This window comes from Garra rufa, chromosome 17 (assembly GCF_049309525.1).
Source record: "Garra rufa chromosome 17, GarRuf1.0, whole genome shotgun sequence".
Classification (NCBI taxonomy): domain Eukaryota; kingdom Metazoa; phylum Chordata; class Actinopteri; order Cypriniformes; family Cyprinidae; genus Garra; species Garra rufa.
In genome coordinates this window covers 39,074,919-39,219,097 of record NC_133377.1, presented here as the reverse complement: position 1 = coordinate 39,219,097, position 144,179 = coordinate 39,074,919, and the positions used below count along the sequence as shown (strand labels likewise).

The 144,179-nt window shown below is 34.8% G+C and overlaps 5 protein-coding genes and 1 long non-coding RNA gene across 20 annotated transcripts in view; 2 read left to right on the top strand and 4 right to left on the bottom strand.

The window, feature by feature from the left end:
- The window catches only part of rxrba (retinoid x receptor, beta a), a 28,521-nt gene extending 21,960 nt beyond the window's left edge, over nucleotides 1-6,561 (top strand). For all 8 annotated transcript variants that reach the window (XM_073822336.1, XM_073822342.1, XM_073822340.1 and 5 more), the window contains 2 exons: nucleotides 813-918; nucleotides 1,021-6,561. In XM_073822336.1, the coding sequence (XP_073678437.1) occupies nucleotides 813-918; nucleotides 1,021-1,168 (254 nt within the window). In that variant the 3' untranslated portion in view covers nucleotides 1,169-6,561. The remainder of the gene's footprint in view (nucleotides 1-812; nucleotides 919-1,020) is intronic.
- A 23,313-nt stretch (nucleotides 6,562-29,874) lies between these two features.
- Nucleotides 29,875-76,911, top strand: col11a2 (collagen, type XI, alpha 2). 6 transcript variants are annotated; one of them, XM_073822326.1, is made up of 66 exons: nucleotides 29,875-30,122; nucleotides 30,234-30,333; nucleotides 36,679-36,840; nucleotides 38,380-38,590; nucleotides 38,974-39,136; nucleotides 42,093-42,215; nucleotides 46,372-47,112; nucleotides 48,663-48,791; nucleotides 50,544-50,765; nucleotides 52,199-52,252; nucleotides 52,723-52,764; nucleotides 52,997-53,059; nucleotides 54,625-54,699; nucleotides 54,888-54,974; nucleotides 55,089-55,145; nucleotides 55,245-55,298; nucleotides 55,459-55,512; nucleotides 55,717-55,770; nucleotides 55,943-55,996; nucleotides 56,202-56,255; nucleotides 56,413-56,457; nucleotides 56,576-56,629; nucleotides 56,802-56,846; nucleotides 57,816-57,869; nucleotides 57,958-58,002; nucleotides 58,200-58,253; nucleotides 58,403-58,447; nucleotides 59,316-59,369; nucleotides 60,435-60,479; nucleotides 60,595-60,648; nucleotides 60,768-60,875; nucleotides 61,390-61,443; nucleotides 61,539-61,592; nucleotides 61,797-61,841; nucleotides 61,922-61,975; nucleotides 62,062-62,106; nucleotides 62,213-62,266; nucleotides 62,354-62,407; nucleotides 62,509-62,562; nucleotides 62,691-62,888; nucleotides 63,041-63,094; nucleotides 63,855-63,962; nucleotides 64,048-64,155; nucleotides 64,245-64,298; nucleotides 64,475-64,528; nucleotides 64,631-64,738; nucleotides 64,837-64,890; nucleotides 65,001-65,054; nucleotides 65,276-65,329; nucleotides 65,436-65,489; nucleotides 65,584-65,691; nucleotides 65,775-65,828; nucleotides 66,848-66,901; nucleotides 67,009-67,062; nucleotides 67,654-67,707; nucleotides 67,793-67,900; nucleotides 67,993-68,046; nucleotides 69,114-69,275; nucleotides 69,606-69,659; nucleotides 70,126-70,161; nucleotides 70,336-70,389; nucleotides 70,533-70,812; nucleotides 70,897-71,009; nucleotides 71,091-71,159; nucleotides 73,111-73,347; nucleotides 75,100-76,911. In XM_073822326.1, the coding sequence occupies exons 2-66, from the start codon at nucleotides 30,252-30,254 to the stop codon at nucleotides 75,244-75,246; spliced, it is 6,036 nt and encodes a 2,011-aa protein (XP_073678427.1). In that variant the 5' UTR covers nucleotides 29,875-30,122; nucleotides 30,234-30,251; the 3' UTR covers nucleotides 75,247-76,911. The 6 variants fall into 6 exon arrangements, with proteins under 6 accessions (XP_073678427.1, XP_073678426.1, XP_073678428.1 ...); XM_073822325.1 differs by having other exon boundaries at nucleotides 29,875-30,333; XM_073822327.1 differs by lacking the exon at nucleotides 48,663-48,791 and having other exon boundaries at nucleotides 29,875-30,333.
- Nucleotides 76,912-76,982: 71 nt separating this feature from the next.
- hsd17b8 (hydroxysteroid (17-beta) dehydrogenase 8) lies at nucleotides 76,983-85,243 on the bottom strand. The gene is made up of 10 exons (XM_073822344.1): nucleotides 85,156-85,243; nucleotides 84,923-84,994; nucleotides 84,336-84,538; nucleotides 82,867-82,983; nucleotides 81,132-81,227; nucleotides 80,899-80,984; nucleotides 80,706-80,790; nucleotides 80,456-80,498; nucleotides 77,221-77,295; nucleotides 76,983-77,121 (listed from the first exon to the last, which is right to left on the bottom strand). Exons 2-10 carry the CDS (start codon nucleotides 84,966-84,968, stop codon nucleotides 77,102-77,104), a joined length of 771 nt encoding a protein of 256 aa, XP_073678445.1. The 5' UTR covers nucleotides 84,969-84,994; nucleotides 85,156-85,243; the 3' UTR covers nucleotides 76,983-77,101.
- Nucleotides 85,244-89,921: 4,678 nt separating this feature from the next.
- Nucleotides 89,922-95,641, bottom strand: LOC141290139 (SLA class II histocompatibility antigen, DQ haplotype D beta chain-like). The gene is made up of 5 exons (XM_073822345.1): nucleotides 95,529-95,641; nucleotides 93,596-93,865; nucleotides 93,130-93,411; nucleotides 90,189-90,305; nucleotides 89,922-90,087 (listed from the first exon to the last, which is right to left on the bottom strand). Exons 1-5 carry the CDS (start codon nucleotides 95,599-95,601, stop codon nucleotides 90,062-90,064), a joined length of 768 nt encoding a protein of 255 aa, XP_073678446.1. The 5' UTR covers nucleotides 95,602-95,641; the 3' UTR covers nucleotides 89,922-90,061.
- Nucleotides 95,642-97,499: 1,858 nt separating this feature from the next.
- On the bottom strand, nucleotides 97,500-112,181 carry brd2a (bromodomain containing 2a). Of its 3 annotated transcripts, none has more exons than XM_073822331.1 (12): nucleotides 110,000-112,181; nucleotides 107,185-107,482; nucleotides 106,953-107,090; nucleotides 106,616-106,760; nucleotides 104,266-104,465; nucleotides 103,561-104,133; nucleotides 103,348-103,476; nucleotides 102,107-102,340; nucleotides 101,704-101,966; nucleotides 101,290-101,618; nucleotides 99,144-99,272; nucleotides 97,500-99,052 (listed from the first exon to the last, which is right to left on the bottom strand). In XM_073822331.1, the coding sequence occupies exons 1-12, from the start codon at nucleotides 110,029-110,031 to the stop codon at nucleotides 98,922-98,924; spliced, it is 2,601 nt and encodes an 866-aa protein (XP_073678432.1). In that variant the 5' UTR covers nucleotides 110,032-112,181; the 3' UTR covers nucleotides 97,500-98,921. The 3 variants fall into 3 exon arrangements, with proteins under 3 accessions (XP_073678432.1, XP_073678433.1, XP_073678434.1); XM_073822332.1 differs by having other exon boundaries at nucleotides 102,119-102,340; XM_073822333.1 differs by having other exon boundaries at nucleotides 111,546-112,181.
- A 2,029-nt stretch (nucleotides 112,182-114,210) lies between these two features.
- On the bottom strand, nucleotides 114,211-116,003 carry LOC141290357 (uncharacterized). Its single transcript, XR_012340107.1, has 4 exons — nucleotides 115,437-116,003; nucleotides 115,173-115,331; nucleotides 114,971-115,064; nucleotides 114,211-114,665 (listed from the first exon to the last, which is right to left on the bottom strand). It is a non-coding gene; the product is annotated as an uncharacterized lncRNA (long non-coding RNA).
- Between the last annotated feature and the right edge of the window lie 28,176 nt (nucleotides 116,004-144,179).

Sequence of the window (144,179 nt, the reverse complement as noted above, 5' to 3'; positions counted from 1 at the left end):
TGGTATTGAGGGTGGAGAGAGTGCTGGTTATTCACCTTCCCCACCGACAATCCCTGCCGGATCTGAGACTCGAACCCGCAACCTTTGGGTTACAAGTCCGACTCTCTAACCATTAGGCCACGGCTGCCCCCAAATATTATATATATGCAAATGTTTATCGAAATATCGGAAATGGGTTTAAAAATCGTATCACCGATATTGAAAAAAAATTCTATCGCGATATATATTGATATCGTATTATTGTCCAGCCCTAATACTCGAGTAGAAATACTCCATGTGCTTTATTTTTGCAATTTGTATTAGTATATTTTTATGTATCTATTTCTCTTTTTTTTTTTTTTTTGAATTTGAAAGGTGGTTCGATAAGTAAGATCTTAAAATCAAAACTCTTGTTTAAAGTCCTTGAAAGTCCTGGAACTTCATTTTCCAGGGTCTGTACGAACCCTGTGATGTGCTTTATTAAATACAGAGCTATTTACTCAAGATGCTCTCGAAGGAGCTACCAAACATGACTGTACCCGATGTCTGTTGTATATTTAGTGTTTTTACTTGTACAGTTAAATTAATCCATTTTGGAAATCAATTTCAGTCCAAACTCAGAATTGGCTAAGAATATAGTTGTCTAAAGTCCAGTTTAGATCAAGAGGAACAAGTGAGAAAAATATTGCATAATATCACAATAAAAAAAAAAAAACTTTACATCCAGTGACCAATAGATTGTTACACTAGACTTTCCTGTTGACTTTCACTCTGACTGTTCAGTCATTATGGCAGCTTTGCATTTTAGTTATGTGTTTGTGTTTTATGTGCAGATGCAAAGGGATTGTCAAGCCCAAGCGAAGTGGAGTTACTGAGAGAGAAGGTCTATGCATCGCTGGAGGCTTATTGTAAACAGAGATATCCTGACCAGCAGGGCAGGTACGGTACAGTACATGTTCTTGAAGTAAAAATTCAATTTGCAATGTCTGTTAAAGGGATTACAATTGATTGCATTTTCTCTATATCTCACTTGGCTTTCAGGTTTGCCAAGCTCCTCCTCCGGCTGCCAGCGCTGCGCTCCATTGGCCTGAAGTGCCTGGAGCACCTGTTCTTCTTCAAGCTAATTGGAGACACCCCAATCGACACCTTCTTAATGGAAATGCTTGAAGCGCCACATCAGCTCACCTAACCTGGACCAGTCTCGATCCAGTTCAATCCGGTTTGCACCAGGGTATCGCAGTCCCCCCCGCCCTGGACTCTGGGGCTTTACTGTGTCTCACTTCCCATTAACACCTTCCCCCCACAATTCTCTCCTACACCTTCTCCCTACCGCACCTTCAAACCAGTACAGCCCTGAAAAAAAGACTCTTAAGCTGTCTGAAAAAAAAAAAACTTGTTTTCCATGTAACGTTTTACACAGTATGAGCTGTCCAGAGAGATCTTATTTTTCAAATTCCCTGGAGGTTCTAAATCACAAGCTTTGGTTTAAAGACTTCGGCTTCCAGTTTTAGAACTCTCACATTGATTCTAGAGATCTCCGTGTGTTGTTTTTTTGGTTTGTATGTTACTCTGAATGCACGAACTGTACTTTTTTTCTTTTTTTTCTTTTTTCTCGTGTCACTGCAGTTAGATGGCCGTTGGCCGATTTTACAGTGCATGTGTGACGGGGGCGAGAATCTGCCGAGCCCTTTGGCTGGTACGAATCAAGTCGCGGCAGACCTGCCCGTTTGTTTTTTGACTGTGGAATACTGCTAACGTGCTATCTTTGGGATTTTTACCTTGAAAATCCTACTTTGTACTGTACTCATGAAATGAGTCCGATTTATAAACGGCATTGGAAATTCTCGGCCTGCTGCATCTGGCCCTTATGAAATGCAGGCTGGAGTTTTACATTTGTGAATAAATGTATGCAGGTTTTGTTGGACATGAGTTTTCAATCATGTTCCAAGGAGGGCCTAAAGGCACAGATTAAATCTCGCAGGAGAATCCTGCTTTTTTTTTTTTGTGGCGGCAATAGGAGGGTCGACCTTCTTTTTCTTCATTTGTGTTGTTTTTAAATAGGTCGGTATTGGTTTTGGTACCTTCTAGAGGACCTTACACCTTTGCCATTTCTTAATTCCCCCAAGCTCCTTTCATACATTTCGTCACCAATTCCTCAAATGGGAACCAAATCACACCATGCCCCCCAAAAGACAAATATTTATAGTGTGTATGTGTGCTGTGAAGTATGTTCAACCACTCTTGTCCTTTCCACATGATCAGTGTAGCAGGCCTTTTTCTTTTGTTTGTCATCAGGCTTGTTTGGAATTAACTGGTACTAACTTTGGCATAGTAGAAAAAAAACTGTGATTCTGGTTTGTTTAAAGGCTGGAATACACTATACAATTATTAAGTCGATTTTGATCCCAATTAACTGTCTGGAGGAGTTGATGCTCGTTGCCTAAAGTTAGAGCCCTTCACCAGATTGTGGACATTTGGAGTTGTTGATATTTTAAAGGATAACTCCACTTACAAAATGAAAATTGACTCACCCCAGTGTCATCCAAGATGTTCACGTGTTTCTTTCTTCAGTTGCAAATAAGTTTTTTGAGGAAAACATTCCAGGATTTTTCTCCATATAGTGGACTTCAATGGTGCTCAATGGATTGAAGGTTAAAATGCCTCTTCGATGCAGCTTCAAAGGACATTACATGATCCCAGCCAAGAAATAAGGGTCTTATCTAGTGAAACTACATACGACAGATCGGTTTGCTAGATAAGACCCTTATTCTTTGGCTGGGATCGTTAAGAGCCCTTGGAAACTTCATTTTTAACCTTCAATCCGTTGAGCACTGTTGAAGTCCACTATATGGAGAAAAATCCTAAAATATTTTTCTCACAAAACGAATGCGAATGAAGACCATATGATCTTGGATGGCATGGGGGTAAGTAAATCATCAGAAAAGTTTTGGTTTGGAAGTGGAGCATCCTTTAAGCCAATTTTAGAACGTGTATGATGCCCAGTTTTTCCTCTAGCACCATTTACACATTTAACAAGTATGTGATGCCTAATCTGTTCAGATTTAGTGTATTCCAGCCTTGATGAGTCGTAGCAGAATCACCTTCTACATTCCATCATACAGGTTGCTTCCCTCGCAGCAACTCTAACTAAATCTCGCAAGAGCGTGTTGTCTGAGACATCTGTTGTATTTAACAAAGACTAGGCTCGTGTCTGAAAAATCAATCTGAAAGGTTGACGTGTCAAAACCAGCATCCATCACAATCTCTATGCATTTATGTGAGAGCGATAGTCTTGGAGAAAGACTGAACATGCCATCAGGGAAAGAATTCAGGCCATTAAACAATCCAGCAAATGCACCAGTATTGATAGTGGGTACCGCAAACCCAGTTGGTTTCTGTGGCTCAATCCAAGTCATTTTAGGCAGAAGATCAAATACTGACAGTATTTGAAGTTTTTATAAGGAGGAATAGCTTGAGATTGCACATGGTCCCACCTGTTTTGGTGCTAATGATGACAACCCTTAGACATGCATGTCCAAAACAGACGAAATATGCAATTTCTTCAATAAGCTTGAATTTGATATGCCAACTTCTTGTTTCAAATGTAGTATCCAGCTACTACAGATTCCTATTACTATCTGAACTCTTGTACTCAAGTGTTTTATACATCCATGAGGTGCTTAGTATAATCATGCCGAGATCTGATTGATCGGATTCGATGGTTCACATGAGCTGATGGATTGTATTGTAATCCATAATACATTAGCCATTGGTGTGACTGAATCCAGACTTCCATTGATAGCTTCGGATCCCCATGTGTTTGTTTTGTTAAGGCCAGTGGTAGGAAGAATCCTATTTTGAGTCTTTTCAATGTGATCAACAACTGACCTCTGGTCTATAAATTTGGCTTCCCGGTAGTTTAGAGCTTTCTGTATTTTCGTGCATGTTTTGTCTACCCAGGTTTCATGTATCCAGGAATTGAAGCTAATTGGGTTGGTGTTGATGGTCTGCTCTATATCTGAACGGTGGGAAGGCTCATTTGTTCGTGCACTGTATGCTTGTGTTTTATGTTGGTTGTCAGTCACCCTATGGGTGTGCGAAATATGCATACAAGAGTCGTTCTTTGAACATGCAGTGAAATGGCCCCCGTCTCCTATTACTTGATTGCAGTTTGCCATAATTGACTTTCGCTTGGCTATATATTAATCCAGATCATACGCTGTGAGCTTGTGTGTTCGTGTGGCCGACCCTCCCTGTCTTTTGGGGTCCACTTTTATTTTCTCTCCCCAAAAATTGTTACTTTTACATAATTTCACCTTTCTCTAAGGTTGCAAAGCATTTATAAAAACGTAATAAAATAACATAAGGCTTGCACAGGTTTTGTACCATTTGTCTTGTTGCGACAGAACGTGACCCCTGAATTACCAGTGATGCACCTGAACTGTTTCAGCACTGCCAAACAGGTGTGAGGAGCGACTAACCCCTACTGGTTGACTGTGTACTGTGATGATCACTAAACAGAGCCCCATTGCAACTATTTATACAGAGCTGAGTTAGAGATCCGGAGGGTTCTGTTAGTGCGTTTTTTTTTCCTAAGGCCTTTTTGCTGCAATTTTTTCGTCAGACGTGGGAAAGCCCTCCTGATGCCGAGGGATGCGCTCTGAAATATGCACAGTGCAAACTTGAATTGATCTCTGCCTGAAAATGAAGTGGTTATGCACGCTACCGTCTGAGAGCTGATTTGCTTTTATCCGCGTTTGTGGTTTATCACTGAATGTTTGCTTTTGTAAAGAGACTGAGAGAGACAGATGCATAAGATACGAGTGAAGTCATCTGCTGCGAAGGTGAACAAGACAATTATTTTATAAAAAAAAAAATCCTATTGATTTTGAGGTATAATGTATGGTAGCCTGTTTCTGCCATGAATAGAAAATTAAAGGTAATTGCAACTTTTTATCTCACAGTTCTGACCTTTTTTGAATTCTCAGAATGCGAGTTTATTTCTGAGAATTGCTGATATGTTCTCAGAACAGTGAGATGTAAACTCACAATTGTGAGAAAGTCAGATTTATTAGATATAAACTCACAATTGTGACGCTTTTTTTCTCAGAATTGAGACAGAACTCAAATAGCATCTTATAAGTTCACAACTGTAGGACAAACTCGCAAATCTAAGAAATAAACTCTCAATTCTGACTTTTTTCAGAATTGAGATATAAACTCGAAATTGTAACACTGCGTGTTATAAGTCACAATTGCGACACTTGCAATTGAGAAATAGCGTCGCAATTCCGAGAAATAAATGTGCAATTCTGAGAAATAAACTCACAATTGTGACTTTACTCAGAATTGAGTTTGTCTTGTTTTTTTCTTAGAATTGAGGCAGAACTCGAAATTGCGTCTTTTGAAGTTGAAATTTTGAGAAATAAACTCGCAATTGTTTATATCTCGCAATTCTGACTTTTTTTTCTCAGAATTGAGAGATAAAGTCGCAGTTGTGTGTTATAAAGTCACAATTGCAAGATACAAATTCACAATTGTGACTTTTTTTCTCAGAATTGTAAGTTAATATCTCACAGTTAACTCTTTTCTCTTTTCTCAGAATTGAGCTTCTCGCTATATTGACAATTGTGAGACAAACTTGTAATTCCAAGAAAGTCAAAGAATTGCGCGATATAAACACTTGTTAATTTCTTTTTCCTCAGAATTGTGAGAACTTTTCTCAATTGAGTTTATATCTCGCTATCGGGATTTTATAATACACAATTGCGAGTTGTCAAGTCAGAATAGCGAGAGATAAACTCGCAATTCTAAGAACATATCAGTCTTTTTTTCCCCTCAAAACTGGACTTCGTAACAATTCTGACTTTATTTGAATTCCGACTTCTCAGAATTGCATGTTTATGTCTGATATTTAATGTAGTTGTGGGTTTATATCTCACAATTCTGACTTAATAACATGCAATTGCACATTTTTATCTCAATTCTGAGAAAAAAATGTTAGAATTGTGAGATAAATATAGCAGTTACTTAATTTTTTTTTTATTCAGGGGCAGAAACAGGATTCCATAATAATATGACCCGGACATGTTTTTTTTATTTTTTTATTGTGAGATTCACCTGTTCAGGATCACGTTGGACGGATGTACAGCTGAAGGAGGGCTATTTGGCGACGATTTTGCATTTGTAAATGAATGGCCGATGAAAATGGTGATTGTTTAAAGGGAGGCTTTAAGAGATTACAGACTTGATATGAAAGAGCTTTCTTAATTTACTCCCACCAAAAGGAAAAAAAAAAATTGCTTCTCACTGTTTTCTGACTGCTCTTTTCTTAGGTTTTACATCTTTGTGTATCCTGACGTATTAGTGCAAAGCTGTTATGTTATTTGGGGTCTTTTTCCCCCATCCCACACCCTTCCCTCTTCATTTTTTCTCGTCTAGTTTTTAATCTGTCTCCAGCAGTTGAGAAAATGACTGACTGTACTGAGTGTGGAGAAAGAGAAAAATGTCTTTTTGCTTTATTGTCTTTAAGAATCTGTTTTGTTGGATGTATCATGTGTAAGTAAAGGTTTTAATACAGCACGGCTGTGTGAACTTTCTATCATCTTTTCACAATCTGCCTGCCTTGTCGCAAACAATTTGAAGTATTTTTTACATTTATGTGTTCGAGTTTTACATAAGGTACATTACACTAGTGTTTTTTTTCTTATTTCAAGCAGTATCCTGTTAATAATAAAGGTGCTTCACAATGCCATGGAAGAACCTTTTTGTCTAAATGGTTCCATAAAGAACCTTTGATATCTGAAGAACCTTTGTTTCACAAAAGGTTTGTGGTTCTTCAGATTATAAAAACTTAAGAGATGCTTCTTTAAAGAAACTTTGACTGAATGGTTCTTTGTGGAACCAAAAATGGTTCTTCTATAAAAGTAGGTGATGAGAATTAAGCTCAAATCACTAGTATTTTAGTATTATTGAGATACTTTATTATAGTATTTGTTAATATTTTGAATTAGATTTTTTTTTATACACTACCAGTCAAATGTTTTTGAACGGTAAGGTTTTTTTTATGAAGTCTCTTTTGCCCATCAAGCCTGCATTTATTTGACCAAAAATACAGCAAAAGCAGTACTATTGTGAAATACTTTTACTATTTAAAAAAACTACTTTGTATATGAATATTTAAAAATGTAATTTATTCCTGTGATCAAAGCTAAATTTTCAGCATCATTACTTCAGTCTTCAGTGTCACATGATCCTTCAGAAATCATTCTAATATGCTGATTTGAAATTAATTATAGAAATTAATACTTTAAGCAAGGATGCTTTAAATTGATCAAAAGTGATGATAGAGACATTTATGATGTAACAAAATATTTCTATTTCAGATGAATGCTGTTCTTCTGAACTTCATATTCATCAAAGAAACCTGGGAAAAAAATCTACTTTGCTGATTTAAGTTTTTTTTTTTTTTCTTTTTTTTTTTTGCAAATTGGAATATTAGAATGATTTCTGATTCCATGTGACTTGGAGTAATGCTAAAAATTCAGCTTTTAAATCACTGGAATAAATTATGTTTTATATAAATTATGTAATATATTCAAATAGAAAGCAGGGTTTTGAAATAGTAAAAATATTTCAAAATTGTACTGTTTTTACTGTATTTTGGATTAAATAAATGCAAGCTTAGTGAGCAGAAGAGATTTTTTTTTTTAAACTTGACTGGTATGTATTTTCTACTTTCATGTTAATTTTAACATTAGTTTGTTCTGTGTTTGTCAAATTCATTTATATATATATATATATATATATATTTATTTATTTTTAGTAAAAAAAAAATTATAGGTTTAATAGCTATAATAACCTTGGCTCAATTTCTGATTCCTGTTTTTTAAAACCATATCGTTGATTAATGAATTAGCCCTTACCCTTGTCCTTACTAAGAAACTCTTGAGTTGCGAGGTTGTTTTGGGGTCCCTCGGGCGCGGAGGTGAGTTGGTTTGCTCCTCAGTCCAGCAGGACCCCCGGGCCCTGAGCCGCTGCTGGCGCTGCAGTGTTGCGGCGCGACCGCTAGAGGGAGGGCTTCTGCAACGTCACTTCTGGAACGTACCAATGATATCTGCCTCAACTTTAAACTCCTCCTTCACTTCCTTCTCCCATCTTTTCTAAATTCTAAGCCACGCATGCAGGGAAAAAAAAGCAGAATAGATAAGAAAATGTAGTCCGAATATCCAAATTCAGATATTGTGTACATCTTACGTGAGATTTAAAGAATCGTGGTCGCCAGAGAAATCTGAACCTGTTAAACAGACAAAAAAAAACAAATATTAGTTGCCTCAACCTGTTTGAATGTCGCTTTAATTTCTTAACTGCCCACTGCTTTGACTCTAAAAAAAAAAAAATGTAATGTACCTACAAAGAAATTAAAAGATGTTTAATATTAGATCTGCGTCTTTTTGTAGCAGCGCTCTATATAAAGCGCGTTCCCGTGTGTGAGATGCGCCTGCAGTTCCTCAGTCCGCCTTTAGGCGGAGCTCCTACAATGACTCCTCTGTGCTGGAATGATGAGGGCAGCATATTTTCTCAGTTATATTTGCGCAGTAAACTTTCTCCAGGTCTAGAGCTGACGCCAAAACCTAATGCTTGAGTTTCGTTTGCAACAACAGCTATTTCTGTCACATCTCACGACTAGAATAAGGCACGGCAAGCCCTTTTACCCTTAACTCTAATGTTATCTTTCATGTCTTCATCTGATTGCTGGGGTGAAAAAGACGCGTTGTTGCTGAGGTGATGATTTGTTTACATGTTTAGCAGAAAAAGAGATTCATTTTCAGCGTGCTCTTAGTAAAATGTGACAATGCATTCACAACTCTAGTTAACTTGAAATATCCACACTGTCGACTCAGTTATCGGTTAAGTTACAAGGCGGCTCCACCTATCAGCTGGACCAGGAGCGGTGTGAGGTGAATGCAGGACAGAAACCTCACTGCTCTCTTTCAATCACCATCTCTGTTCTTCAACATGCCATTTCTTAGCAAAATAGACCCCATGTTAGCCATATATTCCAATATAAATATATTTTACCAATGCATTACTGCTATTAGTGTAGTTGGCGTTATTGTTGTCCATTTGGTATTCCAATTCGACCCACTTAATTCAAGGCAATGCATGCAGAAATATATGTATTTCGTTATTTATTACATTCAAAATATTTTCTATTTCCAAAGAATGCTTCAACTCTTAAATACACTGAAAAAATGAGTAATTGGTAAGTGGTTGCAATCAATTTATTTCAGCTATATTTAAATAAATTTTGTTGACTAACTTTTAACTTTTTTTTTTTTTACTTAAATGCAGCTAAAATAAATTGATTGCAACTTATAAATTGAGTAAATTCAATTAATCGTTTATTTTTTTCAATGTATTCTATTGCCAACAAGAAGTGGACAACATCATGTGATTGTGATGGTTATTAACTAGACTAGATAACTAAATGACTCTGTGATGGTTATATGACAGAGTCATTTAGTTAATAAACATTTAGTAAATTAGTAAAATAATTTCAGTTTTTTTATTTTATTCTACGTAACATTTATTTCAAGTAACAATTTTTATGGGTTTAATAACCCTGACTCAGTTTCTGATTCCCCTTCACTGAAAAAAAATAATCATTGAATTTACAAAAAAAAAAAATAATAATAATAAAAAATAAGGTAAGTGGTTGCAATCAATTTATTTTAGCTACATTTAAATAAAATTAGTTCAACTTTTTTTTTACTTAAATGCAGCTAAAATAAGTGCAAAATCTTACCTTAAAAAAATAGTACATTTAATTTTTTCAGTGTTTTTTACTATATTGTCGATTTTTGAATTAGTCCTTCCCCTGTTGTTACTAAAAGAAAATCTTGATTCGTGCGGTTGTTTTTGTACAATTAATTTTGTTATTTATTTACATTAAAAATAATTTTGACCCACCTAATTTAAGTCAATGCATGCAGAAATATGTTTATTTTGTTATTAATTACATTCAAAAATATTTTCTGTTTCCAAAGAATGCTTCTTAAATATTGTATTGCCAACAAGAAGTGGTCAAAGTCATGTGATGGTTATATGACAGACTAGTCTAGTTAATGAGCATTTGGTAAATTAGTAAAATAAGTTTAGGTTTTTATTTTTATTTTAAATAACGTTTATTTCAAGTGACAATCTTTATAGGTTTATAAGCTATAATAACCCTGACACAGTTTCTGATTTCCCTTTACTGATTCATTAAAATTACTAAAAAATTTTAAGGTAAGTGGTTGGAATCCATTTATTTTAGCTAAACTTAAATAAAATAAGTTGGCTAACTTTCAACATTTTTTTACTTAAATGCAGCTAAAATAAATTGATTGCAACCACTTACCTTAATAAAAATTAAGTAAAAACAGTTTTTTAACCATATTGTTGATTTTTGAATTAGTCCTTCCCCTGTCGTTTAAAAAAAAAAAAAAAAAAAAAAAAACTCTTGATTTGTGCAGTTGTTTTCGCACAATTTATTTAGAAAAATGTATATACATTCAAAATATTTTCTATTTCCAAAAAACGCTTCAACTCTTAAATATTCTGTTGGCAACAAGAAGTGAACAACATCAAGTGATTGTGATGGTTATATGACAGTCGTTTAGTTAATGTGCGTTTGGTAAATTAGTAAAATAATTTTAGTTTTTTTATTTTATTTTAGATAACATTTATTTAAAGTAACAATTTTTATAGCTTTATAAACTATAATAACCCTGACTCAGTTTCTGATTCCCCTTCACTGAAAAAAATTAATCATTGAATTTACAATTTCTTTAAGGTAAGTGGTTGCAATCAATTTATTTTAGCTACATTTAAATAAAATTAGTTGGCTAACTTTCAACTTTTTTTTACTTAAATGCAGCTAAAATAAGTGCAAAAACTTACCTTAAAAAATAGTACATTTAATAATTTTTTTTCTGTGTTTTTTACTATATTGTCGATTTTTGAATTAGTCCTTCCCCTGTTGTTACTAAAAGAAAATCTTGATTCGTGCGGTTGTTTTCGTACAATTAATTTTGTTATTTATTTACATTAAAAATAATTTCGACCCACCTAATTTAAGTCAATGCATGCAGAAATATGTTTATTTTGTTATTAATTACGTTCAAAATATTTTCTATTTCCAAAGAATGCTTCTTAAATATTGTATTGCCAACAAGAAGTGGTCAAAGTCATGTGATTGTGATGGTTATATGACAGTCGTTTAGTTAATGTGCGTTTGGTAAATTAGTAAAATAATTTTAGTTTTTTTTGTTTGTTTTTTTTCATTTATTTAAAGTAACAATTTTTATAGCTTTACTATACTTTTTTTAACTTAAATGCAGCTAAAATAAATTGATTGCAACCACTTACCTTAAAAACTGAGTAAATTCAATGAATCTTTTTTTCAGTGTATTCTTTTGCCAACAAAAAGTGAACAACATCAAGTGATTGTGATGGTTATATGACCAATTTTATAGGTTTAAAAGCTATAATAACCCTGACTATTTTTTTCAGTGTTTTTTTAGTTTATTGTTTGTTTTTGAATTAGTCGTTCCCCTGTTATTACTAAAAGAAACTCTTGATCTGGTTGTTTTCGCACAATTTATTTTGGTATTTATTACATTCAAAATATTTTCTATTTACAAAGAATGCTTCAATTTCAACAAGAAGTGCATAAAATCATGTGATGGTTTTATGAGAGTCATTTAGTTAATGTGCATTTGGTAAATTGGTCAAATAAGTTTAGGTTTTTATTTTTTATTTTAAATAACACTTATTTGAAGTAACAATTTTTTATGGGTTTAATAGCTGCAATAACCCTGACTCAGTTTCTGATTCCCCCTCACTGAAAAAATTATTAATTTCTTTTACTACATTTTTTAAAAGTAAGTGGTTGCAATCAATTTATTTTAGCTACATTTAAATAAACAAAATTAGTTGACTAACTTTCAACATTTTTAACTTAAATGCAGCTAAAATAAATTGATTGCAACCACTTAAAAAATAGTACATTCAATTAATATTTTTTTCAGTGTTTTTTTACTATATTGTCGATTTTTGAATTAGTCCTTCCCCTGTCGTTACTAAAAGAAACTCTTGATTCGTGCGGTTGTTTATGCACAATTTATTTTGTTATTTATTTAAATTCAAAATAATTTCTATTTCCCCAAAAAATGCTTCAACTCTTAAATATATATTATATTATAATGGTCAAAATCATGTGATGGTTATATGACAGACTAGTCTAGTTAATGTGCATTTGGTAAATTAGTAAAATAAGAGTTTATTTTATTTTAGATAACAATTTGTATAGGTTTATAAGCTGTAATAACCCTGAAACAAAATTAGTTGGCTAACGTAAAAAAAAAATGTACTTAAATGCAGCTAAAATAAATTGATTGTAACCAATTACCTTAACCCTTGTGCTACATTATGGACATTTTTGTCCATTTCAGTTTTGTTTTTTGTCATACGTATGCCTGTGTTATTGCCAACTGCATACATTTTGGCTCAGGTGTTTATTCTTATTGATATTTTAATATTTCACCATCATTTCCTTCAAAAAATCAATTTTACCCTCCGTACAAAAAAAATACTCACACTTAGGACCTTAAGGACAAAAAATGTCCACATCGAAACCCATTAAAACTGCAATTTTTTTAACCCAGGCCATTTGATAAAATTATGCAATATTTGCTAATATGCATTCTTTCAATTCAGCAAGGCTTCAAATTTGACATTTTTACCAATTTTTAGATTGTCATTTTTTTTTAATTTGGCTTTTTTTTTAATCTAACACTACATAAAAAATATAAATGCCTCAAAATTAATGTTGTTGTTCTTCACTGACACAACCAAGAATCTAATAAGCAAAGAATAAAAACTGCTTAGCATTTAGTATATGGAAATTAACTACTTTTATTCATTTTTTTAAATAATTTAAAAAAAACACCTGTGGCATTATGCAAACAAACCAGCATTTAAAGAGTTACAATTCTGAAAATTAATGAATGTTTGGTATCTATGGATAGAACAGCTGCTGGTTTAAAAATAGACATCAGTGAAAGTGGAAAAAATGACAGTTTTTGGACAGTTTTGCACCTATGTGTAACTTTTTTTTGATGCACAAGGATTAAAAAACATTGTAATTTCAATTAATATTTTTTCAGTGTTTTTTGACCATATTGTCGATTTTTGAATTAGTCTTTCCCCTGTCGTTACTAAAAAGTTTATTTTGCTATTTATTTACATTCAAAATAATTTCTATTTCCAAAAAAAAATGCATCAACTCTTAAATGTGACCCTGGACCACAAAACCAGTCATAAGGTTAAATTTTACAAAACTGAGATGTTTACATCATATGAAAGCTCAATAAATAAGCTTTTTATTGATGTATGGTTTGTTAGGATAGGATAATATTTGGCCTGAGATACATATATTTGAAAATCTGGAATCTGAGGGTGCAAATAAATCAAAATACTGAGAAAATCACCTTTAAAGTTGTCCAAATTAAGTTCTTAACAATGCATATTACTAATCAAAAATTACATTTTGATATGTTTACAGTAGGAATTTTACAAAAAATCTTCATGGAACATGATCTTTACTTAATTTCCTAATGATTTTTGGCATAAAAGAAAAATCAATAATTTTGACCCATACTATGTATTTTTGGCTATTGCTACAAATATACCCCAGCGACTTAAGACTGGTTTTGTGGTCCAGGGTCACAAATATTCTATTGTCAACAAGAAGTGGATGAAATCATGTGATGGTTATATGACGGAGTAGTTTAGTTAATGAGCATTTGGTAAATTAGAGCCGCAGAGATGAAGGTTTTTTGCAAATGAGCAGTATGTATGTAAATTAGCACTTTGGTTTGTGAGTCTAAACAGCAACGTGAGGCAAGTAAATTAAACTTAAGTACCACAAAAACACTTTGTGTTATAATTTAGGTAAAGCCCAAAACCAGGACATTTATGTAGATTCCTAAGTATATTTGATTGTGTATCTGCTTATTAACATATTTGTTTATGTGCATTGCTTTGTTTACATTTTTCGCATTTAGGTCTGTGCAGAAGAAATGTCTTTTTATGGTTGTTGACCATTGTGATTGTTTGTTTCTGGTTTGGATTGTGTTGCAGTGAGGAATGCATATCTGCTGTCAACTGAATTATAGAAAAGCTGCAGTCTGAGGACGCTGTGTGGCAGTAAGGATGTCCAGAAGTTTTTGTTCTCTTAAAAACATAGTTCTACTTATAGGCCATTTTTTTCTGAAATGTAAAGTTTTCTCTTCATCTTGTGCAAACACGCTGGAGAGCAAAAGAAAACAAGTGCATGAGGATATAGCAACCAACATTATAATTTGATATTTCCCAGAAGAAGAGAAAAATGAATATGACGTTTTTTTTGTCTTGAAAACAAAATTTTATATGCTTATTGATGCAAAATGTAGACCTTACTAACAGATAGTTTTATTTTTTAAATACACTACCAGTCAAAAGTTTTTGAACAGTAATATTTTTAAGGGGACTACAGGCAAAAATGCTGTTTTTTTTAATGCACCTATCAAGTTTGAGATTTAGGGCTTTTTGGTTTTTCAAGTTTTTTTTTTTTTTTAGACTAGTGGAAAGAAAAAATCCAGAAAACACTGCTAAATGTTTCTTTTATAGCATTTTATCTGTTTGTGTCAATAGATTTCAAATACAATGCATATTTTTAAAGGCTGATTTCTAAAAATGAGTTTTTTCTCCTACACTAAGCCATAAATCTTCAGTAACACTTACACACGCCAAACTTTACATTTTTATTCCGATTTGTTCATATATAATTTGCTTGATTTTATACAACATTTTATTCCCCAAAAAATGGCGTGACGAAATTAGATGCCCAAAATTCCCTCTGTAAAAACTGACTTTAAACTTTTAACTGACTTCATTCACTGTTTAGATTTTTGTACTAGAAATGTATGCAGATTACTGCAATTTGTTTAAAATAATGCATCATTTGCATATTAAAAGCTAACATTTTAGAAAACTTGTAATACAAAAAATGTTTGCATTTAACAGTGTAATCAATCAACTGAATAAGTAAGGTGACAACTATACGTCTCGCCTTTAAGAAGTCTCATCTGCTCACCAAGCCTGCATTTATTTGATCTGATGTACAGCAAAAACAGTAAAATTTTGAAATATTTTTACTATTTAAAATAACTGTTTTCTATTTGAGTATATTTTAAAATGTAATTTATTCTTGTGATCAAAGCTAAATTTTTATTATAATTACTCCAGTCTTCAGTGTCACATGATCCTTCAGAAATAATTTTAATATGCTGATTTGCTCTTTTAGAAACATTTTTTGGGAAAGAAATCATAGAAATAAAATAATTTTTAGCAAGGATCCTTTAAATTGATCCAAAGTGATGATAAATACATTTATAATGTTACAAAAGATTTCTATTTCAGATAAATGATGTTCTTCTGAACTTTCTATTAATCAAAAAAAAAAAAAAATAAACAAATTTTACTTAGCTGTTTTCAATATAATAATAATACATGTTTTTTGAGCAGCAAATCAGAATATTAGAATGAATTCTGAAGGATCATGTGACTGTAGTAATGACGCTAAAATTCAGCTTTGAAATCACAGGAATAAATTACTCTTTAAAATGCATTCAAATAGAAAGCAGTTATTTTAAACGGTAATATTTCAAATTTTATACTGTTTTGCTGTACTATGGATCAAATAAATACTTGGTTTCAAGAAATTAAAAATATTTTTAGTTATTTCTTTATTACTTGATCCTTCAAAAAATGTTCTAATATGATGATTTCCTCAATAAATATTTCTTTATTACATTATTATAATTATTATTTTATTTCTATTTAAATAAATGTATTATTGTTATTATTATTAAATGTTTTTTTAGCAAATCAGTATATTAGAATGATTTCTGAAGGATCATGTCACACTGAAGACTGGAGTAATGATGCTGAAATTCAGATTTGATCACAGGAATAAATAACTTTTTAAAATATATTCAAATAGAAAACAGTTATTTAAAATAGAAAAAAATATTCCAAAATATAACTGTTTTTTGCTGTATTTTGGATCAAATAAGTGCAGGCTTGGTAAGCAGAAGAGACTTCTTTAAAAAACACAAAATCTTAAGAAACAAAAATAGTGAGGGAAAGAGTTGAGTTTGTTTTTTCAGTGTCATCTAGTGTTTGTTTATGCATGATGTCACTCAACTGTTGTAATGACTGGAAAAGTGAACTACAGTTGAGCAAGCTTTTTGTTTAGTTTAGTTTTTTTTTCCACAAATTTTCGTTTAGTTTTTCTGAAATATTTTTACTATTTAAAATAACTATTTTCTATTTTAATATATTTTAAAATCGTATTTTTTCCTGTGATTTAAAAGCTAAATTTTTAGCATCATTACTCCATAAGATCCTTCAGAAATCATTCTAATATTCTGATTTGCTGCTTAAACAACATTATTATCAGCATTATTATTATTATTATTATTATTATGTTGAAAACAGCTGAGTAGAATGTTTTCAGGTTTCTTTGATGAATAGCAAATTCAGAAGAACAGCATTTATCTGAAATCTTTTGTAAGATTATAAATGTCTTTATCATCACTTTTGATCCATTTAAAGCATCCTTGCTATAAAATGTACTCAACTGTTTTAAATATTGATTATAATAAATGTTTCTTGAGCAGGAAATCAGCATATAAAATGATTTCTGAAGGATCATGTGACACTGAAGACTGGAGTAATGATGCTGAAAATGTAGCTTTGATCATAGGCATAAATTACATTTTAAAATATATTCAAATAGAATATATTGTTTTTTGGATCAAATAAATGCAGGCTTGGTGAGAAGAAACTTTTGACTGGTAGTGTATATTAAGTATAATAAGCATGAACTATCAGCAACTTAGTTAGCAGTTAGCTTCAAAACTATTATTCGAAACTACAAAAATAATGTACACCATTTAAAAGGGTTTTTTTTCTTTAAAAGAATTTAACAATTTTATTCAGCAAGGATGCATTAAATTGATCAAAAATGACAGTAAAAACCTTTATAGTGTTGCAAAACTATTTATATTTCAAATAAATGCAACTTTAAATTCAAAGAATCCTAGAAAACTGTAGAAAATCACAAACTGTTTTTTGAGCAGCAAATCAACATATTAGAATGATTTCTGAAGGATCATGTGACACTGAAGACAGGAGTAATGATGCTAAAAAATCAGCTTTGCCTCACAGGAATAAATTACATTTTACAATATAATCAAATAGAAAACAGCTATTTTAAATTGTAATAATATTTCACAGTATTACTGTTTTTACATATATTATAGTTATAAATCTTGCACATCAACAAAATGTAACAGCACAGTTAGTGGTAGCATAGCCATAGTTTATTTGCAGTGAAGTAGTTTGTTAAGTATGAATCTACATATTGCTGGACATAAATGTCCACACTCCTCACGTCTCTCTCTACCTCTCAATCTGTCCTCCTCTCTTCTCTCCCATCAGGCTTGTACTGTACCTACAACTCGCTGTGTGTCTCTCCCTTCCTGCCTCACAAAAGACCCCTCTGTTCTCTGAGCTTTACCCGGGCCACCCCACCCCCTTCCTCAACACCCAAGTGGTACATTCCCTCTCCTCCTCATCCTCCCCCTGCAGTGCGTGTCTCATTGTGAGGCTCTTCTCCTCACCTTTAGCTGTAGTCCGGCTACAGAGCTGCATTATTACGGTACAGTGTGTGGATGGTCTGTGCCACAGACAACTCAAGCTGATGTGTTAGATCAGACTCGACAAACAGACCTGTTGTTTCACACATGCTGTAGAGCGCAGCGTAACGCTAAGACGTTTGTCTTCTCCAGCTCTGTACATACAGAAACACTGAGAATGATTGATGCCTTCAGGTCCTAGAACTTCACTAAGTGTAATTACTAAGTACACTGCAAAAAATGCTTTTCTTACTTAGATTTTTTGTCTTGTTTCCAGCTAAAATGTGACCCTGGACCACAAAACCAGTCTTAAGTCGCTGGGGTATATTTGTAGCAATAGCCAAAAATACATTGCATGGGTCAAAATTTTAGATTTTTCTTTTATGCCAAAAATCATTAAGAAATTAAGTAAAGTTCATGTTCCATGAAGATTTTTTGTAAAATTCCTACTGTAAACATATCAAAATGTAATTTTTGGTTTGTAATATGCATTGTTAAGAACCTAATTTGGACAACTTTAAAGGTGATTTTCTCAGTCTTTTTGATTTTTTTGCACCCTCAGATTCCAGATTTTCAAATAGATGTATCTCAGTCAAATATTGTCCTATCCTATCCTAACAAACCATACATCAATAGAAAGCTTATTTATTGAGCTTTCATATGATGTATAAATCTCAAATTTTGTCAAATTTAACCTTATGACTGGTTTTGTGGTCCAGGGTCACAAATACCTAAAAATTCTTGAATCAGGAAGGATTTTCCAGACAAGTTAAAAGTATTGTCTTGTTTTTAGCAAAAACAAGTCAAAATGGATATTGTCAAGCAGACAACTATCTTCTTACCCCATTGGCAGATTATTTTGCTTGTTTTAAGCAAAAACTCACCTAATTTTGACTTGTTTTTGCTAAAAACAAGACAATACTTTTAACTTGTCTGGAAAATCCTTCCTGATTCAAGAATTTGTAGATATTTTGGCTGGAAACAAGACAAAAAAAATTGTTTGCAGTGTATATACAGTATACTACCGTTTACAAAAATTGGAGCTGGTTTTATTTATTTTTTTCATGATTTTGGAAAAATCTCTTATGCTCAATAATGCTGTGTTTTAATCAAAAATAAAATATAATGAATACATATTAAAATATGAAAATATACATCAATATATTGTATTATTTTCCTTATTTAATATTATTTATTTAAATTTGTTTTTTGTTTTATTTTATTTTATTTTAAGATACACTACCAGTCAAAAGTTTTTGAACAGTAAGATTTTTAATGTTTTTTAAAGAAGTCTTCTGCTCACCAAGCCTGCATTTATTTAATCCAAAATACAGCAAAAGCAGTTAATTGCTAAACCTTTTTACTATTTAAAATAACCGCTTTCTAATTGAATATATTTTCAAATGTAAGCATTGTCAGGATTCTTTGATGTAAATATTAAGATCTATAGATCAGCATTTATTTGAAATAAAAAGCTTTTGTAACGTTATACAGTATACCTTTCGAAAGCTTAAAGTCAATATTTTTCTAGGAAAGAATTTTTTAGAAATTAATAATTTTACTTAGTAAGGATGTTTTAAATTGATCAAAGTGATGATAAAGACATTTATAATGATTTCTATTTTAGATAAATGCTGTTCTTCTGAATTTTCTATTAATCAAATAAATCTGAAAAAAATTATCATTTGATCATGTGACTAAAGACTGGAGTGATGATGCTAAAAATTCAGCTTTGATCGCAGGAATAAATTACATTTTAAAATGTATTCAAATAGAAACCTGTTATTTTAAACAATAATAATATTTCTAATTTTTACTGTTTTTCAAATAAATGCAGGCTTGTTGATTGATGAGCAGAAGAGACTTTAAAAACATTAAAATATATATGTTTTTATTAGTTTTTTGTTCATAGTTTCTGCTTTCATGTACATTTTCATTACATTTTTAATAATTCTGTTGTTTTTGACATTTTATTCAGTTTTTTTTTAAATATGTCAAATATTTATGTCAACTAACTGAAATAAAAATAAGTTTTTTTATATTTTTATTTCACTTCAAGAAATGACAATTATTTTTAAAGTGTTTTTTATCACTTGGTCCTTCAGAAATTATTCTAATATGATGATTTCCTCAAGAAACATTTCTTTATTACATTCATTATAAATGTTGAAAACAGTTGTGCTGCTTCATATTTTTGTAGAAAAGTTCACACTTTTTCTTTGATGGATAAAAGGTTCAATAGAACACTTAAATAGAAATCTTTTGTAATAAATGTCTTTACTTTCACTTCTTATCAATTTGCTGCATCCTTGCGGAATAAAAGTATTTATTTCTTTCCCCCCAATTTTTTTAATAAAATATCACCCCAAACTTCCTAGAGAGAAAAATGGAAGTATACACTTCTTTTAGATGAAAAACAAAACAAAATTTTAAATACAAAAATAGCTGCTAACTAGTTGTCTATAGATCGTCACATTCATCAGTGTGCATGACTGAGGCATACAGCTCTAGGTTGATCCTGGAGGGTTTTTCCTGCAATTAGTGTTCTGGAAATTGCATGTTGTTTTTGTAAAACTTTCTGCTAAATGACATGTACGCTCTGTTCCAAACTCCTGCCAGCTGCCTTGCTGTCTACTGCCTAAATCAGCATCATCCCAACTGCAATTGAACCCCATAAACAGACCCACACGGATTTGCACCCACAGAAACTCCACTGGTTTCTGATTCATTAGAATGATAATCATTATTTAAATCCATCATTAAGGCACTTTTACACTTAACAATACAGTTAGGGTATGTCAAAAAAACTCCCATCTCATTTTCTCCTCCAACTGCAAAATCGCCCTACATCGCTGATTTACCTTTTTTTTTTTTTGTAAAGCCCATTTGATCATCTTTGCACATTCACTTTGTAAACACTGGGTTGGTTCTTCTGCAGCAATTTAGGATGATTTTGAAGTTGGAGGAGAAAATGAGATGGGAGTTTTTCGACATACCCTAACTGTATTGAACTGGAGGGCCCTTTGAAGCTGCATTTTAACTGCATTTTGGAAGTTCAAACTCGAAGGCACCATACAAGTCCACTATATGGAGAGAAATCCTGAAATGTTTTCCTCAAAAAACAATTTTGTTATGGCTGAAGAAAGAAAGATATGCACATCTTGGATGACAAGGGGGGTGAGTACATTATCTGTGAATTTTTGTTCTGGAAGTGAACTATTCCTTTAAAGCTGTTATCAGCTCTCCCCTTGATAATGATAAGGCGATGTTTTCCCTGCAGAAAGCAATAATATTATAGATGACTCGTATTGCAGCCAGAAGCAGTGGTTTGAAGTTAAAATCGATCAGTTTGTTTCCTACAAACAAGCAGCTTCTTAATTATAAAATGTTTATTGATGGACTAAAGTTGTGTGGCTTATTGTGATGTTTTTATCAGCTGTTTGGACTCTCATTCTGACGGCACCCATTCACTGCAGAGAATCCGTTGGTGAGCAAGTGATGGAATGCTACACTTTTTTCTAAATCTGACGGAGAAACAAACTTATCTACATTTTGGAAGACCTAAGTGAGTACATTTTCAGCAAACTTTGATTTTTAAGTTACTATTCCTTTAATGTCCCTTTGAATTCCATTTAATGTCCTGTCTGATATTATTATACTTTCATCTCACATTTAGCATTTTACCATCTATTCCACAGATTTTCTTCCAAAATCAAAGAAAATGTGGGAAAACTGTGCAGATTCAGCCTGGGCCTTCAAGTGACAGATTTGAAGCTGTCTAGGTAGCAAGTCCATGCAGCACATGATAAACCAACCACTACATCTACATGTATTGTCTTAAATTGAAAAAAAACAAAAAACTTTTTTTTCTCATATGTGACCCTGGACCACAAAACCAGTCTTAAGTCGCTGGGGTATATTTGTAGCAATAGCCAAAAATACATTGCATGGGTCAAAATTTTTGATTTTTCTTTTATGCCAAAAATCATTAGGAAATTAAGTAAAGATCATGTTCCATGAAGATATTTTGTAAAATTCCTACTGTAAATATATCAAAATGTAATTTTTGATTTGTAAAATGCATTGTTAAGAACCTAATTTGGACAACTTTAAAGGTGATTTTCTCAGTATTTTGATTTTTTTGCACCCTCAGATTCCTGATTTTCAAATAGATGTATCTCGGCCAAATATTGGTCTATCCTAACAAACTATGCATCAATAGAAAGCTTATTTATTGAGCTTCCATATGATGTATAAATCTCAGTTTTGTAAAATTTTACCTTATGACTGGTTTTGTGGTTCAGGGTCACATATATGATATACTAATTATCTAATTAGCAGTTTTTCTGTAGCATACATTCTTCTGTATTATTATTATATTAATTTATTATTTTCATTATTTAAATGTACTGATCATTTTAATTGCCATTTATTTATTTTTTGTCTAATTATGTTTTATCTCATTTGAACACATTTTGCAATGTTTGTCTATTCAACAAATTTTTCCGCACATTTAACACATTCAGTTATTTAAATTTATTTATTTATTTGTTTGTTTTTGCCATTCATAAGTTTGAGACCAGTAAGATTTTATTTTTAAAGAAGATACTTAAACTCATCAAGGTTGTGTTTATTTGATCAAAAATACAGCAAAAATTCAATATTGTGTAAATATTATTCCGACATAAAACAAAATTAATTCCTGTGATCAAATTTTCAGCATCATTACTCCAGTATTTAGTGTCGCATGATCCTTCAGAAATCCTTATAATATGCTGATTTATTATCAATGTTGGAAACCGTTGTGCTGCTTAACATTTAGTTGGAACCTGTGATTCCTATTTTTCAGGATTCTTTGATAAATATAAAGTTGCAACAAACTTTAATTTAAAATAGAAATCTTTTGTAACAATATACCATTCAAAAGTTTGGGGTCGGTAAATTTGTATTCTTTCTTTTTTCAAAGATATTAATTTTTTATTCAGCAAGGATGTGTTAAATTAATAAAAATTGATAGCACAGACTTATATTGTTAAAAAGACTTTTATTGTTAATAAATGCTGTTCTTTTTTAACTTTTTGTTTAGCAAAGAATCCTGAAAAAATAGAAAAATAATCTTTAAATGGCAGTGTAGCTTAAATATAGAAGTATAAAACCATTGATTTTTCTCTTTTACTGCCATGCATCCAGGAAATTTTCATGACATCCTCTCTCTCTGTCCTCTGCATCACCGTCTCCTCTCTTGACTCATCAGTATGTCCCCACATTTCCACTTCAGTCAGTGGGTCATATGATTCGACCTCCTCCCTTCTGCTCAGGACTCTCTCTCATACTCATACTCATACCACCCCTCTCTCTCTCTCTCTCTCTCTCTCTCTCTCTCTCTCTCTCTCTCTCTCTCTCTCTCTCTCTCTCTCTCTCTCTCTCTCTCTCTCTCTCTCTCTGGGTAAATACTGTTTGATCCCTCTCTCTCTCTCCATCAATAGGCCTCATTCATTCCCTCTCTCCTGCTGCATGCCATTGGACCCCCCTTACCTTTTCTATTCATTCCAGTAATTTTTTTTCCCTCCGTGAAGTTTTCCGTGACTTCTCAAATACTTCAGTACCTGTTCTCTCTCTGTTCACATCATCTCTTTCCAGTCATTTTCAGTCACTCTCTTCTCCATCTTCCTCCCACACTTGTTCGTTTCACCTGTTTTGTATATATACATACACATAAACAGTTGACCTGAATAGGATATTTCACATAAAAGATATTTACATATAGTTCACAAGAGATAATAATAGTTGAATTTATGTTAAGTTTACATCCCCTTGATTCTTAATACTGTGTTGTTGTTTTGTTTTGTGATAGTTGTTCATGAGTTCCTTGTTTGTCCTGAACAGTTAAATTGCCTGCTGTTCTTCAGAAAAATCTTTTTGGTCCCACAAATTCTTTGGTTTTTCAGTATTTTTGTGTATCTGAACCCTTTCCAACAATGATTGTATGGTTTTGAGATCAATCTTTTCACACTGAGGACAACTGAGGGACTCGTATGCAACGATTACAGACGGTTCAAATTCTCACTGATGCTCCAGATGGAAAAACGGTGCATTAAGAGCCAGGGGGTGAAAACTTTTGAACAGAATGAAGATGTGTAGCCTACATTTTCCCTATTTCACCTAAATATCTTTTTTTTTTTTTTCATTTAGTACTGCTCTTAAAAAGCTACAGAATATACTTACATGTTGCCCAGAAGACAAAATTGGTTAAATTTACCCTGATGTTTAAATTCCATTAAGGCTCTTAATGCACCGTGTTTCCTTCTGGAGCATCAGTGAGCATTTAAACCTTCTGAAATAGTTGCAGATGAGTTCCTCAGTTATCTTCAGTGTGAAAAGATGGATCTCAAAATCACACAGTACATTGTTGTAAAGAGTTCAAATACACACACACACAAAAAAAAAAAGAATTTGTGGGACCTAAAGGATTTTTCTGAAGAACAGTAGGCAGCTGTTCAGGACAAACAAGGCACTCATAAACAACTATCACAAAAAAAAAAAAAAAAAAAAAAAAAACATAGCTGTGGATTATTCAGGTCACAACACAGTATTAAGAATCAAGTGTATGTAAACTTTTGAACGGGGTCATTTTCTCTTGTGGGCTATATGTAAACATGAGGTCAGGTCAGTACAAAATAAAAATAACATGCATTTTGTATGATCCCTCTTATTTTGGTAAAATAAACTTTTGATTCAACTGTATATATTGATCTTAGGTTGTTCTTTAGATCGCAGATGTTCCTCCTAAAATTTATTTTAAGAAATAAAACAGAAAAGTAAGACAAAGTAAGAGTTTAATGCTATTAGATTAATACGGCTGACATAGTTCAGATTATTTGGCCTCGGAAAATGTGATGAGAAATTTCACATAAGATGAGATCTCTGACTTTTAGTTGCAGACTGTTTTGACAAATCTGAGCACAGTTTAAGATCCCTTCTCGAACTCCACAGGAGACTTGGGTCTTTCTCCCAAGAAGAAAACCTGAGGTGAACAAAGTTAGTTAAACTCCTTTCACATTTAATCTCGTTGCTTTTTTGGTGAAACTGTAGCATATCTGTTCTGAAATGTCCATTACACTCTCACTGTATGTTCCATTATAAGTATCCGTTAAATAGTTGGCGATCGAAGAAGCTGAAGTAAATTGGCTTAATGATGCATAATTGTGCTAAATGATCTGAGGCGCATTCAGCGGCCGCATTTAGAAAACGTGAAAAAACCGAGCACTTATGTCAGTGTTCACACGCTCACACATGCTGTAATAATCTGTGCAGCAAACAAACAAACATTTATTTGTTGCTTTAAACTCTTACCAGCACAGCTGATGGTTTAATATGGCTCTTATATACAATCTGGCATTGAGCTTGCTTCATTTGAGACCTTCAGTCTCACCCTTCCCATTCGGGCGTATATGAGTCCAGCATCCAAAATCACTGAGCCATTCTCTTTCTCTCTTTCATTTACACTTTTACATCTGGGTCTCTACTTACTAGGAGCTCTGTGTAGCATAATACAGAGATACATACATAGGCATTTTTTTTCAATGCTCCCGCTGTAACCCTGTACCAACCCAGTCCATTTCCTCACAAACACGCACACACAAATATACACATGCCAATCTATTTCCCCCCCCCCCCCCTTCTCGATCTATTTTGGTGCGTTGTAGTGGGCTAGGGTGTGTGTGCGTGGTTTGCAGCCCTGCCCAGTAAAATACAGACTTTTTTAAGGAAGTCTGCAATATAATCTGGTCGCTTTATTGTAATTACAAGGTCCCCATTTTGGAAATAACCAGGCTGTCCGCAAGCACTTGCCGTGTCTGTCTCCAAGGAAAACTTGAGTTTGCTTTCGTGTGCCCCCCGTTGAACTGCTCTGTGCCTATAGCCCTATCGAGCGATAATTCATTTTCTCACACGCGCAGCGAATCTCAGATGTTGTTATAAAATCTGTTCGCATGGGTGGCCAGCTGAAACCTGCACAACCACGTGGCTAGCGGCCTATCGCCAAAGCCTGAAATTACTGTGGACAAATTAGTAGGCTGTATTAATCCCAACAGCTGCATTCGCTCAAGGTGGGAAACATCTGTCTTGAGGATTTCTCTGTTAGAGTCTGAGTGGCTTTTACTTTGCTTTCAAACTTTTATCGGTTGCAGGGTTTGCACAAATGCCAAGACATTATGTCAGGCGTCTATTTATGTGAATGTTCTCAAGGTACTTTGCAGTGCTTCTCTGGATGTAAACTGGTCTCAGGCCATTTCAGCCCAGCTGTATTTTTTTAATACCTTCTCAAGGTCTGTGTTCACCTGTGCTTGGTTTTATAGATTCTTACTGTCTGTTTTCACATGCTCTATCATGGATTCAGACAGAGCAGTAGGCGTTTTAATGCATTTAATTGTTTAGTGTCAGTTTAGAGAATTTCCTCTTTTTTCTAAATGCTGTAATTATGAACAGCTCATCTAGTTTTTATCATACTCAGCATAGCAGGCATAGCCGTTAGGTTTAGCGTCAAATTAAAAAATCAAATAAAAAAAATTCAATCTGCATTCTCACATAACCAGTTTAGTTTTTTTTATTTATACATGATAATTTATTAATACGTGTATTATTCGTATTGATATAAAAAGTACTATTTTTGTATTTAATATTTATTTATTGTTTTAGAATTTATTCCTTTAGTCGTACTTTGGACATATTTTTGTGACCAAGGACCACAAAACCCAATTTTTGGAAATTATACATCAGGATAGGACAAGTTTAGGCCGAAATACACCTATTTGAAAATCTGGAATCTCTGGGTGCAAAAAAAAAAAAAAAAAAAAAATATATATATACTGAGAAAATCGCCTTTAAAGTGGTCCAGATAAAATTCTTATGCATATTACTAATCAAAAATTAAGTGTTAATATATATATGTACAGTAGGAAACTTACAAAATATCTTCATGGAACATGATCTTTACTTAATATCCTAATGATTTTTGGCACAAAAGAAAAGTCGAAAATTTTGACCCATTTTGGCTATTGCTACAAATATATCCGTGCTGCTTAATTTTGCTGCATTTAGGCAAGAGCAATTTAAGTACTACATTACATTTTAACTTTTTTACATTTTAATAGTTTAGTACACCTGATTCCCACTTTCCAGCCACATCGCTCAATTTTCCATGATCTTTTCTCACATTTTCAAAAATACCTTTATTCTTTCTCACATTCTCCTCCGGCCTCACTGAGTCAATGGGAACACCACAGATTTAAAGCATATGATTATACTGTTTTATTATAGAAACACCAGAGTGCACCAGCCAGAGGCCTTACAAAAATGCATGCCTTGATTGTTTATGGATTGTCTCCTTTAGGCCATAATGGGCCACAAGACATAAGAATCATTTTTTACTTGCAAATTAGAATTTCCCTGCAGGGAAAAACTCTCATCAGCTCTTAATAGTTATATTCATGAAAGAACACAGTGCAGGTTATATTGTGATTGGTGGCTGTTGACAGTATGGCATTTATGGCAAACATGCACATGAGTTACTTGTTTCTCATTTGAGTAAGCAGAGATTTATTATAAGGACTGTTTCTTCAAAAGCACAGGAGCTTAAGATGTTTGGACAGAGCACATGCGTAATCTAAATAAATGACTGGGTTTCTTTTTATCCTTTACTCTGAGGGACTGCATCTATAAGAGGCAATGAGAGAAAAAGATTAAGGAGAGGAGGAACATCAAAATGAACCGGTTGCTTTGGTGTATCAGAGATCAAATAGGAGCGAGTACATGATTACACTTAATCATTGCTTTGTGACTTTTGTCAAAAGATTAAACAAAAACCTAAAAGGTCTACTTATAGTAATATACACTACCAGTCAAAAGATTTTGAACAGTAATGTATTTTAAAGAAGTCTCTTTTGCTCACCAAGCCTGCATTTATTTGATTCAAAATAACTATTCTATTTTAATTTATTTTAAAATTTAATTTATTCCTGGATTTCAAACTGAATTTTTAGCATCATTACTCCAGTCACATGATCCTTCAGAAATCATTCTAATATTCTGATTTGCTGCTCAAAAAACATTTATTATTATTATGTTGAAAACATCTGAGTAGAATTTTTTCCGGTTTCTTTGATGAATAGAAAGTTCGAAAGAAAAGCATTTATCTGAAATAGTAATCTTTTTAACATTATAAGAGACTTAAAAAAAAAAAAACATTAAACATCTTATCTTTTAAAAACTTTTGACTGGTAGTGTAGCTAGGCCTACTATAAATCGTGGTAAATTTGCCCACTTTTGACACTGAGAATTTTAAAACAAATTCTCGGTAGGCACCATAGTAAGATTACTAGTCAGAGTTCACAAAAATGATCACAAATTCACAGTTACTGTAGCAAGAGTAGGCTGCTCGAACGCATTTCATTAGGATCAGCGTTGGACGGTGCGTCGGAAAAAATAACCTATTTATCACTTTATTATATGAGATCCTGGACCACAAATGTAGCAATAGCCAAAAATACATGGTATGGGTCAAAATTATATATACATTTTCGTTTATGCGATTATCATTAGGATATTATGTAAAGATCTTGTTTCATGAAGATATTTTGTAAATTTTCTAGTGTAAATATATTTACACTATACATATATATGCACTACCATTCAGAAGTTTGGGGTCAGTAAGACTTGTAATAGTCTTTAAAGAAGTCTCTTATGCTCATCAAGGCTGCATTAATTTGATTAAAAATACAGAAAAAAAACTGTAATATTGCAAAATGTTTTTACAATATAAAATAATGTTTTTTATTTTAACATACTTTAAAATAGAATTTATTCCTGTGATGAAAAGCTGATTTTTTTCATGGGTGTGTCTTAATCCTTCAGAAATCATTCTAATATGCTGATTTATTATTAGAATGATCAATGTTGGAGAATATCAACAGTTGTGCTGCCAAATATTTTTTGGAACCTGTGATTTTTTTTTTTCAGGATTCTTTCATGAATAACAAGTTTAAAAAGTACAGTGTTTATTCAAAATATAATTTTTTTATAACAATGTAAATTATTTTTTACTAACTTTTAATAAACTTTTAATTATTTCCTTAATACATCCTTGGTGAATAAAAGTATTAATTTCTTTAAAAAAAAAAGAAGAAAAAAAAAAGAAACAATAAAAATGTACTGACCCCAAACTTTTGAACGGTAGTGTGTCAAAACCTAATTTTTGATTAGTCATAAGCATTGCTAAGAACTTCATTTGGACAATTTTAAAGGCGATTTTCTCATTATTTTAATTTTTTTAAATTTCAAATAGTTGTAGTAACAAACCCTAGCCTACATAAATGAAATACTTATTTATTCAGATGATGTACAATAAATATAAATTTGAACCACTGGTTTTGTGGTCCGAGATAACATATGTTTACACATTATACACAAATCACAGAAACATTTGCGTTTTGTTTCAGCGTCTTTAGCTAAATGTGCTAGAGGCGCCAAAAAACGTTGCGCGAGATGAGCCTCAGCAATTGCGCGCCATAAACTACTGACAGAAATAGTAGACAGCCCCAAAACCATTGATAATTCGCATACAATAGTAATTTCTTCAGTAATTGTGTATGACTAACCGAAATGAAGTTTTGCTGACATGGCTAAACGTTGATTTCGTTCTATATCTGCTGGCGTGGTCATTTAATTTGAGTAACCGACTTGGACCGAGCATCAAAAACGGAGGGAAGAGCAGGAAAGAGGGCATGTGACGTCACGCGCGGATAATGATCTGATTGGCGGTTGAAATCCTTCATGACTACGGACCCATCGGTCTTACATGGTTCAGCTGTGAAACAGAAATAAATAGAGAGAAATAAACTGACTGAACTACATGCCAATCGCTGGCACGTCAACATCAAACATCTCCTTTGATGAACACAGATATTTTGAGCCATATAGATCCTTTCATAAGTAGGCTACTTACACGTAACGAACGTGTAGAAAACCGCAGAAGTCCGCATGCATGCATTTCCCTCCCTCTTTTTTACTCTGTACCCTCTCATTCACTCTCTCTCTCCCCACACACACACACACGCACACGCACACACGCGCTCCTTCACATTTCGTGGGAGAAAGTAAGAAGAGGGAGAGAGAAAGAGAGAGATTGAGCGAGAGTGATTTGAAGCCTCTCTCTGCTCTCTCCGCTTTTCTGTTCACTCAGACTCAATGGGGCTCTAGCATTACGGGTTTCAAGCTGTAAAACTTCATATTTATTACCCGTTCCCTTCTACCTATTTAAGTTTTGTACATAACCCAGATAACTTATTGAAGAACAAGGTGGGTGTCGTTTCAAGGCGTCCCTCAAGACGCACCAAGTTTGTTAGAGGCCAAGTCGAAGTTGATGTGGAAAGAACGAAAAAGCTAATTTGAAACTGTCCTGCCTTGTAGTCTAAAAACTTGGGAACTATGGATATTCGGAAGAAGCGGAGGCCGTGGTGCATGGAGACCTCGTTCGTGCTCCTCCTGTGCCTTACCCTGGCACAAGCAGGTGAGCATTTTGCTTTTTCTGTTTGGGTAATTGTGAGATTTGACAGAAGAAACTTTAACATGATTTATGTATGGAAGTATTTAGCGTCAGTGCAACAGTGGGTTTGGATGCGCTTTACGCACGACAGGTAACGTCATTCACGAAATTACGCAGACTGTGGTGGTGTATTTGTGTTTCCAAGATGCTTAAATATTTTTGAAAACGTATTTGCAAAGGTAGTCATTTCAGGTTATTGTTTTCTACGTTTAGATGTCACTTTTGGTGAGCTCACTTTTGCAGGCTAAAATTTGGTTGACATCGTTCTTTCATCTTGTCAAGTTGTCAGACTTTTTCAAGAGCTGAAATATGCACAAAATAAATGCAGGCCCCTGAGTTGAGCTCCAGGCCGCGTTGGCACACATTATGTGGCATCCCAGACGGGGGCATAGGATAGGACGGTGCTTTCACTTGCAGGGTTTCACATCCTGGTTCGAACTTCATTTCGTCGCACCTTGACATGATATTTGCAATTAGTGCTAACAACGAACATTAATCGTATAGTAAATTCAAAAGATATAGTTTTTATATAATTTATATTTACATTTTAAATATTCATTTTTTATTATTACTTTTATTAATTACATGGATCTCTTGAATGCTTGATTCTGATTGGTCAGTCTTGGAATTTAGCGGTCAAATATTTTTGAATAATAACCGTTGCTACTGATTGCGCCTTCAGAGCGTTGCTAGGTGTGCTCTTGTATTCAGTTTTTTCGAGGTTTATTTAAAAAAAAAAACAATATTTCATGGTACCTTTTGGTTTGTTTGTTTATACTCGATTTAACTACCTTTAAAGGGTTCTAAGACGTTCGCAACAATGTCCTAATCACTGTCAAGTTTTTTTTCCAAAATGACTGGCTGACTGGACATCATTTGAACAGTACTGAATTTGCTTTGAACTGTTATTTTATTAATACGAGTGTCGTTTTTCTGCTTCATAAACTGTATGAACAATCGTTTTTGTTTTATTTATAATACAAATCCATATTTTATATAATTAGTTGATTATTTAATTAACCCCACACGTTTTTTTTTTTAATTTACCATTATTTTATTTGTAAATCATCAGCTGTGCTTCTACCGTTCGCCACTAGTTGGTGAGTGGCGCTAGAGATTCATTCTGCCGCTTACAGTAAGTAAAAGCACATAATCAGATACAGTACATTTTCACACCAGATTTATACTGATTTAATTCATAATAATTGTGCTAAAGTTTCTGTTTAAATGAAAAAAGTAAGCAACGAAACAATCTTTTAGATGAAGGCGTGCACTAATGTCCCTCAGGCATGGATGTAATTCCAGATTTCTGATTCGATCGCTCTTTTTTCTCCCCTTTCCCTCCCTTGTGTGTTTAGAGGAAGTCTGAATATTTGTGCCTCGCATGAGTAGGTTATTATTCTGCCCTGTGGTTCTGAGAGATGTAGTGAATGAGTTAGTGTCTCCGTGTGTGAGCTCAGTGATATTTGTGTAAACACACACGTCTATTACACCTGGAGAACTTTCCACAGATTCAGTGAATGTTGCACTATGAATATTTCACAGTATGGTGTTGCTGGTTCAAAAACATCTATGATTTTTAATAACTCAAACCAGGTTATGTTGCTCAAAACGGTGAACTTTAAAGTTATGCAAACCAAGCTACTATTTAGGATTCTCCATTTATAAGTCCATTTATATCTGCTAGTCACCTTAAAGCGGTCGTCACTGTTTGTTCTTCGTATTGTTAAATTTGGGGCAGTAGACAGACTTTTGTGAGTGCAGTGTTTTTTAGGTGTGGAATATTTATTTAACATGGATGTTCCTTCAACCTCATTTCAAAGGCAGCACTCTCAAAGAGCAGTCTGTCTCGCTTCTGTTAACCAAAACACCCTCAACCAAATGCAGCGATGAGGACTGAATGGAGCCACTGTGTGTAAAGGAAATGCCCGGAATATTCAAGTCTATATTCGTAGCACGTGAGAAAAGACTGTCCTCATGGGTGTGTCCGTCATTCCTGACAGTTTCAAGAATGTCATTGTGCTAATTTACTCTAGTCCCGAAGTACATTGGAAATACGAAGGCCAAAGAGTTTAATGGGTGCTCCTCGGATCCCTTACTAGATTACTATTGTTCATACTTGGTATTAAACTTGTAACTATCATTAGTAAGTGGATGATACCTCAAGTTCATTGATGTAGTGAGTTGTGCTGTTTGTTTTGTAGGGGATCAGCCTTATTATGTTTTTGCTCTGAGAAAGCGTTTTTTTTTATCTTCTTCCATAACTGACAAACAAAGCCAACCCTAGTGATTTAACTCCAGCTGTAGGAACCTTTTCACACTCTAACCGCAACAGGCCTCCAGAAGCCTCCAGTTCCACAAATGGCTCTGTTGACAACAATACAGTTCCTCTGGTTGAAGAAGCACAGTTTTGCGGTATGTCTAGAAAGATAGATTGTCACCAAGTGTCAGTCCTCACAATCTTTGGGTTGTTTTTGACCTAAAAAATCATAGAAAGTTGGCATACACTGTTAAAAATAAAAGATTCCGGAAGGAGGTTTTCACACCAGTGCCATAGAAGATCCATTTTAGTTTTTCAGAGAACCTTCCAGGTTCCATTTCCCCCCCTTATTTTCCTATTCAAAGAACCTTTTGTGGAATAATGGTGAAGCTCCTTCAAAAAACCATTGATGCCAATATAGAACCTTTATTTTGATATTTGAAGAATGTTTGAGCCATTACTACCTTTAAATAGATCACTGGATCTGTCTTCCAGACATGTTTCATTGCATTGCACCGCTGGTTATTCCGGAAACATGCAATGCAGATGTCTTTACCAGAGGACTGTTGCAGCAGGTTTCACAAAATTTCTGTATTTCAAGGTCAGTTTAAAATAGTTTTTTGGGAATGCAGACAGCTCACCACAAGAGGGCCCAACGCATTCTCAAGCCTTTCAGCTCAAGAGCACCACATCTGAAGTATTCGCTGAGCACATAATAAGCACCCTCATCTTTTTAGTCTGGCTTATTTTTTTTATTAACGTGTCGTTAACTTTTTTGTGTATGCCTCATGATGTATGGTTGCATGTTGATGAAAATAGTCTGTTTTCACATTTCTGAGCTTAAGGTGACCAAGCTATTTGTCAGTGACCAAATTTAGGACTGATTTAGAATGTTTTGCCAACTCTATTATAGTTACCTAGTTTGCGTAATTCTTGGTATATTCATTTTTCTGTGTGTAGTGTATACTTTGGTTTACAGTGATGGGTGTATACAGTAGCTGTGGGGAGTCTGTATAAACGCTCAATCTTTTTTAGTTTACATGATGTTTAATATAGTGGCCGTGCGGTCAGTTTATCCATCCTGGCAGTGGTAAGCAAAGGCGCACTGTACACCACACTGACTCATACTAAACCACCTAGACCCAGAACATGCTGCCACAGAATATATAGCCTATATATTGATGTATTAATATAGTATTGTAATGTATAATCAATTTATAAGCTTTAAGGCAATGTATGTTCTAACGCAGTTCTTCTGGCAAGGCCCCTTCATCTCTAGGCCTTGAGAATACTATGACAGCACATAATTATATTTAAAAATATGGCTTAATGTATTTCTGTTTTTTAGTTAAATTGAATAGCTTTCTGCACTACTACTTAATGGACACATTATTTAGACAGCACAAATGAACAGGCCTGTTGTTTAGAGGTAGATTACTGTTTGTTTGCACACTAGTAACTAGTAAAAAAAAAAAAAACAGTAAAAAATCCCATGTTTATGTCATAAATGTACTACATTTGCCAAAAGCACACTCTTAAAAATAAAGGTGCTTCACAATGCCATAGAAGAACCTTTTTGTCTAAATTGTTTCATAAAGAACCTTTAACATCTGAAGAACCTTTCTGTTTCACAAAAGTTCTTTAAAGAACCTTTGACTAAATGGTTCTTCTATGGCATCGCTTGAAGAACTTTTTGAAGCACCTATATTTTTAAGAGTGCACCTTTCAGTAGTCAGGCTAATGCACTTGTGTCAGCCATGGATTTTTTTAGTTGTAAACCTTTCATTAAAATCAAAAAACCATGAACCACACTAACACACTTGGCAATCTGTGAACATTAACTACTCGTTTGATATATATGTCTCTGTAACCCTATATTATGCCAGGAGTTGGTATGATAGCATAGCTGTCTGCATATTATAAATAAATCATAAATATAGAGAGCCATGATCTAAATTACAACCTCTAGACAGGCCTGTACATGCACGCCTAACTACTGCGGTCGGTGGGAAGAGAGAACGAGACGAGGAGACAGATCCAGACAGTTTGATGGATGTATTTTATCTTATGTCTTTTGCATCTTTTGAAGTTGAATCCGCTTGCGGTTTGTTGTCACAGTTGTTGCGGGTGTCTCTTCCTCATTTGTTTAGAAATGTAGAACCTCATCGCCATCTTCTTCATAGTCCTCCAGTCTATCCATCTTGCTCAATACAAGGACATCTTTGTGAGACAGTAAAGGTGGGAGTTGAAAGGGTCAAGGTGTCAGGTCATATGTCTCGCTGGTATTTAGCACAGCTCAAAAGAAGACAGTGCAACACCAAAGGTCAAAGGAAGAGAAGATAAGTTAACCATCTGGAATGTTCTCTCAAATACATTACAGTGTCATGACAGAGTTTTGGTGTTAAAAGGGAAGTTTGTTTAGAAATGTTGGGGTCACCTTGACTGCTAATGAGTTACTGTTGGGAATGTTGGTTCTAGGTCTTGACCTTTGAGAGCCATTGTCTGTTCCTGTGTTTGCAGACTGGGTGAGCACACAGTGTTTGTTTGTGAGAATGCACTGTGAGAGCATCTAGTGACTCTTGGTTGCAGACATTCAGGGACGTGTTTACCATGTGCAAAATGTATGCTGATCCATTCAGCACTGGTGCTTGGTAGATGCAATAGAAGCAATAATGTCCTCTGTAATAAATGCATGACTTAGCAGTTGTGATAGACCAATTTAGGTTGATCAATCAGCTGATATTTAGGTATTTTGAGATGATTTGGCCTGTCATTTTACATAGTGTCCACTGATAGCTGTATTGATAGGGAGTGATTTTTTTTTTATTTGGAGGAATGATAAATGCTCATTCAGTTAAATTTAAAATAACGCATACATTTCAGTTTGAAATCAATATTTTAAAATCAATTTTTTTTTTAATTTTTACCTAATTATATGATATACAGAGTTTTCATTCTCTGTTTTTGTTCTGTTTCGCCTACAGCATCTTATTTTATTTGTGCTTGCCCTTATTCCTAATTTTGCTTTGGGAAATGCTTTTTGGGTTTTTCCCCTCCTTATTTTATTCAAATTAGCTGAGAAGGCCTAGCAGACATATATAGTGCTGTGGCTGAGGTCTCAAACAGTGCCATACATTGTGTATTTTGTCTCTTCTGGTAACCGATACAGTGACCAGAGACTTTCTCTTTCTTGTTCATCTCTTTCTCCCATTATTTCAATAGGTTCACCTTTTGAGAATCAAGGAAGCATTGCATTTAAGCCCCATTTTAGGCTATTCCTGCACTCTTGAACCGCTTTCAGCGTGTTTCCTTACAGTATTGTGTTAAATAATGTACACTAGTCTTCGTTTGCCCTCTTATGAACAACTCTCTAACTGTGTACTCACATCCTAATTAGTTTACCTAAGAATTCCTTATTTGTGGTCTGTAATATGAATATGTTAGTTACTAAACACAAAATGACTTAACTACCCATTGTGGTAACTGCACCAACCATATTTTGGTCAATGTGGTTATAGGAACCAAAAATACTGGCAGAGCCTCAGAGGAAAGTGGCAGCGCTGAAATGCAAGGAAATAAGAGATTCGTCAAGCCCTAGAAAGAGTGTATGGAGACAGAGCCAAACATGTTTAACCTCAAATACGTATTGCAACTACATTAAGACTTGTTAGAGAGTTTAACATAGTTTTAGACAGTTAATAATGTAGTACACGTTGTGGGTTTGAGCAGATGGCATCAGGATTCACATGAATCCCATAAAAAAGCAACGGAGATGCCAAGAGCAATAAGAAAATGGGAATAGACATACAATTTTAAAACCTGTCTGTGTGGGGCCTGTTGAAGGTTTCAACATCTGTTTGAACTCACGTTTTGAACTGTGTTCGCAGAAACAAGTGTATTTATCTTGTTATATGCTATTGGTTCTCTTTGGATCTAAATGATATGAATGCATAATCATATATCCTGAAGTTATTAAGTGATAAAATAATGTTTAAAATGATCTTAATACACTTTTTTCTTCTAATGACTAAACTGTTTTCCTTCCACAGATCCAATAGATGTTTTGCGGGTGCTGCAGTTGCCTTCCCTCCCTGAAGGTGTGCAGAAAGTTCCGGGTTTCTGCACCTCCCGCCGGTCCGGCTCTCCTGATCATGCCTACCGCATCACTAAGAAAGCCCAGATCTCTGCCCCCACCAAACAGCTATTCTCAGGTAAGCTTCTTTCTCCTCATTTTAGGAGACATAATCATATATAATCATATAAACCAAAACGAGGGATAATCATATAAACCAAGTCTGAAGAAATTCGTAGACGCATAATCGTTCCACTTATGGAATGTCAGTATGTGTCTGGAATATGGGGAATTCAAAAAGTGTATTATTTGTGCAAAAGATAGGTTCATAATTGAAAGGCTTGAAAAGAAAAGTGCTGAGACATGTAAAAATCGAAGGTTGCATACTTTTTTAGATGTTTGTATATATAATTATGAATTTTACATTATGGTTATTGGGAAAGTGCATTATCAGCTGGGTGTTTTGGTTATTGTTCAGTAATATTTATTGTTTTAAGACAGATCCATTCTCTACAGCACGTTAAAAGCTTTTAAAAATCTAAGACTGCGAGATTAAAGTCGTAGTATTTCAAGAATAAAGTTGAAATTATGAGAATAAAGTAGAAATATTTCGACAATAAAGTCGAAATTCTGAAAATAAAGCTTAAAGGTTTTGAGAATAAAGTCAAAAATACGAGAATTAATTTGTAGCAATTATGAGATTAATGTTATAATATTTTAAGAGTGTAATTAGCCTGTTGCGCATACAAATGACCCGGATTGGGGGCACCAGGACATATTCTAAAGTCTCAGCTTTCAAAATAGGTTTTATAGTGAAATACAAACAATATGTCTATTACAATAATGTGTTTTTCACTCTTTTTGATGCGTGACATATCACTGTATTCGCCTTGGTTTAAGAGTTATCTTTCCGATTACAGTGAGACATTTGTTTCATTAAATTAGACTATACTGTTTTTGTCATTCCTTCTGATGTTCCTTCATGTTTATTTCATGCTGTAAACTTGAAATAAAAAGGAAAAACACATTTATAACTTGTATTTTGTAAAACTGACAGAATTTGAAAGCTGAGCTGTTACTGGGTGGATGGCACTCTACAAAAAATTTATGGAAGATGTTAAATATTATTTCCAATCATGTACTGTATTATACCATGAATAAAATGACTTGTGAATAGGCACTAGTCACTTATATACCTAATATAATTAGGTATAATGATATATACATAATATAAAATATTATTTATATAATAACGACTTTATTCTAGAAACATTTCAAGTTTATTCTTGTGATTTCGACTTTATTCTTAAAATATTACAACTTTATTCTTGTAGTTTTAGATTTTTTTTTTACATGCCACTAAATGCAGTTGTAATTCTCAGACTGGTTTCAAGGTTCTTTTCTTTAGATGCTGTTTTAATGCTTTTAAAGATTACTGGGTCTGGGTGAAAATCATTTGGGTGCCTAACATGCAATTACTCCTCAAAAGCAGGATGAGAGCTTTTCAGTAGCTAATGAGATGGTTGCATGGTTAAAACTAAATCTGAATGTTAGCGTCAGTGAATTGTCTGCAATTTATGCAAGTTGAGTCATGATTCATAGGTTTATCCCAGACTGCAATTGTATCTCTGCTTGAACTAACCTGCTTTATTTGTCTCAAAACTTTATATTCCTGTAGGACGTTTCCCGGAGAACTTCTCCATCATGACCCTGGTGAAGGCCAAGGCAGGTCTTCAAGCCTTCCTGCTGTCCATCTATAATGAGCAGGGTGTACAGCAGCTCGGTCTAGAGTTGGGACGCTCGCCCATCTTCCTGTATGAGGACCAGAATCGCAAACCCGCCCCAGAGGACTACCCACTGTTCAAAGGGGTCAACCTGGCTGACGGCAAGTCAGTAACCAATGCCTGCTGAGCCCCATCAGCCCATACAGTTACTTGTGTTGTTCGGTTCTTATAGCCTTGTGGTTAGCACACTGACATATAGTGCAACTGCTCCTCCGACTGACAGGATCTCCACTGTCCTGTCATCTAAAAGCACAAAAACTTGTATAATTAATTGTGTTATGCAATTCTGATGCTGTTACACATTGTGTGTTGTTTGAATAGTAGACATCACTTTTTAGTGTAAGAATTTCGAATGCAGGGCCTGAAAGGTTCATTACAGTCTATATTATTTGCACTTGGCAAACACACAAACTATATACAGTTACTCTTTGTGACTATCTGCCCAGTTCACCCACATTAAATCTTGAATATCTCCTCTCGTCCTATAGGTGGCACCGCATTGCCATTTCTGTGCAGAAGAAGAACATCACTCTTATCCTTGACTGCAAGAATCGTATTACAAAAACTCTGCCGCGTAGCAACAACCCAGTCTTGGACACCAAGGGCATCACTGTCTTTGGAGCCCGTCTCTTGGATGAGGAGGTCTTCCAGGTCTGGTATAGCTAGAGCATTAATAGATGATCATTATTTACCCTAAAGTTGTTCCAAATATTGTATATTTGTTCTTCTGCTAAACACAACTGAAGATATTTTGATATGTTGGTCCCCATTGACTTTTATAGTATTTTTTCCATACTATGGAATTTAGTGGGGGCCATCAACTATTTACTCAAAATTCTATGAGTAAATGATGACAGAATTTTAGTTTTTTGGGTGGACTATCCTTTTAAAAGTTCTTTGATTAATAATTCATCCTCATGTTGTTTTAAAACCATAAGACCTTATCATCTTCGGGATAAAAATTAAGATATTTTTTGATGAAATCTGATAGCTTTCTGACCCTCCATAGACAGCAACAGAGCACGCCGAAGACTGGCAAACTGTGGTTATTTTTTGTTTTCTTAGCGCACAAAAAGTATTCTCATAGCATCTTAATATTATGGTTGAACCACTAATGTCACATTAGCTATTTTATTAATGTCCTTACTACCTTTCTGGGCCTTAAACATGGTGGTTGCATTGCTCTCTATGCAGTCAGAACACTCTCGGATTTCAACAAAAATATCCTCATTTGTGTTCCTGACATGGAATGAGGGTGACACTGTAACATTTTTGGAGTTTGCTTTTTAATATCTGCATGAATTAAATTCATGGTGATTTTATAGGCAACTGAAGGAACAAGAATAGCTTGAAGTCAATGTGAAATCAGAACCATCCTTATTTACTTTGTTAATACACATTCTTGGACTTATAAGTACATTTATAAAAGTTAACTTATAAAATCACATGTGAGACAGTTCTGTCGCACTTCACTTATTGCTATTCAAACACTATTTATTTCAAAAGTAAAAAAAAAAAAACTTGCACACGCTAAATACCTTAGTATAGGGATGTAACAATATTGAAATCTCACAATACGCTAATGTTACGATATGAAGTCCACAATGTGATATTTATTGCAATATTTAATAAAAAGACAAATGAAGACTTTAAAAAAGTGAAAATTTGCTACATTTTAAAAGTAAATTCTATCTAATGCACTTCGAAAGTTCAAAATTAAGAGCTCTAACCTATGTTCTTAACTAAGAAAACAAGAATTGACTTGCCAAGAATTGAACTTTAAAGGGGACTCAACCCTGTGTCTCAGTCTAAATTACATTCACACTGGTATTTTAGAAGCCAAACAAATTAGAATATAATACCAATTTTATATTATTGTTACTCCTATGACAGTAATAGCCATATATTGCACAACAATTTCACTGTAAAATAAATGAAAATTAATATTTCAAAGGTATATTATTTTTGCTTTACACTACAGTAGGGAAATTACAATACTTCTTTCCTAATTTCTACACTTGAAGTAGATATTTTGGACTGCAGTAGCATTACCCATTTAAACTGCTAGCTGTCAGCAATTCATACTGCACTTTTAAGTTTTATTTTGACAGAAATGGCAGTAGAGCTTTTATTCGGACGGAAAACTCCAGCTTCATTGAAAACAGGCTTACAAAAACGCATCTCACTACAAATCTAATGAAATGCTATAATAGGGTGACCATATTCTGAGAATCCAAAAAGAGGACACCCTCCCCAGGATGCACATACTGCCCTCCAAAGGCAAAGTGCAGTAACTACGCATTTGGTCAAAATCGAGGATTAAAATGGACTTTATGAAAACGGTTTTGTCTTGTGGCAAAGTCTCCTGATCAATTTTGTCCCAAAGAAACAAGAGTGTCAACATGTTTGACTAGCTGGCCTAAAAACTTTAAAGGCATTTTTCTCTGTTTCAGTGTTGGTGTAGTTACTGCACTTTGCCTTTGGAGGGCAGCATAGGTGCAGATGGTGCACAATGCTTCCCATTTATCACGACCAAGAATGAACATCGGGTATTTTTTTGCAAGTCGTCTGTGAAACTACATTTGCGTTTCGGCATGATAGTGACACACAGCTCTTGCAGGGCAGCTCCTTGTTTGTTTTGTTTTGACAACTGGGTCTTTCACGTCATCAGACAGGTACCTCAGAATAATGCCGGTGGGCAGTGACTGCATTTAAAGTGTTGAATTAATGACGGTCAGTGAAATGAGGTAAAAAACCCGGACATTTTATGATATTTTACAAAATCCCCCCGGACATAATTTTATAGCCAAAAAGGAGGACATGTCCGGGTAAAAGAGGACGTATGGTCACCCTATGCTATAATCATCTGCTATGAAAATAAAGAATAACTGGTGGCCATTGCATTCCAAAACACATGCTAAACTAACAGCACATGAAATAATCAAGTTCACTGCATTCACTGTGAACGGAGCCGTTCTGAGGCACGGAAAACACCGGACCTTAACGATGTGCCACTTCGCTTTGAAACATGCAGCGAAAACAGACTTGATAAAGGGATTAAGCCAAATTGTGCTTTCGGTTTTAGTTCGTTTGACAGATACTGTGCCAAAGCATAATGGCCCAAAACACAATTTTAAAGACCTTTTATGTTAGAATGTTTTAAAAATCTACACTTTTTGCCTTTTATATCCTTTCATGTCGTCATGTGACCACAATAATATTGAGACCGATCGTTACATCCCTATTTGTATCTCAGATTACACTTTTAAAAATAAAGGTGCTTTAAAAGGCGAGGCTGTAGAAGAACCACTTTTGGTTCCACAAAGAACCATTCAGTCAAAAGTTCTTTGAAGAACCATCTCTTTCTTACCTTTTTATAATCTGAAGAAGCTTTCGCCACAAAGAACCTTTTGTGAAACAGAATGGTTCTTCAGATGTTAAAGGTTCTTTATGGTACCATTTAGACAAAAAAGGTTCCTCTATGACATCGCAAAGTACCTTTATTATTAAGAGTGTACCTGACTTTGACCCCTGGTAACAAACTTGATACTTCATTCACGTGTGGTTGTTAAACTGCCATCCCTTCTTGTTCTTTGCTTCTCTCCAGGGTGAGATTCAGCAACTGCTGATTGCATCCAATCCTCAGGCCGCTTATGACTTCTGCGAGCACTACAGCCCTGACTGTGACTCCCCTCTGCCCAAAGTCCAGTCCCAGGACCCAAACAGCTACGTGAGTACCACAAAACATTTTCACAATAGGGCGACGTGTCCTGATGTGAGGTATATAAAAAAGAGTTTCACTAGTAGCAACAACTGTATTGTATACTAAAAAAATCATCCACAAATATCTAGAATTTAAATGTTTCTAAGCATACTAGTCTTATATTTCACCTATAGTATACAGAGCCCCTCATGAAGGTCAGATACCCACATGACTCCCCTGCAAAAACATTTTCATACATCCACAGCTCTTCCACGTCATCAAAGGTGCTCTGTCCTAATGCAGTCTAAGTTTCTCATCAGTGCATCTTGCTTTATATTTTAGCTTTCTTGAGATTTACCTATTTACGAAGTATAAGTTTAGATCAAATTGTATAAATAGCAACCTAGAGGAGTTCTTAGGGAGAATGTGACTTGGAGTGCCTTAAACACTTTTAACCATGGTTAAAAAGAAATACTGCACTGTAAAAAACAATTTGTTGAATCAACTTAAAATAATTTGTAACCTAGCTGCCTTATAATTTTAAGTTCAGTCAACTCAAAAAAGTTTAGTCAACTTTAAATGTTAAGTTGTACTAAATGACATCTTACATATTTGAATTGATTCAACTTAAAATTTTAAGGCAGCAGCGTAACAAATTATTTTAAGTTTACTCAACAAATTGTTTTTTACAGTGAATGCATTATAATGTATTGCTTTAATAAAGACAGAAGAGTGTTATTTTAGTGTCAATGAGATACTAATATAGTTTTATTATTATTTTGATTTAGTCTTTATTTCTATATTTCCATTTTAATACAAAAGTATTTGTAGTACTTTTGTTGTGTTTTTGTCATTTTAGTTTTTTATAAATATCTTTCATTACATTTCATTTTAGTTTTAATATATCAAGTATAAAAGTCACAAGATATTGTGTTATATATGTAAACATATCTTATATATCTTTTATAAACATTTATTTTATTTAAAAAAATTAAATATTTTTGTATGTTTTAGTTTAATTTTCAGACTTAGTTTTAGTTAACTATAATAACCCTAATATAGAAATATGATAAATTACTCCAATGTTCAATAAATGTTTATATTTAATAATTTACTATATTTATTTAATTAAAAAGAACAATAGGCTGAGCAACAGCAGCTTGCTACATTTTACAGTTGCTTCAAGCACAACTCTGATCTGAATTTAGAATCAAAACTATAGAACTTTTATAACATCAGTTTGACTCTAAATGCCGAAACTGCATATAATAGCTTTATTTCTGCTTATGGTATCAGCTTTTCAGATGAATGCATTTGTTTTCTTGTTCATTGAAGTTCTCAGTGTGTTTTGCAGTAATGCAGTAACATCTAAGTGTTACTCAAACCCATGAGTCTGATGAACAAATGATAAAACCATCATGCTTTCATCTTGCTCTCATTTCTAGTTCCTATATCTCACTTTGCTCATCCTTCACTTTTCTCTTTTCTCTCCCTATTATTCTCTCAATCATTTTCTCTTTCCAAAGTCTTCTTGTCATTTGCTACATTCCCTTACTGTCACTCACATGGCCTCTCTCTCTCCTTCCCTGCATTCCTCTGGCTTCACTGCTCCTCTCTCTCCTTCCATGTCTCTCAGTACTTTGATGAAGAGCGGGATGATTATGAATACCCCTATTATTATGAAGGAACTACGAGTGTCCCTCCCTCTAAATCCGTCCCTCCCTCTGTCCCAGCTGTGGACCCCACCAAAGAGGTAAAGAGGGAGAGCAAAAGTGGAGTGAATCAGAAAAGAGAGGAGACAGCATTACACAGGATTTAGATTGACTTGAATAGCACAGAAAATAATGTTCAACTTTTAGATAGATTTCATAATTTTTTAATCAGTATTTTGGTTGTGTTTCCTACACATCTAAGTCAGAATATAGAGAAAACACCAATCAGAAGTCAGTATGCAAATATTTTTGTGACATTGCTGACGTTACTCATTTTTTTAATGTACACATTTTGAAAAAGCTAATTGGATACAGAAATTAGTAAACTCGCCCTTCTCTTTTAATTGAACGCGTTTATCCTCTCCTTCCTGTTCACTCCTGTCTCACATCGTCACCTCTTTCCGTTCGCCACCTCGTTTCACCTCGTCCATTATCTGTCACACTATATTGATGTTGTTTGTGTCATTTACATGTTGTCCTTTGTCATATATTTGTGCCTGTATAGTGTCAGACTGTTTGTGTTGATCAGTACGTGATTGTGTGTATGTGGATTTTAAAGGGGCACTGGAGGCACAACACACACATATATGCACACTATATCATAGATCATGGTCCCACAGTTAAACCAGCAGCTCAAAAAGTAGAAAAACTTATTTATTAAATATAGATCCAAGAATGTACACTACCAGTCAAAAGTTTTTGAACACTAGGATTTTTAATGTGTTTTAAAGAAGTCTCTTCTGCTCATAACAAAAAATAAGTACAAAAAAACAATTCTGAAATATTTTTACTATTTAAAATAACTGTTTTCAATCTGAATATATTTTAAAATGTAATTTATTCCTGTGATTTGAATGCTGAATTTTTAGCATCATTACTCCAGTCATATTCTGATTTGCCGCTTTGCTGGGGTAATGATGCTGAAAATTTAGCTTTAATCACAGGAATAAATTACATTTTAAAATATATCCAAATAGAAAGCAGTTATTTTGAATAGTAAAAAAAATCACAATATTACAACTTTTGCTGTATTTTGGATAAAATAAATGCAGGCTTGGTGAGCAAAAAGACTTATTTAAAAAAATAAAAATAAAAAACATTAAAAATCTTACTGTTCAAAAACTTTTGACTGTAGTGTAAATAATTTATATATACATTTGTTATCATTTTTTTAAAGTCATATTTAAATGTTATATTTTCATTAGCTTGTTTATTTCTGATTTACCTTTTTTCATTTGATAAATTTTATCCATATTCTGGTTAACTACTGCAATTCATGCAGTTCTTCATAGTAATAGATTTTCAATATATGACCCCAATCTAATATCATTTAGAATTTTCATGTGCATGTAAACAAGGCCATTGCAACTTATTGATCTGATGCTGACATAAATACTCAGCTAAACAGGATTTGTTAAGGAAACCACTTTTCATTCTTCACAATTGCATGGCATTACTCTTCTTAAGTCTGATATTTTTTATTCTTATGTGTATTTGCATGTGTTTTCACATTTCACCTGTTGTGTGAGTAACAAAACTTGTGAGTTCTCTTGTGTCCTGTGTCACTCTGATCTGTTTTTATGTACATGGAGCGTCTGTGTCTATGTGTTTATTCATATCCATCTCTTCACTTTATAGGTTTACTTTCACTTTGGCCAACATTGTTCTTTCACTTATTTATAGTGCTGTCTTTATCTTGCGTGCTCCCTAAGCTATTTTGTTTTTCACTGTGAGTATAGTCAACTTACACTAGTTTAATTTAGCTCAGTGTGTGTCCACATGTAGATTAGCCTTCAATTAATATGCCTGTTTTATTCTCTGTGCTTTTGCATTTCACTCTGGATAGTCTACGCCATTCATTCCTTTCACATTGATTATTGTGTCTAATCACTATTACAGTTTTTGGTTGTTGTTTTTTTTTAAATAGTTTTCTTTAATGATTTGATACATGCTAGCCAGGTCATTTTAATAGGATTATGAATGGTGTATTATGACTATCTCCCTTCCTTTTCTTTAATATCGCTCTCCTTCTGTGCAGTTGAGCAGCACAGTGTACCAGCCATGCATCGGTTTTATCAGCAGATGCTATTTGAGCAAACTTTTCCCCAGTGCCTCACAGCGTTAAATCCCCATGCGCACAACATGCTGCTTTTTTAATGTGGAGATTGGCATTATTGGAGAAAACAGTATCAGATTTTTTGTTTCTTTAGGTATGATTGACGTTCACAAAGTCTGAACTTATTAAAGGACTGTGAACAACTAAATCTGACTTAGCTTTATACTGTATCCAGTAATGCCAGTAAAATCTCAGTCAGTCATTCAAGCGCCAGCGATCCTAAATTCATTGTGTTTCTCTCTCTCTTTCTGTCCATCCCCACTGCTTTCAATCCCACCCATCCCTGATGTCTTCCACTCTCTGTCTGTCTCTCATTTACTCAACGCTGACTTACACTTTTAAATAAAAATGATAGGGGAAGGCAAACAATGGCAAAGCTGCTAAATCAAAAACTACGCCAGCCAAAGTTGCTCCAGCTAAAACCAAGCCAACTCCAAAGCCAAAGGCCAAACCTACTGCTGCACAAATCTTGATCTCAAAGATAAAACCTACTTTAGCTTCTAAACTAGCAGCCAAACCAAAAGCAACACCGGCCCTGAAGAAGACAAACGACAATGGAAAAAATAGCAGGCAAGCTAAAGTAAATGGTAATGGCAATGGCAATGGCAAAAGCAATGGAAATGGAAATGGGAAAGATGCTAAAGCTGGCAGCAATGGCAAAGCTAATAACAATGGCAACGGGAAGCCAGCGGTGGAGATAAAAACTAACGGAGCAGCTAAAGCTAATGGCAATGGTGCAAAAACAGCAACAGTGAAGACTGAAAAGGCAGCAGTGACTAAAGTAACAGTAGCAGCTGTGAAGAAAGCAGAGACCAAACCTCAACCAGCCAAAGACAAAACTAAACCCAATGCCGTACCTGCAAAGCCTAAAGCGACAAAACCTGTTCAGGTCAAAGTGGCTAAAACGCAAAAACCTGTTGCTTCCAAACCCACCTCTGCATCTTTGCCTCTCCCTACAAAGCCTAGGGTCTTGGTCACCAATAACGTCAAATCATTCTCCAAAAAATACCCACCCTTCGACAAGGCTGCTGTGAGTGGCACGTCCATGTCTTCTCCAGAAATACCCAAGAAGAAACCCACCAATGGTTATCAACAGGTACAAAATCAAGAGCCCGTGTTGGCTATCCAGAGCTGTATTTCCAGCCTCGCCATCCTGGCAGTTCAGGACTTCGTTCATAAAGTATCTCAAAGGAAGCGTTGATCTGTGATTTGTCTTCATTGAAAATGTTGAAGATCACAGATGCAACACATACTCTGGTGTGCTTTGCGAATAAGGTCCTGCATCTTACCTTTTTGGTTTGCACACATCTACATTTGTGACCCTGGACCACAAAACCAGTCATAAGGGTCCATTTTTGGTTACGCTAGGACAATATTTGGCAGAGATACAACTATTCAATACAATCTAGAATCTTAGGGTGCAAAAAAATCTAAACATTGAGAATATTGCCTTTAAAGTTGTCCAAATGAAGTTCTTAGCAATGCATATTACTAATCAAAAATTTAATTTTGATATGTTTACAATTGGAAATTTACAAAACATGGAAAATGATCTTAATATCCGAATTGTTTTTGGCATAAAAGAAAAATCGATCATTTAACCCATACAATGTATTTTTGGCTATTGCTACAAATATACCCATGCTACTTAAGACTGGTTTTGTGGTCCAGGGTCACATTTGATTAATAATGCATTCAAAATAAAATCAGAGAGGTGCACAAGAATTGGTTTTTAAAGTATTTTGTACTTTTTAACTTTTCAATCAGTGTGTAAAACCTTAAAGATATCATGACGTTGACCAGTTGTGAGGTTGGAGACAGACCTACTGGATCTTCTCCACCCTTTCATACATCAAATGATCTGAGAGATCATTAGAAGGATATGATAAGCGGTCTAGACTGTGTCATCACCGCATGGCTATTTGTACAGTCTTTTGTCTATCTTCTTTTCACTCCAAACCTACTCTAACTGGTTTGTTTTTAGAAAGTAGATCATCAGGTAATTGCAAATAGAGCATGTGATCAGTTCAGAAACATCAGAAGTCACAGTTTATTGAGTCGTCGGTAGAGCTCAATGTTACACATGACACAACGAGTCTCTTTTCTGAGATCTGTCCTTGTTTCTCTTTTATGTGTTGTTTGTTAAATGCTGCCCTCTCAGTATGTGAATGAAATAAGAGAGATGGAGTTTCGCAGAAAATATCCTGTTTAAACAGTGACTCTGTGATGCTGCACTCCATGATTATTGATTATTTGTCTTTGTTGAAGATTTAAAAGTTGTTTGCTATTCAGGTCATCAATGGTCTGAGACTATTGACACCAACATCAACAACTTCAAAGTCCAATTTTGACATGGCAATGTGGCTATTTAAACCAAGTCAGGTTGAAAGGAAAATCTCGGACGGCTAATCTTGGCGATTCTGTAAAGGCTTATTACAAGATGTTACCTGAGTTTCCTATTCTGATTTTACTATGACATGAGATCAATGGTGTTTTTGTGCATTTGCTGTTGGCAAAAACACATTGATTTTTTTCTATCTACAAGTTCATCAGACCTGAGCTTGTTTCGTACTAATCAATCTCTCCCCTTCAAATCTGCTTACCTCCTCCCCTGGCCCCTCCCACCCCTTGGCATCCTCCAATCAGGATGTAGATCCTGCTTACTCAGAGGCTGACCACACCCCCGCCGAGACCGATTATTATTACACAGTAGAAGAAGAGGCGAGCCCACAGCCAGAGGGTGATCTGAATGGATATGAAGAAACCGTTAACCAGGTAACCCACACCCATAGATATGTGAGAGACATGGAGTCTCTCAATTAATCTTAATCCTTACACGGGAGGTGAGACCAGCCTGTGTGTGTTTTACCTTAACAATTAACCATTCTCCAGCCACATGTGCCATGATAAGTCCTGTACCTAACTGCAAAATGAATGCATCGCATCCATTTTATCAGATGTTCTTTTGTGATTCTAAAATTGCCTTAAGATTTTCTTCTTGTTCCTATATCAAAATTGGTTGACACCATCTTGACATAAGAGCGGAAATCTTGAGAAACAGAGATCGCAAAAGAAATGATACAATTATGGAATGAATACCATGCATTCATTACTGGACAGCTCCTTTTCAGATATTCTTTGGGATGCAGACACTGCCCAATATGTAAAATCTATGTAAAGTGGGTTAGTTATGTATAGACCTAACTAAAACATATTTTTATGTCTATAAAGTGGGATGTTTTGGTCAGGTTTGTATTTAAGAATAAATATGATGGTTAGTGATTGTTTGGAAATGGACATGGCCAGGAAATTTAAATGAAAGAGTCAACAATACAAGGGTAAGAGACTAGTAGGAAGTAGTGCTTTAGTTTTTGCCTCATAGTGAGTGTGTTGCCATAGTCCTGAGTGATTCTGTGTTCTCACTTTGAAATAATTTAACTGATTTATTAACAATGTTAGAAAATGCACCAAAAAAAGATTAAAATTTCAACCTTGAGGCACAACGCTCATAATTATGGTCACACATTTGAAACGGACAATTGCTTTCTTAAGGCCTGTTCACAGTAACTATATACATTTTTAATAATCGTTATAATTTTTAGTCTACAACGCAATTATAACAATAACAACACAAATGATCTATATGTGACCCAGGACCACAAAACCAGTCATAACACATTGTATGAAAGCTGAATAAATAATCTTTCCATTGAAAGGTTTGTTAGGATAGGGCAATATTTGGCCGAGATACAACTATTTGAAAATGTTGAATCTGAGGGTGCAAAAAAATCGAAATGCTGAGAAAAGCACCTTTAAAGTTGTCCAATTGAAATTCTTAGCAATGCATTTTACTAGTCAAAAATTAAGTTTTGATATATTTATGGTAGGAAATTGGCTAAATGTCTTTGTGGAACATAACATAATCTTAATATCCTAATGATTTTTGGAATAAAAAAAAGATAATTTTGACCCTTACGATGTACTTTTGGTTATTGCTACAAATATACAAATTGCGACTTATAACTGGTTTTGTGTTCCAGAGTCACATTGAACTAATAAAAAGTCATTTAGAATCCACTGAACTTTTAAAAAATTTGCTTTTTATTCAGAAGAGTATGATTATAGTACAGAACGATATTGTGAATGCTGTTACAGTTATCGTTAGAGTTATCTTTATAGTTATTGTTCCTAGTGTGAACAGGCCTTTCGACTGAACAATAAAGTAGTAAATAAGACTATTGATTAATTCTGCAAAATTAGACACGAAGAAGACTGTTTTGCTGAGATCAGTCTGTGTACTATGTGTGTTTGTGTGTAAACCTGTGCCTGTGTGTGGATGTTTGCCCCTCTCTCAAATCTGTTTTACAACAGGTAAGGTCTATTATTCTGATTAGTCTGTCTCTTTGCCCTCTCATTTCCATTTTCCTCTCCATTTTCTATCCATTTCTGTCCCATCACACCATGTAATCTTCCATCTTCCAAACCATCTGCTCCACCCCTACTTCTGCTCCCAATGGTACGGCCCAGGTTGACGAGACCGTCGGCGTTGAGGGCATGGACGAGGCCAAGTCAGGTGGTGAAGGGGTGTCTCGAACGCCAGACGAACCCTTTACCGAGGAGTACATTACAGGCGACTTTGGAATGAAGGAGTATGACTATTCCTACAAGGACTACAATGAGCCCATCATCGAAACCAAGACAGAAGAAACCTTTGGCCCTGCCCTGTCCGCTGTGACAGATGAGGGAGGCGTAAGTTACCTCGTGCTTTCCAAAAAATTCACTTTATAGCTTTGATAAAAGCTTAAATTGAATTTGGTATGGTATTAAATCTTGCAGAGGCATCACGCAGGTAGTTGTTAAGACTATTTAAGAATCTCTGTTCCAAAACCTATCTAGCTGCCTACCGTGACAAAAATGTAAATTAAAATGTGAAGGCTATACAAATACCTTGTTTTCACCCAATTTAAAGACAGCATCCCATGTCTTTTACTGAGAGGACAATTTTATTATTCACATAAGATTGAAAAAAAAAAAATATTGATTATACATATTTATATTTGTGATCCTGCACCAAAAAAAAAACAGTCTTAAGTAGCACGGGAGTATTTGTAGCAATAGCCAAAAATGCACTGTATGGGTCAAATTTATTTATTTATTTTGGCCAAAAATTATTAGGAAATTAAGTAAAGATCATGTTCCATGAAGATATTCCGTAAATATCTTACCATAAATATATCAAAACTTAAATTTTGATTAGTAATATAGTAATATGCATTGCTAAGAGCCTCATTTGAACAACTTTAAAGGTGATTTTCTCAATTTTTTTTTTTTTTGCACCATTTGATTCAAATAGTGTTATCTCGGTACAAAGTAATACAAAGTGGTCACGATTTAACTGAAGCAAGGGAACAAACTGATTAGTAAATATATATATATTTAATGAAAACCATTTTTAATTTTATTTTTTAGTTTTAGTTAACAGTAACAACACTAGTCGGCAGTTGACAGCAAGGCTGCACTAGGTTTTGGAAGAGAACTTCAGACTCATCTTATGTACATTCAATATTTACAAAAGACTAAATCAAGTTTACTTAGTGTAATGGTTCAGCGAGTTATGCCATCAACAGGAAATGGTTTCCCTGTCAGCAAACCTTGTTATTCACAAGACTTGAACACTGCTTCTCCTGCACAAGATTCCTCTGCAAGTCTGCATAGAGTGCTTAGTTCAGTAGAACACCCTCAGTATTGGTTGACTCCTCTGCTCTTATGCTGATCTAAGAACAGTCCTAAACTTGATCAGCATAGAACAGCAATGCCTTTTTGAAAGGACACTACCACTGTTCTGCTTGACTTCAGCGACAGAGCTGTACAGTATGTATTGACATGCTGTTGACCTACATATACAAAAATAAAAATGTACAGTAGACGGATGGCCTCACAAGAGCAGATAAGTGACATTTAAGCCTGCTTGGTCAGCTAAGTATCTACTTTTACCTTGTCAGTCAAAGTAAATCTTAAGTTTCAGTGGTTTTTGGGTCAAGTCCACAACCACAAAAGGTTATAATGTAAGATGTAGGTGGGTGTACAATGCTCAGCTAGTACCTGAACATCTTGGTCTGATGGCTTCTTCTCTTTGTATATTGACTGGGCTCTGTTTTGGGTTACATATCTGTTTTCCTCAGGCCTCCATGCAAGCCCAGAAGGGAGAGAAGGGAGAGCCTGCTGTCCTTGAACCTGTAAGCACCATACTTCAAATCATTACTCCAAACCCTTATGACAAATGGAAATAATTAAGGCAACTATTGCATCTGTTTAGACACATAATTCATCCAGACCACCAGAGGGTGCTACAAAACAATATTGTGATGTATATCATGTATTCTCTGAATGTATCCACCTTCTTCTTTAATGCGGAAGTAAGCCTATGGGCGAACTGTAGCAAAATAACAAGAATAACAACGTGCAGTAAACAGTAAAACTGTTTGCACTGCAAACCTGTGTGCTCATCATTAAAATAATATGGTGAGACACACCATTTGCAAAATCAAGCAGCAAAACAAGCTGTTTTGTACAGCTAAAAATAGCTGGACCCAGATGAGACCGGAAGCCAGACCCATAAAACTTACAAATGTCTGTATACGCTCTTACAGGAGGAAAAAGGTGGGTTATTTCTATGTTTAATATCTTTATTTTATCGCTTTCACAGGGCATGTTGATTGAAGGACCACCTGGACCAGAAGGACCAGCAGTATGTTCACTTTAACTGTTTTGAGTTCATTTATGATTAATTAGCATTCCCAGCTCTCCCCAAAATTAAGTTAATGGCCAAATAATGGTCGACACTTTTAACTGCCATATTAAGTTATCCAGTTTATGTTTCCATTGCATGCTAGTACATGCTTTAGTAATATTTAAGCTTCACACTTGTGGTTTGTGTACATTATACATTCTTAATTATGCAATCTTTCTGTCTCTGTTAGGGTCTCCCTGGCCCATCTGGCCCCCAGGGACCCCCTGGTTCTGTTGGTGATCCTGGTGAGAGGGTGAGTGGACAGTTTTTTGTCTGTTTATGCTTTAGATGAGACTCTTTTCTACCAATTTTTTTTCCCCCATATTTTTCTGTAAAATGATAAATTATGAGTTCTTGCCACTGCTTAGTTGGAGTATAAAAGTCATCAATTTGATGGTACTGATGCTATCGGATGTGAACTGACCTGAATAACGATGCTGTAGTCTTCTGCTTTATAGCTGACTCAAATTTCCTCATAACTGATCAATTTTGCAAGATCGACACTGTTATTGAACTAAACTGGACCAACATTGACTTCTCTGTCTAGAGCAGAGCTGCAAAAATGCATGAAAACGAAAATGTAATATATGACATAAATTGTCCTATATCAAAAGTATTTTTGCCATATATGTTACTTATAAGGTGGTATATAATTTTAACGTATACATTCTCTGGGTAGAGATGTATAAATGTAAAACCCCCATATTAAAATGTTTAAATGTACATATGTAAAAAATATCTATATGATACTTTTGACATATATTGTTGCTACATATAATACCATATACAAAACCATAATATAGATTTTTAAAATACATGCATATGTACTTTATAAAAACAACATATATACAAAAATTGGAATGTTTGTAATATTTTTAAAATACATGTCTTTCTTGTATATTTACTTAATATCAACTAGTATTGATGGATTTTAGGATGAATATACTAATAGTAATGTATTACACATACATAAACATACATATTTGAGCAGGCTTAATCTATATGTTAATATAACAATATAATATATATTAAATTGTTACAATTTCTAATTTTCATATATGTTTTAGCTCATATGATAATTTATTTCATATACGGAAATACAGTCAAACCTTATTTTATTCAGTCATCTTCAACATTTCCCACATTTTCCCATTATCACTGTTTATTCACTATAGTTTAGGTAATGGTAAATGGTAATAAAATATGACTCAAGAGTTAAATCTTGATAATGTCAGGTAACTTTGATCGAAAGGTATATAACAAAATATAGTCAGGTCAAAGTGTCAAATCCAATTTTTTTTTTTTTACTGGTAGTCCACTGTATGACGGATTTTTGAGTATAATATCTCACAGTTTACTTTATTTTGCTATCCCTACTTAAATATATGAACTGCACCCACTAGTAAAATAATATCCAAAATTATATCTGGTGTCTGAATAATTTTTGGTTTGACTGTGTATTACATTTACATTTGGGTAAACTTCAATAGTTATTAGTTATTGAACCAAACTGAACCAGCAGTAAACTTGACATGAATAATCACATTACATACAGCATTTTTTTAGTTTGCATTATTGATTCTGTTGCTTTCCTGTAATATTCTGATGCTGCTTTAAAACAACCTTGTATACAGTATAATGCTATAAAAAATAAAGGTGGCTTGACTTTAGATGCTGTTTAAGTATGCTCACTTGAAATATATAAGCTGTGGTGGTCATAGTTTCAACTTTACATATGTCCTTGTTAATTCATATATTTAGTGTGTTAGGTTAATTACAGTTAAAGCAGTATAATTAATCCGGCTGTTGTTTGTGTAGGGTCCTCCTGGTAAAGCTGGTCTACCTGGAGCGGACGGTGTCCCAGGACCTCCTGGAACTTCTGTCATGCTTCCTGTAAGTCTTCTGGCTTTCTGCTTTCTCTCTAAGTTCATAAAGTCATCTCACCACTAGATGTCACCATTAAACAACTAAGGTCAAGTTTTATGTCCTAACTGAGCTCTCACATTCAAGTTCAAGGACTTTAAGGTTTTAGGAGAATCATTTGAAGTCCTTGATTTGCAAGACTCTTTCTGTTCTTGCAGTTCCGTTTTGGACAGAGTGCTGGTGAAAAAGGGCCCGTTGCCTCAGCACAGGAGGCCCAAGCTCAAGCCATCCTGTCTCAGGCTCGGGTAAGTAGCAGCTGTCATATAGCAATCATTTAACATTTATTTATCACTTTTTCCACATCAAGGTCTAACTTAATGCGTCTTAATTCGGTATTAATTGAATTTTATTTTGTTTAGTTGGCTATGAAAGGCCCACCAGGGCCAATGGGTTTCACTGGCCGTCCAGGACCTACGGTAAAAGAACTAAACACTGATACAATAATACACACGTATATTACAGTATTACATGTTGTTTATCAAGTGCTTACATGTTGATGTTATGATCCTGTGTAGGGAACACCTGGAAGTCCTGGCTTCAAGGGAGAAAGCGGAGACCCTGGTCCTCAGGTAAAGTCTTAAATTTGTATATAATTCTAAACTTGGCCTCAAGAACACTAGCAGGATGTTAAGCCAATCTGAGATGCTCTGACATTCAGAATGCACAAATATCTTGGATACAAAGAGACAGCCTGCTAATTTATCATGCATCCCTATCGTGTTTTTGTAGGGCCCCAGAGGTCCTCAGGGATTGTCTGGTCCTCCTGGTAAATCTGGTCGGAGGGTGAGTTCACTACTGTTTTCCTGACTAATAAAAAAAAAACATGCAGATTTACTGTGGCACAGGCCTTATTTATGGATCAGAATATCATAGTTTCTTCAAACCAATAAGCAATACCCTAGCATCCACACATCTTGCATTCTCACCACTTGCATTTCTCTCAAGCAAAGTAATAATCTAGTTTCTTACATGTGATATTTCCATCAGGGTCGTGCTGGTGCCGATGGAGCCAGAGGAATGCCAGGAGAGTCTGGAATTAAGGTTGGATATATTCGTATTGGATAAAATTGTCTTCTGCGTGTGATTCATTTGTGTGTTTTTGTGTTAATCCAGCTCTGAAACGTCTATCCCATAGAAATCACCTTCAACTTGAGTCTTTTGAGCAGCGTCTGTAGTTTATAATGTCATGTATGTGTATGTTTTTCGATATTAGGGCGACCGTGGCTTTGATGGCCTTCCTGGTTTGCCTGGTGACAAGGGTTATCGTGTAAGTGTTGACATCTTAACATCATTGTTAATGTTAAGCTCTGTTTCAAAACATAATGAGCTTATAAAGCAGCATAATTATGGCTTCTATTACACTGGATGTTTTTTAGCTAAAATCGAATGTAGCTTTCAATGTGTACACAGATTTTGAACGTAGCTATAGTTATGTTAAAATGTTTAATTTATTTAATTTTATATTTTTAAAGGGTCAAACTGGAGGAATGGGACCCCCAGGACCCCCTGGAGAGGACGGAGAAAGGGTACTTTTCAAGAATTTTGTACTGTTACAGTAAATTAACAATAATCAATATGATTTATGTTATGAATTTCTGTTTGAATATCTGTTGGTTTTTTTAGAAAGCAAAACTAATTTGAATCTTAAATCTAATTGTCCTCTTCCAACTTGACATTTGTCAGGGAGATGATGGAGACGTTGGACCTAGAGGTCTTCCCGGCGAACCGGTGAGTGTTTCTGTCTCCCAGACACTGTAGACACTATCAAACACAGTCATATATGATAGTACCATTTAATGTAGGAGCTGCTTTATGTTCTTTGATTAACTTCTTTCTTATTCTATAGGGGCCCCGTGGGTTGCTGGGGCCTAAAGGGCCTTCTGGACTTCCTGGACCTCCTGTAAGTTTTCATTAAAAGCCTAGCTAGAAATACTACATAATAAAGTTTAAAATTTAACCTGCAATAGTTGCACAGTGACTCCAACACACTGTCATACAAACGAAAGATTTGAAACTTGTGGATATCCAGATCTTTTTTTCTTTCATTTCTCCATATTATCTGTCTATGTTAGGGAGTTCGCGGAAATGACGGTCCACATGGTCCAAAAGGAAACTTGGTAAGTAAATCTGAGCTCTCTGACATTTCTCTAACAGTGCATACTGTAGAAATATGCAATAATTAGCGTACACTGCCGATAAAAAGTTTGGGATCAGTATGATTTTTTATGTATTTTAAATAAGTTTCTAATGCTAATCAAGGCTACATTTATCAAGTATCAAAAATACTGAAAAACATTAATATTGTGAAATATTATTACGATGTAAATTACGTTCTTGTATTTTAATGTACATTAAAAATCGAATTTATTTCTGTGATCAAAGCTGGATTTTTCAGCATCATTACTAAAGTATTCAGTATCACATGATCCTTTAGAAATAATTCTAATATGCTGATTTGCTATCAGTGCTGGAAACAGTTGTGGTGCTTATTATGTTTTTGGAACTTGTCATTCTTCGATTAATAAAAAGTTAAGAAGAACAGCATTTTTTTAAAAATAGAAATCTTTTCTAACAGTACACACTACTGTTCAAAAGTCAGTAAATTTTTATTCTTTCTTTTTTGAAAGAAATTATTACTTTTATTCAGCAAGGATGTGTTTAATTAATAAAAAGTGATAGCAAAGACTTATATTGTTAGAAAAGGTTTATATTTTGAATTAGATGATTTCTGAAGGATCATGTGACACTGAAGACTGAAGTAATGGCTTATGAAAATTTATCTTTGCATTAGAGGAAAAAACATATTTTACTGTATATAAAATAGAAACCATTATTTTAAATTGTAATAACATTTCACAATATTACATTTATTTTTCTGTATTTTTGATCAAATAAATGCAATCTTGATGAGTGTAAGAGACTTTAAAAACCATTAGAAGTCTTACTGATGTCAGACTTTTGAATGTGCAACATGTATGTGAGTAATAGGTTAAATATTAATAATAACAGCAATCAGAAAATGTAACAGAAAAAAGTAGTATATGAAAAAATCAACCTTTCGTTCTCATTGTCTTCTATTTTTTAAGGGACCTCAAGGAGAGCCTGGTCCTCCAGGACAGCAGGGGGCACCAGGAACACAGGTGAACAATGGGTCTATTACAAATTTAATGACAAATGTACAAAATCATAGTGAAGTGTATTAAATATCATTGTTTTTCTGTGTCATAGGGAATGCCAGGTCCACAGGGTGCTATTGGACCACCAGGAGAGAAGGTGAGATTTTTTTATGATTGCAGAACACAAAGCAAACATTATTAATAACCAATGCATGTGCTTTACAGAACTGCCACTTTGAAGTCTGCATTTGATAAAAAAATGACACACTTGTCCAAATACATGTCCAAACTTATTCTGACATCATCAAGTATGTTAAATGCAATTTTAATGCCTTTTTGTATGTCTATTAAAAGGGACCCACAGGAAAGCCAGGTCTACCAGGAATGCCTGGTGCTGACGGTCCTCCTGTAAGTCCTAATTCTGATTCAAAATATTCAAAATAAGCTTGTTGCCTTGGTATGTTAACATATTTCAGTTCATGTCCATTATTAGTTTATTTAAATTGGCAACCTGTGGTAAAGAATAAAGAATATGCCATTCTTGTTTGTCTTAATAGGGTCATCCCGGAAAGGAAGGCCCCGGTGGAACCAAAGGAAATCAGGTGGGGTGTATGATAATACTAAGCAGAATTATATATATATATATATATATATATATATATATATATATATGTATGTATGTATGTATATATATATATATAGCTTCATAAATTAAATCTCATTGTATGCTTTCTGCATTTGTTCACTTTTTGTTTTAATTATATTATATTTATATATTATATTTATTTTATATACAGTACAGATACAGTTGGACACACCTTCTCATTCAAAGAATTTTCTTTATTTTCATGAAACTTTGCTTGAAGTATCGCCTGGGTCTCTACACATGAACTCCAGCATTGAGAACATTGTTTCTGTACACAGAGTTTACTAAAAAGAAAGGTTTTGAACAACTTTCACTGTTTGAGTTTCCTCTCGTGGCGAATTATAATAACCATTAGGTAAAAAACATTGAATAATACTTTTTATGTATGAGACTACCTCTTGAAACTCATCAAGAGAATGCCAAGAGAAAGGTGGCTACTTTGAAGAACCTAGAATGACATATTTTCAGTTGTTTCACACTTTTTTGTTATGTATATATAATTCCACATGTGTAAATTCATAGTTTTGATGCCTTCAGTGTGAATCTACAATTTTCTTAGTCATGAAAATAAAGAAAACTCTTTGAATGAGAAGATGTGTCCAAACTTTTGGTCTGTACTGCTGTATGTACATATATATATATATATATATATATATATATATATATATATATATATATATATATATTATTATTATTATTATTATTATTATTATTATTATTATTATTAATTTATTTTTTTTTTATTTTATTTTTTTTTTATGGCAGACATTTTCATAAATCCCGGTGTGTTCATATGTTGACGTAATTTTCTTGTTCATATTTAGGGTCCTAATGGTCCTCAGGGGTCTATTGGCTATCCTGGCCCTCGGGGAATTAAGGTAAAATATATATCCTCTTTAGTTAGTTTAATACAGATAGCTTTTGTTTTGATAATTTGTCCAAATGTGATGTGATCTGGGAAAACCCAACACATGGTGAAACTTTTTTTGGTTTTGATACCATATGAAAGCTAGGTTCAAGCAAGTTTTTATTTTGTCCATAGCTTTAACAAAAGTTATGGCTATCTGAATTTGGCTGAGGAAAGGAATTTTGAAAAAAAAAAAGCAGGTTTAAATCGAGAATTTGAAAATAGAAACACAGCAGTCAAGTATCACAAGTAAAATCACTTTACTGTGGTAAAAGATGTATTTTAGTCTCTGTACATGATGTAAAAGACACAAAATAACCCCAAGGAACACAGAACACTTGCAAACATTCAAACATTAAATGTATATCTGTTCATAAAACATCACAGGTTACAGCGTGCAGGCTCTCCAGTTTTTCTCCTTTTCTGCTCTGGACTTATTGCTGGACTTAATATATAACCAGACACAGACAAAGATCGTTTAAGTGAGCAGCTCCTTTAGAGTTGTTTTTATGCACTCCGCCATCTCACAATATTAATAAATAAATAAATAAATAAATAAATGTTGTGTGCTGTAGTTTACACAGGACTGGCAGGAAATGTGCATTGGTACACCTTGTTCCTTTATTTTGATAGGTTAACTATTTTTGTGGTGTTCTTATTCTTAACATAAGTGAAAGATTGCCTTTTCTGCTTGCTGCAATAAATCACAATTTTTCTGCACTAAACAAATGAATTTTGCCAAGATATTTTTAGAGATGATAGACCAGATGTTATAGACTAATAATCGAATGAAAACCTAATTTTGACAAAAAACTGACATTCTGCCTATTTTTTGGAATTTCCTAAAAATGTCCCACGGCAGCATCTGATTGGTTTTCCCAGATCGCATCACAAATGGACATTAAATCTGTGTAAATATTATGGAGGTCAATCATAAAAAAAATCACTCTGTATAATTTTTATAAACAGTTCTGTCTGTGGAGAGCTTTGTGTGTTAGTAATGGCTGATGATAACAGACTGAATATTTTGTGACAGGGAGGTCAAGGTATCCGTGGACTGAAGGGACATAAGGGAGAGAAGGTGAGTGTTTTTGGTCAAAAAACATCGTTTATCAAAATCAAAACATACATTTTTGCTACAGATTTAGGTGCAACGGTCAGTGTTAAATATTTTTTATTTTTTACTCTACTTTCAGGGAGAGGACGGATTCCCTGGAATCAAAGGAGACTTTGGTGTGAAGGGAGAAAGGGTATGTCTTCTATTTCACAAATCTTTAGTGGATAGAAACTCATCAGAATGATAACATGGTAGCACTTGACTTTATTGACCCATTTCAACTGAACATTGAGATTTGTTGTGCACCAACAGGGAGAGGTGGGAATGCCAGGCCCAAGAGGAGAGGATGGTCCTGAGGGGCCAAAGGGTCGCGTTGGTCCCCCTGGTGAAATTGGTCCTCTCGGCCTCTTGGGAGAGAAGGTTAGTTTAACTATATAAAATGAGTGGTTATAGCTGATTTTGTTTCAATATATATATCATTTAGTTATGTTTTGTATTGCCTATAATGAATAGAAATGTTATGTTTGTTATATTAAATTTATGTTTTTGAGTATAAAAGTAATAAATTTATATACAGTTAAACACCTTCAACATTTCTCACATTTTATATGGTGTAAAAAGTTTGCATTAGCAATTAAAGAAAAACACGTAAACAAAACACGATAAAGGTCAAAGTGTCTGAATATTTTTGGGTCTCAGTTTTTTTTCATTAATTTTACTGGTAGTAGTTTACTGGCTGTATTAATAATATTTAGGTATAATATATCACAGTTTACTTTATTTTGCTATCCTCACTTACATAAATGAACTGTAGTGTCCTGCACTCACTAGTGAAAAAATATCAAAAAATTATATCTGAATTATTTTTTTGTTTGACTGTATACTTTAATTGTTGGTCTAAAGATGTATTAAACACTAAATTATGTCAATCCAGGGTAAACTTGGTGTGCCTGGACTTCCTGGATATCCCGGAAGGCAAGGAATTAAGGTAAACAAAAAAGAATATTGTTTATGATGCATCATGCAGAAGTCTGTAATCAAATTTAATGCATTTTTAAATCAATCCAATGCTTGTATTGTTAGGGCTCCCTGGGTTTCCCAGGATTCCCTGGTGCTAATGGCGAGAAAGGCGCAAGGGTAAGACTGAATTTGACTAAAACTCAAATGTTAGAAATATTTATAGGTCAGCGGGATGTCTGCATTTAAGGTCAAAGTTAGTCAAAGAGTAAAGTCCTTCATTTACTTTGAAAATTTAAATAGTCCCACATAGGCTATCACCCTTTATTTTTAGAAAATCATTGACGATGCTGAAATATTCTGAATTGATTTTTCTTCTTCCAGGGTTTAATTGGGAAAGCTGGACCAAGAGGACAAAGAGGCCCAACAGTAAGGGCCCATTTTAAATTTAAAATCTCGTCTCTCATCTTACATTACATTACATCAAAAAAATGTTTTAATCTTATTAGGGTCCTAGAGGCCAGAGAGGACCTCGTGGGTCAACAGGAAAACCAGGTGCTAAGGTATGAGAATATTTAAAAAAAAAAAAAGTTAGATCATTGCTGACAATTAGAGATGAATGTGTAACTAATACATTTTGATGTTTTAGGGCGGATCTGGCAGTGATGGGCCTCCTGGACCTCCTGGGGAGAGAGTATGTATATTTGTATATTTCAACTTTATTTTATCGATTTAAAACCTTTAAGTCTCGATTTTTGCTTCCACTTTGATGTATTTATAATGTTTCTGTATTTGTTTAGGGACTAACTGGACCTCAAGGACCTAATGGATTCCCTGGGCCAAAGGGACCTCCTGTAAGTAACAGTTTATTAGTTTGATCTTATGCTTAGAAACTTTTGCTTTTCTCTATTACTTATTGACATGTTGATTGATTTTTGAAGGGACCTCCCGGAAAGGATGGACTGCCTGGACACCCTGGACAAAGAGGCGAAGTTGTATGTATCTTTATTTTTTATCTGTTTAAGGGACAATATTTACTGTGATCAAAGCTGTACAGCAGTGTATATATTTTCACCTGTTTTTATTTTATTCTTAGGGTTTCCAAGGCAAAGTGGGACCACCTGGGCCACCCGGAGTTGTTGGACCACAGGTGAGTTTAGTGCTTTTATCAAGCAAAATTAGTCTTTCTCTCAACAAGCGGTTATTAAAATTAATCAAAGATCAATATATATTACAAATCAATTGTACAAGCTTTACTCAAATCTAGTTCTTGTTTAGGGTCCCTCTGGTGAGACTGGTCCGATGGGTGAGCGTGGTCATTCAGGACCCCCAGGACCACCCGGTGAGCAAGGTCTTTCTGGGCCTTCTGGTAAAGAGGGAACCAAAGGAGATCCCGGTCCCCCCGGCGGCCCCGGTAAAGACGGACCCTCTGGACTGAGAGGATTCCCAGGAGAGAGAGGACTGCCAGGAACACCAGTAATAATACTCACCCATTCTAGCATTCTTATTTTATACAGTATTAATTATAAAATCTTTTCTTTTTCTTGAGTTTGATCAACTAACCCAACTTTAAAACTGCACATAAATCTTTCTATACCTTACTAAACTCTACCTTTGTGTTTCCATAGGGCGGTGGAGGATTGAAAGGAAATGAAGGCCCTGCTGGACCACCTGGACCTGCTGTATGTTGCTCATAATAAGCAAAACATTAAAAATATCAAGTAGATACACATTTAAAAAATAAAATTTCTTTATTGGAATTAACTGTTCAATGAAGAATCTTTAACATCTATGAAACTTTCATTGCACAAAAGGGTCTATATACTTCGAAAATGTCTTTTAGATTAGAAAATGTTCTTCACACTATATAAAAATGGCTAAAAGGTCCTTTGGGGAACCCAAAATGTTTTTTCTATGGCATCACTGCAAAAACTTCCTTTAATTTTAAGCGTGATACATTGATTAGTGATTAGTGCCGCACTGACTTATGAATTCATATTGATATTGCTTATATTTCACCCCAAAATTGAAATGAAAAATAAGAGATAAACAAACGGACTGTTTTTAAATAACAATCAAACACATAAAATCATTATTTTTTAATAATTTAAATTAAAAATAGTATAGCAATACAATACCATAATGTTTACTGCATTCTAAGTTTACAGTTTAAATTTTATGTACAATTTTAATTATTTTTTATAAATTTCGTTTTTGTATTAGAGTGAGATAGAAAGTTATTTATGTGCTTAATTATGAAAATAATGAAAACATTTATTTTATTTTTTATTTTGACTGTAGGATGAAGTAATATTAGTAAGAATTTATGATCATTTTTATCATTTTTATCATCTGTAAGAATTTTTTTATTTTTGAGATTTTTGATATATTGAGATTATATTTTGGTCTTTCAGTCTGTTACTTAATTGAATTTCTATGCAGGGATCACCTGGAGAGAGAGGACAAGCTGGTACTGCAGGTCCTGTTGGCCCACCTGGACGACCTGGACCTCAGGGGCCCCCTGGAGCTGCGGGAGAAAAGGGAGTGCCAGTAAGTGTCTACTTTCAAGATTGCACCTCATCTCTAATGCAGATTTACGTGTAGGCCTGTAAAATAAGATAATCCTGTTTTACAGGGAGAGAAAGGTCCAATTGGTCCAGCTGGTCGTGACGGCATCCAAGGTCCAGTTGGTCTCCCAGGCCCTGCTGGACCTCCAGGTACCGCTGGAGAGGATGGAGACAAGGTCAGTGACCTCTTCATATCATGATCTCAAATGATCACTGTTATCTGGATGTTCCTGTGAAATATCAATTTGAATGGTTTTATGTGTAGGGAGAGGTTGGAGAGCCAGGACAAAAGGGAGCTAAAGGATCCAAGGGAGAACATGTGAGTAATTTGTAAAATCAGAAACAGATTCTTGTTTCAATAGACATGTGTCAACAAAGTGTATAAAGCCATTTCAGTGGCTTTTAAATTGTGAAATTCTTGCATGCTTAGATTGTGTTTCCCCTGTTTTACTGTGCACAATATCAATCTATAATCAATTATTTCCATATTTACAGGGTCCTCCTGGTCCACCTGGGACAATGGGTCCTGTTGGACAGCCTGGTGCAGCTGTAAGTGTGATTCGATACAATAAATGGGATCAAAAATTAATTCATTGGCAGTCAAATTATTATATCATTTTCTGATCGACCCCATTTTAAATCGGTTCTCAGGGTGCTGATGGTGAAACAGGTGCCAGAGGTCAACAGGGACCATTTGGCGCTAAGGGAGATGAAGGTACAAGAGGATTTCCTGGACCTCCAGGCCCCATCGGACTTCAGGTACTGCATTCAGATTGAATTTTATCCGCTCTCACCAATTAAAATTTACAGTACACACTGGATGTTTTAGCTCTTTGTACTTCATTCCCCTTCATTAGGGTTTGCCAGGCCCATCTGGAGAAAAAGGAGAGACAGGAGATGTTGGTCCACTGGTGAGTCTGAATATTTTGATTTAAAGGCAGTTTTATTCTGTGTTATGCACTGTGAATCACCCTATTATGCCCTTTATAACCTAACCTTTTTTGCTTATGTATTTTTGTAGGGTCCTCCTGGTCCTCCAGGTCCACGTGGTCCAGCTGGTCCTAATGGTGCTGATGTAAGAAACTTATTTTTCTCTATAAAAGATTCAACATAATCATATGTTTTATAATCATTATGCAGTGACTGTCTAGAATTCTTGATTCAGATTGGCCAATCATGGCATTCTGTGATCATTTAATTTACCATTTTTTGATATTTTAATGCATATAATTTGTAAGTCACTTTAAATAAAAGCATCTGAAAAATGACTAAAATGTAATATCCTTAATTCTTCAGGGTCCACAAGGTCCCCCAGGAGGTTTGGGTAATCCAGGTCCCATAGGAGAGAAGGCATGTATAAAAGAGCTCAACTTTTTGTATGGATGACGACTTTATGATCGATAGGATTAGCAGACCTGATTGATGGCACTTGACGTCTTTTTATTTGTCTTGACAGGGTGAGCCTGGTGAATCCGGTCCACCTGGTGTTGGTGGAGAGCCAGGAAAATTGGTGAGAATTTTTATAGTTGAAACTTTTTTATCATTCTCCTAAAGCTGTAAAAATGCACAGCTAACATTTTATTGGTTTGCTTATCCAATGGCAGGGCCCGAGAGGAGAGCGTGGTGAGAAGGGAGAGGCTGGGCAGCCGGGCACCGCTGGTCCTGCTGGTGGTAAAGGACCCCCTGGAGATGACGGACCCAAAGGAAACCCTGTATGTATAAAACATGGCATAGCTTTGAAATGAAAAATAGGTCTATCTGTGACTCTTCAGCAGCTGATGTTTGTGTTTTCAAGGGTCCTGTTGGTTTCCCTGGTGATCCTGGTCCCCCTGGTGAAGTTGGACCACGTGTGAGTAGAGCTGTCATTTAAACACTAATACATGACATGGAATTCGAGAGGAATGTAATGGTATTATCAATATCTTCTTATCTTGATTGTGGTCAGATGATGATATGAGACGATAGGTCATCCGGGCAAAAAGCATAGTTTTTAAAATATATTTCAACTTGTTATTCTAACATAAAAGGTCTTTAAAGCTGTGTTTTGGGCCATTATGCTTTGGAACAGTATCTGTCAAACAAGCTAAAACCAAAGCACAATATGGCTTAATCCCTTCATCAAGTCTGTTTTCGCTACATGATTCAAACTGAAGCACACACTTAGTTCAGGTGATCACCTCGTGATCCGGTGTTTTCCGTGCCTCAAAACATCTCAGTTCACAGTGAATGCAGTGAACTTGTTTTTGTGCATGTGCTGTGAATTTAGCGCACGTTTGTGAACGCAACGGCCACCAGTTATGCTTTATTTTCGTGGCTAGTGATTACAGCATTTCACTAGATTTGTGCACGCATTTTTGTAAGCCTATTTTCACTGAAACTGGAATTTTTTGTCAAAATAAAAGCTCTACTGCCATTTCCATCAAAATAAAAGCTTAAAAGTGCAGTATGAATTGCTGACAGCTAGCAGTTTAAATGGGTAACGTTACTGCAGTCCAAATTCAAAATGCCCCTTTCAAGTGTAGAAATTAGAAAAGAAGTATTGTACTGTAATTTACTTACTGTAGTGTAAAGCAAAAATTATATACCTATGAAATATTCATTTTCATTTATTTTACATTGATGTTATTACATCAATGTGCATTAGAAAATTAAATTTTTTCCCAATGTCTTCATTAGTCTTTTTTTTATTTTTATAAATCTCGTATCATGGACCAAATATTGAGATATTATTGTATCAAGAGATTTTTATTTTGTTACATTCCTAGGATTTGACCATTCGTACATTCTTTATACATGTTCATTATCTTACTTTATATGATTTGTCAGTACAAGAAAAAATGTTTGACTTTTATCTGACCTTCTTTACAGGGCCAAGATGGTGCAAAGGGTGAAAGAGGAGAGGATGGAGAACAAGGAGAAGCTGTAAGTGATCATCTTCCTGTTTGTAAAGTGCACATCTTCCTTTTGCACACTTCTAAGGTGATATTAGCATATATTGTGTTTACTGAACTATTTTTGCATGGCTTTAGGGTTCACCTGGACCAACCGGTGAGAACGGACCACCTGGAGCTCCAGGAAAGAGAGTAAGATCACCTCATTTTACCACAGCCCAACATAGCAATTCTCATATGTGACCCTGGACCACAAAACCAGTCTTAAGTAGCACAGGTATATTTGTAGCCATAACCAAAAATATATTGTATATTTTTCTTTTATTTAGTGTTTATTATAAGATATTTAGTAAATTTCTTACCCTTAATGTATCAAACGTAATTTTTCATTAGAAATATGCATTGCTAATAACTTCATTTGGACAACTTTAAAGGTGATTTCCTCAATATTAAATTTTTTTTGCACCCTCTGATTCCAGATTTTCGAATAGTTGTATCTCGGCCAAATATTATCCTATCTCAACAAACCATACATCAATTTAAAGCTTATTTATTAAATATTTATAAATTAAAAAACAGACCCTTTTGACTGGTTTGTGATCCAGGGTCACATATGTTCATTTGTGAGCTCTGTATTTTTGTATAAAGATCATTGATGCTGTATTTCATTGTAGCATAGTGTAATTTTATCTATGTGTTTGGTTTGCAAAAAATATTAAACAGGGTCCCATAGAAAAATACATATTTCTGGTCTCTAAATTGTTTGCTATGTTCATATTTCAGGGTCCTCCAGGCACAAGGGGACCAGAGGGTCGTCAGGGAGAGAAAGGAAGCAAGGTAAGGCTATTTCAATGAAAGAAAATACAACTGCAACAAATAAGCAGGCTTCCTTTAGTTCTTTTCCTCCTGTAATCTTTTATAGGGAGATTCAGGTGCTCTTGGCCCTCCAGGAAAGACAGGCCCTGTGGGGCCACAGGGTCCACCAGGAAAAACAGGAACTGAGGGTCTAAGAGGGTTGCCTGGAACAGTGGTATGATATTGAAATTGTGATATTTTTCTGTTTATTTAACAAAAACTAATAAAGTTCATATCAAAATTATCTTCTAATTACTCTTTATTTAGGGCGAGCAAGGTTCTCCAGGTGCTGCTGGCCAGAAGGGACCTCCTGGACCAATGGTAAGAGCCTCTGTGTTAAAATATTACAGGAAACACACATTTTATGGAGGGGCATGTTAGGGAAAAAAGTTTGTTAAGAAGAGTATAACTGCACACTCATTAAAGGAGAAGTTTACTTCCGAAACAAAAATGTACAGATAATTTACTCACCCTCTTGTCATCCAAGAGATTTGTCTGTCTTTCTTCAGTCGTAAAGAAACTGTTTTTTAAGGAAAACTTTTCAGGATTTTATCCATATAGTGGACTTCTATGGTGCCCCCGAGTTTGAACTTCCAAAATGCAGTTTAAATGCAGCTTCAAAGGGCTCTAAATGATCCCAGCCGAGGAAGAAGGGTCTTATCTAGCGAAGCAATCTGTAATTAAAATAAAAAAATCAATTTTAAAAGAGGAGATGGGAGTTTTTCGACATACCCTAACTGTCTTGAACTGGAATTCACAGAGTCAACACAGCTAGAGAAGACGAGCATTTGAGGTTAAAAAATATATAAATTCTCTCTTTTTTTTAAATAACCGATCGCTTCGCTAGATAAGACCCTTCTTCCTCAGCTGGGATTGTTTAGAGCCCTTTGAAGCTGCATTTGAAGCTGCATTTTGGAAGTTCAAACTCTGGGGCACCATAGAAGTCCACTATATGGAGAAAAATCCTGAAATGTTTGCTCCAAAAAATTTCCTCCAAATGGAGAACATAGTAAATACAGTCGACAGTTACTCACAGTATTCAATAATGCGTTAACAATCTTGGCCAATTTAAATAACAGACTAGTCCATATATCACATTACATCTCCTAGACAAGCTTAACATCAATGAGACACAAAAAAGTCTCAAAAGACCAGTACAGCATAAGCAGAGATTTCTGGTTATGTTGTGTTGGTCTTTTGAGACTTTTTTTGTGGTTTGTTGATAATAATGAACTTGTCCAGTTACACTCTTCTTTACAAAGACATGCTGTATTGACAAATATACAGTAATGGATTGAGTATTCAATGTACAAGTATTAATATCTGAAGTTTCATGAGGTATAAGTCTGTATATTGAAGTCCAAATTGTTTTTCCCCTCCTCTCACAGGGTCCTCCAGGTTTGGCAGGTCTTCGTGGTGACCCCGGTGCTAAGGGTGAGAAGGGACATCCAGGTATGCTTGGTCTGATTGGGCCTCCAGGAGAACAGGGAGAGAAGGGAGACAGAGGCCTGCCAGGACCTCAGGGATCATTAGGACCCAAGGGAGAAACGGTATGAGTATAAGTCTGATCACGTCCTACTCAAATCGAAATCAGACCATAGGCAAAGACAATCAAACTAAAATTTATTCAGACACCTTCAACATTTATCACAGTTTTTGGTAATAATATATGACACGAACTCAAGAGTTAAACTGTGTCAAAACAAATTCATCTTGATAATGTCAGATAACTTTCATAGAAAGGTATGTAACAAAACGAATCTCTCCAAACCTAAACTTTTAAAAGGTAGTTAGATACAAAACTTTCATAGTTCATATCCTATTTCATATCATCAAATATCATGTTTTTTCTCCTTATTTCTTAATGTGTTTTATTGTAGGGTATGCCTGGAGGAACTGGCCCTCTTGGTCCATCAGGTCCTGCTGGTATGCCTGTGAGTAAAATTGCAATTTCTGAATTTTGTAGAGCTGTTTTTCATATCAAATTTTCATATCATCAGTACCATCAGTACAAATCCAGGTCCAAAAAACAAGTCCAATAAAGTGCATCGATCCAAAATAAAAAGTGCCTCACATGGCTCTGGAGGGGTCAGTAAAAGCCTCCTGTAGCAAACCGATGTGTTTTTGTAAGAAAGAAATCCATATTTAAAACGTAAGAATCACTAATCGAGCCATTTGTGCCAGACTTATGTGAAAAATAATGCAGTTTTCGAAACCACCAAGCATGAGAGCATGTTCTAGTTCACCCCCAAAACAAAATAAAGACATAGGAAAATATTTCAAAATATTTTGGAAAAAAATTCAAAATATGAAAATTGTGTCAGTGTCCAAATGGACCTGACTGTATAATCTCAAAACTGGTATCTCTGATTAAAACTGAATGGATGTGGTTTTTCACAGGGTGCAAGGGGTATCAAAGGAGCTAAAGGTGCCAGTGTGAGTAATCCTTGTGAAATCCTTCCTTAAATATTTGAAATGATCATAAAATGTTCTTAACATAACACATATCAAATGCCACGGAATGGAAATAAAGTATTATACATAGGTCACATGTCTTATACTTTACAATGCAATGACACTAATTTTGTGTATCATATCTCTGTGGTACAGGGTGGAGCTGGTCCTAAAGGAGAAAAAGGTGTACAAGGACCACCAGGACCACCTGTGAGTACTGTTATCTTCAGTACTAGTATTTTTGATGACAAATCTTCAAAAAAACACACAATCATTTAAGACGAAAATAAAAGGAGATCATCCCAGAGTTCCCACATCCTTGAAATGCAACTATGTTCTCCTTTTTCTTTTAGGGACCTCCTGGTGATGTCATCCAGCCGCTGCCCATTCAGATCCCCAAGAAGTCCAAGCGCTCCATCGACGCCAGTAAGATGCTCTCTGAGACTGACACTGAGGCTGCCGACGCCACGGGCACAGAGTTCCTGACCGGAAACGAAGGAATGGAGGAGATCTATGGCTCACTCAATTCCCTGCGGCAAGAGATCGAGAGCATGCGCTTCCCACTGGGAACACAGGAAAGCCCGGCCCGCACCTGCCAGGACCTCCACCTCAGCCAACCAGATCTGAAAGATGGTACGATCATCTGAATGTGATTGACACGTTCCGTGACTAACAGAAACAATTTTGCATTCGAATCATTCTTATTCTTTTATTCAGGCGAGTACTGGATTGATCCAAATCAAGGCTGTGCTCGGGACTCTTTCAAGGTTTACTGTAACTTCACTGCTGGTGGAGAGACCTGCTTGTATCCCAGCAAAGCTGTGGAAAATGTAAGAACTTGCTTTTTATATATTTTACTATATGTGAAATCTGGATTGGTCTGAATTTATGAGTCTTAAATTCTGCCCTAGGTGAAGATGAACACTTGGTCAAAGGAGAAGCCTGAGTCCTGGTTTAGTCAGTTTGCAAAGGGCAGCAAGGTGAGTTTATTGCCTCTTCAAAATCATCTCTTCAATCTGTATCTTTTATTTAGCCAGGTAATATGCATAAGTGAACCAAAACCTCTTTATTAAAGGGATAGTTTAACCAAGAATAAAAATGTTGTGATCATTTACACAAAAGAAGATACTTTGAACCATCTGGGTAACCAAACAGTTCCTGGTCCATATAGTATTTTTTTTCAATGGCTACTCACATTCTTCAAAATATATTCTTTTGGGATCAACAGAGGAGAAAAGCTCAAACCGGTTTATTTGGGGTATTCTACAGAATTGGACCAAAGTGAGAGTTGGTAACGTCTTGAAAAAAAAAGTATTTTTCTAAAAAAAAAATGTTTATGTATGAAAATTGTATAATTACCAATGCATTTCTAGATCTAGTTAATTATCATATTAAATTTTCAGACATTTTTGGAATAATTGTCCCTTTCCAAATTTGTCACTACTGGAACACAGTAATAATTGAATTAGAAAGGTATTGTAAATATATATACATTTTTCCTTGTGAAAGGCAATCTGGGAAACCAAACAGTTGCTGGTCCACATAGTATTTTTTTCCATACTATAGAAGTCGATGGCTACTGGCAACTTTGGTTACTTACATTCTTCAAAGTATCTTCTTTTGGGATCAACAGAAGAAAAAAAGCTGGTTTATTTGGGCCATTTAACAGAATTGGTCCAAAGTCAGAGCTGATTTTTTTTTTTATCTATACAAATTGTATAATATTCAAGGTACACATTTCTAGTAATTGTGAAGTTAATTCACATATGTGACCCTGGACCACAAAACCAGTCTTAAGTCGCTGGGGTATATTTGTAGCAATAGCCAAAAATACATTGTATGGGTCAAAATTATTGATTTTTCTTTTATGTCAAAAATCATTAGGAAATTAAGTAAAGATCATGTTACATTAAGATTTTTTGTAAAATTCCTACTGTAAACCTATCAAAATGTAATTTTTGATTAGTAATATGCATTGTTAAGAACTTAATTTGGCCAACTTTAAAGGTGATTTTCTCAGTATTTGGATTTTTTTGCACCCTCAGATTCCAGATTTTCAAATAGATGTATCTCGACCAAATATTGTCCTATCCTAACAAACTATACATCAATAGAAAGCTTATTTATTGAGCTTTCATGTGATATATGTATCTCAGTTTTGAAAAATTTAACCTTATGACTGGTTTTGTGGTCCAGGGTCACATATTGTATTTTGAGAAAGTTCTGGAATATTTGTCCTCTCCCCAAATGTGTCACAACTGAAACACAATAGCATATAATTTAATTAGAAGGGTTATATTGACCTATTAAGATTTTGCTTACGATTTTGTAAATGTAATTTTTTTGCTATTTTATTAACATTTTTACAGAGGTAAATCAACAACAATTACATTTTTAACAATATTTCAAATGTAATTTATGAGATTTGTAATTTATGTATTTTAAATGAAAAATTTCCTTGTAAAAGACAATCTGGGTAACCAAAGAGTTGCTGGTCCACATAGTATTTTTTTCCATAATAAAACAGACACTGTTTCGGTAGTGACGTGAAATTTGCGGGACATATTTTTTTACATTAAGTCATAATTAACAAAGAATCACAAAGATACTTTTAAAAACAACAATGGAAAAAAGTACAAAAATGATTTTAATATAATTTTCATAAGTTAGGGTTCATAAATTTAGGGGTTATTATTTGGGACAGCCACCTCCCAATTAAAAGGTGATTTTTATATTATTTAAGCTTACTGATATTTTAAATATTATGGTGGCTTTCAATAGACAATAGAAGGATCTTAGTAAACATCTAAGATTTAAATACTTGAATGGTTTTTAAATGTGTTTTTTGGTGGGACAGCAGAATGGCCCATATACAATATAGAAATGTAATATATTGTGAACCATGATGTAATGTTGTCTTTTATGTTGTAGTTTTCATATGTTGACTCGACTGGAGTGCCCGTGGGTGTTGTCCAGCTGGGATTCTTGCGGTTGCTCAGCGTTCAGGCCCGTCAAAACATAACCTACCACTGCCACCGATCAGTGGCCTGGGCGGACCTCAGTAACGACGGCGGCTACCAGAGGGCGCTACACTTCCAGGGTGCCAACGACGAAGAGCTCAGCTATGAGAGCAGCCCCTACATCAAAGCCCTCATCGACGGCTGCTCTGTAAGTTACCTCATCCTGATTAAAAACGAATTAATAGACAGATTGCAAATGTTTTTTTTTTTTTTTCTCTTTATTTTTTATTCCAAAGACAAATGCTATTATTTGTACAGAGACTGTATTTTTTACATTCTTAAACCCTCCCCAACCAACCCCGAACATACTGCCTAATATTAATGATGATATTGATTAGAATATAACAAAGATGGATATGCAATAGTTGAATAAAAATGAAAAATTAAATAAATAAATAAATAAATAAATAAATAAAGATAATTACAAATGGAAAAAGTTAAAATAAAATAAATAAATGAATAAATACATGAATAGATCAATTAAACTGGATACCATAATCAGGAATATTACAATGTCAAGGAAGTACCTAGATTGCAAATGTTTGTATGCTAAATTCAAACTAGCATTAGCATTTTAACACGTTTTTTTTTTTACATTAGATTAATATTAAATGAATTATATTTCAATTATTTAAAATGTAAAATTTTTTACATTTGTGTAAGATTAATAATGTTTCTGCTCAATAAGGCTACATTTGTTTGATAAATACATAGTGTATACATAATATAGTAAAAACAGTGATATTGTGAAATATTCTTGCAATTTAAAATAACAGTTTTCTATTGTAATATATTTTTAACATTTTAAATTAAAGTTTGGAGATAGTAAGTTTTTTTAGAAAAAATGAAAAGAAAGAGATATTAAACTTGCTCAAAATGATAGATTTTTTTTTGTAACATTAATGTCTTTACTATTTTAAAAATAAATGCTAATAAATATTCCCATTGTTTCCACAAAAATATGAATCAGCAACTGTGAAAAATCAAATATGAACTGTTTTCAACACTGTTTTAGAATTATATATAAATATAAATATATTATATATTATATAAAATATTATAAATATATTTAAAATATTAAAATATATTTAAAATATTAAAATATATTTAAAATAACTACTTTTTATTTGAATATATTTTAAAATGTAATTTATTCCTGTGATTTCAAAGCTGAATTTTAGCATCATTGCTCCAGTCGCATGATCCATCAGAAATCACTCTAATATTCTGATTTGCTGCTCAGAAAATCATTTATTATTATTATTATGTTGAAAGCAGCTGAGTAGATTTTTTGCAAGTTTCTTTGGTAAATAGAAAGTTCAGAAGAACATCATTGATCTGAAATAGAAATCTTTTGTAACATTATAAATGTCTTTATCATCACTTTTGATCAATTGAAAGCATCCTTGCTAAATAAAAAAATAATAATTTCTATTAAAATAAATAAATAAACTGACTCCAAGCTTAGTTTGGATCATTCTATTCATTAAAGAATAAAAAAACAGTTTTAAATATTGATGATAATAATAATAATAAATGTTTTTTGAACAGCAAATTGGCATATTAGAATGATTTCTGAAGGATCATGTGACACTGAAGACAGCAGTAATGATGCTGAAAATTCAGCTTTGATCACAGGAATAAATTACAATTTAAAATATATTTAAATAGAAAGCAGTTATTTTAAGTAGTAAAAACATTTCAAAATTTTTACAGTTTTTTTCTGTACTTTATATTAAATAATTGCAGGCTTGGTGAGCAAAAGAGACTTCTTTAAAAAACATAAAAAATCCTACTGCTCAAAAACTGTTTTTTTTTTTGTTCAAAATTGCAGTTAATTTATTTATTTTTTGGTCATTTAAATATGTTCTAAATATTTTTTCCCCTTCCCCCCCTGCAGTATCGCAAAGGCTTGGACAGGACAGTGCTGGAGGTGAACACACCTCAGGTGGAGCAGCTCCCCCTGCTGGACATCAGGATCTCAGACTTTGGGGAGGACAATCAGAAATTTGGTTTCGAAGTGGGACCTGTCTGTTTCCTGGGATAGACACACACATGCTGAGGGCAAGGGGAATACAATCACCGACATACACACACACACACACACACACACACACACTCACTTAATCATGCACTTAGTGCCAACACTAATAAAGACATTTGAAATCACATGTAAGAAGTGGGACACATAGATACACACACACACACACACACACACACACACACACACACACACACACTGTTGTGAAACAAAGTTGCACACAAAGTACACGCCCAGGGAAAAACACTCCCAGCAATGGAGGAGAAGAGAGCCATTCTCGCAGGAGAGAAGAGAAGATGTTCTGTGTTGGAGCAGACACTGCTGGCCTAAAGAGGAAGACCCTCCCGTTTGGGCCCCCTCTCTCTCCTACAGCTCCCCTCCCCACTGTTCCTCCTCTGAGACGTTCCACTCTTCCTACCTCCATGCCTGAGTGCTCCTTTTATAGTCCTGTGCGAAGCTCCGCCCCCTTCCTCACTTCCTTTCTAAAATAGAACGTTCCGCAGGTGCAACATTTAAACTGAGGAACGGAATCGGAGCGTGAAAGTTCCATTAGAATGATTTCGAATCGCCGATGAAAAGCCATTTCCAGTGTAAAATTGTATTGAATTTGTACATTTATGATGAAATCTGACTTTTTTTTGCCAATTTACCAGTCCAGTATTTTTCGGTGAACTTATATAAGATGGTTGTTAGCTTTTTTTTCTTTGACAATATGTACGCTATTTTGACACCCGTGGGTTTGTGACCTTTGACCTTTCGCGTGGAGAGTGTTCAGGCTGGAGTTGTGCATTAGAACCATTTGTACAGAAATATTTTATTGTATTTATTTTGTGAAACAAACAGGTGCTCACAAGAAAACAGCCGACACTTGCAGTACAAAAACAATGTGGTATTCATCTGTAATTACTTCCTGTAGTTTTTTTTTTTCCATTTATTAAATATGTAAATGAAACCCCAGAAAGCAAATCTGCCTTCTCTGTATGATATATATGCATTACTGTTCATCGCAGCTTGAGGTTTAGGAGAGTTTGGTGCGGGTGGAGACGACAGAAAAACATTGAAACGTCTCGAGATTCAGACAGCAGTGGAGAAGGGACAGGAAGAGGAAGGAGAGGGAAGGAAACTGATGGTGGTTTGTTTTTATGTATATGTTTTGTTTCTTTTTTTTAAAACATGGCGAGGGGAATGAAAAGCTATAAAAAAGTATTTGTGAATTAAACGTTGTTTGTGTGGTTTTCTCGCAAGGACAATACTGCTAGGATTGTTTTTGTCGGTGCAAGACAAACATCTGTCTTTATAAACTATGGTGCTACAACGTGTTTAATGTAAGTACTTCAGAATCTGTTTGTGTAATATATAATCTATTTAAAGAGCTGTTGGACTCCTTTGTTGTTCTTTTCCCCATTTGTCACGGTCACATGGTGCTTTTGCTAATATTTGATCTGCTTCTTCAGTCTTCTGAGCCATTTTTACCTTTCAACACCTTAGCACATCTTTTGTGTCTTAGTGAAACCACAATATGTAATCCGGCCACTTTAAACCAATTTTTAAAAACTTATAAATGATGAATTTTGTTATACTATTAGTCTGGGTTTTGAAATGTTAACTGTTTTAATTCTGACTTGATGTTGTTTTGGTCCAAACGTTCCCATTAAACCACACATCAACACATTTCCTCTTGTGTCAGCTTAATTGTTTTTTAAAAGAAGTGAGTATTCACTCTTTAATTGTATAAATATAGAATTTTCATTTGTTACATTGTATACAAAATTTTACAGTAATTAATTGTAATTTATACAAAGACAGTTTCATAAAGATGAAGGAACCATGTTGGTTAATTTTTAGTGTCATTCAACCATTTTCAGCCAATGAAGAGTCCACCTGTATGATTCAAGAGAAAAGCCCATGTCAATCCAAAACAAACTGAGAGTGAAATCTTACACGTATGAAGGTTTTTTTGCTGAAGATGCTGCGTCTTACCAGCAACTTCAATGCTGATTCCAGTAATATATCGGCTATCATCAGAAGCCAGAAAAGCACATGCATCAGCTACTTCTGCAAAGACAAGCAAGGGTGAGAGCGAGAGGAGAAAAAATTATATACACACACAGACTTTTTTTTTTAAGAATTCTCCACTGCTTACCAAGCCAGCATTTATTTGATCTAAAATAGATCAAAAACAGTAAAATTGTGAAACAGTTGTAATATTTAAAATTCCTGCTTTCTATTTGAATATATTTTAAAATGTTTATTTATGTTTTATTTATTCCAGTGATTAAAATTTTTTAGCATCATTACTCCAGTCTTCAGTGTCAAATGGTCCTTCAGAAATCAGTCTAATATTGCTGCTCAAAAACATTTATTATTATATCATACTTTAAAACGGTTGAGTACATTTTTTCAGGTTTCTTTTATGAATAGAAAGGTCTAAAGATCAGCATTTATGTGAAATAAAAAGTTTTGTAACATACACTGTAGCATTCAAAAGCTTGAAGTCAGTAAAATGTTTATTTTTATTTATTTGGGGGGTGATAGAAATTAATACTTTTATTTAGCAAGGATGCTTTAGATTGATGATAAAGACATTTATAATGTTATAAAAGTTTTCTATTTCAGATAAATGCTGTTTTTCCGAACTTTCTATTCATCAAAGAAACCTAAAAAAAAAAAAAAAACTAATTCTTTTTTAACATAATAATAATAAATGAAGAATATACATCAGAATATAACAATGATTTGTGAAGGATCATGTGACTGGAGTAATTATGCTAAAAATTCTGCTTTAAAATCATTACATCCAGGGTCACATTTATTACATAAATGTGACCCTGGACCACAAAACCAGTCTTAAGTCGCTGGGGTATATTTGTAGCAATAGCCAAAAATACATTGTATGGGTCAAAATTCTAGATTTTTCTTTTATGCCAAAAATCATTAGGAAATTAAGTAAAGATCTAGCCTAGAAATCTAGACGCACCCTAGCGGCAGCAAAAATTATTTTGATGTAAACATCTTGATGTAAGTCTGGCTCGCCAGGCTAGTAAAGATCATGTTCCATGAAGATTTTTTGTAAAATTCCTACTGTAAATTTATCAAAATGTAATTTTTGATTAGTAATATGCATTGTTAAGAACCTAATTTGGAGAACTTTAAAGATGATTTTCTCAGTATTTTGATTTTTTTGCATCCTCAGATTCCAGATTTTCAAATAGATGTATCTCAGGCCAAATATTGTCCTATCCTAACAAACTATACATCAATGGAAAGCTTATTTATTGAGCTTTCATATGATGTATATAGCTCAGTTTTGTCAAATTTAACCTTATGACTGGTTTTGTGGTCCAGGGTCACAAATAATAAATGAAGGCTTGGTGAGCAGAAGAGAACTCTTTAATGAGATTTCTTATGCTCATCAAGGCTGCATTTATTTGATCAAAAAATATATAAATATTGTGAAATTGTGAGGTTTTTCTATTTTAAAATACATGAAAATCTAATTTATTTCTGTGATGCAATGCTGAGTTTTCAGCATCATTACTCCAGTGTCACACGATCCTTCAGAAATCATTCTAATTATTAGTGCTAGAAACAGTTGTGCTGCTTTATTTTTTTATTTTTTATTTTTTTTAACCTGGGATACTTTTTTCCAAGATTCTTTGATGAATACAAATTTTAAAAGAACAGCATTTATTTAAAATAGAAATATTTTTATTTAAAGATTGAAAAAAAAAATGAAATGGAAGTGAGAAACGGCGCTGCATGTTGACGCACTGCCCACGAGGCTAAAATAGTCATCTTTTCTAACAATTTCCACTACTATTCAAAAGTTTGGGGTCAGTAAATTTGTATTCTATCTTTTTTTTTTTTTTTTTGAAAGAAATAAATACTTTTATTTAGCAAGGATGTGTTAAACTGTGATAGCAAAGACTTACATTGTTAGAAAAGTTTTTTTTTTTTTTAATAAATGCTTTTTAACTTTTGTGTTCATCAAAGAATACTTTAAAAAGTATCACAGGTTCCAAAAAAAAAAAAAAAAAAAAAAATTGGCAACACATCTGTTATCAATGCTGATAATGAATCAATTTATTAGAATTATTTCTAACGGATCATGTGACACCGAAAACTGGAGTAAAGATTGTAAAAATTCTAAAATTTTAAATTCTAAAAATTATAATTTGAAGTATATTAAAATAGAAACCAATATTTTCATTTATAATAACATTTCACAATATTACTTTTTTCTGTATTTTTGATTAAATAAATGCAACTTTGATGAGCAGAAGAGACTTACTCTTAAATCTTACTGATCCTAAACTTTTGAACAGCAGTGTGTATATATGTGACCCTGGACCACAAAACCAGTCATAAGGTTAAATTTTACAAAACTGAGATATATATCACATGAAAGCTCAATAAATAATTGATATATGGTTTGTTAGGATAGGACAATATTTGGTCGAGATACATCTATTTGAAAATCTGGAATCTGAGGGTGCAAAAAAATCAAAATCCTGAGAAAATCACCTTTAAAGTTGTCCAAATTAGGTTCTTAACAATGCATTTTACTAATCAAAAATTACATTTTGATATATTTACGGTAAGAATTTGACATAAAATCTTCATGGAACATGATCTTTACTTAATTTCCTAATGATTTTTGGCATAAAAGAAAAATCAATAATTTTGACCCATACAATGTATTTTTGGCTATTGCTACAAACATACCCCAGCGACTTAAGACTGGTTTTGTGGTCCAGGGTCACATATGTGTGTATATATCCATGCCAATTACACCACAAAAAAAAAAAATGTTTTTCTAACTTTTTTTGTCTTGTTTCCAGACAAAATAGACGAGTAAAATCAATTTTCTTGTTTCCAGAAAAAAAGTTGTTTTTTGCTTAGAACAAGAAAAATAATCTGCCAATTGGGTATGATAAAAATCTTATTTCAAACAGAAAACAGGATTATTTTTCTTACCCCACTGACAGATTGTTTTGCTTGTTGTTGCAATCAAAAACACACTTCATTTTGACTTGTTTTTTTCTGAATTTTTTTTTTAAATAATTTTTACTCGTTTGGTTGATTTAAGAATTTTTAGATATTTTGGCTAGAAACAAGACACAAAAATCTAAGTAAGAAAAGCATTTTTGTAGTGTATTCAAATAACTACTTTGTGAGATACAAGTATGTTTATGTAATATGAAGAAATATTTACCTGCAGGCTCTCCCATCCTTCCCATTGGAATGATGGCTGTGAGCTACACAAAATAAAGAAAAACAGTGCTCACTGTTACAATAAAAGTGACCTGATAAAGTGTTAACCGAGAAAGTTAAACTCAAATAATCAAATAAATCTAATCAAATAAGATCCTTTACTAGAGTTCAAACTTCAAAGCTGTTTTAAATCTATAAAAAAATGATCACTTTTAAAAAAATAACTAAAAGACAGAAAAATGACTGCTTACTTTATCAATGACTTTGTCAGGTACTTTATCTGTCATGGGTGTAGCGATGAACCCTGGCAGGACACAGTTGCAGCGAATACCAAATCTAAAAGACACAACATGTTTACAGCCCGTAACTAAAACGAAGGCAGCACAGCAAAACATAAAATAGTTACAATGTGTTTAAAAGCAGCAGGTCTGTATTTTCCCACACCTGCTCAGCTCTTTGGCAGCGGTTCGAGTGAGTCCCTCCACTCCGGATTTAGAAGAAGAGTAGTTGACCTGGCCGATATTGCCAACCTACAGCCAAACACACATTTATGAAACCCTATGCAAGTACAGTTCTGAAAATGTTCTGAGTTTATTAACCATCTGTGCTGTAAACATGTTAAACGTCCACTAAATGAATGGATGTAATAGAGCATGATGTTGGTTTAAATGCTTGACCTTGCCCACTATACTGCCCACAGTGATGATGGAGCCCTTCGCAGCGCCTGCCGAAACTAAAGCCTTAGAGACGGCCTGAGTCACCAGAAACGTACCCTGAAAATACAGAAGATCAGACACAGACTTGCACACCGTTAAGATTGCTGACAAAACGTTCAGAAACACTATGGAAGAGGGGACAAACTATACACTAGCAGTCAAAAGGTTTTTAACAGTAAGATTTTAATGTTTTTTAAAAGAAGTCTCTTCTGCTCAGCAAGCCTGCATTTATTTGATTCAAAGTACAGCATGAATACATTTTTTTTCAATATTTACTATTTAAAATAACTGCTTTCTATATGAATATATTACATGTTACATTTTAATTTATTCCTGTGGTTTCAAAGCTGTTTTTGCATCATTACTTCAGTCTTCAGTGTCACATGATCCTTTTAAAATCATTCTAATATTCTGATTTGCTGCTCAGAAAATCATTTATCATTATTATGATGGAAATCAGCCGAGTTGAATTCACAAGAACAGCATTTATCTGAAACAGAAACCTTTTGATACATTATAAATGTCTTTATCATGCCTTTTGTTTCATTTAAAACATCCTTGCTAAATAAAAGTATTAATTTCTATAATTACTTTAAAAAAAACATTAAAATCTTATGATTCGAAAACTTTTGACTGATATAATTATTAAATTTTTTTAAAACAAATTAAAATAAATTAATACTTTTATTTCAGCAAGGATGCATTAAATGAATCAAAAATGACATTTGTTATCAAATTTATTATCATTAAATTTCATTATTTTGAACTTTATATTAAAAAAAAAATAATGAAAAAATATAAAGCATCACAATGGATCTTACCATATATCACTGCAAAAAAAAATGCGTTTCTTACTTAGATTTTTTTTGTCTTGTTTTCAGACAAAATATCTACAAATTCTTAAATCAAGAATGATTTTCTAGACATGAAAAAATTATTGTCTTGTTTTCAGAAAAAAAAAAAAGTCAAAATTAAGTGAGTTTTAGCTTGAAACAATGGGGAAAGCAAAAATAATCTTGTTTTGTGAAAAGATTTTTGCTTACTCCATTGGCAGATTATTTAGCTTGTTCTAAGCAAAAACTCACTTAACTTTGACTTGTTTTTTCTTAAAACAAGACGAGTTTTACTTGTCTAGATGAACCTTTTTTAGATATTTTGGCTAGAAACAGGACAAAAAAACTAAAGAAAAGCATTTTGCAGGGTACAATACTAAGAAATGTTTCTTGAGCAGGAAATCAGCATATTAGAATAATTTCTGTAATGATAATGATGCTGAAAATTCAGCTTTGCATCACAGGAATTAATTACATTTTACAACATATTCACATAGAAATGTGCTATTTTAATTTGAAGAAAAACGTCACAATTTTACAGTTATCACATTTTTTTGATCGAACAAATGCAGCCTTGGTGAGCAGTAGAGGGTTATTTTTAAAAAGTTATAAAACGTTGCAACTAACGTTGCAATTAAAAACTAAAAATGTTAACAATAGTGTATTTATATGCACACACTTGCATTGACATTTTCTTTTCTTTTACATAACTTGGGACTTCTGAATTTGCATGACAGATTTTATGCAACTTTAGAAAAGGAATGTATTTTTTCCCATCACCCTTTGCTCTCAGACACACTGTAAAACTTCTCAATTAATAAGTTCAGAGTTAAACACTAGAGTTAGACTCTGGACTGCAGTACCTTGAGATTAACCTCAATGACTTTGTCAAAGTCATCTTCTTCCATCTTGAGAAGGAATTCATCTTTGGTGATCCCGGCTGCATTCACACACACAGACGGCGGCTGGAAGTAGCGGCGCTGCAAGAAATCAAGATAAAAGTTTACTTTTCTTAAAATCATGCTAGAATCATGCTACTAACCTGCTAATCATGTTAAAATCGTGCTAGAATTAAGCTAGTAACTTGCTAATCATGCTAAAATCATGCTAGAATCATGCTAATAACTTGCTAATCATGCTAAAAGCATGCTAGTAACCTGCTAATAATGCTAAAATCATGCTAGTAACCTGCTAATCATGCTAAAATCATGCTACAATCATGCTAATAACTTGCTAATCATGCTAGAATCATGCTAATAACTTGCTAATCATGCTAAAATCATGCTAATAACTTGCTAATCATGCTAAAATCATGCTAGTAACCTGCTAATAATGCTAAAATCATGCTAGAATCATGCTAGTAACCTGCTAATCATGCTACAATCATGCTAATAACTTGCTAATCATGCTAGAGTCATGCTAATAACTTGCTAATCATGCTAGAATCATGCTAATAACTTGCTAATCATGCTAAAATCATGCTAGTAACCTGCTAATAATGCTAAAATCATGCTAGAATCATGCTAGTAACCTGCTAATCATGCTAAAATCATGCTACAATCATGCTAATAACTTGCTAATCATGCTAGAATCGTGCTAATAACTTACTAATCATGCTAAAATCATGCTAGTAACCTGCTAATAATGCTAAAATCATGCTAGAATCATGCTAGTAACCTGCTAATCATGCTAAAATCATGCTACAATCATGCTAATAACTTGCTAATCATGCTAGAATCATGCTAATAACTTGCTAATCATGCTAGTAACCTGCTTATAATGCTAAAATAATGCTAGTAACTTGGTAATCATGCTAAATTCATGCTAGTAATCTGCTAATCATGCTAAAATCATGCTAGTATCCTGTTAATATTGCTAAAATCATGTTAGAACCATGCTATAAACATGCTAACACCCTAGAAACCACCCTGGGTACCCTGGCAACCCCATAGCAACACCTTAGCAACCACTCTGAGAACCTTAGCATCTAACTTGAAGCCTTTTAAAACTACTTTAAATTTCAAACTATTTCAGACTGAAAACCACCAAACTTAAAACTTTTTAAACTTGAACTTTTTGAACTTTCTACTGTCTGTCTGTCTGTCTGTCTGTCTGTCTATCTATCTATCAAACTTCAAGCTTTAAAACTGCTGAAAACTTCAAACTATTTCAGACGGAATACAGTCAAACTTTTAAAAACTTTAAAAACTTTTTTAAACAATCTGGTCAGATGTTCTCAAGCCAACTTCAAAGTTTGTCTTGACGAACTTTTTTTATCTATTTTATCATGATTATTTGACCCCTCAGATCTCCAGACACATGTCTGTCACACCTGTATACTTGTCAGTAGTTTCTCCACACTGTCCTTTGATGACACATCCACCCCAAGGGCCATGTGCTCCTGACCTTTGTGGTCACGTGACAGCAGCTCCAGCGTCTGATTGGCCGATTCCTCATTGCGGTCAGCCACTACTACAGAAGCACCTTCAGTGGCCAGTCTCTGACACACAGCCCTGCCGATGCCACTGCCACCTCCTGAAACACAACAAGTGTGTGTTAGGACACTGTCTGACCATGACTGGTTAATGTTTTGCAAATCTGATCAATACATGTCTGATATATGCACTTAACTTCTCCTCCTTCCAACAAATATGCACTAAATATTGCATAATGTCACAATCCAATTCCAATTCCTAAAGCCAGTTTATGTGTTCTATATGATATATAAACACTATAATAAACTAAGTTACAGCTGTGGTTTGCATTCAGCTTTACAGACTCAACTTTAAGGTTAAATAGTGGACATGATCCCACTGAAAGTGAACGGTAGCTGTAACTATAAAAGGTTATTAAGACTTAAAAGACATTTAAAAACAGATATATGGCCATTTAGACCATTTAAACGTTTTTAAAACTCACCCGTGACTACTGTCAGCCTGGATATGAGACGAGTGCACGCCGCCATGTTGGTTACCAGTGTGTTGATGTCCGCTAGAGGACGCCAAAAGACCATTCATATTTGTTTCTGTATTTCACGGTCACGACCTCTAGACTTTCAAAGTCACAAATAGAGCTAAGCATTGTACAAACATTAATTAGTTAATTAATTAAAAGAATATGCTAACATTTATGTCTCTCAAACCCTTTATTACCTTCTTTGCCATAGACATATATAAATAGTATACAGGTATTTATATATGTCTCTGTTCTTTGCTGAGTGTTGATGCAGCTGCTGTAGCAAACATGGTCGTTTGGTCGCTCTAGTCAACGTATAGGAGTAAAAATGACCTGGAAGCTAACATACATTTATTAAAAGTCATTTTAACCCCTTCAGACCTGAATTTTTTTCACTGAACACATTTTTTTTACCCACTTGATATTTGCTCTTCTCCAACAAATAAATGAGTCTAAAAAAGAAAGATTTGTGCCAACTCATTTTTTATTAGATTTTTCTCATGTCCACTACAATGGACGTAGGGTCTGAAGAAAAACAAAAATCAAATCAAACAAACAAACAAAAAAAAAAAAAAGATTTTTTAACCATACATAATAAATAGAGTTTGTGCACTATAGTTGAACTAGTGTTTAAGATTTTGAAAAGAACACACACTGTAAGAATAATGCAGTAAGAAAGTGGAAAAAAGGTAAGATGATATGAAATCTAAAAAATGTTGATTGATCCCTTTTTTTGGTTGAAGTGGGTGAATTGGAGTACATGTATAAATGTATTTGTGTGTGTGTGAATGGGTTTATGTGTACTTGCCATTTGTTTTGATGACTATATAATTGTGTGTATTATAGTACCAATGGCATTGCCTGTTCCTCACTAAAATCAATTAAATATTTATTTATATGCTATAGTCAATTTGAAGACATAAATGAAATCATACTAATTTTAATTAACATCAACATTCATAAAACATTAACATTAGAATTTGTAGCTCTGTATTTAGCTTTGAAATGCTTCAACAAATTCCTCAACCTGTTTTACAAATAATTCATGAGGTTCCTGCTGATATCGCTCTAGACCTGATGTCCATTGTGATGGACATTGCATTTAAAAAAAATCCTGTGTTCTGCAAATCTTAAATGTCTCCAAAATAACTTTGAATATTATCATTTGATAGTCTTAATTTTATAATAGATGCAAGTTGATGAGGCTACCATTAACATAACTCTTGCACGTTAGACGACCCCTCTGGCTCATTGTAAGGAGCTATCTGAGTAATCGAGAGCAGAGGGTGAAGTGGGGCTCCTGTGTGTCTAACTCCTTGCCGGTTTTAGCTGGTGTTCCCCAAGGGAGACTTTTATCCCCTCTGCTATTTGTTGTATGTATAAACATACCTGTGAAATACGTTCCTAATGGGATCTTCACCTGGACTCACTCAGCTGGTTTGGTCTGGCCAGAGGAGAACTGGTCCCCCGACTGAGCCTGGTTTCTCCCAAGGTTTTTTTCTCCATTTCTGTCACCTGTGGAGTTTTGGTTCCTTGCCGTCGTCGCCTCTGGCTTGCTTAGTTAGAGACACTTTCCAGCGATATCGTATACTATTTGAACTGAACTGGACGATGAAATCACTAAATTAATTGATGAACTGCCTTTAACTGAAAATTGATTATTTACAATAATGCATTACTTACACACTATTGTGCTGTTTAAATACTGTGCAGTTGCTTTGACACAATCTGTATTGTTAACAGCGCTATATAAATAAAGGTGACTTGACTCAGAAGGCCTTGGATTCTGTAGTGGAATGGGGACAAGAATTTACATTAGCAGTGAATGGAGCTAAGACTGTGGACATTGTGATTAGTGCCAGGAGACAGGACAACACTCTGTCCCCTCCCTCTCCTATGATCACAGGACATGCAATTAGTAGAGTTGCCACTTTTAAATTCCTTGGAGTCCAAATATCCTCTGACTTGTCATGGGATGCCCATAAGTACATGATTTCGAAGGTGCATCCCAGAATACATAACCTTTGCACTGCAAAAAGAGCGGGTCTCCCTTGTGATGTCTTATTGCAAGTATACTTGACTTTTATACGGCCAATTCTTGAGTATGCAAGCACAGTATGGGGTGGTCTACCTAAAGGTCTCTCTGAGGAGCTAGAGAGGATCCAAAAGCGATGCTGTCAGGTAATAGGCCTCCCTATTTCAACTCTTCCAGCACTGAGTGAGAGGCGTGAGGAACCAACCATATGCACTTTTACTAAAATACTCGAGGACAGTTCATCACCACTGCATTGTTTCCTATGGCTCCAACACCAACTTATTCCCTCCGGCGGCACAAGACATATGCTGTACCTAGGAGTAACACTAAACATCATGAACTTTCTTTTTTTCCACATGCTTTAAAATTAGTGTATAGATAACTTACAGGTCTCTGATTAGGCTACCTTTTCTGTGATTCTGTGTTATTTATATATATGTACATGCTATTCAATTTGCTTGTGTTTTAGCCATTCTTTTATTATTTATTTTTTGTTTAGTAATGACTGTTTTGGAGTAAGTGTATGTTTGACACATTTCAGGGTGTTGTGCTGCAATATCCTGTCATGTCAAACTTTAAATAAAACAAACAAACAAACATGTAAAAGGTCAAATGTGGGCTTCCTCCTCTTCCTGTCTAGTTGGTGATCATGTCTCTCTTATGTGATGCCTGTAGCTCAATCAGATTAAGTTAGGAGTCACATCTATGTTGTGATTGGTTGATCAGAGACCAGTCAGTAAACTCAGTAGTTATAACAGTAATTTAGAGATGACTAGCAATACCATAACTGACCACATGACCCTGCTGAAAAAAACAGCTAAAACCAGCCTAGGCTGGTTGGCTGGTCTTAGCTGGTTTAAGCCGGAAGTAGCTGGTTTAGCCTGGTCTCCCAGCCTGGCCAGGCTGGTTTTAGCTGGTGGTTTCCCAGCCTGACCAGCTAAGACCAGCATGACCAGCCAGGCCAGGCTGGTCATGTTGCCAAAACCCCTCTAAAACCAGCCTGCAGCCCAGCTATGACCAGCTAAAACCAGCCAACCAGCCTAGGCTGGTTTTAGCTGTTTTTTTTTCACCAGGGGAGGAAATGTACAAATGAAAATGTTCAAAACACAAGCCACATTTAGTTTGTTTTGTTTATTATTGTGCGTGTGTGTGTGTGTGTGTGTGTGTGTGTGTGTACCTGGTATTTAACACGTTATGGGGACCAAATGCCCCCACAAGGAAAGTAATACCAGTAGATTTTGACCTTGTGGGGACATTTCTCAGGTCCCCTTGAGGAAACAGGCTTGTAAATCATGCACAATGAGTTTTTTTGAGGAAGTAAAAGTGTGCACAATCTCCTGGTAGGGCTAGGTTTAGGTGTAGGGCCATAGAAAATACAGTTTGCTTTGTACAGTATGAAAACCATTACGCCTATGGAATGTCCCCATAAAACATGTAAACACATTTTATTTTAAGTATATACATTTTTATATTAATCTTTTATTTTAAGTATCTTTTTCAAATGGTTACATATCTGACAATTATATAAATTAGGTTATAATTTAATAGTTATACTGTGATGTACAAAAATGATAAATAACTAATAAATATTTTGCATATATATCTTTTACACCATCTTTTGTATACTTTGCTTGCTTTCTTTATAAATCTCAAAAACAGTAAGATTTGTAATGTTTTTTAAAGAAGTCTTTTCTACTCACCAAACCTGCATTTATTTGATCCAAAGTACAGCAAAAACAGTAAAATCCTGAAATATTTTTACTATTTAAAATGACTGTTTTCTATTTTAAAATATAATTTATTACTCCAGTCTTCAGTGTCACATGATCCCATAAAAATCATTCTAATATTCTGATTTGCACCTCAAAAAACATTTATCGTTATTATGTTAAAAACAGCTGAGTAGAATTTTTTTCAGGTTTCTTTGATGAATAAAGTTCAGAAAAACAGCATTTATCTGAAATAGAAATCGTTTGTAACATTATAAATGTCTTTATCAGCACTTTTGATCAGTTTAAAGCATCCTTGCTAAATAAAAGTACTAATTTCTATGATTAAAAAATATATATATTTACTGACTCCAAGCTTTTGAGTGGTATAGTAATGTTACAAAATCTTTTTATTTCAGATAAATGCTGATCTTTGGATCTTTCCATTCACCAAAGAATCCTGAAAGAATTGTACTCAACCATTTTAAACATTTATTATTATTATAATTATCAATGTTTCTTGAGTAGCAGATCAGCATACTAGAATGATTTCTGAGGATCATGTGACACTAAAGACTGGAGTAATGATGCTGAAATTTCAGCTTTGATCACAAGAATAAATTAAATTTTAAAATATATTCAAATAGAAAACAGCTATCTTAAATAATAAAAATATTTCAAAATTAAACTGTTTTTGCTGTACTTTAAATAACTGCAAGTTTGGTGAGCAGAAGAAAAAACATTAAAAATCGTACTGTTCAAAAACTTTTGGTAGTGTAGCTCTAATGCAATTCTTAAGAGAAACATAAAGAGCTTTAACACAAAGAGCTCTTGAATTAAGGAGTGATAATACACTGACTTATCACTGACTGTGAAAGAGCTCTGCATTGCACCTGTGCTCTGAAATCCAAACCAGCGCTGAAGCATCAGGGGAAATGAAGAAAACAATTAACCACGGTCCCGTGTGACTCTTAGAGTAAATGCAGACCGAGTGTTTTTTCTGCAGCTTTTCCATCTCAACAGATATCAACACCATTAGATTAAAAATAAAACAGCAGTGAGTCCCTATAGACATGCATGTTTCCAGACACAATTTTATAAACCTCTTTGATATTTTGTTGCAATTTTGAGGCATGCATTTTGCATATTTTCTCTGTGTCCCTATAGTTTATTTAGAGCATTGTTTTTTTTATATATGTAAATGAGCCAGAGGCAATCATGCATAGGTAAGCCATTAAGTCTTTATTAAAATGAGCAACATACAGAAGGAAATAAAATATTTACATACACACACACACATATGCAAAAGCTGCATATGTGTGTCTGCTTTCAACCCTTAACATCACGTCATTTCAGCTCTCAATGCAGAGGAAGAGAGGTAAATCCTGGGGAAAGATGAGAATATTGTTTACATATTTTCTTCAGAGCTATCCTGAATTATCATAGTTTTATTATTATTTTGGGACTGATAGGGGTAGAGGTTTACCTCTGTGCTGTTTCTTGTAGTACCAGCACACAGCAGAAAGAGCCACAACAAGGCCGATAAAGAAAAAAGAGCAACCCACAACTATCTTTGTGATTCTGGCATCGAGAGCGCTGGAGTCTGAGCGTGAGAAAGACGAGTGATAGACATAAATAACCTGTTTTAACAGTGCATGCAAATCAGTAAACATACAATGCAAGAGAAAACAGCCGAACATCATGACTCTGAAAGCACGTGTGTGGATTTTACTAGCTGGAAACTTCTATAGTAATTCCAGCATGATTTCAGAAGAGCGGGTACTTCATGAACATGCAGGAGCTTTTGAAAGATGTGGCTTTGTATTTGTAGATGGGAAAAGAGGAAGTGTTGGAAACTTACATCTAGACCACATTTTGTTGGGTCCACTGCAAAAAAAAGCTGGTCTAACTTAGTATTTCTGTCTTGTTTCTTCTTTTGTCTTTATTCAGTTTTTTCCCCCTGAAAACAAGGCTTCTGTCATTTTGCTTATCTAGTAAGTGCATCCTAATTTAAGAATGTTTTGACTAGAAAGAAGAAATACCAAAATACTAAGTAATATTTGCACTTTAATAAGGTTTAGTTTTGTTTTGTTTTTTTGCAATTTTGCAATGTCATTTTAATATTATTTTTATACTGTTATAGTTTTTTATTGTATTTTTATTCTAATTTTAGTTTGATTATTAGCAATTTTATAAAATGTAGAGCTTTTCCCATTTTTTTATCATTATTCATATTTATTTTGTTATTGCCTCTACAGTTCCAGGGTTATTTCTATATTATTTAAATACTGTGATGATATTCTCATTAATATTTTAAATATTTGTATTAATATTATTATTAATAATTAATTCATTAATAGCTAGATTTTATTTTTGTATTTTCCATTTTTATTTAGTTAAATTTTTAATAATTCTGTTTTGCACCACATTTGGTACAAGTTCCAGAGTTATTTTTAATTTGATTTTTATTAAAATTTTAATTAGATTTAATTTTACTCCCTTGTCAATTTAATTCAAGTTATTTTAATATTATTTATATATTAATATACATAATATAATATACATTTTGTCATTTTTATCATTATTTATTATTTTTAATTAGCCTTTTATTTTAATTTTAGTAAAAATTTTAGTTTCACTTGTCAGTTCCAGTTTTAAATAACATTTTTGATTAATATTATTATTAATAATTAATTAATTAATTAATAGCTAGTTTTTGTTTTTCAATTGTTCCATTTTAATTCTGTTAAATTTTTAATAATTTTGTTATTATAGTTTGTATTCATCTTTTAATTTTTTCCTCAGTCAATATTAACTTAATTCTGTTATGCATGAGACTACATTTGTTGGGTCATAGACAAAATCCCTCTCCAGTTCCAGAGTTATTTTAATCGTATTTTTATTAATATTTTATTTAACTTGAATTTTATTTAAAAAAAAAAGTAAATTTTGATATGCATTGTGGCAAAAATCCTTTGTCAATTCCACTGTCATTTTAATATTATTTTTATATTTTTATAGCTTTTATTGTATTTTCAATTTTTATTAAAATTTTAGTTTGTTTGATTTTTTGGAATTTTGTATAATGTAGTGATATTTTTTGTTTATTTTTTAATCATTATTTAGCCTTTTAATTTTAGTTAAATTTTTATACATTTTGTTATTGCCTTGACAGTCCCAGTGATATTTTAATATTACTTAAACTGTGATATTTTCATTAATATTTTAAATATTTTTTATTTATATTATTATTAATAAATAGTTCATTAATTTATTATTCATTTTAGTTTAGCTTTATTTTTTTATAATTTTGCTTTAAACGAGACTACATTTGATGAGTTGTTGACAAAATACTTTCATTATTAATTATTTTAATTAGCCTTTTATTTTAATTTTAGTTACATTTGTAGTAATTTTGTCATTGCCTTGACAGTTCCATTGGTATTTTAATATTTTTTTAAATACTGTGACATTTTCATTAATATTTTAAGTATTTTTTTAATTTAAATTATTTTAAATGATTAATTAATAGTTTTTATTTCATTTCTATTTTATTTACCTTTTTATTTTAATTGTTTAATTTTTAGTAATTTTGTTTCGCACCAGACCACATTTGATGAGTTGTGGACAAAATACCTGTTAATTTACTAATATTTTGTATACTATTATAGGTTTTTCAATATAATTGAAAAAATTGTGGTATTTTGATTCATATTTTAAATATGTTTATTAAAATTGTTATCAATTACTAATTAACATCTAGTTTTTATTTGTGTACTTTCCAGTGTAATTTAGTTTAACTATTTTTTTTTATATATATACCAGACCACATCTAATGAGTCGGGGAACAAAATATCTGTTAATTTAATATTATTTAAATACTGTGGCATTTTATTATTATTATTTTTTATAATAATAACTAATAAACAGCTAGTTTTTGTTTTTGTATTTCCAATTTTAATTAAGTTAAATTTTTAGTCATGTAGTCAACCACTTTTAATGAGTCATGGAAAAAATATCTGTTATTTTAATATTATGTATATTCTATTATATCTTTCATTAATATTGTTAATTAGCTTTTATTTTTTATTTGTTGAGTCATGGACAAAATGCCTCTTCAGTTCTAGAGTTCCTTTAACATTTATTAAATTTTAATACAATTTTTATATTAATGAACTGTTATATTCATGTTTTAAGTTTTCATAAATATTACCATTTTTACTTTTAAGTGTAGTTCAAGTGCTTTTTATATTTTATTTTATTTCACTTTAATTTAAATAATAATAAAAAGGTTTAATCCTTTTAGTTAGCAGTATGTGAGATGTGAAATGTGCATTGACTGTCGCATATTCATCCTACCAATGACCACTGGTGAATTCCAGCAGTTATCTGATCAATAGTCAGTATTGATCAATAGCATGTCTCACCCCAATAAACGACGAGAGGTTCCTCCAGACCGCTGTGCTCCACTTGACAGCTCACTGTGACTCCTCTATGGAGCACCAGCTCCAGATATGAATGCATCTGGTAGCTCCAGTCTCCATTATCCATGAATTCAGTGGAGACCACGTCACCAGTGACCTCTGATCCGTCCAGCAGCCAGGTGACACTGATGGCCTGGGGATAGAAATCGAACGCATGGCACTCCAGCGTGCTCAGCTGACCGTAACGAGCCTTACCACTGGAGCGTACGATAACAACGGGCGGCACTGTTGAGAAGACAACAAGAGTAATGACAGTGAAACAAATCCATCAAATTTAACTGAAGCAACTCTCTACTTTCATTTCCTACTTTTGTAACTTCATTATTGTGCTCCAAAGCCAGAATACAAGCAGAGTTTATATTCTATCTGACTAAACTGAGCTAATTTGGGAGGAGTTGAGGTTGCTTACCCTTTCTCGTTTCACTTTTGATATAATATCTGGCATTAGCTTTGCACAGTGTTTCCACCTCCTCTTTACGCTCTTTCATCTTCCAGCTCTGATTGTTGTAATGGTCAGCATTAATAATCCCATACGCGTCATAACCAACATACTTCCCCAAACTCGAGTTATACATGCACAGGAGCTTTTGGTTGAAGACCAGCTTCACTGTGTAGACCATGTCAGACAAATCCTCTTTGCTAAACTCACATCCATCGATGTCCTGAAACACATAAACATCTGAAGGGAACAGACAATTATTCAAATAAATTCAGTATTAAATTAAGATGTTCTTGAAGGTTCAAAATGCCAAAGTAAAAACATCCAGAATGCATTATTTTTTATTTAGTACTGACCTGAATAAGATATTTCATGTAAAAGACAGTTGAATTGATAAAAATGACCCTGTTCAAAAGTTTACACACACTTGATTCTTAATACTGTGTTGTTACCTGAATGATCCACAGCTGTGTTTTTGTTTATTGATAGTTGTTCATAAGTCCCTTGTTTGCCCTGAACAGTTAAACTGCCTGCTGTTCTTCAGGAAAATCTTTCAGCTCCCACAAATTCTTTGGTTTTTCAGCATTTTGTGCAGTGACTGAGAGAGCTCAACGCACTGCAGCTTAAAGGAGGAGTTCACTTTCATAACAACAATTTACAGATAATGTACTCACCCCCCTTGTCATCCAAGATGTTCATGTCTTTATTTCCTCAGTCGTGAAGAAATTATGTTTTTTTTTTAGGACACCTTTTTCAGGATTTCTCTCTACATATAATGGATTCGTATGGTCTTATCTGGTTTCTTTCTTTGGAGCATCAGGGAGTGTTTGAACCTTCTATGAATGGATCACAAAATGGATCTCAAAATCATATTTTCATTTCAGTCATAGTCATTGTTGGAAAGATTTTAAATACACAAAAATGCTGAAAACCAAAGAATTTCGTGTGTGAGTGTCTGTGAGTGTGAGAGAGACCTCTGTGCACCTTGATACATCTGAGAAAATCAAAATAAGCACCTTAGCTCTCAGAACTATATGGTAAACAAAAAAAATATACTTCCTTTGTTTTTGTTTACTCCATGTAGTTCTGAGAGCTGAGGTGCTTATTTTGATTTTCTCAAACGTATCAAGGTGCACAAAGGTCTCTCTCACACTTTCACACACTTTAACACACTCACACACACACGCACACTATAATATGCTGTTATACTCGATAAAATCATAATAAAATAATAATAATAATAGTAGTCAGTCCGGCCCATGGAATTTTCTTTTATAAACCAACCCGGACCCCCATTAAAGAAAAGAAAATGATGTGGCCCACTCAGAAAATTTTGGGGACCCCTGGTATAAAGGCTCGGACTCGACTTAGGTGGACTTGAACCCAACACTAATTAAGTGTATGTAAACTTTTAAATGAGGTCATTTTTTATAAATTCAACTATTATCTTCTCTTGTGGACTACACGTAAACATCTTTCATACGAAATAAATAAGTGGGATCATACAAAACGCATGCTATTTTTATTTAGTACTGGCCTGAAGAATATTCTTCAGGCCAGTACTAAATAAAAATAGCATGCGTTTTGTATGATCCCACTTATTTTGGTAACATAATTAACATTTTGGAGATTCTGCAAGGAGTAGGCTATGTAAACTTTCGACCTCAACTGTTTTGAGTTCTCAAACTTACAGGATGTTTTAAGAGTCCAGAAATCAGAAATTTGATATTTTATTCATCTGGATTGAGGTTTTCGAAAGCTCAAACAGAAACGTACATTTAACAAACCAAAAGAAGAAGCTAAAATGTTTTCGATCAAATGATTAGTCACCGTAAATCTGCTAGACTGGCCCTACAAGTCAGTCCTGTCTTCATATAACATCATTTCAAGCAACTAAACTCACCTTTAGACGAAACACAACAAAAAGCAAAGCCCACCAGGACAAGTCCCAATCCGAGTGTCCTCCTCCTCCTCATTATCTCTGTGTTGTTCTTCAAGTGCTGTTTGAGGAGAAGAGTGTTGAAAGTCAGGCTGAATAACGAAAGCATTCATTCGCTTCACTGCTTTTGGATACTTCCTCATTAGTATCAATCACCAATGAGGCCAGGGAGAAAAAGTACACAATGCCTGTGAGAGTCTTTAAACAAGTTTTTATTTTTTATTTTTATTTTTTTTATGCACATTTCGGTTAAAGGATCTTGTTTTTAATTATTTTTTTTTTTTTTTTTTTTTACATTAAAACAGTTTTTATTCTCAGTAAAGAAATTAAGGAGCATTCAGTGTAAATTTAGTAAAGTAAATTAACTAAAGATAAATGGGAATGCTAATAGATGTTATGCTAACAGGTAAACCACTGATATTCAGCGTACAAAAACAATTACTGCCACCTTCTGTTAGCATTCCTAATAAATAAATGATCATTTATATTTTAAAATCAATGCTTAATGTTAGCAAAAAATAATTAAATAAAATATATGTATATATTCAATTATAATGATTTTTGTAAAACAAAAACAAAAACAAAAACACACACATATGTTGGGTCATGGACAAAATACCAGCTCAGTTTTAGTGTTATTTTAACATTTTTATTTATATACTACTTATATACTATTATGTTTTTTTCATTTATATTTTTTTCATTATCCATTATTTTTAATTAGCATTTTTTTAATATTCTGATAAATCCAGTGGTATTGTAATATTATTTAAATAATATTTTCATTAATATAAAAAATATTAATATTATTTATAATTAAATAATATATAGCTGTTTATTTTTGTATTTTCCATTTTATAATTTAATTTAATTTTTAAAGTAATTTTGTCTTGCACCAGATCACATTTGTTGGGTCATGGACAGTGTTATTTCAGTATTATATATATATATATATTTATCATTATTCATTTTTTTATTTAGCTTTTATTTTTTATATTTGCATTTTTTTTTTTTAAATTAATTTAGTTCCAGTTCCAGTGGTATTTTTAAATACCGTGATATTTTCATCAATATTTTCTTTAATATTATTATTTGTAATGAATTAGCTAGTTACTTTACTCTTTTTTTTTTTTCATTTTAATTTAGATGTTATTATATTAGGTATTAATATTTTCTATATTTTATTAGTATTATTACTAATTAATAGCTAGTATTTTTTTTTTTTGTATTTTCCATTTCCATTTAGTTAAATTTTTAGTAATGTTTTGCACCAGACCACATTTGATGAGTCGTGAACAAAAAATGTTTATATACTATTATTATAGTTTTGATTCATATATGTATATATATATATATATATATATGTATATATATATATATATATATATATATATATACACATACATACACATATACATACATATATATATAACAACTGTATATATAATTTAAGCACATTACATTATATTAGCTCTAGGTTCATTTTTTTAGATTTTGTTTGCATTTAATTTTACATAAATTATTAATTTTTTATTGATATATCTATGTATTTTAATTATATTTTATCACATTGTTATATAGAGTTTAAGCACATTGCATTATCTTACATTACATTAGCTCTAGGTCACGTTTTTTTATATTTAGTTTTAATTTAATTTTACATACATTTATTATTAGTATTTTTGATGTTTTGCCTTTTTTAAAATAGTTTGTCTACATACTTTACTAATTTTAGGTATTTAGTACAAGTTAAACTAAATGAAGAGAAATATGGCAACTAGCCTGAAATAGGTTTTTAAAATAATTTTTTCAATGGTTTTAACTATAACATCCCTATTTGCAATATATATTCCACTAAAAATATCTTTTCTATAAATCATATAGAAGTGTGCTAATGAAAAAACACACACCTGAAGAAACACTCAGAGCCTTAAATTGATGTTTTAAGGACATCTCACCCTCTTTATTAACGTGACATTTTTCAGATGAGAATAATGGTTGCACGAAGCATCTGTTCAGATGCTGCTCATACCTTGAGGTTTCATTTTGTTATGTTTTGCTGTTGATGTCTTCTTAAAAAACACACACAACAAGCTGTGGAAAAACCAGCCACAATACTAAAGAGTAGAGCTGAAGACAGTAGTAAACAAAAAAAAAAATAATGCAGGAAACAGAAATCGGGTCATATTGACAGATGCAAGCTGCGAGGTCATGAAACTGTTACATATGTACAAATTTTGAAAAAAACCCCCATCAAATTTCATTGTCATTGTTGTGTAACAGCATAAAACTGAAACTCTCTAAATATAAGGGTCACCTGGTTAAAATCATAAATTGTGCATTCTGGGCGAATAACAATTTACACGCTTCAAAAAAAAAAAAAAAAAAAAAAAAAAAAAAAAAACAGACTAAAAGTCAAAAACCAAGATTTACAAACAGTATTCCTATCAACACCTACATAAGCAGCTGTGTACCTCTCATAGTGCATCTAAGACGCTGTCCTGCTCTAGAAAGCATGACCGAAACCACGTGAACATAAAATAATTTATGCATCAAACAAATAATCAAACGCTCCTGTGGCTCGGCTGAATTCAACGAGCAAGATTCTGCATGTTTGTATATAAAACAATGGAAATATGAACCCATTCATTTGACCATGGGAAATAAAGCAGGCTGGATGGAGAGGTGATCATATTCAAGTTTTAAGACGCCACTGAAGCCAACAGAAATCCCTCTTGTCATAACTTCTCTCTGTACAGATGCCATTTGAACAGGTGGAGCTTTGTTTTTTCATTCAAATGCACGACTGAGCAGCAAAAACATTGATGTATGTGCAAAGTGTGTAAATGGGAAAACCACAGGATTCAATGGCACACGTATACATCACGCACTCGCTCATGCAAACAAAAGTGACAGCAGTTTCCACTCCAAGCCTTTTGTTTTCTTTAGGACAAAACTACTAAAAGGTCAAACGAAATGAGGGAGAGAGGGGAAAAAGCAACACAAAATTCACAAAAGAAAAAGTCAGATTTTTGTTTTCTTCCCTACCAGGGAATTGCTTAAAATTCTTCTTTATAAAAGAAAAATAGATATTTATATATCTTTGTACATGTATATACACAAAGTAAAGAAGGATGGACTAACAGAAAGGAGTCCCAAACTAGACGACGACGATGCCGTCCTGGTCCGCTTTTCCGTCAGATCCTTCTCCGTCTAACGTTTCCCAGAATGCTCTTCGACCTGCTTTTATACATCTAAAGAGAAACACTGCTGCTCTTCATTCAGTTAAGAGCAGAAACTCTATGCTATTCTGGGATGGAGTGCATGTTTTAATTGATGTCCATTCTATCGATCCGCTCAGCCCGAGTCTGAGTCACTGGTGTCAGAGGAGGAGGAAGAGGATGATGATGAAGAGGAGTCTGAGCTGGAACTGCTGGCGCTGAGACGAGACGCCACGGCGTGAGACTCGGCCGCAGTGGGCTTCTCCGCTGAGACAGAAAGAGAGATGTGTTATTTAGTTTGTCTCCTAAACCTGATTGTGAACCAGCACTGATGCTCTTTGAACATCTAGGGCCTTACCTTTGGTTTTCTGTGGTTTCTTGACAGAGTTGAGCTGGCCACTGACATCTTGCAGTCGTCTCTCCAGCTCCCTCTTCTTCTCCAAAGCGATTTCCTCACGGGATTTTCCTGCAGCAGATTTGACTGCCACTGGAAAACACAAGAAGCGCATTCAGGCAAATTTCCCATACAACTTCTTATTAACAATAGTTTTCGTTGAAGAATGCTGAATTTCCAAAAATGTTTTTCATAACTGATGATCCGCATATTAGAATGATTTCTGAAGGATCATGTGACACTAAAGACTAGAGTAATGATGCTGAAAATGTAGCTTTGATCACAGGAATAATTTACATTTTAAAATATATTCAAATAGAGAAGAGTTGTTTTAAATTGCGATGCTATTTCGTAATTTTTGATCAAATAAATGCAGCCTGGATGAGCATGAGATTTCTTCAAACATTTTTAAAATCCTATCAACCCCACACTTTTAAACAGTAGTGTATTATTGTTTTCTGTTCCTCTAAGTAATTACTTAACCTTGCATGAGTCACTTAAGCGATGACTCTTTCTGACATTGACATCAGTGGAGGAATGAAAGAACAGCATTGTGTTTGTTCACAGGAAATTAAGTAAAAACCATGTTCCATGAAGATTTTAGAAAACAGAATTTTAGAAATCCTACTGTAAATATATCAAAATGTAATTTTTGATTAGCATATCGCATTGTTAAGAACTTAATTTGGACAACTTTAGAGGTGATTTTTTTGCACCCTCAGATTTCAGATTTTCAAATAGATGTATCTCGGCCAGATATTGCCCTATCCTAACAAACCATACATCAATAGAAAACGTATTTATTGAGCTTTCATATGATGTATGCATCTCAGTTTTGTAAAATGTAACCGTATGGCTGGTTTTGTGGTCCAGGGTCACACACACACACACACACACATATATATATATAAAAAAGCAAATCAAAGGCATGAATATGTGAATATAAAAAGGTCTGACTTAGGTTGTTGAGTTTTGTTCATTAAAAATTAGTTTCTTCTAAGATCAAATATACACTACCAGTCAAAAGTTTTTGAACCGTAAGAATTTCATTTTTTTTTTTAAAGAAGTCTCTTCTGCTCATCAAGCCTGCACTTATTTGATCCAGCAAAAACAATCGGATTTTGATTTTTTTTTTTTTTACTATTTAACATAACCATTGTCTATTTTAATATATATTTGAAAATGTAATTTATTCCTGAATTTAAGCTGAATTTTGAATTTTCAGCATTATTACTCCAGTCACATGATCCTTCAGAAATCATTCTAATATGCTGGTTTGCTCTTCAAGAAACTTTATTATTATTATCATCATCATCATCAATAATTAAAACAGTTACGCACATTTTTTTTCTGAATAAATAGAAATGTCCAAAGATCAGCATTAATCTGAAATTAAATACTTATGTAATAAATTACATTTATTATAAGGAATAAATTGAATTTTAAAATAAGGCACACATTACATTTTAAAATATATTCAAATAAAAAAATTAAGTAGTAAAAATATTTAAACAATTTTACTGTTTTTGCTGTGCTTTAGATTAAATAAACAGGCTAGGTGAGCAGAAGAGATTCATTATTTTGTTCAAAATCTTAAAAAAATCAAAAACTTTTGAATGCTAGAAAGAAGCGCAGTAAGTAAATATGAAATGATTAGAAAAAAAGAAATGATGTAATACTCTCAAATTGAAACTAAACCACTAGCAGGTCACAGCAAGTCACTCAAGTCAGTACTGAGTGAGTCATTCAGTCATTCAACAGATATTTTCCAATGTCCAATTATTTCAGAAACTATTTTTTTTTAAATCACACAAAATAATAAGAAATATAAATAATTTATTATTAAATATTTCATATGTAATTTATTATTAACAAAACAATTATTAATTTAATTAATAAATAATAAAATGTAAATGTATTAATAAATAAACTATAGTAGTCAACATTTGAAGTGGATCAAAACCTTTCATCAAAGTAGTTCTAAAACCAAAACTAAACCCATTCTTGTTTTAGGACAACTTTGAACTGTTTTGATCCACTTCAAATGTTGACTACTATAAATTTAATTAACAGCCCTAGTCTGAATCCATCTCAATCAAAATAGTCTTACCATAAGGTTTTCGTGGTTTCTTCCGTAAACACATCATGACGTAGCGCTCAAGCTCACGCAGTGTGGATGGTTTGAGCGTCTCGAAGTCGATCTCGATCTCCTCTGGGTTGGTATCACGCAGCGAGGGCTCTCGCGATTGGATGATGTGAACAACGCGGCCCAGTTTCTCGCCCGGCAGCCGGTTGATGTCCAAACTAAGCTGCCGTTTCTCATCGTAACTCATGGGGCTGGTCTCCTCTTCCTCCTCAGAGTCATAGTGAGGCGTAAGACCGCCTTGGCTCATTTGGTGAGTGTTAAATGGGGCGGCAGCTTGAGATTTCTTTGAGGATCTAAAATAAAAAAAAATAAAAAAGGTTAGTTTGTTTTGTTTATTTTTGGGTGCACAGTTCACAGAATAATCACTGTTGGACATACTTGCTCTTGTTGCTCTTCTTATTGGAGCCCTTCTTGCCCTGAGTGGAGGTCGCTGATTTGCTGTTACTCCTGCTCTTTGGTGTCTTGGAGAGTTTTGGTGTTTTTGGCGGCCGAACGACTACCTCTTCCTCCACCATAGTCCTGGCCCGCTTGTGTTTCTCCAGCTTCTTCTTTTTCTTCTTGTCTTTCTTTTCTTTCTTCTTCTTGGGCTTGATGATGGGCGTGGAGGACAGCGCTGCCAGCTGCTCGTGCACCGCCCTCAACTGCAGACAAGCGAGCGAGTGAGTGTCACTGTGTTTTTTTTTCTAAACCCACAGCTACTGCAGCTCTCAGTAAATGTACAACTATGTCACATCTGTCAGTGCCGCTTAAACGTGCTTTGTTGGAAAAGTTCAGTCGCTACCTGTGTACACACCTGTTCCTGAAGCTGGGCCAGGCGATGCGCTCTCTCCTCCTCACTGTCAGAGCTTGGGCTGCTCTCGCTCTCACTCTCGCTGCTCACGTCGCTCTCTGACGACGAGGAGGAAGAGGAGGAGGAAGAGGAGGAGTGACCGCCCAGGCCGCCGCCCAGGGACGCAGGTGGGTGGGACTCCAGGGGCTCGTCCGGCATCTTGGCGAAGCGGAACTCGAAGACATCCTGAAATAGAAAGAAGAAAATTTTAATATCCAGCGCTGGACATACAGTTGGGGTCAAAAGTTTACATACAGCTTGTAGAATCTGCAAAATGTTAATTACTTTAACAAAATAAGTGTAAATATCTCTATTTAGTACTGACCGGTTTAAGATATTTTAAATAAAAGACATCTACATATAGTTCACAAGAGAAAACAATAGTTGCATTTATAAAAAAATTAACTCGTTCAAAGTTTACATACACTTTCTGAAGCATCGGTGAGCATTTGAACCATCTGTAATAGTTGCATGAGTCCCTCGGTTGTCCTTAGTGTGAAAAGATTGATCTCAAAATCATACGGTCATTGTTGGAAAAGGGTTCAAATACACAAAAATGCTGAAAAGCCAAAGAATTTGGGACCTGAATGATTTTTCTGATGAACAGTAGGCAGTTTAACTGTTCAGGACAAACAAGGGACTCATAAACTACTATGACTAAACAAAAAGACACAGCTGAGGATCATTCAGGTAACAGTGTTTTTTGGGGGTAAAAACAAGGTGATGGAAAGTCTGACTCTACACTCTTTACAATTACACACTGTATGAAGACCATAAGTCAATTTCAAAACGTACAAGTTTCAACACTGTTAAATGGAGCTTTTTCCTACTGAAAGTCTTTTGGAAAGACATGAACAATTCTAGCGTTATTCATTATTCATTACATGTTAACATAATTCTATGAACACACTGTACTTCTATCCCTCATAACTTAATTTTCTTTCCTGTCAAAAATGTAATTATGCGTTACCCTGACTGAGGTCTATATTAGGACATTCACTGTTTAATCATTTAACAAAAGATTTAATTAAGTAATGTATAAAAACGTTTATCGCTCGTGTCTGATGCGATACTTCAAAGCGTGCATAAAAACAGGGTGATGTAAACATAGCTAGTGTTAATGTTTTTGAAAATCTCTTTATTTGTCTTTATTAAAAAGAAACTTCTCAAATGACTTGGGCAAGCATGCGTACCTGTAATTTCCGTGCCATGGCCACCACATCATGATCTGGGGGATTGTACTTGTAACAGTTTGAGAACATTAGCCTGATGTCAGCAGCAAACTGCAATGCATCCCTGTACTCCCGATGATCCATTTTCCTCTGCAAGATGATAAAATCATCAGGTCTGATAATGCGCATTGCTGCATATTATTGTGCAACACATCTAAACCTATTCATACGAACCTTAATTGTGCTTAAATCCATGGGATACTTGATAATGTCATGATAGTCATGCAGTCCCAGAGAGGAAGCATCCACAGGCTTGTAGAAAGGCCAGGCGTAGGCCGCATGCTTCTTTGACAGCAGCTCTTTGAGAATCGTGCTGCAGTACCGTAGCTGCTGGCTTAGCTTCCCCCGCCGCACCGGCTGATGTTGGTTCTGGGAGTCGGGCAAATCTTTACGCGGTGGTTTGATGGGCCTGCCACTGCCACCTCGTCTTGCTGGCATTTTGTCTCCAACTAGGCCTCCGCCAAGTCCCATGCCTCCACCAAGACCCATGCCTCCACCAAGACCCATGCCTCCACCAAGACCCATGCTTCCACCAAGGCCCATGCCTCCGCCAAGGCCCATGCCACTTCCAAGACCCATGCTTAGGCCGAGGGACAGACTCTGGTTGGGGTCGGCACCCAAAGCGGAAAGGGTGAGCGGAGAGTCGCCGCCGCCCAGGCCGAGACCCATGCCACCTACACCCATAGTGAGTGGCATGCCTGTGGTGGTGGGGGTGGTTGTGTCTGCCTTGCGCTTGACACCCTTTTTCTATTGAAAAGATGGAGGACATTTAGCTAAATTGAATCTAGAATGCAAACAAATGTGTTGGCTTATGCTAGCTTATGTTGCATATGAAACCAAATTTATGCGTTTATGTTTTTTGGAAAGAAGTGGCTTTACCTTTGCAGTCGGTTGGGTAGGTGGCAGGCCCATCAATGCAGGGGTGCTGTGTGAAGTGGGATGCAAAGTCTTGGTTATAAGCGTCTGCGGTGGGGTGGAAAGGATCGAGTCTGGGGTGTCTGGAGTGGGAGGGGAATACGCCGACTGGGACACGGAAGATATAGCAGGGACCTGATGAGCTGTTGTGAATCCACCTGAGACTAAAAGAGAGACAAGAAATGCATAAGCATGAAGGCAGACGAGCAGCCAATAAACACCAGTAACAATTAAAGTTTATGCAAAACATTTGTAATTACTCGGAGTGAAAATATAAAAGGAGCAATTAGTTGAAGGCAGACAAACAGCCAATAAACAACAGCACCAATTAAACTTCATGCAAATCAAGAGTACTTACTCATTAATATTTGTATTATATAAATAATATAATTAATTAATGATATTTCATTAATATTTTTAATCATTTAAAAAGCACTACACTACAATTTTAACATTTTTTACAATTATTTTTAAGTTTTTATACATTAAATAGTTTAAAAGGTCTATAAAATAAAATTGCATTAATGTATGTATGTGTGTGTGTGTGTGTGTAAAATTGAGATTTACAGATGTGGGAAAGTCACAAAAATGATAATTTCTTTGGTTAAAATTACACATTAATTAGTCACATATTAACTATTTACAAAATTACATTACAAATCATATAATTACAATATTATTACATAATTCCATTATATTAACGCATATAATTATGTAAAATATATGTCAAATGTATTCAGAAAACGTTTATGACTTCCTAGGCTTTTTTTTTTTTTTTTCTCAGATGTGGAAATAATTTTAATTATAAAACATTTTTGGATACATATATAAATATGTATTTTTTATATATAATTTTTTTTAAACTACAATTTTAAAATGTATTTCTTACCTTATTTTTGTTTTTATACATTAAAAAGTTTCAAAGGTCTAATCATTACAATTTTATCAATGTAACATGCATGTATGTGCACAAAATTCAGACTTTTAGAAAATATGAAAGTCACAAAAATTAACAAAATCCTAAAAAGAGGTTAAAATTACATTAATTAGTTGCATGTCAACTACTTAAGTAAATTTTAAATCATATAATTATATGATTACATATTTACACTATATTAATACATAAAGTATAATTATATAAAATATATGTCAGATGTATTCAGAAAATATCTGACTTCTGAATTTTTATTTTTAATTATAATTTTTTTTATAGCATATATATGTGCTATAATTTAGAAATTGGTAATAAAATATGACAAGAACTCATGAGTGAAACTGTGCCAGAACAAATTCATCAAGATATTGTCAGACAACTTTGATAGAAAGGTTTAAATCTTGTTTAAAAAACTTGGTCAGGTCAAAGTGTATGAATAATTTCTGGTCTCAAATGTTTATTCCACAGTATGAACAATTTTTGGGTATAATATGTCAGCTTACTTTTTTTGCTATCCTCACTTACATAGTCTGTGTTTGTGTGTGTTTTAACAAAAAAATGTTTTTATACATTAAATAGTTTCAAAAGTCTATAAATTACCATTTTTTATATAAAATTAGCTGCATGTTAATTAGTTGTATATTTACATAATTACATTATAAATCATTTAATTACAATATGACTACATAATTACATTATATTAACACAAAGAATTATATTAAATGCGTGTCAAATGCATTCAGAAAATGTCTATGACCTCCTAGGCTTTTGTTCATTTTCCAGATCTGGAAATTATCATTTTAATTATATATCTTTTTTATTTAACCCCTTAACTGTCACTCCCATTTTTGAACAGAGACGTGAAAATGAAGAATTCAAACTTAAATTTGTATATTTCATGAATGAAAATATTTTGTAATATGATTTTGATGACCATTTTTCATGTTAATGCAATGTCTGATTTTAAAATGGCTTTCAAAGAATGAATTTTGAGATTTTAAGTTTTCAACTGATATATATAATTCCTCGTGATTTCTAAAGTGTGATAGGGAATAAGGCAACAAGGAATTCTGTTTGTGACAAAGGTCAGAACTCATGTTATGAAGTAGATTTTTGAGGTGCACTCTTGTCATAAATGAATTATTATTTTTCCTACATAATTTGTAACTCAAAAATGTTAAATATCTATTTAAGAGCCTAAGACCTTTCCAACAATATACGTAGGCATCCCACAGAGTGGACGGGTGACAGTTAAGGGGATACATATTACCTTTATTTTTAGTTATTTTAGTTTTACATAAAACCATGACCATGAGAATCCTGTAAACTGCTCTCTTCACCAGTTCATTCAGGTTCACCTGTTTTTCTCCCTATTCTTACTTGATTTGTGGCCTTTTTTAGGTTTGCCCAGTTTGCCCCTAGCGACAGGTGCAGGAATCTCTTCTTCCTCTTGGGGCATCTGTGCAACCTTCTGTAGAAAAGCCTTCTCCAGAGACTGAGCCATCAGGACGATGTCATCTGTTGGCTGTAATAAACAGACGACTATTAGATCACATGCCAGTCTCTAGACAATATTAGTGAAGCGAGTAATTGCTCCATAACAGGCTGGGCAGAAGACCTGAGCAAAAAAATCCAAAGCGTCGAAAAAACAACGCTGAACGCTTACAGACCTTTTCAGCTAAACATAAATGAACTGACTTTTCTGACTTTGACTGACCTTGTTGTAGATGTAGCAGTTGGTAAACATGGTGTTGAAATCCTGCAAGCATTCGCTGGCACTGCGGTAGAAGTTGTTTTCCAGTCTTTTCTTGATAGTCCCCATATCCATGGGCTGCTTAATGATGTTATAATAATCCTGCATAAAATACAAATTAGAAAAATTGTTAAATATTTAAACTCAGCTTAATAAGTCTCCCAAAGAGTCCATTCTGGATCAAGACCCAACTTACAGGCAGGTTGAGCTTGGCAGCATCCACCGGCTCATGGAAAGGCCAGGCGAAGTGATGCCTCCACAGCGTCTTCTGTAAAGCCTTCTGGAGGAACTGCAACTGGTTGGTCATGCGGCCCTGGCGATTGGGGTCCCTCACAGGGGGTTGAGGGGGCCCCGACTGAGGAACCTGTGGCAGGGCAGGTCCTTCAAACCCCTCGTACAGCAGCGACGGCTTGCGGATGCGTTTGCCGGGAGTGGAGAGGGTGTGCTCCATCATCATGGTGACCCCCTGCATGCCGTCGCACCCGCCCAGAGAGCTGTGGAGCACAGGAAAGGTGAGCATGACTATAACTATAAACAGAAACAACTAACAACTTTGTGATTAAATGAGATGAAATGTGAAACTGCACCAAATATGAAAAGCCATGACTCAAACTCTGACTAATTGTGCATCTTGCTTATGTGGACCAAACATACACACAACTGCCCCTTCAGCGGTCCGTCTGTCCAGACATGAGTTATACTAGGACACATTCCAGACTGACACACCACAGTCCTACTGGAAACTGGGGGTGGGGATTTAAACAGACCTGATAACCCAGATCAAGTCTTGTTTGTGTTTATCTGAAGATTTAGCCAATGAGAATGCAGACGTCAAAATAAATATTTTGAAACATGAATCAGTTATTCCTGTCCTCCTGCTTAATTTTACTAATTATTCACACTGGTGTTTTATTATTGAAGTCAGTAGATTTAACAAAGGCGTATTTTCCTCATTAATCCTTCAAAACACAGGGAGCATTACTCCACCGTTGTATCATCTCATTTAAAGTGATTATATATACTTAAATACCCCATACATAATTGTAATAATGGCTCTTAACTTCAATATTTTAACAAATATGAATTCTGAACTCATGTATACAGAAATTAAGTGCATTTAAAAGCACTTGATGTACTATATTTAAAAAAAAAAAAAACACTTGTTAAAATGCACTGCACTCAGTAATTTCGTTTCAATCACATTTTTTAATACTTTTTAACGTGATGGCATTAAGACCCTAATTTCCTTCCAAGACTTACCTTCTGAAGACTAACTTTAAAGTGAACGAGTTGGTTGCATCGAATTTATCACATCTGCATTCTCTTGGGACTCATTCTCAGTGTATATTGGGATTGCACAGATAGCACATAGTGATGCAACATTTGTAAAATCATTGCAGATGTTTCATAATTTTAATAACAATACTACAAACACAAAACACTCAAGGTGGGCGTTTACTCAGTTTGCAGAAATGTTGCTTTCATGCCTTCCAGCCAGTTTCTGTAGGTGAAGGTTTGCATACCTGCCCAGTGTGGACTGAGTGTCATTTAATGAACTAAAGAATACTAGTTAAAATAACTTTGTAAATCCAACACAAGGCACATTTAAGCTTGAAATCTTTAGTTAAGTTAAACATATTAAATACACTTTCAAAACAACTTAAGAAGAGTTTAATCATATGTTTAATTTAAACAATGCTAAATGATACAAAAATCACAAAGTGTTCACATTTAAAATTTTTATTTTCAGTCAAGTAAATATTGGTACACAAACAATGTTTGAAAAAAATAAAATAAATATAAGAACAAATAGGTCTAATTAGTCTGTCCCATCTAGTGCATGCTGGTTGGGAGGGGGCAGATGGTAGGTTTCAGGCGGTTCATTTAACTAGTCGCGTTGCTAAGCAACCAAAAGCGAAACAACCCCACAAATTATTCAGTGTTGTGACATTAGATTTCACAAATCAATGGCGCTCGCCACCAAACGAAGCCGTGAGGATCAAAAAGCCTCAAGCTTTTTGATAGAGCTGCGGCCTTTCCACGCTATAAAATGTTGACAAAAGTCCACGTGGTGCGAGGCGGAAGCTCAAAACAAGACGCGTTTCAGAATGACTAAAACGTCTGGTGAAACTAAAACTGGTCAACATACTATGCATAAACAATCACATTAATATAACAAAAGCGAAAATAACACCCAATGCTTAGATATATTTAACGTTACTAGTTTTCTTAGTCAAGGCATCGCCTTGTGACCTAAATCTATGATTTACATAGCATTGAAATATAAAGATATTGCACTGAAATACAACACCGATCGAATACCATAACGCTAGACAGTATTTTAATCCACCGATCAAACTCAAAACCACATGGTGACTGTAACACACGTACGGAAGAACTGATGGATGCATAATATAATACATTAGAAAACACTTTTGACTAAATCATCCATAACAAATTTAAAATAACGAGTCGGGAACGACTAAAATGATTGGAGATACTAAATACGATAAAGCACTAAAACACTAGATGCTGGTTGCTGTTAGCATTAGCCAGCCATGCTAATTTCCCGTTCGCACCGCAGCACTGTATGCTTAACGACATACAATCAGTTATACAATTCAAACGAGTCTCAGATAAGAAAAATGGGTTAGTATGCTCCGTTTGAACACAAACAGAATATCTGTAATGTTAAATAAACTGTCTGTCTCTGGGAGCGAAAGCGCGCCTGCGCACTAAACGCGGGCTTTGGTAGTTAAAAATCCGAGTTTAAAAACTTGAAGACTAACGTAACGTTAGTCGCGTACTGACGTCGTAAAAATGAAAGTCTCCAACATCACCGCCATTAGAAAGTGAAAGGCAATGCAGATTTAATACTCCAGTATGTCACTTGATGTTATCACGACAGCGATTAAAATAAAATAATTCCGAAAGATGCCGAATTATGACAATATCCCACCAACATTTTCGTTCACAGAACAAGTGCAATGTCATTTTACTCCAACCGGTACCTGTCAAAGGGCGGGCTAATGGCCGTCTCCATCGGGATGGATCCGGATTCTGTTTATAAACCGGTTTCGTTCGAGTATCCGAGTTTCGCGGCCTTGTTTTCCTGACTTCCTCTATCCTCCAGCTCAGAGCTACAATGAAATGGCGACGTTAAGGCTCCGCCCGACTTTTTATAAACCCGTCGAAGGCTCCATTGGCTGATGTAACGCCATACGTACACGCCTACGCGAATTCTACAGGCCTACCTATCTGTCAATCAAATAAGCCACGCCCACACATCCCGGAGAGCACGATTTGTGGATTTAAACTACATTATTTCGCACAAAACACTTGTCTAAGCATCGCTACTGCTGTAGATATAAGACTAACATCCAGTAAAACATTTTCGCAAATAATTAAAAAACTTTAGAGATGCTGTAACACTTCCAGAAACGCTGTGTTTCTCAACAGTTTTGTGTTACGTCAACAGACTTCTCTGATTGGCTACTCAAACTAAGGCGCGATCATCCAGGGCAGGTTGGAAATACGCCATTGGCTCACCAGATTAGTCACGCGTAACACACAAATGCAGCACACACACATACAATTGACCTCGCCTTACAGCCAGTTCCTCATCAACGGCCTGTAAATCACAAAAATACTGACTTAAAAGCTCGAACATCTAAAGGCAACCTCGTGATGTTGTTGCAACATCCATAAAGACCGTAAAAAGGCCTAAAAGAGCCAAAAACATATCTCATTAAAAAGTCCGCTTTTTGACCAAATGTAAGATAACACGTAGCAAACTCAGACCTAACATTACAAAAGCAAACAAAAAAGGCGATGCCCTTCTCTCTGTCGATTCAATATGGCCTACAAGGAGTGTCCTCCATAAAATGACGCAGCAACTTTGGCTCTTCAAACGACGACACGTATTAGTTAAAACACGATTATAATACCAAAATACATACAAAACTCACTAAAGTTATTCAAATTAATACATATTCTGATTAAATTCAGAACTTAACATACAATCTAGAAAAAAAAAACCGAGTATTGCGTTTAGGCCAACGTCGAGTTCTAACTACCAAAGTCAAAATGAGCCACAATACCGAAAATACCTTCGATACTCCTTACATTTTCTGCCTGTTCTGTTAAAAGTCCATCGTTATTAACAAATCTCGTCGAGGTTTTTACCTCAGACCCTATACTTTTTTAGAGGACGCTTAAAACACACAGATTAAAAGATATCCTGTCCTGATAGCCATTAACAAATAAACGTCTTAAAGTGATAGGACAACCTATATTTTAAAACGATTTTTAAATTAAAACCGTTAAGGACGACGTACTTTTTTTGAAAAATATACTGCCGCCCATCCCCCACTCACCAAGGTTAGAGATTTGAAACAATGTCATCGGTTGTGGGAAACAAAATAAAGCACTAAACCGACCAAATTGTTCTTCGTCTATACATTATTTAAATCAAAACGTCTATTTAAATTATTAACAATGTTGTACAACAACTGAATTTAGTTTTCTCAAAATAAATCTAAATCTCTCAACATATACCTCTATCCAGATTAAGTGAATTGAAAATAAAAAGGTAAATCAAAATATGTCGAATTCCTCATTGTTGGAAAAAAATCCTGATTTTCTTCTCGTCTTCAGCCACGTTTCTTTATTCAACACATTTCCCTCAAACATGTCCGACTTCTTCTTCCCCATTCATTGGATCGAAGTGGGGGCAGGGAGAGTCATGTGATCACCCTCAGAGCTATCCGCGTGGCTTAAACTGGTTTTAGCCAGAAATTCCCGAAAACACGTCTTCTTTTCGAGATACATTGCATACGAGAGCATTCTCTAGCGATTAAAGACTTGATCTTTAAAAATCCATAAAGTGTAAACTTGTAATTAGTCAGCAACGTTGATAAATCCAGAACAAAGAAAATATGGCTGTCGTTGCCGCGCCATGATTGGATAGAGCCGATCACGTGTCTCGCAAACCATCGCGCCATCGCAAAAAATAAACCTGATTACTTTTGCGCCGAGATTATCTTCTTGGATGATATAATCCTATTCAATTCGATTCCTCCAAATGCTCTGAATATTGAAATTCAGATTAGAAAAGCGTCTAGAAAAAAGTTTATAGGAGCACGACAAATCCACGTAATCAATAGCTTTCATCTGCCTTGAATGTAATCCTCTCTGCGCATGTGCAGTTTCATTCGACTCCCCTTCCCCCGAAACCTCGCTGCTGGTTGTGAGCTAAAATAGGAAACTTGTTCTGTGACTATTTAATTTGACTGATTACAAAATATAGCTACATTGAGATCGGAAATAATTTCAGTAATTAGGCAAACATGTAGGCTACTTAATAAGCAAAAATAAAATATAATACACAATTATCATTTTAAATTATTATTTATGTCTATATTATATAAAGAAAATAATCTAATAATAAAAGTTATATACCAGTCAATTTTTTTTTTTGATTTTTAAGATGTTTTAAAGATATCTCTTCTGTCCACCAAGCCTGCATTTATTTGGTCCCAAAAACAGCAAAGCATATATATAAAAATACACACACACACACACACACACACACACACACACACATATATATATATATATATATATATATATATATATATATATATATATATACAATTATTAATATTTGAAAACGTTTTTAAAAACTTTTTTCAAGATTCTTTGATGAATAGAAAGATCCAAAGATCAGCCTTTATCTAAATTAAAAAGCTTTTGTAACATTATACACTATACCATTCAAATATGCTTTAAATTGATCAAAAGTGATGATACAGACATTTATAATGTTACAAAAGATTTCTATTTCAGATAAATGCTGTTCTTCTGAACTTTCTAGTCATCAAAGAAACCTGAAAAAAATAAAATAAGCTGTTTTCAACTTAATAATAATAATAAATGTTTCTGAGCAGCAAATCAGAATATTAGAATGATTTCTGAAGGATCATGTGACTGGAGTAATGATGCTAAAAATTCAGCTTTGAAATCAGGAATAAATTACATATTAAAATATATTAAAACAGAAAACATTATTTAACAATATTTCAAATTTGTATAGTTTTTGCTATACCTTGAATCCAATAAATGCAGGCTTGGTAAGTAGAAGAGACTTTTGTTTTGACTGGTAGTGTATAGACTAAAAATGTTTGTGGTTCTAAAATATTAGTCAGCAGAATATCACTTCAGGAGGTTTACCTTTTAAAAGAATACCATATAGTTATTCAACTATGTTTTCCTACATCTAACAATATCTGTTAGAACAGCATGACAAATGGGAAAGTACAAGCCTGGCCTGTCACTCATGTCCCACACAAATGAGCACAGACAACACTAACCCAGTCTGACTCAGCGTCACAAGGCAACTTGGCCAGAAGCGGAAAACGTTGCTATGGAGGCTCTCGCTCACACACGCTGTCTTTTTCCTAATAGCTGGATGTTCTTGGCAATAGACACAGCGGTGAAGGATAGCATACACTTTTACAATGTAATTCTCCATGCTTGGTTTTAGGTGAGGGGTGTTATATTGGTATGCATATTTTGCAATTTTGCAAAAAAAAAAAAAAAAAAGCAAGGCAATTGGCAGTTTTACTCTAGTTAACTTCTGTAGGCCTACTTCATATCCTTTCCATTGCAATGTTTGAGCATGCTTGTGTATTTTTTTTTTACCCTGTAAAGCCTAATGTGTGTTTGTGTGTTCAGTTTATTGAACTTGAAATTAAAAATACAATAAAAACTTTACTTTTTAAAGGCCCAAACTGAGCAAAAATGTGCTAAATACTGCAGATGTTATTTATGAGGCCAAAAAGTAAGATGAAATTCTGATAGCTTGTATTGTAAATAAATGACATTGTTAAAATAATAATACAAACTACTTACAGTGGGGAAAATAAGTACACTGTAAAATGTAATAAGTTGACTTTACTTAGAAAAAGTGAGGAAACCGATTGCCTTAAAATTTCCAAGTAAAGTAGAGTATTAATGTTTAGTTGGCATTACTTTAACACAATTTGTAGGGACAACTTGTTAATCAAGTATACTTAAGTACTGTTGACTTAAAATCATTATTTGAGTTAACTTTCTATTAGTGTTCACATTACTAGGAAAATATTAGGAAACTGATTGCCTTAAAAATCCCAAGTAAGCTAAACTTAAAACAATAAGTTAAGACAAAAAGCAACAACTGAACTTGAGTTTAACAGTTTATTATAAATTAAATCTCTTCAGGTACTACAGCAAACAAAGTCAGATGACCCAACTCTGTAAACAGTTTTTTGATATACAAAAACCACATTGTTACTGATGTTAATCTCAAACAGCCTCAACTTATATCAACAGCAGGTTGTTAAGTGACTGTAGTTTTGGTTTCAAAGATTTGTGTCCAAGAATGAGAAACACTCTCTGAATAAAACCAAAGGTGTTCTTGAGCTGTGGAGGGTACTCCAAATTCAGTGCATATATCAGCCCAAAAAGTAGACACATGGGATCTGGAAGATTCTCAAGATCATCCATCACGATGATTCCTTCCAAGATGATTGCGGTGTTTGAAGCCTCCAAATGCAGTGCTTATGGGGAATCCTGGGAATCTTCTGGTATTACAGACAGTATCCCAATGGAAATCTGGGGTGTGTCACATTCGAAGTCCTAATTAAAAAAAGGAATAGCAATATTACAATTCTTGTTACATTATAAATGGGAAATCTCACAAAAGTATATGTCACCTAAAGAATCAGGACCATCTCTTGAGCCATGTTCTACGTACAACTAATAAAAACTGTTGTTAAATTACATTGTAGAAATTTGACAAAAATTAATAGTACAAAGGCTTGATTAAGAAATGTGAAACAAAAGCAGAATTTACTTATCTGGTCCAAATTAAGAAGTTGCCTAAAACATAATCGAATGCCTATATGTGATGTTTGTGTGGGGGTTATAGTAAAGGTACTTACCAGTGCTCTTGTAAAAAAAGTTAGAGGCTTCTTCTCCAAGAATGAGTAGAAGGCCACGAAGAACTTCTCTGCGCTTTGCAGTAATGTCAGTGCTCTGAAAAAAAAAAAGATAAAATTACATTTTATAGTGTATGTATAACATAAAATTATGAAATCAGTTAATAAGACAATTTAGTTTAAGAAAGAAAAGTGATAAGCTTACCACAGGTTTGATTTGCTGAAGAAATTCAGAGCGTCTTTTTCCAACAGCCCCTTTCTTGCTCTCAAAAATGTCCAGAAATCGTGAAGCATGTTAATCGAGTGCAGAGAATAATTCTTGCTTGAGGTTTTTGCTTGTAATTAAATTAAACTCTGAATTGATCTGTAAAAGGAATTGAACAAGTTCGAGAGTAGCTTCCATGATTTATGCTATAATGCTTTAATAGAATAGATCTCTTTTCATAGGAAAAAAACAAACAATACTTACACTTCCATTGCATGTCTCATCATCTAGTAAGATCTGCAAGTAAAAGAATATGTATTATTATCATCATACATCTAAAATAACATTCAAATATAAATCAGTGAATCAGAGTAATCAGTAATGTTTTAGTCAGGCACTGCACACATTTGCCCTCATTCTTGAAAGTTTCATGAAAATATACAAATATATTTACGGAAAACTGCGTAAACCAGACATTCATGAAAAAGCTAATCTGGATTTCACAAATGATTTATAAATCACAGATTTGACCATCAAACATGTGTCTGTTATTAAATCACAATCATTAAATAGCATATGTGTGCCATTCACTCAGCATTATCTCCCTTTCAATAAATTGTCTATATGCAAACTGTGACAGCACTTTGATGGTGCAGCGTTTTTCAGCTGAGATGCTGATATGGATTATCCACAGTTTAATATATTACACCAGCATCTGGTTTTGCATCTAGTTTGTTCTATCAACAATTACTGAATATACAAATGCAGTCACACAGGCAATATTAACCTCTTCTTTTTTTGTTCAGTAGTTGTGAATGTAGGATGTGAGAGTTAAAAATATTTTTGCACACAATTTTAACTAAAAGCAGTTTGCTTAAAAGAATACAGAAACATTGTATATTTCAAACACAATTTACATGTGCTTGGAAGTAGGTGTAAAACCTACTAACATTTGGAAAACACTTTCATGAACCAAAGATTTTCCATCAGAACGGAATTAACAACTTACACATTAGCTGAATTTTCAAGAATGAGGCCATTCAAAACAATAACTTGATTAAAAAAAATGCAGCCAAAGATGCAGTGATTAGCAAATGTTAGACTGCTCATTTCGATGAACACAATCCAGCACAATCCAACAATTTGATAAAAAAATATAACATCCAATTTTGCTATGTAGCTGTACTTTACTTACTCTGATTATTACATGGTCGATTACTGTATATTAAGCAACTGAAAAAGATAAAAAAACACGAGATGACTCACCTCTCCATGTGGTTCTCCCATCGTCAGATGCACTGCCACAAATCAACGCTACCTAATGGTGGAACTGTGCATAACCACTTATTTCAGAATACTAATTATTGTAAGTAAAGTTTAATTATACCTATTTAGTTTAATCACTTTCAGTGCACAAAAGTTGTCATTACTTTGTTAAACTTAGTAAAGTCAACAAACTTATTCAAAATAAGTTATAATCACTTACTTTTATTAGTAAGATCATCAGTTACATTTTACAGTGTATTTGACACATCAGTATTTTTATCAGTAAGGGTATTTCCAAGTGGGCTATTGACACAAAATTTCCACCAGATGTAGCCATCAAGCCAAATATTGAATTCATACAAAGAAATCAGAACATTTAAGTATACAAGTTGAGTCATAATAAATAAAGTGAAATGACATAGGGAATAAGTATTGAACACATGAAGATAACAAGGTGCAATATGACATAAAAAGCCATGAGATCACCTGAAATCTGTCAGTATTGAGAGAAACCCTGCCCCCTATCAGTACTAATTGATATCAGCTGCTTTAGTCCTAATTGATGGCCTATAAAGGCTTCTCATTACCCAGAAGGCACACGGGAAAGACTTCATGATGGGTAAAAGCAAAGAACTCTCTCAAGATCTTCGTAATCTTATCGTTGGAAAGCATTTTGATGGGAATGGTTATAGGTGCATTTCCAGAATGCTGAATGTTCCTGTGAGCACTGTGGGGGCCATTATCCGGAAATGGAAAAAGCATCAGTTCACCATAAACCGGCCACGATCAGGTGCTCCACGTAAGATCCCTGTCCGAGGAGTCCAAAGAATAAACAGGAGAGTTCTCCAAGAGCCAAGAACCACTTCAGGAAGACCTTGCATCAGCAGGTACTGTTGTTTCGAAGAAAACTATAAGCAATGCACTGAACCACCATGGCATCCATGCACGCTCACCACGCAAGACTCCATTGCTGAACAAAAAGCATGTTGAGGCTTGGTTAAAGTTTGTGGATTATTGGGAGACTATAGTATGGTCAGATGAAAGCAAAATTGAACTTTTTGGCAGTCATTCTACACACCATGTTTGGAGAAGAAATGGCATTGCCCACCACCCCAAGAACACCATACCAACAGTTAAGTTTGGGGGTGGAAGCATCATGGTTTGGGGCTGATTTTCAGCAAGGGGTACTGGCAGACTTCAAATTATTGAAGGCAGGATGAATGGAGAAATGTACCGGGACATTCTGGATAAAAATCTGCTGCCATCTACCAAAAAGCTGAAAATGAAAAGAGGATGGACATTTCAGCAAGGCAATGATCCCAAACACAAGGCCAAGGAAACAATGAAGTGGTTTCAAAGAAAGAAAATCAAGTTGCTTGAATGGCCCAGTCAATCACCTGACCTAAATCAGGTGGAGAGAACTGAAGATCAAAGTTCATAAAAGAGGCCCAAGGAACCTTCAAGATTTAAAGAGCGTTTGTGTGGAAGAATGGGCCAGAATCACTCCTGAGCAATGCAGACGACTGGTCTCTCCATACAAGAGGTGTCTAGAAGCTGTAATCACCAACAAAGGCTTTTCTACAAAGTATTAAGTGAAGTGTGTTCAATACTTATTCCCTGTGTCATTTCACTTTATTTATTATGACTCAACTTGTATACTTAAATGTTCTGATTTCTCTGTATGAATTCAATATTCGGCTTGATAGCTACATCTGGTGGAAAATTTGAGTCAATAGCCCACTTCGAATTACCCTTACTTATAAAAATGCTGATGTGTCAAATACTTATTTTCTTATCAAAGTAAAAAAAAAATGTTGTGTTGCAAAAATGAGTACACCCTCCTGAAGAGTTACTAAAAAAAAAAAAAAAAATTTCTGGTGTAACTTTAAGGTGAGTTTTGATCAACAGGTAAGTATGTTGAACCAAAACTGTTAAAGGTAAGTCATTTTTTGACAATTGAAAGTGTTATATAGCCTACTGAGTCATACTCAGACCTGATGCTGACAACGACGAAACCACTTGAAATTGAAAAAAAAAAACTGTAAAGAGATTTATTTCTTAGCATAAAAGAGGACAATCCCTTACGCAACAAAAATATATTGCAATATACTAGAATTTATATTGCAATACATTAGAAAATATATTTCAATATATCAGAAACTTCCTCATATATTTGAAAATATATAGCAATATATGGACGGACAACCTATTGCTATATATTGATTCATATATTAAAATACATTGATATGCAAACAAAACTGTATTACATTATTATATGTATTTTTATTGAAACAAAGTATTTTTTTCTATGAGTTAAGCAAGCTCATGCATAGGTTTATAGAGAGGTTGATTAACAATAAACCAAATCAGATTTTTGAATGACATTCAATATATTTTACATTATATATGGATGGACCATATATGTAGCCTAGAATCTAGACGCACCCCTAGCGGCAGCAGATTACATTTGCTTCCAATGTCAGTCTAGTTACTCTCAATTCACTTAAAGGTCCCATATTGTCAAAATTGAAAATTCTGATGACTGACCTGCGACCATAAGTTCTGTCAGACATGAATTCCTGGTTCCATGAATTACGCGTGGAAAACTGAACAGTATTTATATAAGTTTTTACTTTTGATACACAGTCACGTCCATCTGTCCTGAGCAGGAGTTCATCATCCGGCTCGTCACATGTGAACACGCTCTGGTGTAGTATACTCAAACTCCGTAAGCGATCTGTGGCGTGTAAACGACTCGTGTCTTAGGACATCAATGTATCGTCACGAGCCGCAGGGTGTAATTTGGATTTGTCTGTGCATGGTTTCTGTTTACATTGATAAAAAAAAAACTAATTTTACAGAAAAAACTTTTTTACAGTAGTTTTCTGTCATTTCAAATTACATTCAAAACTTAGTAATATTACTAACAATATCTGTAAACTAACAACTTGACTGCTATTTTAGGTTCTATATCATTAAAGACAAATTAAAGTATTTTTTTCTATTTTTTTATACAGGAAAATTACTGTATTATTTTCAGTATTTGTGTTATTTTAAATTATGTTAAAAACTTTGTAAAATTACAAACAATATCGGTAAATTAACAACTTAACTGTTATTTTAAGTATTATTACATTAATGAATTTTTTTTATACAAAACATTTTTGTATTTTTTACAGTATTTTTTCTGTTTTCTTAAATTACTTACACATTGATGTAAAATTACAAAAACAATCTGTAATTAAATAATGTAGCTCATTAAGGTTTATGTCCATACTAACAAGTTAATGTTCTTTTTATAATTTGAAAGTAAAAAGTAGTTTTATATTTAGGTGTATTTTACATTAAAACTCTGTAATTTTATATAAAACAGAAGTAGAATATATTTAAAATAGAAAATCAATCTGAAAATCCACGAATCGTGTAACCATGCAATAAAAATACATTGCATTAAAAATGGTTTATTTTTTATAAAGAACAAATTAACCAATAAAAGTGTATAATTTATTTCCAGAAGTCATGTCAAAAAGCAGTACCACAGTAGTCCAAATGACAAAACGCAGTCCTCTCTGGTGGAATATACAGTATAGGCTAATAATTTAGTGTGAGGAGCAGGGCATAATTTAAGTTGTTAAACGCTGAAAACGCTATATCGCTCAATTGACGCGCGTTTCTTATTTAAAACACGAGGCATTACCGGCGGAAACACTGCAAATCGCAATCTATGACGGTACCGGCGACAGCCAATGACCGTTTGGTTATTGCTGCTGTTAATTATTCTGGCCAATGACTAGTAGGGAGCCGTTTCCCGGTCAAATTTGAATGTGCTGATCGGCCTCTGTTGCTTCGGTCGCTCTTCAGTGTTGCCAACTTGGCGACTTTGTCGCTATATTTAGCGACTTTTCAGACCCCCTTAGCGACTTTTTTTCAAAAAAGCGCCTAGCGACAAATCTAGCGACTTCTTGGAAAAACCTTATTTAGCTTATGAGACTCTCTGGTACTGCCGCGCGAGCGCGAAGTCGTGCTTTCCCAGCGCGCGCGCTCTCCCTCTCTCTGCGTCTGCTCTGTTCAGTGAGCGGCAGAGAAGCAGCATTTTCAGATAAAAAAATATATTCTGATGCTTCTAACTCTATTTTACATGCAAGTATAGCCCGAAATCACAGCACAGCCATTGTCTTAATCATATGTGTACTTGATTTTTTTAGACAATGTCGTGATTATGAATAACGATTTTAGTGTAGATATATCTTCGAGAGCTGGTTATGTAGTCCTAATGGGCTGCGTTTCAGTCACTATTTCATATTTACCCCGTTGTCTGACAAAAGAAACCGTAAAATATATCAATATATCTATGAAATATATAAATGAAAACAGTTTTATTGAATTTGGCTGCATCAAATAGCAGTATGTGAGCACAGAGACGCAAGACAACACGACGTACTGACGTCATGAATATGCTAATGAGCGTATGACGTCATTTAGCGACATTTGGCGCAAGCAGTATCGCAAGCCGTTTTAGCATTTAAACCTTTGTTCAGACTATCCATAACTATATTTGCAGATATCTATAATTGTATTTTGACGAGTGATAATTATAATTTGACTAGTCAGAATGACAATTAGAGATATCTGCAAATATAATTGCACTAGTAAGAAATCGGATTTAAGATATCTGTAAACATATTTTGACTAGTCAAAACTCAATTTAAGATATCTGTAATGGTGTTATAGATATCTTTAAAAGACGCGTCATATATCCGCAAAGGTAATTAGAGATATCTCTAATTCCGTTTCGACTAGTCCCAAATATATTTGAAGATATCTGCATTGTATTTGCTCCTAGTCGAATCTCCTGTTGCGTGACGTGAAACTACATTTCCTCAGCACCGCCCACAGTCAGTGTTGCCAGATTGGGCGGGTTTCCGTCCAATTTGGCTTCTTTTGATCGGCTTGGACCGGAGAATAAGGCATTGGGCGGATAGACAAAATTTGGGCTGCTTTAAAAAAAAAAGCCTAATCAGCCGCTTTTTACTTCGCTTTTATCATTAGTCATGCTATTTTAATATGTTCGAGCTCAAAGTATCACAGTAATATAATGTGTAGTGCAGTCATCAACTCATTTTTGCTTAGCGCAACCCTAACTGGTTTAGTTTAACAGAGACCTGTCAATCAATTTACGTCTTTGAGATGTGATGACTTGTGAGTAACGGGGTTTTGACGCTATAACGGGCAAGATTTTGAATATGCAGCTCATTTATTCATTTTAAGTAATTGCGATGGTAAAGTGGCCTAAATATAAGTTACACGATAAAAAGTCTAAGTGACTCAAATCTCACATCGTGGATTATACGTGGTGAGAGATGAATAGAAGACTTATAAATATAATTGTAACTGAAATAAGAAAACAATTTAATGAACAGTTAATAAAAAAAAAAAAAAAAAAACTGAATATGGGAATGATGAGTCAGAAGATCTTTTACACCGTCCAGACTACTCTGGTGAACTTGGCATTGGCTGCTGGACTAAACAACAGTTTATGTTCTGCATATTTTGCATTATGTTCTGAAATGTGTACTTCATGAAATACATGCTCTGTCTGAAGATAAGGCACAAGACAAGGTTTAGCACATTATTGTTGGTAATTGTTCTTATTATTTTATTTTTTCTGTTCGATTATCATACAGTATACATCAATGAATAACGCATTTTTGGCTGTCGTGGGTGTGTGCATGAACGTAAATGCCAGCTACATAACATTTGTTTCTAATCACTTTATTGTGCACTTTTTGCACAGAAATTTGCATATTTTTACTGTGGACATTGAAAATGATGCATGTGTTTTTCCAAGGGTTAAAGTCATCGGTTAATTGATCTTATGCACGGAATACTTCATTGTTTAGTCAAGCCAGCTAAGTCATTTCAGGTCAACTGTACTGTACCGTAATATGAGCGTACTTTTGTCGTTTTCTCTACATAATACATTCACAATCGAAGAAAAGTGTTGTTTATCTAAGAGGACTAAACGTCCATGTATACTGTTTCAAGAATGACAAATGCCAGTTTAAAAAAATTCGCGAGTAAATCGGCTAAATATGCGCGAGTCATTGCTATAATTGACAGTAATAACCGGACAAACATCTAACAATCTGATGTCGAAAAAAAGAGCTTAAATGATTCAGATTAAATACAGAGTAACAAAACTACAGCAGTAACAGCAGTGTTGGTTAAATGTAGGCTATATTTATTAGATTTTACAGTTCAAGATAAAACTTAAAAGATAAAAAGATTACTAAAATGATTACATTTTTAAAAGATTCAATTTTATAAAGTATTTCAAATTCCTGTCGATTCTTATTGAGTGCATTATTTAATTATTATCCCATAAATATTTAACATATTTGTAGTGAACTATTAGTATTTAAATAATTCACCCTTATAGGCTGTTTGTGTGTGAGCTTAATGATTTTCTGCACTTGCTATACTATATACTTAAGGGTGGTAAAAGTAATACAATTTATTATACTAGTAATTTTATAATAAATCGAAAAGCAAGACGTCTTGAAAATAGAGGGAGTTTGAAAGGCAGCTGCATAATAAATAATCCTCTGCTGCCATCTATTGGTTATATGCGGTAATTCCATATTATTTTAGCCAAAAAAAAGACGTTTTCTGTGAAAAGTCATTTTTTTCCGATGCGGTTTTTATGAATGAAAAGTGAGTCCTTGAAGTACATTTTATTTCACAGCTGTAGAGTTAGAAAATAATAAAAGATTTCAAAAATTTGTTCATGACTATGAAGGCAAGTTAGTGATTATCAAAAATATGATTAAGATGTCCTTGAAGAGAAATATCGCTAGCTAGCTAACGTTAGCATAAACACATTATGATGGTGTTTAGCTGTCAGCATTTAAATGCACAACTATGCAGATAGGGAGAGTACGGGATTGCCAGGCTCCGCATTTAAATTATTTAGCTATTTAAATTATGTTGTTAAATAAAATGAAACTGAATTTTCATGCCGCTTACATTGTTTATAATGTTGCAATTATATTTTTTCTCAGTTTCTGATAAGAACGAGGCAGTAGATGAGTCTCACCAGTGTACACCTAAAATATAACACGTATAAAATGAGCTTCAGCTGAAGTTTACGAGCTGGCTTATCTTTATGCGGAAGTTCTAAAGAACGCTCCGTGCATAAGGTCAATTTCCACTTTGAAAAGATTTTTGGACATTGTAAGCATATTTTTTTGTAAGCATATACTGTTTTGATCCATATTCCTGTGAAATTGATTTATCTTTATTTTATTTAGTCATTATTCTTTTTTTAAAGAGATAAAAATGGTCCTTATCAACCTTGACATGGCAATACAATTCTATCACATTATTTTGGTGAGCTTTTGGGCTGGAAATCGTCAACCCGATCTGGCAACCCTGCTTAAAGATTAAGGCGGGGCTTAGCAAAGGGGTGGTTTGAGTACACAATTAAGATATCTATAAAGTAATTTTGACTAGTCAGAATGTTAATTCTAGATATCTACATTCAAATTCTTCCTAGTCACAAAGCTGAATGCGGATATCTCCAAAGAAAGATCCTCCTAGTCGAAAATCTGATTGAGATATCCAGAATTAAATTGCAGATATCTTTAAATAAGTTTTGACTAGGAAGAATTCCAATTCAAGATATCTCTAATCAAGTTTTGCCTAGTCAAAAATCCAATTCAAGATATCTACAACTGTAATTCGACTAAATTATTTACAGATATCTACAAATTTATTTGTAGATATCTTTAAAAATTACGAATTAAAGATATCTCCAATTGAATTACGACTAGTAAAAAAACAGTTAGAGATATCTTGAATTATAATTTGTACTAGTGGCAACTCAATTAGAGATATCTCTAATTTCATTGTCACTAGTAAAAATGTAATTAGAGATATCTCTAATTAAAGTTCTGCCTAGTGGAAATTCATTTATAGATATCTTTAATTACAATTTCTACTAGTCAAAACTCATTTGTAGATATCTGAAAATATTTTCCAATGGAAGTTAATGGAACAATATGACTAGTCATAAAAGCATTAGAGATATCTCTAATGGATATTACGACTAGTCAAATTAACATTGTAGATATATGGCAAGCCGTTTTGACTTTTATTCCATCTCAGGATATGACTTCTTGATATCAACAATTCAGTTTTCACTAGTGAAAATGTTCATTCTTGATATCAGCAATTACATTTCCACTAGTAAAAATGCTAATTTTTGATATCAATAATATATTTTCACTAGTAACAATGTTAATTCTTGATATCAACATTTATATTTTCACTAGTTAAAATGGAATTGTTGATATCAGCAATTTAATTTCTACTAGTAAAAACTTTTATTTTTGATATCAAGAATTTTTGTACTTGGAATACCAATAGGAAAGCCTTTTTGACTTTTATTAATTTGCATTAAATGACTTCTTGATATCAACAATTCATTTTTCACTAGTTAAAATATTAATTCTTGATATCAGGAATTAGATTTCCACTAGTAACAATGCTAATTTTTGATATCAGCAATTATATTTCCACTAGTAAAAATGTTCATTCTTGATATCAACAATTCAATTTTCACTAGTTAAAATGGTAATTGTTGATATCAAGAATTATATTTTCACTAGTTAAAATGGTAATTGTTGATATCAAGAATTGTATTTTCACTAGTGAAATGTCTCCATAGACTGCCATTCAAAATCAATTGTTGATATCAACAATTCAGTTTCCACTAGTGAAAATGTTCATTCTTGATATCAGCAATTAGATTTCCACTAGTGACAATTGCTATTTTTGATATCAACAATTCAATTTTCACTAGTAAAAATGTTCATTCTTGATATCAACAATTCATTTTTACTAGTTAAAATGGTAATTGTTGATATCAACAATGTAATTGTCACTAGTGACAATGTTCATTTATGTTATCAAGAATTCAATTATTGATATCAAGAATTAAATTGTTGATATCACAAATTATATTGATATCAAAAATGAACATTGTCACTAGTGACAATTACATTGTTGATATCAGAAATGCAATTCTTGATATCAAAAATAGAAGTCTGCACTAGTAACAAAGTAATTACTGATATCAACAAAAGCAGTTGCAACTAGTGAAAATAGAATTACTGATATCTTAAATAATATTTTAACTAGTAAAAATAATTTTAAAGATATCATGAAATGGAATTTTTACTAGTAAGAATAGCTATGGTAATTATTTCATGCATATTAATGAGTTCGGGTTATCTTTTAGCCAATTACCGCGGGAAGTAGTGCTGAGGGTGCTGCAGCACCCCCTGGTGTCTGTACAATGTTTATTAATCTTTTCAATAAAGAACGGCTATGCAGCGTCTGTGTTCACATTGCTCCTGGTAAAGCACCGTTGAAGCGCATAATTAAATTGACATGTTATCTCTCAAACATAATGTTCCTTTAGTAGGCTATGTTGCAAGTTATAATTTTTTTTAAATATATATTTATATATACAGTCAGGTCCATATATATTTGGACACTGACACACTGTTCATAATTTCGGCTCTGTATGCCACAATAGTTTTAAAATGGTACAATCAAGATTAAACTGAAGTGCAGACTTTAAGCTTTAATGCAAGGGGTTGAACAAAAATATAACATAAAATGCTAAGGAATTACAACCATTTTTATACACAGACCCCCCATTTTCAGGGGCTCAAAAGTAACTGGACAAATAAATATAATCATAAATAAAATGGTCATTTTTAATATTTTGTTGAGAATCCTTTGCAGGCAATGACTGTCTTAAGTCTGAAACTCATGGACATCACCATGGACTGGGTTTCTTCCTTTGTGCTGCTTTGCCAGGCCTTTACTGCAGCTGACTTCAGTTGTTGTTGGTTTGTGGGTCTTTCAGCAAGTGAAATGCATGCTCAATCAATTTGAAATCAGAAGATTGACTTGGTCATTGCAGAATATTCCACTTTTTTACCTTTAAAAACTCCTGGGTTGCTTTTGCTGTATGTTTTAGATCATCGTCCATTTGTACTATGATGAAGAGCCGCCAAAACAACTTTGCTCCATTTAACCGAATCTGGGCAGACAGTATATCCCTATACACTTCAGAATTCTTCCGGCTGCTTCTGTCTTCTGTCACATCATCACTAAACACCGGTAACCCAGTGCCACTGGAAGCCCTGCTCATGCCATTACACTGCTCCACCATGTTCACAGATGATGATGTTGTAGGCTTTGGATCATGAGCTGTTCCAAGCCTTCTCCATACTTTTTTCTTCCCGTCATTCTGGTACACGTTGATTTTAATTTCAGCAGTCCAAAAAATGCTTTTCCAGAAGTGGTCTGGCTTTTTTAAATGTTTTTTTTTTTTTGACAAAGTCTAATCTGGCCTTGTTTGCACCTTGTGGTAAACCCTCTCTATTTTGCTCTGGTGAAGTCTTCTCTTGATTGTAGAATTTGACAGTGATAGCCTAACTCCTGGAGAGTGTTCTTCACTTGGCTGGATGTTGTAAAATGTTTTATTACCATGGAAAGGATCACCCATACTTTCGTCTTTTGTGAACATCCAGGCCTTTTTATGTTGCTGAGCTCACCAGTGTGTTCTTTTTCTTTTCAGAATTCACCAAACTGTTGATTTGGCCACTCCTAATGTCTGATGCATTTCTTTTGTTTTTTGAAGCCTTTAACTTGCATGCAGAGCTCCTTTGACTGCATGATGTGGGTTCAGTGCAACAGCTGAAGGAATGAAGGAATAGCCTACTACTGTCCATGAAACAGCTTTTGAGTCAACTGTCCAATTACTTATGGTCCCTTGAAAAAGGGGGGAGGTACATATTAAAGAGCTGTAATTCCTTAACCTTTCTTCCAATTTGATGAGACTGCCCTAAAAATTAAAGCTCAGAGTGTGCATATTCATTGTATAACTGTGACTTGAATATGTTTTGGTCAACAGCTAAATGAATAAAAATGGTGTCAATGTCCAAATACACAGTATATGGACCTGACTGTATGTATATATATATATATATATATATATATATATATATATATATATATATATGTATATATATATCATCAAGTTACTTTTGAAAACATTTTTTTTTCCAGGTATAAGGTTATAGTCTAACCTACTGTTAATGTGATCTGTTAACAACGCACATGATAAGTCCGTCTTTTTAGTCCATTGCATAGCAAAATGATTCGAAGCGCTACAAGTGGATGACGTATCGCGAAATGTTTGATTCAAAACGAGACTTCAAAGCGCGTTTAGCGAATCATTTTATCCCTACCGGGAATAAAAATAATTCAGCAGATCGAGGCAGGGATGCATATACCAGAGGGGGTAACCCTCGCCCTGTTCATTCATTTATTTAGTTTTGCTGCCATTTTAAAATATTAATTTATATTATAAATAAAAACACGAGTAATAAATAGTACATTAAAGTACAATCGAAGCTTTAATTATAATCACGTTGAACTTGAATAAAGTTAAATGTGTGATCTGTCGATTGTCCTGCAGGTGTCCTCGTAATTCTGTCTTCTTAATTATGCACATATCCAAAAAGGACCTCATTACTATGCACATATCCAAAAAGGAATTGTTGATATCAAGAATCTAGTTCTTGATATCAACAATTGAGTTCTTGATATCAAGAATGTAATTGTTGATATCAACAATTATATTTGTGATATCAAGAATTCAATTGATGATATCAAGAATTAGATTGTTGATATCATCAATTAACATTTCAACTAGTAAAAATGAATTGCTGATATCAACAATTTAATTCTTGATATCATCAATTACATTCTTGATATCAACAATACATATGTTTAAATGTTAAAAACTATTGCAGATATCAAAAATGTATTTCTTACTAGTTACAATTCTAAACGCACATATCAAGAATTACATTCTTGATATCAACAATTCATTTTTACTAGTTGAAATGTTAATTGTTGATATCAACAATCTAATTCTTGATATCAACAATTCATTTTTACTAGTTGAAATGTTAATTCTTGATATCAACAATTTTATTCTTGATATCAGCAATTACATTCTTGATATCAGAAATGCAATTGTTGATATCAACAATTAGGATCGTAATTTTTGATATCAACAATTAGATTGTTGATATCAAGAATGTAATTGTTGATATCAATAATTGTAGTTCTTGATATCAACAATTACATTCTTGATATCAACAATTAACATTTCAACTAGTAAAAATGAATTGTTGATATCAAGAATGTGCATTTTTACTAGTAAAAATTGAATTGTTGATATCAAAAATAGCAATTGTCACTAGTGGAAATCTAATTGCTGATATCAAGAATGAACATTTTCACTAGTGAAAACTGAATTGTTGATATCAACAATTGATTTTGAATGGCAGTCTATGGAGACATTTCACTAGTGAAAATACAATTCTTGATATCAACAATTACCATTTTAACTAGTGAAAATACAATTCTTGATATCAACAATTACCATTTTAACTAGTGAAAATATAATTGTTGATATCAAGAATTAACATTGTTACTAGTGAAAATATATTATTGATATCAAAAATTAGCATTTTTACTAGTGGAAATGAAATTGCTGATATCAAGAATGAACATTTTCACTAGTGAAAACTGAATTCTTGATATCAAGTCGTCATATCCTGAGATGGAATAAAAGTCAAAACGGCTTGCCATAGTAGATATCTTCAATGCATATTATGACTAGTCACAATAACATTGTAGATATCTTGATTGCAATTATGACGAGTCAAAATTGCAGGATAGATATCTGGAATTGGAATTATGACTAGTCAAAACAGAATTATGACTAGTAAGGAAAAGTGTATTTTATGCTAAAACGGCTTGCCATACAAGAAGGGTTTAGTTTCTTTCCATTGAAAAAAGTTGGCAACACTGCCTCTAGCAACGGCTTTCACATGGATTATTGTCGGACTGTTTAATTCATATTTTGAGCGAGTTTTGGTTGTGGAATGAAGATTGAGAACCAAAAAAACGCGAATATGGATTTTTTTTTTTACCAGCAGCTAAAGGACATGCAAACTGCAAAAGGTAAGTACCTTTTACTATTATACTATAACGTCAGTTACATTAAGATAGAGTGTACTGAAGTGATATGCTAATCTCGATTACATATTTTATTATCCTACCAGTGTGTGTTACTGTGTTTTGTTAGTATGAGTTAATACTGTTTGCTGCAGCTAGGCAGGAACGTTATATTTATGTCTTACCGAATATGAAGTGAAAGAAATCTGCACCTCACTTGAATAGTCAAATATAGACAGTTTACTTAAGATTTAATTGACCTAAATACAGTCGCTAATGTTTTGAGTCAAAATTAACAAACCAGGTTAGGCGCAAGTGTAACGTACTGGATCCGGCCATTTTGTTCTTAAAGTTACAGCAGTATAATTAAGCCTAACGTTACCCTCAGTCGGTCTTAATTATAATCAAACAACAAAATATTTAAGAGAAAATCATTACATGTACTTAACTTGCCTTTGTATTAGTCCTATTGTTTGAAACTTTGATCGTATGTTGAATGAAATACAATATTATAAATAACTGTACTGTGATATATTAGTATTGTGTAATAATATGATCATGTCGTGCACCCATGCTAGTTTTAAGATTAAACTCACAAAATGTGACAGAACTTCAAAACGAGTAACCTGAGAACACTGTTATGTGAACTCATCTGACAGAGAGAAGACCTGAAAGCATGATCATTGGACTCCATGGAGAAGAATACTAGATGTAAACCAGGATTTTGGATCAGCTGTGCAGATTTGGTATGGAGCTGGTGAGTACATTTTCGCAAGCCCATGTCTGTCAGTAAGTAGATAGTGTTTTATCAAACAAATTAATTTTAATTTAATTGATTGCTTGTGTGTGTGTTTCCCCCTTATGATCCAGAAGCTTTGGGAATGAAAATCTTCTACTACATGATCTTCGGAGGAAGTAAGTATTCATTTTTAACATTAAGACACACTAACATTAATTTATTTTTAAAGGAGTGTTTGTAGTATTTTTCTTAAATTTTTGTTTAAAATTTGTTTTTGTTTTTTTGTTTGTTTTTGTTTTACCCCCAGCTGATTCAGCTGATTCCTGGCCATTTGGAGGAGGACTGCTCTTTATCTGGTGTGTCTGTCACTTCTGGTCCAGTCATGAACCTTTTGTTGTATGTTTTGGTTTTACTTATTATCACACTACATTAATTATCAGAGCTACAGTGGTGCCCAAAATTATTAGAACACTAGTATTTAAACTACCTTAACTAATGGTTTAAACTTAGTTATTTCTATCATTTGCTATAGTGTGTCAGTATGAAATATCAGTTTACATTTCCAAGCGTTCATTTTGCCATTAATTACAATAATCAGTGACACAAGGAGTATGAAAACAGCGGCTTTAAGCGGCTTTTGCACTAGGTGCACTTGCGGATGGTTTTTCAGGTTTGCAGGTGGGTCTCTTGAAGTATCTTGGAGACGTTGCCACAGTTCTTCTAGATTTAATCTGTCTCAGTTTGTTCTGTTTCTTCATGTCATTCTGTGAAGAATGGATGATTATATGATCAGATCTCTGTTTGGAGCACTGGCTGTTGTCAAACAAAAATCTTACTGGATTATTACATTTAATGGCAAAATTAATGTTTAGAAATATAAAATAAAATTACCCATGGAAACACTACAGCAAAAGATAGACATAACTGAATTAAAATCATTTTTAGCTGGTAAAAATACTAGTGTTCTAATAATTTTGGACACCACTGTATATGGAGCCCATGGGAGTCAGTAGAATATTGTGGATTAAAATAAAATGATGTGGATGAGATAGATATGCATTTTTAGTTCAATTTCTCCTTGGAGCTCTGAATAACTGGTAATGAAAAATTCAATAATCTAAATTTACATCTGAAACTTATAAAATTGTTAATCTTTTTGTAGATGTATTGGTTTTGTATTTATTCAGTTTTAAAGGACTAGTTCAATTCTGATACAAATATTTCCTGCTGATAATTTACTCACCCCTGTGTCATTCAAGATGCTCATGTCTGTCTCTTTTTCTGTCGAAAAGGTTTTTGAGGAAAACATATTTCCATATTTCGATGGGAGCCAACGGGTTGGAGGTCCAAATTTAATTGTCAGTGCAGCTTCAAAGGGCTCTACATCCAAGGAATGAGGGTCACTGGGAACTTGTAAAGCCATTTGAAAGCTGTATTGAAATTTTGAAACCTTTATCCTTGACCTTAATCCCACTGAAGTCCACTATATGGAGAAAAATCCTGAAATCTTTTCCTCAAAAACTTTAATTTCTTTATGACTTAAAGAAAGAAAGATATGAACATCTTGAATTACATGGGGCTGAGTGAATTATCAGGAAATATTTTCTAATAGTTTTAAGTTAAACATATATTTAATTAAACGTTTTGATGAAACTGTCTCATGTTCTTTTAATGTAATTGTGCTGCATTTCTTACAAAAAAAATAGCTGAAATGTAAAATGTTAATTTTATATGGCATTTGCACAGACTTTGTGTTGCAGACTGTTTTTTGTCTTTTAAATAAAACTGTTAATTTTCCACCTTGAGCATGCTTTGACACTTTATTGAAGGTTTCTATTGTAATGATTTGTAAAATAACAGTGTTTCTCTGTAGAACATTTAGTGCTTTCATTGTAATAATCTAGGTAAAATTTGTCAAATAAGGGTTTTACACTGTAAAAAAAAAATAAAAAATGGTCAAACGACTGGCAGCTATGGCTGCCAAACAAAAACCGTAAAATTAAAGTAAAATATTGTAATTGAAACAAGGAAAAATCTGTAAAATGTTTTTTTTTTTTTTTTTTTTTTTGTAAAACCTTTAATGAAAATTTCTGTAAAATTATTGTTTTTGCACTTTATTTCAATTAAGATATTTTACTGTAATATTACGGTTTTTGTTTGGCAGCCAGTCATTTGGCCGTTTTTTTTACGAGATTTTTTTTACAGTGTACTTTTAAAGGTTTAGTGCCTATCTATGTCTATTATTTGGCTGACAGACTGCACAGTGCACTGATTTTCATTAAAAATCTTCGTTGCTCTGACTACGTCACCTGACCGACTACGTCTCTGATTGGTTGTAGCGCTAGCTACATTCTGTTTGTTCTCAGGTCACTGTCCTTTCAGCTGCTGCTTTTGAAATAAACCTCATTCAGTGAATGTGAACTATATTGATGTCTTATTCAATCTATTATATTTTTAAATATATGACAGACATTGTGCATTATATTATTTCATATTTGCCATGTATATAATATAATAATTATATATAATATGTTATGTAATATAAATCAATATATTTTTCAACATATTTAAGACATATGTTCTCATATATATCTGATTATATTATCTTGTACATTGAGGTATATTATCTCATATAATTTTACATATATATTTACATATATATATATATATATATATATATATATATATATATATATATATACACACACAATGCCTCTTCCAATATATAATTTCATATAATGTGGGATATATTTCAATATACATAATAATATATTAAATAGTATAATAATATGTATTTATTCAATATATGAAAACGGCAATAATTGCAGTATTGTAAAATATATTGCAATATATTACAATATATATTTACATATATATATATACAATGCCTCTTCCAATATATAATTTCATATAATGTGGGATATATTTCAATATACATAATAATATATTAAATAGTATAATAATATGTATTTATTCAATATATGAAAACAGCAATAATTGCAGTATTGTAAAATATATTGCAATATATTACAATATATATTTACATATATATATACAATGCCTCTTCCAGTATATAATTTCATATAATGTGGGATATATTTCAATATACATAATAATATATTAAATAGTCTAATAATATGTATTTATTCAATATATGAAAACGGCAATAATTGCAGTATTGTAAAATATATTGCAATATATTACAATATATATTTACATATATATATATATATACAATGCCTCTTCCGGTATATAATTTCATATAATGTGGGATATATTTCAATATACATAATAATATATTAAATAGTCTAATAATATGTATTTATTCAATATATGAAAACGGCAATAATTGCAGTATTGTAAAATATATTGCAATATATTACAATATATATTTACATATATATATATATACAATGCCTCTTCCAATATATAATTTCATATAATGTGGGATATATTTCAATATACATAATAATATATTAAATAGTATAATAATATGTATTTATTCAATATATGAAAACGGCAATAATTGCAGTATTGTAAAATATATTGCAATATATTACAATATATTATTATATAATATAGCATATGATATATCACTATGTAAATTTCACAATATATGAAGATATACAACAATATATTGTCACGTAATATATTGAGAAATATATTTTTGTTGCGTAAGGGATGGTATAAGATGAATAATAAATTATTGTTTCAAGTGGGAAATTATAACAAAAATAACACAGAAATTCAAAAACAATTGACTTGTGAAAAGGCCCCTGAAATAATTAGGTCTTTGCTGTAAAACTTTCATTTAGTGATTAGTGAGTTTTTGCTAGAAAAAGAGCAGGAGAAGCACCAGGAAAGCATCTCAGAGCTGGCAAAATCAGAGCTTGTTTATCCACATCAGAACTACCTACTGTAGTTAAAGCACAATAAACTCATTTTTTCTTTTCCGAGGCCCATATTTACAAAATATAGACTTCTGTGAATCCATACTCTGGTCTCATGAGACCAAGTCAATCATTTGGGATCTAACAGCATAAAAATGTTATGTTGTTGCTAGAGAAGGAGTATAGGGAGAAGTGTCTAATCCCACAGTGACATTCAGTGATAGTAAAGCTCTTCTATGGGGATGTATGAGTGCTGAAGGTGTGAGAGAGTTGTGCTTTATCAGTGCTGTCATGAATTCACACACCATTGTGTGATGTAATACAAAAAACTGAAACTGAAGATGCTACCCTCTGCTCATTCCCTGCATTGTTGGCCGTTTTTTCAACATGACAATGAATATATTCATTCTCCCAAAGTGAAAACTGAATTGACTAAGGTACTTATTGTACAGATATTAATGACATATTTCTCTGTTTTTATTATGAACATGATTAATACATTTCAATTTTGCCATCTTTCTATTCATTTTATTAGTGATCATTAAGAAAATACATCTTTTATATTTAATCAGTGTCACGCCCTTGGACTGTCTATGCTGGTTTTTCCCATATTTGGACTTCCCCCTCGTTAGCGTGACCCCACACCTGTCCTTGTTAATCAGTGTCCCTTTATAAGTTGTTTTCTCAGTTTCTTGTCCAGCATTGTTGTTACCTCCTGTGTCATTGTTTTCTCCAGTGTTTCCTGTTGTGTACACCCTTCCTGTGGATTTATTAAAGACTTTTGTTTCATACTCCGTTGTTGTTTGCCCTTTCGTGATGCATTGTGACAATCAGAGTGACAATTATGCTGCGCCCTGTATATACTACCAGTCAAAAGTTTTTGGACAGTAAGATTTTAAATGCTTTTTACAGAAGACTCTACTGTTCACCAAACCTGCATTTATTTGATCCAAAGTACAGGTATGTGCCAAATAATTAAAGAATATCGAGGGAAAGTCCATTTATTTCAATAATTTGTTTCAAAGGTGAAACTTGTATGTTATATTAGTTCACTACACACAAAGTGAAATTTTTCAAGCCTTTATTTGTTTCAATTTTTATGGATTAATTTCCTGCTAGACAGCTGTGTTGACTGGGGACTTTATAAAAGACAATGGACCCACACCAGCAGATGACATGTCTCCCCAAACCATCACTGACTGTGGAAACTTCACACTGGACTTTAAGCAGCTTGACTTTTGTGCCTCTCCGGTCTTCCTCCAGACTCTGGGACCTTGATATCCAAATGAAAATGCAAAATTTGCTTTTATCTGAAAACAGGACTGGGCAACAGACCAGTACTTTTTCTCTTTAACCCAGCACAGACGCTTCTGACGTTGTTTTTGGTTCAGAAGTGAATTCCAGCTGTAGCCGCTGTCATGCAGACGTCTGTTTGTGGTGGTTCTTGATGCACTGACACCAGCCTCAGTCCACTCCTCATGAAGCTCCCCCAGATTTCTGAACCGCCCTTGCTTGACAATCCTCTCAAAGCTACGGTCATCCCTGTCACTTGTGCACCTTTTCCGGCCACATTTTTCCCTTCCTCTTAACACTCCGTTAATATACGTCGATACTGCGCTTTGTGAGCATCCAGCTTCTTTTGCAATTGCCTTTTGAGACTTCTCCTCCTTATGGAGGATGTCAATGATGGTCTTCTCCACAGCTGTCAAGTCAGCAGTCTTCCCAATGATTCTGAAGTCTATAGCCAGACTGAGACAATTTAAAGGCTGAGGAAACCTTTGCTGGGACACAGGGAACCCACAATGTTGAACTTTGTCATGATATTCTAATTTAATAAAATACTGGATTTTTATTTTTTATCTTTGATCCATAATCATTAAAATTGAAACAAATAAAGACTTAAAATATTTCACTTTGTGTGTAGTGAACTAATACAACATACAAGTTTCATTTTTTGAAACAAATTATTGGAATAAATGGTTTTCCTTGATGTTATAATTTTTTTGGCACATACCTGTACAGCAAAACTGTAAAATTTGAAAACATTTTTACTATGTATGTTAAAATATAATTTATTCCTGTGATTTCAAAGCTGAATTTTTAGGATCATTATTCCAGTCACAAGATCCTTCAGAAATCATTCTAATTTTATTTAAGGTTTCTTTAAATAGAAAGTTCAGAAGAACCTGAAATAGCATTTTTGTAACATTATAAATGTCTTTATCATCTCTTTTGATTAATTTAAAGTATCCTTGCTAAAATATATATACTCCAAGCTTTTAAATGGTATAGGGTATAATGTTACAAAAGCTTTTTTTATTTTAGATTAATGCTGATCTTTGGAGATTTCTGTTCATTATATACTCTTTGAAAAAAATTACTCAACTGTTTTAAATATTGATGATAATAATAATAATAAAGATGTTTCTTGAATGGCAAATCAGAATATTAGAATGGTTTCTGAAAGGTCATGTGACTGGAGTAATGATGCTGAAAATTAAGTTTTGATCACAGAAATAAATTACATTTGAAAATATATTCAAATAGAACTTCTAAAAAACATTAAAAATAAAACTCAGATGTCAATCTATATGCACCTATAATATGTGCTGGTAAGATTTTTAGTTTTATGATAAAAGCTCTGTACTTTTTTATTATTGTGGGACACAAACTATATGTGTAACATTGCTGGATCAAACAAGGAGAATGAGGCTCTAGATGCAGTAGTTTATTAGAAGTCCGTGATGAAACAAAATCCAGAGGAACAGGATCAGGAACTCAGACATGGGCAAGAGACAACCATTACATGTTTAACAACCGACAAACTACAGAGGAAACACAAGGACTATTTATACACAGAGCAGGGGCAATTAACTAATTGGTAACCATAGAAACTAACAAGGAGTGGGTGTGGTCAAATGAGTGGCCATGGTGACAAACAAGGGAGCAGAGTGGCAGGGAAGCAAACAACAATGAGAGACAAAGACTACAAACTAAAAGTCCTCAAACACAGACAGAGATCACACAGACCAGACTCGTGACATAGCCCCCCCCCCCCCCCCCCAAGGAGCGGCTTCCAGACGCTCCAACAAGAGAGAAAAAAACAGTCCAGGGGAGTGGTGGGGGGGCCAGGAAACTGAGGCAGAACGGGTTGGGCAACAGCCCTCCAGAGCAGGGCCGAAGGCAGCGCAGGAAGCTCAGGAACCCTCCAGGGCGGAGCAGGAGGCGGAGCGGCCCACCGGGGTGGAGCAGGAGGCGGAGTAGCCCTCCGGGGCGGAGCAGGAGGTTCAGCAGCTCTCCAGGGCGGAGCAGGAGGTGGAGCAGCCCACCGGGGCAGAGCAAGGGGCTTAGGAACCCTCCAGAGTGGAGCAGGAGGCGGAATAGCCCTCTGGGGCGGAGCAGGAGGTTCAGCAGCTCTCCAGGGCGGAGCAGGAGGCGGAGCAGACAGACTAGGAGCCCACCAGGGCAGAGCAGATGGCGCAGGCAGGCGTGTCATGGACTGGGACCTAGTGAGAGCAGAGACAGAGGAGGCAGACAGAGTAGGGAGAGAAGCAGAGAGTTAATTGGAGAACGCGGCCTCCATAGCCGTGACTAGGCAGACAGGAACTTCAGGAACAGCTTTCGGGGCCATTACTGGACAGACAGGGACTTCTGGAACGGCCTCAATAGCCGAGACAGAGACGACAGGGGGCCTAGGCGGTGCAGGCAGAGCAGGGAATCTTGGTGGAGCAGGTAGAGCAAGGAGTCTAGGTGGTGCCGGCAGAGCAGGGAATTCCGCCATGAACGCCGCCTTGAAGAGAGGCATAGGCTCAGCGGGTTGTTTGGCTGGTAAGGCTTCATGAGAACAGTGTGCAGCCCACACACTTAAAATGGCAATTGCCATCACCGGTAGTGCTGTGGTAGGTGGGAGGCCCATCGGGTTAGTGGGCATGAGGCTTGGGAGCGCTGGCTCTGCATGACTTGGGAGCGTTGGCTCAGGCAGACCAGACGAGACATGACCTGGCTCTGGATGCTCGGGTGAGACGTGACTTGGCCTGGAAGGAACAACTGTGACTTGGCTTGGAATGACAGGAACAGCTGTGACTTGGCTTGGAGTGACAGGAACAGCTGTGACTTGGCTTGGAGTGACAGGAACAGCTGTGACTTGGCTTGGAGTGACAGGAACAGCTGTGACTTGGCTTGGAGTGACTGGAACAGCTGTGACTTGGCTTGGAGTGACTGGAACAGCTGTGACTTGGCTTGGAATGACAGGAACAGCTGTGACTTGGCTTGGAATGACAGGAACAGCTGTGACTTGGAATGACAGGAACAGCTGTGACTTGGCTTGGAATGACAGGAACAGCTGTGACTTGGCTTGGAATGACAGGAACAGCTGTGACTTGGCTTGGAGTGACAGGAACAGCTGTGACTTGGCTTGGCGTGAGAGGGACAGCTGTGACTTGGCTTGGCGTGAGAGGAACAGCTGTGACTTGACTTGGCTCAGGAGGCACTGTAGTGTCTTGATGTGACTCTGAAGGAACGGTCATGACTTGACTCGGCTCTGAGGTAGTAACTGTTTGACTTGACTCAGAAAGTGCTGTTTGACTAGACTCAGGAACCTCAGCTGAAACGTGACTTAACTTAGCAGGACCAGCGGCTGTGATATAACTTGATTTGACAGGAACCGCGGCTGTGATGTGACTTGACGGAAACAACAGCAGTAACTTGAATTGGCTCAACAGGAACAGCAACTGTAACTTGACCTGACTTGACGGGAACAGCAGCTGTGACATGAACAGGCGGGGGTTTGGCTGACGTGACATGAGCGGGTGCTGGCCTGACTGATGTGGCTTTATCGGTCACTGGCTTGGCTGGTACAGACAGAAAGAGACAGATTGTTCGTGCTGAAAGCAGTGGTGGGTCCTCCAAGCTGGATATTAGTCTCTGAGAAGCCATGGAAACACGAGGGTCAGATGCTGCAGCCATCCTGTTAACGACAAACTTGGGCATGGCGGCCATCTTGGTCGGAGACTCAGGGACGGCGGCCATCTTGGTCGGAACTCAGGGACGGAGGTCATCTTGGCCGGGAACTCAGGGACGGAGGCCATCTTGAGTGCAGACTCTGGCGTGGCGGCCATCTTGCGTGCAGACTCTGGCGTGGCGGCCATCTTTGCAGCAGGCTCTGGCGTGACTGCCATCTTTGCAGCAGGCTTTGGCGTGATGGCCATCTTTGCAGCAGGCTCTGGCGTGGCGGCCATCTTTGCAGCAGGCTCTGGCGTGGCGGCCATCTTTGCAGCAGGCTCTGGCGTGGCGGCCCTCTTTGCAGCAGGCTCTGGCGTGGCGGCCCTCTTTGCAGCAGGCTCTGGCGTGGCGGCCAGGCCCGGTTATACAGGGGTGCTTGAGGGTGCTAAGCACCCTCAAACGAAATCAATAGCACCCTCAGTTAAAGCTGTAATAATGTCATTTTATTGCAGATTTAGATAACAATCCAGTGAGTAATCATTAAAAAAAAAAAATTTATTTTTCTGCTGTAAGCATTAAAACAATGCCCTACCATATTGTAACGCATCAAAGCAGTCAATTAGAGCGTTGCATTTCAGCCTCGGCCGACTAGCCCGACTTTTTTACACCTCTAGTTGCTGGGCTTCAGGCCAATTTTCACGTCAAAGTTCAGAGGTGGACGGGCACCGGTTTTATCTGTTTTAGGTTTCTCCTTATTTTAATATTTTAGACATCCATAAATTATGGTGAAGAAAAAAATGCCGCGCTGGTGGAAACAACAGGAGACTTCACTTTCGGTTTCACTTTCGAGACCGGGCACGGACTGCAGCGCAGCTGGAACAGATCCGCGCTCAAGCACACAATATGCTGAAAATTGCCACAAAGGTAAATAAATAACACTGAATGTGCCGGGCCGGAAAGAGTAAAGCTTATTTAAATTATATATTAATAAACTAGTGTATTCTGAGTCAGTGTAACAAAAATCCTTTTTGGACGCGCCTTTAAAGAGAAATTTATCTTTTCGGATTACATAATGAGAGAGTTTTTGTTTTCTATTTGTTTTATTTCGTTAAGTAATAATTTAAAACTATTTTATACGGTTTTTTTTAAGTGCACACAAATAAAAGTACACCCTTTACAGTACCGAATGATGCATTAACCTACTCTTACCTTTGTGAGCAAAAATGACAGATCATTTTAAATTGCTTCCACTGAAAAAAATGCACTGGCGCCCATGTCCTGTGTCTTCAGCTTCCACTCTCTGCACAAACTATTGGATATGCGCCTAATACCGCACATTTATCTCTAGGTTTAACGTTTAAACTAACATTGTTTTATACTTGAACTATTTCATATCTATAGATTTTATGCAAATCGTGATGATTTGAGTAGGCAAACTGATCAAATTAACAGACTGATCAGTCTACCGCTGGGCGCTGTTCCTTAAAAATAATAATAATAAAATAAAATAAAAACTTATATTTTACGAACAAAAATGCTCCAAACGTTTTTTTTCTAAATTAAGTTAATAAAAAAACGAAAGTATAATCAATTTGCCATTACATACAAAAATGAAGTATTTTGATTTTAAAATAGCAACGCGCGCCATCAGTGTCGCGCCCTAATGTCGACTATGATGGTATAATGTTAGAGCACCCTCATTAATTTAGGAAGCACCCTCAGTGATTTAGTTCTGGAACCGGGCCTGGTGGCGGCCATCTTTGCAGCAGGCTCTGGCGTGGCGGCCATCTTTGCAGCAGGCTCTGGCGTGGAGGCCATCTTTGCAGCAGGCTCTGGCGTGGAGGCCATCTTTGCAGCAGGCTCTGGCGTGATGGCCATCTTTGCAGCAGGCTCTGGCGTGGCGGCCATCTTTGCAGCAGGCTCTGGCGTGGAGGCCATCTTTGCAGCAGGCTCTGGAAGGGCAGACATCTTGTGAGCGGACTCGACCTCACCCACAGTAAACGGAGATTTGCAGTGAAACATGACAAAGTCTAAATACTGTGCGAGAGCCCAGCTGGGGTCTTCATCAGGTAGGTTGGAACTGATTACGGGGTCGAGTCCGCTCCAAAAGCACTCCTTGACCATGGTCTCATCACACGATGCCAGGTGGCTATATGTGATGAACTCATCCACATAATGCTCAATGGAGCGGCCATTCTGGAAAATGGAGCACAGCAAACTTACTGCTAGATCCATAGTAGGTCGGTTGTTCTGTAACGTTGCTGGATCAAACAAGGAGAATGAGGCTCTAGATGCAGTAGTTTATTAGAAGTCCGTGATGAAACAATAAAATCCAGAGGAACAGGATCAGGAACTCAGACACGGGTAAGAGACAACCATTACACGTTTAACAACCGACAAACTACAGAGGAAACACAAGGACTATTTATACACAGAGCAGGGGCAATGAACTAATTGGTAACCATAGAACCTAACAAGGAGTGGGTGTGGTCAAATGAGTGTCCATGGTGACAAACAAGGGAGCAGAGTGGCAGGGAAGCAAACAACAATGAGAGACAAAGACTACAAACTAAAAGTCCTCAAACACAGACAGAGATCACACAGACCAGACTCGTGACATAGCCCCCCCCCCCCAAGGAGCGGCTTCCAGACGCTCCAACAAGAGAGAAAAAAACAGTCCAGGGGAGTGGTGGGGGGCCAGGAAACTGAGGCAGAACGGGTTGGGCAACAGCCCTCCAGAGCAAGGCCGAAGGCAGCGCAGGAAGCTCAGGAACCCTCCAGGGCGGAGCAGGAGGCGGAGCGGCCCACCGGGGCGGAGCAGGAGGTTCAACAGCTCTCCAGGGCGGAGCAGGAGGCGGAGCGGCCCACCGGGGCGGAGCAGGAGGTTCAGCAGCTCTCCAGGGCGGAGCAGGAGGCGGAGCGGCCCACCGGGGCGGAGCAGGAGGTTCAGCAGCTCTCCAGGGCGGAGCAGGAGGCGGAGCAGCCCACCGGGGCGGAGCAGGAGGTTCAACAGCTCTCCAGGGCGGAGCAGGAGGCGGAGTAGCCCACCGGGGCGGAGCAGGAGGTTCAGCAGCTCTCCAGGGCGGAGCAGCCCACCGGGGCGGAGCAGGAGGTTCAGCAGCTCTCTGGCGTGGCGGCCATCTTTGCAGCAGGCTCTGGCGTGGCGGCCAGTTTTGCAGCAGGCTCTGGCGTGGCGGCCCTCTTTGCAGCAGGCTCTGGTGTGGCGGCCCTCTTTGCAGCAGGCTCTGGCGTGGAGGCCATCTTTGCAGCAGGCTCTGGCGTGGCGGCCCTCTTTGCAGCAGGCTCTGGCGTGGAGGCCATCTTTGCAGCAGGCTCTGGCGTGGCGGCCCTCTTTGCAGCAGGCTATGGCGTGGAGGCCATCTTTGCAGCAGGCTCTGGCGTGGCGGCCCTCTTTGCAGCAGGCTCTGGCGTGGAGGCCATCTTTGCAGCAGGCTCTGGCGTGGCGGCCCTCTTTGCAGCAGGCTCTGGCGTGGCGGCCATCTTTGCAGCAGGCTCTGGCGTGGCGGCCATCTTTGCAGCAGGCTCTGGCGTGGAGGCCATCTTTGCAGCAGGCTCTGGCGTGGCGGCCAGAGGCTCTGGAAGGGCAGACATCTTGTGAGCGGACTCGACCTCACCCACAGTAAACGGAGATTTGCAGTGAAACATGACAAAGTCTATATACTATGCGAGAGCCCAGCTGGGGTCTTCATCAGGTAGGTTGGAACTGATTACGGGGTCAAGTCCGCTCCAAAAGCACTCCTTGACCATGGTCTCATCACACGATGCCAGGTGGCTATATGTGATGAACTCATCCACATAATGCTCAATGGAGCGGCCATTCTGGAAAATGGAGCACAGCAAACTTACTGCTAGATCCATAGTAGGTCGGTTGTTCTGTAACGTTGCTGGATCAAACAAGGAGAATGAGGCTCTAGATGCAGTAGTTTATTAGAAGTCCGTGATGAAACAATAAAATCCAGAGGAACAGGATCAGGAACTCAGACACGGGTAAGAGACAACCATTACACATTTCCTCTTTGCAGCAGGCTCTGGCGTGGCGGCCAGTTTTGCAGCAGGCTCTGGCGTGGCGGCCAGTTTTGCAGCAGGCTCTGGCGTGGCGGCCCTCTTTGCAGCAGGCTCTGGCGTGGCGGCCCTCTTTGCAGCAGGCTCTGGCGTGGCGGCCATCTTTGCAGCAGGCTCTGGCGTGGCGGCCATCTTTGCAGCAGGCTCTGGCGTGGCGGCCATCTTTGCAGCAGGCTCTGACGTGGCGGCCCTCTTTGCAGCAGGCTCTGGCGTGGCGGCCCTCTTTGCAGCAGGCTCTGGCGTGGCGGCCCTCTTTGCAGCAGGCTCTGGCGTGGAGGCCATCTTTGCAGCAGGCTCTGGCGTGGAGGCCATCTTTGCAGCAGGCTCTGGCGTGGCGGCCATCTTTGTAGCAGGCTCTGGCGTGGCGGCCATCTTTGCAGCAGGCTCTGGCGTGGCGGCCATCTTTGCAGCAGGCTCTGGCGTGGCGGCCATCTTTGCAGCAGGCTCTGGCGTGGCGGCCATCTTTGCAGCAGGCTCTGGCGTGGCGGCCATCTTTGCAGCAGGCTCTGGCGTGGCGGCCATCTTTGCAGCAGGCTCTGGCGTGGCGGCCCTCTTTGCAGCAGGCTCTGGCATGGCGGCCATCTTTGCAGCAGGCTCTGGCGTGGCGGCCATCTTTGCAGCAGGCTCTGGCGTGGCGGCCATCTTTGCAGCAGGCTCTGGCGTGGCGGCCATCTTTGCAGCAGGCTCTGGAAGGGCAGACATCTTGTGAGCGGACTCGACCTCACCCACAGTAAACGGAGATTTGCAGTGAAACATGACAAAGTCTAAATACTGTGCGAGAGCCCAGCTGGGGTCTTCATCAGGTAGGTTGGAACTGATTACGGGGTCGAGTCCGCTCCAAAAGCACTCCTTGACCATGGTCTCATCACACGATGCCAGGTGGCTATATGTGATGAACTCATCCACATAATGCTCAATGGAGCGGCCATTCTGGAAAATGGAGCACAGCAAACTTACTGCTAGATCCATAGTAGGTCG

Coding starts and splice junctions, on each gene's coding strand:
- col11a2 (XM_073822326.1), top strand. CDS start 30,252: ATGGATATTCGGAAGAAGCGGAGGCCGTGGTGCATGGAGACCTCGTTC. Junction 38,591..38,973: donor GTCAACCTGGCTGACGGCAA/GTCAGTAACCAA, acceptor CTCGTCCTATAG/GTGGCACCGCATTGCCATTT. Junction 58,254..58,402: donor CTGGTGCTGACGGTCCTCCT/GTAAGTCCTAAT, acceptor TTGTCTTAATAG/GGTCATCCCGGAAAGGAAGG.
- brd2a (XM_073822331.1), bottom strand. CDS start 110,031: ATGGAGACGGCCATTAGCCCGCCCTTTGACAG. Junction 107,091..107,184: donor CTGCCAAGCTCAACCTGCCT/GTAAGTTGGGTC, acceptor TATTTTATGCAG/GATTATTATAACATCATTAA. Junction 99,053..99,143: donor GAAACCACAGAAAACCAAAG/GTAAGGCCCTAG, acceptor TTTCTGTCTCAG/CGGAGAAGCCCACTGCGGCC.
- LOC141290139 (XM_073822345.1), bottom strand. CDS start 95,601: ATGAGGAGGAGGAGGACACTCGGATTGGGACTTGTCCTGGTGGGCTTT. Junction 93,866..95,528: donor TTGTTGTGTTTCGTCTAAAG/GTGAGTTTAGTT, acceptor TGTTCCCTTCAG/ATGTTTATGTGTTTCAGGAC. Junction 90,088..90,188: donor CTACAAGAAACAGCACAGAG/GTAAACCTCTAC, acceptor ATCTTTCCCCAG/GATTTACCTCTCTTCCTCTG.
- hsd17b8 (XM_073822344.1), bottom strand. CDS start 84,968: ATGGCGGCGTGCACTCGTCTCATATCCAGGCTGACAGTAGTCACGG. Junction 81,228..82,866: donor TCATTGAGGTTAATCTCAAG/GTACTGCAGTCC, acceptor CTGTATTTTCAG/GGTACGTTTCTGGTGACTCA. Junction 77,296..80,455: donor AAGGATGGGAGAGCCTGCAG/GTAAATATTTCT, acceptor TTGTCTTTGCAG/AAGTAGCTGATGCATGTGCT.